Source organism: Sorex fumeus, unplaced genomic scaffold, assembly GCF_029834395.1.
Source record: "Sorex fumeus unplaced genomic scaffold, SorFum_2.1 ptg000086l, whole genome shotgun sequence".
In the NCBI taxonomy this organism is placed as follows: Eukaryota; Metazoa; Chordata; class Mammalia; order Eulipotyphla; family Soricidae; genus Sorex; species Sorex fumeus.
Window position 1 is genome coordinate 20,031,659 of NW_026606143.1, and position 144,179 is coordinate 20,175,837.

The 144,179-nt window shown below is 41.0% G+C and overlaps 1 protein-coding gene and 1 non-coding gene across 6 annotated transcripts; both read left to right on the forward strand.

The window, feature by feature from the left end:
* Nucleotides 1–13,519: 13,519 nt before the first annotated feature.
* Nucleotides 13,520–77,237, forward strand: TAB3 (TGF-beta activated kinase 1 (MAP3K7) binding protein 3). Of its 5 annotated transcripts, XM_056131152.1 has the most exons (12): nt 13,520–13,648; nt 30,115–30,212; nt 37,196–37,282; nt 37,795–37,917; nt 43,926–44,117; nt 48,819–50,274; nt 52,032–52,192; nt 57,650–57,743; nt 59,218–59,253; nt 60,933–61,016; nt 70,041–70,142; nt 73,241–77,237. In XM_056131152.1, the coding sequence occupies exons 5-12, from the start codon at nt 44,016–44,018 to the stop codon at nt 73,381–73,383; spliced, it is 2,178 nt and encodes a 725-aa protein (XP_055987127.1). In that variant the 5' UTR covers nt 13,520–13,648; nt 30,115–30,212; nt 37,196–37,282; nt 37,795–37,917; nt 43,926–44,015; the 3' UTR covers nt 73,384–77,237. The 5 variants fall into 5 exon arrangements, with proteins under 5 accessions (XP_055987127.1, XP_055987130.1, XP_055987128.1 ...); XM_056131155.1 differs by lacking the exon at nt 70,041–70,142; XM_056131154.1 differs by lacking the exon at nt 59,218–59,253 and having other exon boundaries at nt 13,523–13,648.
* LOC130039504 (U6 spliceosomal RNA) lies at nt 67,141–67,247 on the forward strand. The gene has a single exon (XR_008794920.1). It is a non-coding gene; the product is annotated as a U6 spliceosomal RNA (small nuclear RNA).
* Nucleotides 77,238–144,179: the final 66,942 nt, after the last annotated feature.

Here is a 144,179-nt window from a genome sequence, read left to right on the forward strand (position 1 = left end):
TTTGTGGGTGGGAGTGTTGAGCCATACCCAGCAGTGTCCAGGGCTTACTCCTGGCTCTGAGATTAGGAATCCCTCCTGGCAGAGGTCAGGGGACCATATGGACTAGTGGGAATCAAACTGTAGACTCCTGTACATTACATCAAAATAATTCTATTAGCTACTATGTATTGAGAACCTAGTTCATGCTAGGAACTATGCTAAGTCTTTTATTCATTTCACCTTCATTTTATAGATGAGAAACTGAAACTTGAAGAGGTTAAGCAACTTAACCAAGGAAAGTGCTTAGAGCAGGATTGCCAACCCAGTGATATCCATCTTCAGTGTCAGTATTCTCTCTTCTGGGTTTTGTTTGTTTGTTTTGTTTTGTTTTGTTTCGTTTTGTTTTATTTTGTGCGTGGTGGGGGGGGGGTTCACATCCAGCTTTGTTGGGAGTAGGGCAGAGCCACAGCGTGAACTGCTGGGAGACAGGGTATGCTCTGCTGGGAATCTAACTTGGCTTCTCATATGCTATGCCCTATCCTTGGCCGAGAGTTAGTATTCTCAACAACTAAATCATATCGCCTCCATGCTCAAAGAACAATTATGAGAGTAGCAACATTAGAATGTCTGGCAGTGATTTAATCACTCAGTACTGTCTATAAGAGATACTTATTGCCTTTTTTTCTCTCTTGTTCTGCTCAATAGCATGGGAAAAGAATTTTCCAGTATCCTTTGTTCTTTGGTTTCTGGTAGGTTTAGCCACTCAATGGCGAGTACTTGCAGCAGTTCTTTCTGTCATTCCCTTTCCTGCATCTTAAAGTATATCTTCTATGGATTCAGCTTTTGCCAAGCTAAATCTCCTTTGATGGTTCTAGCCACTACTAGACTGCTCTCATCAGACAAGATCACTATAGCTCTGGTTCATTTTAGGTGGCTCTTGTTTCTTTCTGAACTCTCAAATACTTTCTCACCCATGTGTTCTAGTCCGGGAGGCTGGCAGCAGCATTTATCAGCTATCTGTCAATCTTTGTTTTTTTTTTTCTCACTATGGACTTCTCAGGTTCTCTAATACTTCTAAAGTCAATTTCCTGTTTTCTTTTCCCTCTTTTAAAAATACAAGTGTGGTTTCTGTGGTTCTGTTGGAATTTGACTTCATACACATACAACACACCACTATTGAGAATAAGAACAGTAACAATGACCATAATTATCATGCTGACCCATTTTTTTACCCTGAATAATGTCACCTAAGGAATGTTTTAATAGAAATAACAGCAAAATTTGCATATGGATATCTCTTTCGGCAATATTTATAGTAGCAGAAAAGTTGAGACCACCTAAATATCCAATATTAGAAAAATTAACTAAAAAATCAGGGTACATAGCACAAAGAAATAATCTTCAGACATTATAATTATCAGATTTTGCTAGATTATTTTCAGGAATAGATTATTCTCAACTCTCAGTGATCCATCACAGGTTAATTTTTTATTGTCACTCAAATCATATTTGTCTCATGGAGGTGGGAAAACTGTGAGGACATAATAATATTAGTTCTTAATCTTTATATCCACCACTGTAGCAATGTCCTCCCATTGTTCATCGATTTGCTCACACGGGCCCAGTAACGTCTCCATTGTGAGACTTGTTGTTACTGTGTTTGGCATATCGAATACATCACAGGTGGCTTGCCAGGCTTTGCTGTACGTGCAAGATACTCTCGGAAGCTTGCCGGCCTCTCTGAGAAGGGCGGAGGAATCGAACTCTGGTCAGCCAGATCAGCAGCATGCAAGGCAAACGCCCTACCCGCTGTGCTACTGCTTTATATCCAGATGTAGAATAAATCATTTCTACTCAAATTCCACTGGTCATAGTTCCTTCTTTCTCTATGTCTCTGTTTCCCTCAGTGTTTTTTTTTTCTGACTCTCTCTCTCTCTCTCTCTCTCTCTCTCTTGCTCTCTCTCTTTCCACTTCCCTTCCACTGGGTGAGTCCCATTATTTAGTCTGCAGTCATAGCATTACTTAGCAACTCCCTGTCTTTCATTCTCTAAAGGAAGTAAGTGTGTCTTCCCTGGATAGCCGAGCAACAATACCATTGCATTTGGTTGGTTCTTCAAAATATGTGTGCCCACCCTTGAACCAATTACTGTGGTTAAAACAATTAAAACTGATTGGTCATAGCAATGTCACCACCATGGAGGCAACTTCACTAGAGGCACACTTCAAGCAATGTAGTTCCCTCCATCTCTCACCAAGGGAAATCTGAGAAAGTTACTAGAAAGGTTCATAAATGCTAGGTAATATAACTCAGTTCTTTATACATAGTTTTACTATACAGAGGTCTTAGTTAAGATTCTCTGGAAATAAATTTTGAGATGAAGGACTGAGTGAAAATCCAGAAATGCTCTTAGAATGAAAACAGACACCTGTGGGGTAGTAAAGGACAAGAAGACTGGAAAAAGGCCAGAGTGATAGTACAGTGGGGAGGGCATTTGCTTTGCATGAAGCCAACCCAGGTTCAATCCCCAGCATCCCACCTGGTTACTTAAGCACCTGAGTGCAGAGCCCGAAGTAACCCCTAAGCATTGCTGGTGTGGCCAAAAAAACAAGCACACAAAAGAAGTCTGAACTCAGAGAGACACTGATCTGTGAGGAGGTTGCAATGAGGGCATCAGCCTCTCTCTGGGGGAGCTCTGAAATTGGAACGGTTCATTGGTATTATGCCAAATTATGCAGAAATGTCAACCTTCATACATTTGACAGTCCTTGGCAGTGGACACAGAGAGGGCAGAGCCTTTGTGAGGCAGATCTCTGAATGAAAGGCAATTACCGGTGAAGGACAAAGATGTGGGCTGTCTGAAACCCTTAGCCCCAACAAACTGGGGACTAGTACACTAGCCTGGGGATGATGCCCCACATTTTTCTTTGAAGCATCACAGTATCCACTTCAAATACTACACATAAGGTTGCTATCATCTTAGTAAATTTACTCCAAATAAATTTATAGATCCTTTCTAATTTACCCACCCACTCATTCTCTTCTATCTGCCTTCACCAAAATGATGCTTTCCTTTTCTGTCATTATCTACCTACTGAATCAGTGGACAATTCACCTTGTTGGGTGATTAGAGAACTTTTTTTCCCCAAAAAGAAATCTGAATGTAACTTTTTCTATTAGAGAGTTGAGAAAGTAGGCAACTATCAGCCAGTATGTGAATTCTCAAAGAATTGTTAAGCTTATCTACCATTACGAAAAGATAAATTGGACCAGAGAGATAATAAAAGCTAAGACCTTACATGCAGCTGATCCTTTTTCAGTTCCCATCACTGCATGTGGTCCCCTGAATGAACACTAAAATGAGTGATCCCTGAGTAAGCCCTGAGCATAGCCAGGTGTGCCCCCACCGCTGAAAAAAGAAAAGTTGCCAGTTACAATTTATTGTCTAAGTATCTGTCAATTTACAAAGTATGCATAGTATAAACTGAGTGTGTTTTCTCTTTGAAAATGTACTTTTTCACAAAATAGGGCCTTCCCCAGCACTACTGCTCCCTGTAATACTCTGTGCAGGCCCAATGAATTGGGTGTCTAAGCAGATGATGGATGCTGAGGCTGCCGGACCAGGGCTGTCCTGGTCAAACTCAGGCCTTTGCACATGCTAAGTATGTTCCAACTCATGAATTATCTCTCTGGACTTTTGAAAAGCACTCTTTGAAAAAGTAGAGATTCCTTGGTGAGTACTGTTCTCTAAGATATCCCTTTTTGCAGAGGGGGTTGGGTCACACCCATGTCCTCAAAGATTATTCTTGGTTCTGTGCTCTGGGGTCACTCCTATCAATGCTTAGGGGACTATATGTGATGCTAGGGATTGAATCAGGTCCAGCAATATAAAAAAGGCAAGCACCAACCCCCTGTACTAGCTCTATGGCCCCTTATATATTTTTATTCCTAATATTAATAAAACTTTGACTCCAAACAAGAAAAATGTATTGAATTAATTTTAACTTATCTCACTTAAAAGATAAGTCTACTATGAGGCCAGAAAAACAGTACAGGAGGCAGGATGCTTGCTTGCCTTACATGCAGCTGACCTGGGTTTGATCCCCATATGGGGTTGTGAGTCTGCTGGGAGTACAGTCCTGAGCACAGCCTGGTGTGGCCAAAATTACCTCCACCCCAAAGTCTATTACTTTCATTCTCTTCCCTACATTCATGTTGATGTTGCTGCAATAACTAAACAGTAGCATGTGCCTGGTTGTGGTGATTGCACACCTGGTTGTGGTGCCTGGAATCCCAAACAGAAGAGCTGCTAGGACCTCACTTAGGCATCAGGAGCAGTCTCAGGGACATGGATTCACTGGCCTCTGGCTTGCGAGGCAGGCACTGTTGCCAGATCCATTAAGTTCTTGTTTCTGAGAGATATGTTATCACTTCTGAGATGACAGCCTTGGTATAATCAAGCAAGAGGTGATGTAAGCACTGAGCAAGGTCATAGGGGTAAGAACTAAGACTAGCAGGGTAAAAGGATGTGAAAGGGCTGATTTTGGTCACAACTGGTATACTTTTTCCAACTACTTCACGTGATGAGACAAGATATTGTTCTGGTGGTCTGAAAAGAGTCCTGGTGCATATAGGTGAGTCATATTCCAGAAGAGTTAACCCATTACCAATTGCTAAATATACAACTCTCAAGTCAAAGAATGCTGGGATATGGGACACTAAGCATGTCCTGAGCTGGGATCAGTATTGAAGGTGATAAGTCACTAGTGTATTTACCTACTTTGCATTCACTTAATCTTATTTTCTCTCTTTTATTCTCTTAATATGGGGATTTGATTCAATTGCTTGTTGTGGTTACAGTAGGGAAGACTAGGATAGGCAGCTTTTGAGTCTTTCAGCAAGTTCAGAAGGCATTCTGATGCACTAATAAGTTAAGTTACTGATCAAAACAAGGACAAGTGCTAAATGAAATCTGGGTGAGAAGCAAATTTAGATAAAGTGTCGGGAAAATGCATGGTAGAGCCTGTCAAGCTATCCATGGCGTATTTGATATGACAAAAACAGTAATAACAATGGGTCTCATTCCCCTGACCCTGAAAGAGCCTCCAGTACAGCAGCATTGGGAAATAGAAGTGGGGAGAGGCTGCTAAAATCTCATGGCTGGGACGAGTGGAGACATTATTGGTGCCCACTCAAGTAAATTGATGAATGGGATGACAGTGATACAGTGATACACTGATAGGGAAAATAGATTTTTTGAGAACTTCTTTCTTTGAGAGTCATCAAATCAAATGGAAAAATCAATTCAGAGATCTACAGAGGAGGAAAAATTAATGTGATTTAAGTAAGATATTTAGTGCAGAGAGCACATGTGTCTGAAAGTGATCCTGAGAACTCATGTGGACTTGCAGGTGAAAAACTGGAACCAAGGACCACCCTTTCCCCAGAGGAAAGGGCTGCACCCAGCTTCAGCTTCACATGCTAATATCCCAACACCCTTGATCCTAGACAGTCCCTATGAAAAATATTGGCATGCCAAACCCAGATTCTCTATCATTGAGTAACAGACAAGTTTTCTTATAACTTGTAGAGCAATAGGGAGAACAAAGGATTCTGTCAATGGGACATAGGTTTGCCATTTAGACCCAATAAGGGTTCCCTCTTACCAAAGCTTAATGAGATACTGCTAGACAGCACATTGCCTGCACAAACCAACACTGGGCCATGGTCTGACATCATGTTTCAAGGAGATCAAGCAGCCACTCGGGCAAATTGACTACTTTGGCGCTCTTCTTCATAGGATGTATATACTTGGCAGCAATTCATTCTTTTCAGAACTGATTCATAATTTTTATTTTATGAGTTTGCCTTTCCTATCCACAGTCTCACCCATCAGCACCATCATTCAAGAATTTACAAAAGCTCATCTATTGGTATGGTATCCCTGCAGCAGTGTCTAAAACCAGTGGACCCATGTTATTGCATGTGACCATGAGAACTACTGGTCTCCTAACACAAAACAAGATGATTTAATGAAATGGCTCATTAAAGGTTCAGCTTATGGTTTATATTTTAGACAATATCCTGTAGATTTGGGGTGACTTGGTGTGAGGAAGTCCCAGCTGGACTCGCAAACAGCCTCTATTCAGGTTGCTACGAATAACCTCGGTGAGATCAGAAGAAGAGCAGTCCAGATCAGCCCAACTCAGATTTACAGCAGAGTGAGCAAGTAAAGTGGCTTATTATTTTAAACTATTGTATTTTGGAGTGGTTTGTTACATGGCAATAGACTACTATTACAAGAGTGACACAGAGATCTTGAATGGTACATAAACTGTGTCTGACACTACTGAAGAAAATGCAGGTTAAATTCTATCAGATTCTAAAGGGAACTTATTCTAGGCCCATCCCTAAAGGCTTACCAAGAGGTGGCAAAACCGGTTCCATGACTATCAAACACTTCCTCCAGTCTAAGAGAAGACTAGTAAGGAGATTCGTATTAGATAACATCTTTCAGGCAGTGTCACAAATTTTCTTCTTCATTGGGAGAAAGTCAAGTGAGACCACCTCAAATCTGAGTGAGAATCTTCAAGATGTATCACCCTCCAGTTACTTGGTTACTGTACTTTATTATCGAATGATCTGATTTAGAAAACAAATTTTGAAGAGGGCTGGCTTGGCTGGCTTTGGGGTTTGAAGACTGGAGTCTGCATAGATGCTGTTGCCTGCCTCTTGCCTGGAATGGCAAAGCAGGATAACTTGTCTATTGTCTGAAACATGACAAGTATATGTGACTTCCCTATGGATTTAGTGACAGTGACTAAAGGAAAAACAATTTGAGTCTCGTGTATGTGCTCTGCCAATGGATGAAGAAATCCTGACAATAATGATTTGTGCATTCTGTAAGAGATAGAGACCAAGAAGACTTTATTTTCAGGGGAACACCTGCTGGTGATGCTCAGAGGTTATTCCTGGCTCTGTGCTCATAAGTGTCAGTGCTCAAGTGACCATATGTGGTGTCAGGTATTTGAACCAGGCTGCTTCCACTGCATACAAGGATTACTTCCTGTATTATCTTCCCAGTTCCTAAAAATGACATTTTTAAAAAACTGAGTTGGACCAGGAATGTGGCTCAGTGGTACAGCATATGTATTGCATGTATGAGACCCTGGTATTGATCATCTGTATTTCCCTCCTCAAATGTTGAGTCCACATTGAAAATCTGTGAAGTGAAACAATACCTCAGATAAAAGGATTAATATCCAAGATCTAAAAAGCACTCACAAAACTCAACCACCAAAATCCAACAACTTCATCTAGAGTCACTTCCCCAAAGAAGACATTGGGATGACCAATGGACATAAGAAAAAGTACTCACATTCAAATGTCTGGAAATATCCAGTGTTGGTGGGGTTGTAGTGATAAAGGAAACTTCATTCATTGTTGGTGCAAATGCTGTCTGGTTCAGCCCTTATTGAAAGCAACATGAAGATCAATCAAAAATAGGAATAGGACCACCATACAATGCAGCAAAACTGCTTTTTGACCTCTATCCCCAAAACACAGACAAAGAAATCAAGAGGATATATATACGTCTATCTTCATCACTGCATTTAATACAATAGCCAAGATATGGAAACAGTCCAAACACCCAGCTTCAGAGAAATGGATCAAGAAGTTGTGGTTTATGTATATAATGAAATATTATACAACTCTAAGAAAGAACAAAATAATGCGATTTTCAGTAACTTGCATAGAACTAGAGGATGTCATGTTTGGTGAAGTCAGTCAGAAAGAAAGGTATAGATACAGAGTGAGCTCTATCATATGTGGAAGTTAAAGATACACAGAAGGCAGCAACAAAGGTCAAAAAAGTATAATGGGAGAACTAAACCAGACAGTGAATTGGGGGTGGGGGCTTGGGAGGGAGAGTTCTTGGGGTCCTTGGAAAAGGAAAGAGGTACTCTGGTGATGGCTGTGGGGCTGGAATTATATGCATGAGAAACAACTATCAAGAGCGCTATAAACCATATAATCTCAAAATATTAAATATGATAAAAAACAAAAATAAATAATTATATAAAGCTTCCACTGATATTTTTTAAAAGATCTGTACAGTGAGCAAGATGTTAAATAATCATACTGTTCCCAAGAGCAACAAAGGTTTTTAGTAACATTAAAATGTACAAGAAATCAGGGGCTTAAGAAAGAAATGCCAGATAGAGAAATGAGAATCATTTGTGCCCTTGATGATTGTGTCCTATCCTCAAATTTTTCCAGAGGGAGCCTAAGAAGAATCTACAAAACAAAAAGCCAAAATAAAATAAAATAAAAACTAAACAAAAACCATAAATCAGCTAACATTTAAAACAACAACAATAACCAAAAAAAGAGATAAAACAGTTGAGATTTTTGGCAGATGTCATGTCCAGAGAGGATGTGATTATTTAATGAGGGTACCTTTGAAGCAAATAACTTACCCATCTCCATTTCCACCCTCTTTATCCCTAAAGAAGAAACTATGGTGAACAAAAACAGAAGAAAAGTAAAGACTGTGGCAAGAAGAAAGGACTATATGCTTTTTCTTTTGTAGTTCAAGCTCTTCTCTGGGGGCAGATCCTAAATGTGAGAGAGGAAAAGAGATCTCTTAACATCAAGTTCTGGGTTTTGACTGTTTTATGGGGCTGCTGAATTCTTCCCAACAGCCTCCTTTTCTACAATCATCAAAATTTCAACATAGAAAAATATGTTTCCCAGTCTCCCTTGCAATGTGACTAAATTCTGGCCAATGGATTATGAGCATGAAAGATGGTACCAACTAATAGGCCATGTCCTTAAAGGAAATCATGATGGAACATGATGTGGTGCAGAGCCACTCTAGACCGGGAACTATCCTCACAGCACTCTAGGACTGCTGGAACAAGAAGCAGCTCTCTATGGGACAGAGCTGGCTGAATTCCCTCTGCAGTGTTCACTGGTTTTCCAAAGTGTATTTTTTATCATGCTCACCTCACAAGCTCACCTGGTAAGAGACAAAATCTCAGTGCCATACCCTTAAGCCCCATCACCATCTCACTTGTGGGTTTGATTTTTCTGGGAGCATCTCTGTTTGGTATGAAATCCTAAAACTAAAGTGGGTTTCTTGGGAATGTTTAAATACAATGCTTCCCTCCTCTGTGGAGTGTGTGACAGGAGTTTGTGGCCTACTTTCTGATAAGTTCCAGCTTCAAGTCAGTAATTCTTTACCCAGCACAACTCTGCTTGAGGACACAGGTCAAGGTCATCTCTCTTCTTTGTGTCTTATCGTCATTCCTGGGTTGGAAGGACACAGAAAATTCTCAGGCTGTTCTTTTTTTTTTTTTTTTGCTTCCCTGACGATGCACAGGGTTACTTCTGGTTCATGCACTCAGCTATGATTCCTGGCGGAGCTCAGGGGACCATATGGAATGCTGGGAATCAAACTCGGGTTGACTGTGTGCAAAGCAAACGCCCTACCCTCTGTGCTATCACTCTAGCCCTCCGGCTGTTCTTTACCAGTCACAATTGGCTCCAATTTGCAATCTTCCCCATGCTTGCAGACATGACATCTTGGGCACTGTTGGAAACACCTGCATCAGAAGATGCTGCTCCCGCCACAGAAATTTCAGTTTCAGCTCTACAAAATTCTTCCTCTAAATGCCTGGATTGTAATAATCCTGCCTAGCTCCTCCTGGCTCTTGCAGAGCTTCTGTGGTTGCTACCTCAGCTATCCACTATCCATTGAATTCTTGCCTTGCTTTTCAGTGTTCTGTCTATTCTTTCTATGAAATGCTGTTTAAATAGTCAACATGATTTGTTCTCAGACATCATCCTGACTGACCCATGGGACTAAATCCTATACCTATGAAACTCCCCTCTGGAATTTTTCTCTGAATTTGCTGTTATGGCAGATAGAGCTGGAGAGTATCATGAGGAGTAAAAGTCAGTCAGAAGGGGTAAGGGGCAGATACAGAATGATCTCTCTCATTTGGGTGAGTGGATATGAAGAAATAGACTAGGGGAATAACAAATTTCCAAAGGCAACAGAAACTGAGAACACACCCTCAGTGGGAAACTGACCACTGTGGTGGAGAGGATAGGTAAGAGACCCTGGGACAAGGGCAGAGGGAAGTGATCACCTGGGTAGAAGATTCATGTATAAGCTCCTACTAATGACAATTTGTAAACCACAGTGCCCAACATTTAAAAAAAAAAAAAGAAATTTCTCTACTATCTTCCAAGACCCCACCCCTAAATCTGTCATTTCTCACTGCTTTCATTTCTATTGTAGAATTGGTTGTGATGAGCTGCCATCACTGATCCCCCACCAACCTCCCATTTATATCCATTCTGAGTGAGGTCAGAGGGTTCCTCACTGTCTTCCCACTCCTTGGCACGAAGGCAACTCTGAACACACGTTTAAACATTATAAAAATGGCAATACTGCCCAAAGTATTGTATAGATTTAAAGCGGTCCTAATCAGGATATCCATGACATTTTTCAAAGAAATAGACAAAACACTCCTGAAATTCATACAGAACAATAAACCCCCACGAATAGCTAAAGCAATCCTTGGGAAAAAGAAGATGGGTGGCATCACCTTCCCCAACTTAAAAATCTACTACAAAGCAGTAGTAATTGAAACAGCGTGGTATTGGGCTAGAAAAAGACCTGCAGACAAATGGAACAGAGTTGGATATTCTGTCACAGACTCCCAAGTATATGGCCACTTAATTTTTGATTAAGGAGCAAGAAACGTGAAGTGAAACAAAGAAAGCCTCTTCAACAAGTGGTCCTGGGAAAACTGGATAACTACCTGCAAAAAATGAATTCTGACCTCTAATGCCAGGCACAAAAGTCAGATCAAAGTGGATTAAAGACCTCAATATCAGACATGAATCCATAAGGTACATAGAGGAAAATGTAGGCAGAACCCTCCATGACATTGAAGCTAAATGCATCTTTAAGGATGAAACTGTCTCGTTTGCCAAGGCATTGAAAATCAGATGGGCTGGACACGTAATGAGATATAGAGATGACTGCTGGGCTAGAGCCATTACTGACTGGATTCCACGGGACGTCAAAAGATGGTGTGGCCGCCCACCTATGAGATGGTCAGACTTCTTCGTCAAGACCCTGAACAATTGGTTTGAGGGTCTTCGTGTTCCTAGAACGAGCAGATGCCATTGGGCTACGCTAGCATGCAACAGGGATTAATGGAGACGTTACTGGCGCCCGCTTGAGCAAATCGATGAGTAACGGGATATCAAGTGATCAAGGATGAAACAGCACTGACCATGCAAGTGGAGGCAAACATAAACAAATGGGACTACATCAAACTAAGAAGCTTCTGCACTTCAAAAGAAACAGTGACCAAAATACAGAAAGAGCCCACAGAAGGGGAAAGAATATTTACCCTATACCCATCTGATAAGAATATCCAGGATATACAAGACACAGTAGAATTGTATGAGGAAAAAAACTCCAACCCCATCGAAAAATGAGGAGAAGAAATGAACAGAAGTTTCCTCAAAAAAAAAAATACGAATGGCCAAAAAAACATATGAAAATATGCTCCACATCGCTAGCCATCAGGGAGATGCAAATCAAAACAACAATGAGATATCATGTCACACCACAGAGACTGGCACACATTCAAAAGAACAAAAGCAACCATCGCCAGTGTGGATGTGGGGAAAAAGGGACACTCTTTCACTGTTGGTGGGAATGCCCACTAGTTCAGCCTTTTGGGAAAACAACATGGACAGTCCTTCAAAAACTAGAAATTCAGCTTCCATATGACCCCACAATACCACTTCTGGAAATATATCCTGAGGATGCAAAAAAGCAGAGTAGAAATGACATCTATACCGATATGTTCATTGCAGCACTCTTCACAATAGCCAAAATCTGGAAACAACCCAAGCGCCCTAGAACAGATGATTGATTAAAGAAACTTTGGTACATCTACACAATGGAATACTATGCAGCTATCAGGAGAGATAAAGTCATGAACTTTCCTTATAAATGGACAGACACCGAGAGTATCATACTAAGTGAAATGAGTCAGAAAGAGAGGGACATACATAGAAGGACTGCACTCATTTGTGGATTATAAAACAACATAACATGAGGCTGACACCTAAGGATAGTAGATACAAGGGCCAGGAGGGTTGCCCCATAGCTAAAAACCTGCCTCATGAGTGGAGGGGAGAAGGCAGGTGGAATAGAGAAGGGATCACTAAGAAAATGATGGCTAGAGGGATCAGTCAGTATGGGAGATGTGTGCTGAAAGTAGATAATGGATCAAACATGATGACCTCTCAGTCTGTATTACAAACCATAATTGCCAAAAGTAGAGAGTATGGGGAATATTGTCTGCCATGGAGGCAGGGGAAGGGTGGGGAAGGGGGTGGTATACTGGGGAGATTGGTGGTGGGGAATGTGAACTGGTGGAGGGATGGATGTTTGATCATTATGTGATTATAACCCAAACATGAAAACTTTCTCACGGTGATTCAATAAAATTAAAAAAAATACCCTTTTGTTCTCTGTCTCCTTTTGGGTGTTGTGGTTTGCAAAAGAGGCAATGAGTGGCAATCATATTATTAAAAAAAAAGAAAAAATCAATAAAAATTTTAAAAATACAATATATCAAATTGCTGAGAAAATGTGCGAGCAAGGGAAAAAGAAACAGAAAGAAAAGTAGTCAGTAGGAGGCTTAGAAGACTTGGGTAGTGCCCCGATGAAAGAAAAGATGCTGCCGCTGTGTGAAAACAGGGGACCCGGGGCTGACAGCTGTGACTTCGACTCCGCACAGGCACATAAAGATGCTCTCTAGATAATTCAAGCGAATCAACTAGAGGATGGGCTGAGACTTCGCCCAGAATAATCGGAGATACGCTGGGCAGGAAAAAGGGAGGGTTGGAGAATTCCCTGGATCGCTCAAAGTGTGTTGACCATTCGGGGGCTCTGGAACGACCCAGCCTTAAGCGTCGCCTCTCACTCGGCCGCCCAGTCCCGCCTAACCCTTTCCCGGGTTTCTGTCCCATTCCACCACCTCCTCTTTCTCCGCCCCGCGCCTTAAGAGGAAACAAGTAAAACACGGAGCGCCGGAGCCGCTTTCCGGGGCTGCTCTGGGCATGCGTGGTCGCCCCGCCCGCACGCAGGTGCAGTAGCGGCCTGTGTAACCGGCACTGCCCATTTCCGGTATGGGGGCGCGTGTGCCCGTAAGCCAGCTCAGGCCACCCTCGTTGACCACTTTTCCCGCGGGCCCCCGCCCTCCGTTTAGCGTGGAAGAAGCCTCGCGAGATCGCGTTGGCCGGGTCCCAACGGCGCCATCTTTGTGCCTGGCGTGTGACGGCGCCTGCCGAGAACCTGGAAGTCGGCTTTTCGCGTGCCAAGTTCTCGCTGCGACCGGATCCAGGAAATATAAGGCGGGCCTCAGTGGGAGGGACGCACGGAGGGAGGAGGGAGGAAAGGGGGCGGCGGCGGCGGTGGCGGCGGCGGCGCTCACCGGATCCGGGCTCCGCGCGGCGCGCACCCGAGGGGGGGGTCGGGCGGGGAAGTGGCGCCGGCCCGGACCCCCCGCGGGAGCCGGCGGCAGACGTGAGGGCGAGGCGGCGGCCGCGGCCCCAGAGCTGCAGCGTCGGGTGAGTGTCTTGGGGAGGAGGCCCGGCACCTGCCCGGCTCGGGGTGGCAGGGGTGGGTCTGAGGGTCGTGCCGGTCACCCCAAGCCGCGGGAGCCCGTGGGCGTGTGCGCGACCCGCTGCGGGTGATCGGGGGCGGCGGGGGGGGGGGGGGCGCGGCTCGGCCCGGGGCTGCGGCGGCGGAGCCCGGGAACTGCGGGACCGACTGAGGTATGCGCCGGGCCTGGTGCCTTCGCGCCTGCCCCGGACGCCCCGGGAGGCCGACGAGAGAGGGAGTGGCCGGGGGCCCAGCTGGGGCTTCGCCCCCCCACCCCCCCACCCCAGAGCGGAGAGGATGCCGTCCTGCCTCCGCGGGTCCCGGGACCTTGCGGGAGAGCGAGCAGCTGCGGACGGCCTCGAACCTGGGCGCGGCGGCGTTCGGGCTGGAGGACGAGCGAAGCAGCCCCCCACGGTGGGGGCCGTTTAGGGGGCTGGAGCCGCTCGGGCAAGGTTCGTTTAGGAATTGCACTCGGCGCGGCAGGGGAGGGTGGCCGCTGACCGCCTGCAGGTTGCGGGGCACCGAGCAAACATTGTCGACGACGGACGAGGACGCTCGTTTAAAGATCACAAGCTCAGTCCTCTGAGGTCCAACAACAGATGAGAGTTATTCCCAGTTGGAGTTCGGGGAGTTGCGTGTCCTGTGCCAGCTCATTAAAGCGCATGAAAGCGGAGTTTTGTGAGGTGTGTGTGTGTGTATGGTGGGGGGACAAGGTGGCGTGTCAAGTCAGCTGCCTAGCAAATCAGAAGTTCATGCTGTCGATGTGTTAAAAATATAAAAGCAGGTCTGTTCTGACTCTTGGAGACGTGCTTTCTGTTGAAATTTTCTTCGGAAGATTGTCACCTTTGGTCCAGACAGGGTTTGTCAAATCCATCTGTTCTGGGGTTTGTCGGGCAGACAGTTTTTCTGGCACGGGGCACAGTTCCTTCTGGGATGTGAGTGAGAAAGAACGACTGGGAAAGACCAATTGAACAGAGTGCATCTCCTTGGCATGCTCTTTCGTTTGGGAGGGTTCAGGGGTTTTACTTTTTTTTTTCTTCCCCTTGCGTTGCAAATGTTTTGTCATACTATGGCAGAGCATGCATATGAAAGCAGCATTTGGATCAAGAAATGGAGTTTGAAGTGAGTTTAATTTACCACTGCGTTAAGTTGTAGGGGGCATCATCGTTTATAAAAAGTTTTCTCGTGGTATCTTTTGGGGAATGTTGGAAGAATACAAACATAGTCACGTACATCATTTAAAATCTGTGTGTGGTCTGAAGTTTTCGGTCTTGAGCACTCCTCCAGCTAGCTTGTAACTTCTCCCTCTCTCCACATCAGGGTAATAAAAGCAAAAGTTAGCCCTAAGTGAAGGTAAATATTAAAATATGCAGGTTTCATCTTTACCTAGAAACCACGGTGTCGTGTGCCCCTGAATTTATTCCCCATGTGTTTGACAAATCTTCTCAGCTACAGATTCGAGGTTTGGAATGGTTCGTGGTTGTGTGTTGGAGTGAAGGAGTAAAATACTCAATACTTTTAGGAACTAGGCTTGGTGGATTGCGTGTTTGTATTTAATCCTGGTAGCTACCTCCTGCTGAAGAGAATGTCAACCCTGTTGGACAGATAATGACACTAACCTCCATTCTCCTGCAGCACTTTACTGAGGAGGTTACAAAGCTGGTAAATTGCAGAGCTAGCTCTGAAAATCATGTGTCTTGTTCTAGAATATGCACTTTCTACTGTACTCTGCACAAATTTATGTGCTGACTGAGACAAATTTTATGATCATGAACATTTAGTTAACAAAAAAACCCTTTTAAGTCTCTTGATAATCTTGAAAGCATTTTAGTGGCCTAGCTTGAAGCTAGAGTTGTTTTTTACTTTTCTGATAATGTTAAAGTTCTAACCAGAGGTAACATACTACTTCCAGTATCTTGATTTATAAGGCTTTTGAGTAGCCAGTTACCTATCTGAATTTCAGCTGTTTTCAGTAATTTTGCCTCTAGATTCAGCATGTTCAAAGTACTTGAATGATCAAAAGTATTTTGTTTACTCTGGTTGGTCCTGCGTAGTTTTCCAGGTTACACTGCTAAATGAAATACTGATTATAGAGATTTGAATTTGCCTTTTCATAGCTTGGAGGTATACACATATTCATCCATCTACCTAACCAACTGCACCCAGAGCACTTGACGACTGACACCACTTTCTTCTCTTTAGTACAAAAATTTCAGACCCACTTCATTGTTTTCAGGAAAGGTGGCAGCTTTTACAGGATAGCCAGCATAAACTCACATGGGGCTGGGAACTGAAAGACTTTATGTGTTCCCAAACAGCAACTGAGATGTCAGTGAAACAGCAGGCACATCTTGCCAGTGCTTGGCCATTGGTCACTTTTGTTCTCTAGTCCCTGCTCTTGCATCTTTGATGTGCTGCTGGGCTTGCCATCTGGGCCATTATCTCTGCTTAAGGAAGTTCAACTGGTAGAGTAGCTGCTGAAATTTAAAAAGGGGGGAAAGGATGCCAAACTGGCACTCATTCTCTAGCAGGCCATTTGGTTTGGCTTACCTGTTGAATTAATTATCCCTGGCAGGAGGTTCGAGAAAAGTTATGGAATTTGGAATTTGCTCTTCCATCTTTTAAGAAATAAATGGGTTGGGAGGCCTTCGGGTAAGTAGCATTGTCTTATGAAAACATGGTCATTAGAGGCATAAAATAAAGAAGTTCCTGAGTTTCTCAGGACAATCTGTGTATGCACTGTATGCACATGTTATATGGAGAGTTTTTTTTTTTTTTTGGTCAGGGCACACTTGGCTGTGTTCAGGGCTTACTCCTGGCTCTGCACTTGAGGATTACTCCTGGTGGTGCTTGGGGGAACTATATGGAGTGCCAGTGACCGAAGCTGGGTTGGCCAAATGCAAGGCAGTGGCCATGCCTGCTGTACTGTCTTTCTGACTCCAGGAAGTTTGAGCTTTGCTTTAATTCTTTGGAGACTTGATGGACCATCTTTGGTTGAATGAGCAAGGTTTTTATTATAGTTAAACTTTCAAGAAAGAGTTAAATATACTTATTTAGGAAAGATATGGTATTTGGACTGTTGGGTTAGAAAAACATAACCTGTTGTAGCTGGAGGAGCATTATAGAGGTTAAGGCATTTACCTAGCAAGTGGCTGACCCCAGTTTGATACCTCCACTCATCCCCAAGTACAACGGGGTGTGGTCTCAAACCCCCATCCCAAAATGAAACAAATGAAAATGTAACTGAGTGTGTATCCAGAAAAAAATTTTCACTGAAATGATTATGTTGTCACCGTAGAAGAAGAGATACAGGATAATTGTCTCTTTCATTTGGAGGCTTATTTTTATATCTTCTGTATAATAAACCCCAATTTATTACCATGACGATAAATGCAGATTTGTCTACAAGTGAAATGGAGGTGATAAAATATTTGGAACTGTCAAACTGAATCCTAAATACTTAAGTGATTTCATTATAGTTAAATTTATTGGCACCCCAATTAATTTGTCCAACACCCTAGCTTGTCACTTCCCTTCAGCTTCCAAGTGCTCTCCTTCCATCCTTTCTGACACTGTCCTTGACATTGTCTGGAACCTTCCCTTAGTTCTGATCTGGCACTATAGTGTGAGGTCAGTGACATTCCTTAAGTCATCTCCCATTCTCTGAGTTGTGCCCCGGGAACTCAAGAGGGATCCAGATAAGACCCCTTTACTCATCTGTTCTTCCATGGAAAGGAGAATGAGAGTAGCCAGAGCAAGTGAGAAAGTGTCAGAACCTTTCCAGGATTTCTCTTTCTTTTCTTTCTTTCTCCTAATTGTTAAGGTGGGCTTTAAGACCCACCAACTACAGGGACAGAACCACAGACAGGGTCCCTTGGACCTCTTCAGCCACCCCCACCCCCTGGCCTGCACACTTTTCTTTCCTTTTAGCCACCACCTCACCCCAAGCATTGCCTTCTTGAAGCTTCTCCCACCTCCGCTGTATCTTTTTTCCCTCCAAACCTAGAAGCCTAAGGTACTACTGCCACCAGCCCCCTCCATCCCATTGTGCTTCCTGCTTTCTGCTTGCCTAGGAAGCTTGGTCTTCTTATTCTGGGGAAGCCCAGACACCCAGATTGGGGGTGGTTAGCTTTTACCCTAACTTGAATGCTAAGTAGGTTTTTCCATCGAAGCATTATCTGTGTACGTTTATTATATTCTACATGATGGCTATTTGTGCTTTTCTAGCCTTGGTTTGAAAATCTGGTACACAGATCTTTGTTTTCTAGAAAGGCAAGTTCTGAGGTTCAAGCAGACAATGAAAATCAGCTTGAGCTGCAGATGTTGTTGGGGGTTGTGTGCTTTTTGATACTCAGTGAGATGATAGGGAGGACTCCTTTTGCTGTCTAAAATTAAGTAGTTTGTGTGGGTCAGATGACTTTGGGGAAGATAAACCTTTTTTAGATTGTTAGAGATGAATTTGTGAATTTGGGAAGTTTTGAAATGCAATTGAAGTACATCCCACCCCAGGTTAATGTTCATAGTTAAAGCAGATATTACAGTGTTGTGGAAAGAACTAAGTTATGGTTTGCCATTCGATGAATATCACCATTAATTGTTGCTGTTTGGAACTTTTCAAGGGTGTTAGAATTCCTGCCGTTAATTTACCCTAGTTTACTTATCAGTAAACACAGACAGTATGTTTATTTTACCTGAAGATTTTAATATAGTTTTATTAGTCTGTTGTGGAAATAGTATGCTGCCACCACTGTTAGTAGTGTTCAAACAAATGAGGGATTTCAAATGATGAAGGTAAAGCAAAATGCATTTAAAATTTGTCCTCCATAAATGTATTTTATCTTAGTTTGGTTGGGGTCTTTAAAAATGTTAAAACCACTCTTTTTTTAAAAAATGAATTTGAGTACATATTCTGTGTTCATTTTGAGAGTTTATCATGTTATTACAGTCAAGAATGCAGCGGCTAAAACATGATCTCTAGGGTAAAATGCTGAAATGTTAAGTCTTAACTTTTGACACTAACTCTGATCTTAGACTGGTTGCTTAATCTGTGACCTGTTTCCTGGTTTTTGAAAGTAGGGCCAGTGTAATATGTACCTCACAGGATTTTTGTGAGGATTAAGTGAACCGAGAATGTATAGTATTTAGAGTATGCTTGGCAGTGGCATATGCTCAAAAGGATTTTTCATTATTATTGTCGTTATTACTGTTGTTAATGCTTTGGCAAGTTTCTGAGGCAATACCAACTTTGGACCATGTGTGTAAGAAAATCAGACACTTTTACTGGGTACTGGGGAGAAAGATATATTAAATTTTAAATACAATCCAAAATTGACCATTTGCAGGAAATTCATAAAATCCTAAGCTTATTTTTTTTCAGTGACACCATTCCTTTTAAGAAACCATGTCACTTTGTTATATGCACAAAACTGGCTTGTTTGAGTAGCCACAATGTCTTCCTAAACTTTATTTTGTTGCTTTGATAAAGTTAGAGTCCGTGTAGAGTCGTTTGTAGGACTTTTTTCTTTTTAGAAATCACCATTTTCCCACAGAACAAATGCCTTCAGATTCCCAGCCCAACATATCTGAATTTGAAGACTGATAATACTGTAAAAACTTCACTTTATTGTGAAAGCTAGCACAGTGTCTCACAGAGAACGGGCTCCCAGTGTACTGGATACTGAAAGATTATGAACTGTGAAGATGGGGTGGCGGGGTCACATTTTTTCATGATCTGGCAAGGACTTCCGAACCTTGGTCAGGTATCTTCTCTGGTGGAGACTGAGTGCAGTGTAGTGGGACCTGAATGTAAGAAGGTAGGAGCTTTTACTAACTTGGGCTTCTCAAAGGCTGCATACTAAGAGGTTGTCTTTAAATCACTGTTTCATCCCTTACAAAGTAGTTCTGTAAAGTGTAGTCATAAACACTGCCTGGCCCTACATGTGTTTGTGAGCACCTGGCCCATAGACTAGGGCATTTGAAATGTTATGTTATTGAGCTCTGTTGCTTTAGGATCTCTGGAATACCTGTTTGGCTGTTTAGTACCCATATCTATTATACTCATATAGGATTGTTTTCCCTGTCCACTGAGGAATGGTTTTATAACTTTTATTTTCATCCCCGTCTAAATTAAGCATCTTCTTTGGTAGAATGGTGAGATGGAGGGGCTGAGAGATTGGGCAACTTTTCTGGAGTTTATTTAGTCGACCTTGTACAGATTACACATTACTTAAAGATACTGACTATGGACATTTGATTGGGTCAGAGTTGGCATACAAACTTCTCTACTCTTGGTGATTCTTGCTAAGTCAAGCTTTTTATTTCGGAGTAATTTTAGATTTTTAGAAAAGTTGCAAAGATAGTGCAGGGTTCCTGTATACTCTTTACTTGAGTATATAATACCACAATACATTTGTCAAAAGTACTTTGATTTCATTCTTTTTTAGTAATGTTCCATTTCTGTTCAGGAATCCAGTCCAGGATATGGTGTTACATTTAGTTCTTAAGTCATTTTAACCATATTTATATTTATTGAAGACCTTCAGTTTTATAGTGACAAGATTTTTGTGGCTATAAACTGATTGATTCAAGTTTTCTACAGGTTCTCAAGAAGCCAGCTGTTTCTCCTTGAGGACAGTAAGTCCAAGACATCATCTTGGCACTGAATTTAATAGTTTAAATCAAAGGAGAGGCATGTAGTACTAGAAGGAACACAGTGGGGCTGACATGAAGGCTAAGGCTTTTTAAAACTAGTTTAGAATTGTCTTCAAGAGGACTAAAAGGGGGTTCTGAGTTATAATGGGCTAAGTGCACGCTTTGTGTGCAGGAGGTGCAAGTTTGACCTGACCCCAAGCACTGCTTGTTGTGGGTCAACCCCCTAACCCCCTCGGACTCAGTGGGTTATTTTATGTATTTGCTTTTGATAAATTTAATTTCAAAATAGCAAATAATTCTTCCTTTCAGTAATACTAAGGTTTTACAGGTATTACTGAAAGGCAAAGCCTGGCAAGCTACCCGTGACGTATTCAGTATGCCCAAAACAGTAACAACGAGTCTCACAATTTGTTGTGAGACGTTACTGGAACCCGCTCGAGCAAATCGGTGAACAACAGGAGGACAGTGCTACAGCGCTACTTATAACAATAATAGATTTAATAAAATGAAATATTTAGTACTATGATTTATTCTCAGTAATTTAGAAAGATTGTTTATATGTAATTTTCATTTGGAGGGTCTCAATTTTTAAAGTTTTTTTTTTAGGGACAACAAGTGTTATAGATGCCCTCGTCACTGTAAGCTATCACATTCATCTGAAATTGGATGTCTGTTGAAGTCATCCTGTAACGTAAACAGAAAGTTATCTGTTAGGTTGCACATATGAACTTTACTCTTAGAAAGCCTTATCTTTTCTGCCCCAGAAATAGTTTTTGGCTATTAGTCATGGTGGGCAAAAAATTTAATTTTGAGCTGATGTCACTTGTATGAAAATATTTCAGTTGGGCATAGCATGTATTGAGAGATATAGCCAGTAAACTCACTCTTCGTGGAAATTCTGTAAAATTTACAACAAATTGGGAGAGGAGTGTGAGAGAGAATAAGTTAAATAGCTTCTGATTGTTTTTACTTACTGAGAACTTCTTATGTTTGTATAAATAAACCTCAAAGGACCTTGGTTTCCTCATTTGGAATATTAGGAAATTTGACTAGATATGTGAATTTATTAGTCCTTTTTAGTCTACTTTTGAGATTTAAAAGGTCCTCTAAGATCAAGTTATCTTAGAAATAGTTTTTGGTTATTTAACTAATAAACACTAGTCACTAAGTCTAGATATATGTATCTTTTGGAGTTCAAATAGTTTCAGACCAATTTTATTGTACGTTTGAGAGTTTCTAGTTGACATCTCTGTGAATATGTTTGGTAGTTAGCAGGTTGTCTTAAAATACCTGCTTTCCTAGTATTTGTTAGCTACTTGGTTTGTGTGCTTTAGCCTGAAATAATAGACTTCAAGATTTTGCTCTCCTATTCCCTAATGACTACTGGAAAGTTGCTATTCCTTCACAGGTTAGAAATTTGTTGAAGTTACATATATATGTAGACAATATGTATTAATCGTGAACAGCTCTAAATTTTTCACTGAGCACATTTCAGTACATGCACTCACATAGGAAAGTGAATACCATTTCCCTAACTTTTTGTTGGTGTGGGGGCTATATCTGGCAGTGCTCCCAGCTAGGTTTTGAGGGTTATTCCTAGAGATGCTCTGGGGACCAGTGTAGTGCCAGGGATTGAACCAGGGACCCTTAACAGGGCAAAACATGCAGTCCAGCCCTTTCAGCCATCTCTGCTGTCTCTAAGGATTTTCTTAGTCACAAAGTGTTTCTTTTTCTTTTTTTAAAGATGAAATTGACATATAACATAGTTTTAGGGATATAAGAACTAATTTTACATTTATAGTTATTATTAAATGATTACAATAAGTACAGTCAGCACCCTATACCAACCATACAGTAAAGTTTTTTTTCCTTATGATGAAAATTTTAAGATTTATTCTTAGTAACTTTCAGGTACACAACACAGTATTTTCAACTCTAGTCCCCCATACATTACATTCCCAGTGACTTATTTATTTTCTAGTTGGAATTTTCTACTTCTAAATCCCTTTCACTCACTCCCTCCACTCTTCCAGTAACCACCAGTTTTTTTTCATTATCATGAGCTCATTTTCACTTTTCAGATTCCACATATAAGTGAAACCACAGAGTATTTATCTTTTACTGATTTATTTTACTTAGCATAATGCCCTCAAGGCCCATCCATGTTTTTTGCAAAGAGCAAGATTTTATTCTCTCTCTTTTCTAAATGGATAATATTTATACACAAAGGCCATGTTTTCTGTATTAATTCATTCATGGGATGTTGTCATTCTTGTTTTTCGTGAATAATGTTGTAGTGGACATGGGAATGAATATATTTCTTAAGACTCTGATCTCATTTCTTTGGCTAGCTACTCAGAAGTGGAATTGCTGGATCACATGGTAATTCTACTATAAAGATTTTTTTTTTTTGCTTTTTGGGTCACACCCAGCAATGCACAGGGGTTACTCCTGGCTTTCCACTCAGGAATTACTCCTGGTGATGCTCAGGGGACCACATGGGATGCTGGGAATCCAATCCCAGTCCGCCGCATGCAAGGCAAAGCCCTACCCACTGTACTATCACTCCAGCTTCTACTTTAAAGATTTTTGAGAAGCCTCCATACTCTCTTCCATAGTAGCCATACCAATTCATGTGTCAACCGGCACTCTATAAGGAGTCCCTTTTCTTTTTGTCATCACTAGTGTTTGTTATTCCTTTTTGATATAGAACAGTCTTTTTGATATCAGACATGTTAGCAGGTAATAAAAACCCCTCATTATAGTTTTGATGAATTCCTTTTCATATACCTGTTGGTCATGTTTTCTTTGAGAGTAGTACAGTTCAGAGTGTCTGCTCATTTTTAAATCATACTGTAAATTTGTTTGCTATTATGTTTTATATTTTGAATATTAATCCCTTATCAGTTACATGAATTATAGATATTTTCACTACTATAGGTAGCTTTTTCATTTTGTTAAAGCCACACTATTATCTTTATGGGCTGGAGCGATAGCACAGCGGGTAGGGCGTTTGCCTTGCACGCAGCCAACATGGCCGACTCGAGTTCGATTCCTCCGCCCCTCTCAGAGAGCCCGGCAAGCTACCGAGAGTATCTCGCCCACACAGCAGAGCCTAGCAAGCTACCCGTGACGTATTCGATATACCAAATACAGTAACAAGTGTCACAATGGAGACGTTTCTGGGCCTGCTTGAGCAAATCGATGAACAACGGGAGGACAGTGGACAGTGATATTATCTTTATGGTCATATAAATATTGTGATGCTTAAGAATGGAGCAAATTCTTCTACCTTGTCCTTTGAGGACGTCCTGACCATTCATTGCCCTTTACATTTTTGTATGAGTTTTAGTGTCTCTTAATATGTTCCACATTGTCTTGCCTCAACCCCCAGTCCATTGGGATTTTGAGTGATTTTGCATGAAATATGTAGAGCGGTTTGGGGAGAAATTTATCTTTATTATACTTTCTTTAAAAAAAAACTTGTTTGCTTTTTGGGCCATACCCAACAATGCTTAGCTACTTCTAGCTCTTTGAGCAAGAATTCCTCTTTGGGTTGCCCATGCAGTGCCAGGGATCAAACCCATGTTGAGATAGACTACATGCAAGGCAAGCTTCTTAACCGCACTTGCTACTTACTTCCTTACCCTCATCTTACTTTTTAATGCTGAATCAAACTTTGCATTCCGTGAACAAACCCAATTTTGTTATTTTTAACTGTGGTACTTTTACTCTCCTTTTTATTTTACTTAGGAACTTTTGAACTTTATTCTTTTGAATGAGAATGGCCTCTAATTTTTTTTCTTCTACAGCTCTTGTCAGGTTTCGGTGGCCTTGAAAATTGAGTTCTGGAATACACCTACTCTTTGTACTCTGGGCTTTCGCACTAAAGTTTATTTCTTATTTACATGTATGAATTCAGCAGGGAAGACATTTAGAGTTAGAATTCCCTTGTGATAAAGCTTTCAAATAAAATAGTATATACTTCAGTTTTATTTTGTCTCACAAGCATTTGATAAATTTCATGTTTATTAAAAATGTCCATCTGGGAGTGGTGCATAAAAATGCTATCATTAACAGTATTGTAAAGCATGGTGCCTAAAATAAAAATAAAGTCCATCTGGGGCAGGAAAGATAGAAAACCATATGGGAAGCCCAGGTTCTGTCCCTGACTTGACACTTCATCATCCCCTCTGTACAGCCAGAAGCAACCCCTGAGCACTGAGCCAGGAGTATCCCCAGAGTATGTCCAGCTGTGTCCCCTAAAATAAAACAAAAATATTCATCTGAATTTTCAGATGTGTTTGCATTATAGTTTTCCTCCTCATTTATTGTCCACAGAGTCTTTGTGATGGTCCCATTTATTTTTTGTTTTGTTTGGGAGCCATACCTGGTGGTGCTTAGGGCTTACTCCTGGTTTTGAATTCAGGGATCACTCCTGATGGGTTGTGGAGATCTTATGGGGTGCTGGGGATCAAACTCAAGTTGGCCTCAAGCAAGGCAAGTGTCCTATCCACTGTATTATCGCTCAGCCCCTATTCATTTTTAAATCGCTTTGAGGTGTTAACTATACGTCACCCATTTAAAGTGTACAATTCATTGTTTTTTTTTTAGTATATTCAGGGTTGTGCAAGCATTTTTACAGTTAATTTTAGAAAATTTTCCTTACTCCCCAAAATGCAATACCCATTAGCAATAACTCCTCATTTTTCTCCAGCCCCTCCCCCAACCATCGACCCTGACCAATCACCAGTCTTTCTGTCTCTTCACATTTACCTATTATAAAATGTTCATATAAATTGAATTGTGCAATATGATTTTGTAGCCTGGTGTCTTAGCATGATGTGTCCGAGGTTCACCTCTATGATAACATGTTTAGGTGCCTCATTTCTCATTCTATTGTGTAGATATACCACATTTTATTTCCTTATTCATTAATTGTTGAACATTGGTTCCGTTTTCACTTCTTGGTAATTTTAATACTGCTGGCAGTGCTCATGGGACCATGCAGTGTAAGGGACCAAATTGTGCTTGGCTGCATGTAGGACAAACACCCTAATCTATGTACTGTCTCTCAGTTTGTTGTTTGTCTCCCAAGCAATGCTTGGGGGCCCCAGGCCTCTCCTGGCAGCATGGGTACTCAGCCAACCAGACTGGATAATTCACAACCAGACTGGATTATTCACTGGAAAATTCACTGTGGTGCTGGGGACCACCAGCATGGGGAGCTTTGTGCACCAGGGTTCAAGCTCAGGTCCCTCCATATGTGTGACCCTGATTGTTAAGCTATCTACCCAGCCCCCAGTATCACATTTTTGTTCCACCAAATCGGTATTTTTCTTTCTTTTGTTTGATTTTATATCAGTTTTTCTGTTCTAGTTCAGCTATCAAAATTCATTTTAATTCATCTTATAGTTATCTCTTCAATATGTATATAGTACTTACCACAGTGTAGTATAGATTGATACAGTTTTTTGGCTTTTGGGGTCACACCCAGCAATACTCAGGGGTTACTTCTGGCTCTGCACTCAGGAAGTACTCCTGGCGGTGCTCGGGGACCATAAGGGATGCTGGGTATCGAACACAGGTCAGCCATGTGCAAGGCAAAGGCCCTACCTCCTGCTGCAGTATCGCTCCAGCCCCTGGATTAATACTTTTAGAATCCTTTTGATTAAGCAAAGTCATTAAAAATCTCATTTAATTGATACTGAAATTGGGATGCCTAATATCAACTAAATTTTTCTCCCCTCATAAAATTATGCTTTCCTAGTTATAACATTCACATTTTCTGTTTTGGCTTATCAGTTTGTAGAAATGTGTCTTTATGAAATAGGAAAAATGCTATTTTTCTATTTTTGCTGTTATCCAGGAGCTGTCAGACAACCTCACTGACTTTCATGTGTTTGTTTTTGGTTTGGGAGCCACACCCAGCTGTGCTCAGAGATCACTCCTGGCTGTACCATATGGGATGCTGGGGATCAAAGCAGGGTTTGCCATGTGCAAGACAAGTGCCCCACTTGCTATACTCTCTCACAATACCTTGATTGTGGTATTTCCCTAATTACAATCCTTCTCATTCTCTGTGAATTCCCGTAACTGCATTGTGATTTGTGATAGGTGTGTGATTAGCAAAGGATTTGGAAACAGGGCCCTAAAGAGGTTAAGTAGTTTTTCTCTGGTCCCACACCTGAAGAATGACATGCTTATCTGTGCCTATCACATTACTTTACTTGTGGTATTGTGGCCTGTTACTGCTTGCCTATACATGGCCACTGGCTTCTCAGTTTTGTCATATATTACGTTTTCTTCTTTCTAGAAACCATATATGATAACCTCATGACTCATGTCCTGAAGGTTGAGACAATTGGGGAATTATTCCTGGATAACCTATCTTCACTGCACCACTCCTCCTATATCTAGAACATGGTCCCATTGGCTCTGGAATTTACCAACTCTTCTGCCCTATTGAAAATGTTCTTTTGAAAAAAAGTGTCACTAGTTCTTACTTATCCTTACATGGATTGTACTTCAGCATCCCCTTTCCATGTCTCATTTTTTTTTAAAAATTTTTTTAATTTATTTTTTACTAGTGAAACACCATGAGGTACAGTTACAGACTTACATATTTTTGTGCTTGGGTTTCAGTTACACAATGATCAAGTACAAATCCCTCCACCAGCGCCCATTCTCCACCACCACGGGTCCCAGTATCCCTCCCACCCCCCATTCCCCCCCATCCTACCCTGCCTCTGTGGTAGGGCATTCCCTTTTGTTCTCTCTCTCTCTCTCCTTTTGAGTCCCGTGGTTTGCAAGAGAAGCATTGAGTGGCAATCATGTTTGGTCTATAGTCTACTTTCAGCATGCTTCTCCCATCCTGGGAGGATCCTCCCAACACCCTTTATTTGGTGCTCTCTTCTTTATCTGAGCTTCCTTTTCCCCTAGCACGTGTGGCTGGCCTCCAAGTCATGGAGCAAAATTCCTGGTACTAATCTCGGCCACTCCTGGGTGTTAGTCTCCCATTTTGTTGCTTTATGTTCCCCAGATGAATGCAATCTTTCTGTGTCTATCCCGCTCTTTCTGACTCATTTCGCTTAACATGATACTTTCCATGTAGTACCACTTGTATGTGAATTTTCTTGACTCCATCTTTCCTAACAGCTACATAATACTCCATTGTGTAAATGTACCAAAGAACAAAAGCAACCGATGCTGGCACGGATGTGGCGAGAAAGGGACCCTCCGTCACTGCTGGTGGGAATGTCGACTGGTCCAACCCTTTTGGAAAACAGTATGGACGATTCTCAAAAAATTAGAATTTGATCTCCCATTTGACCCAGCAATACCACTCCTAGGAATATATCCCAGAGAGGCAAAAAAGTATAGTCGAAGTGACATCTGCACTTGTTTGTTCATTGCAGCACTCTTTACAATAGTCAGAATCTGGAAAAAACCTGAGTGCTCGAGAACAGATGACCACGTCTCATTTTTTAGAATTCTTTCAGTTCTAATTTTCTTTCTGTGTTTACCTTCTGTCTTGTCACTCTTTGAGTTAAATTTCATAATTGGCTGTTTTATGTAATGCTTTATTCTGCTAATCACTGCTAATAAGTTTCTAGCCCAGAGGTTCCCAAACTTGGCTTGCCCTACTACCCTCTTTTCAGAAATACAAAAGTAACTTAGCACCACTCAGGAAATCCACTTTGTTTTAAAGCTTTCTAGTGCTCTCCCCCAGCCCCAATTGTACCACCCTCATAATTCCAGCACACTCCTGGAGAAGTAATAGTTACCCACATTGGGATGGACTGTGCAATCCAAGTCTTCTTTACAATGATCCCCTGAAACTTAAAGAGATGCATCATACTTGTGGCATCAGCGATCATAACAGCAACCCTGGGGATTATACTCAGTATATGGGCCGGTGCTAGACTCCAACTCATGACCTCCTGGCTGGGCACGAATTCATACCACTGAGCCACATCTCTGGACCCTAAACAGTTCTTTTATATTAATTTGTTTAATTCTTTAGAGGGTACAAATCTGAAGCCTTCCTTTTTTATTTTTTACTTATTTTTTATGTAGGAGTACTGCTATTTATTCAGCCACTGATTAGCTGATTGATTTGGATATGAACTCCACCTTACTTTTTTTCAATTTTATTTATTTATTTATTTTTCTTTTTATGTTTATTTATTGAATCACTGTGGGAAAATTTACTAAGCTTTCAGGTTTAAGTCTTGGTCATACAGTGATCAAACACCTCTCCCTTCACCAGTACTCATTTTTCATCACCAAGAACCCCAATATACCCCTCCTACCCCTCCCAATGCCTGTGAGGCAGATGATTTCCACTTAACTCTTCTCTACATTGATTACATTCATTATTTCGACAAAAGATGCACCATTATTGTTTAGAATTCACCCCCCCAACAATCAGAATCGCTGAAAAGGTATTGTGAAATACTTTGTTTTCTATAGCTGGTTATGAGAAGCATATAATGATTTTGGATTTCTGCAAAGAGCCAGATAATTACGAGATTGGTTTCTGTACGTCTGGGGCAACTCGTGAAGTCTCCCTTTTAACCTAATGCTTTTCCCATCTGTTGGTAGTATTGGATGGATTAGTTTTGGTAGAATTCTAATATTTTTGTCACTTCTATTATTATTAGGTAAAATATTTCTATGGGAGAAACTTTTTCTCATTTCACTTGCACTAACCTTATTTAGCTACCCAGTTCTGAAAACTCTACTTTTCTTTTGTGCTAATGAGACTATTATTTCCCTAAGACTTTTGATAAGGTACTTTCCTTCCTTCTTGAAGAAGTTACTGATTTTCCCAGTTTCATTGATAAATAATAGCACCATGTAAATTTAAGGATCACAGCACAATGGTTTATGAAATGATAGGTTTGAACCACAATAGGTTCAAGTAAAATCCATTTTCTCGTATAGCTTCTCATATAAAAGGAAAAGAAAAAAAGGAAAAAATGTTCTTGAGACAAGAATTCTTGAATTTATCAACTTTTCTGTGCATCTTATAATAGTATTATAGTTATTGTGTTGTATGTTATTTCCCTATTATAAACTTAATTATAAAGAATTACTCTAAAATGGTGGGTTAGTGATTTGTAGGGGGGTATAGGTGAGAGTTTCCAAGTCTCTCAGATTTAGGGAAGCCCTGATTTTACTAAGGTTGAGGGGTGGCATGTGAGTAGGAAGAAAGAAATAACTATATACCTTTTCTACTGTTGAACTTTGCTGTAAGGGTTCAGTGCTCAAGTGTAAGGCATAAAAATTTTCTTCACCAGAGTGTAAGTCAAACTCAGTAGGAAGTCATTTAAATATAATGACCTATGGCCCTTAAAAGTGCCTCTACACAGTTTTGTAATGAAGCTTATTAAAATGTAATGACTAGTGTATCAAGGGGGAGCTACAATGGGGTGGAGACTTGCAACTAAAATTCCTTTTGCTAGCTTTTTCTAAAAGCAAAAACTCAGAAAAGCTTTGGCATCTCCTCTGCTCTTGCCAGCTCTACCTTATGCACAAATGGTGAAATCAAGACAGCCTGGGACAGGGCAGCTGGGGAACTCAGACCATTTCCTCTTAGTATGTGGGTATGGATCAAATGGACACTTTTGTCACTGAAATTGCAGGCAGTAAAAGTATACAAATGGCGACTTCTTTTTCATGACCATTTTTCAGTACAATTTACAGATCAGCTGTTAGTGCTATCACTTTTAAACCTTTTAATAGCTCGCATATTATCTCTTTTTGTTCTTTACAGGGCAGTGCCTTTTAGCCTTTCCAAGATTTTCACCCTGATTTGTGTGTCAGACTGGAGAAGGAATTTTAGTTGAAGTTTCACCAATTGAAAAATTGGAGGTAAGTGTCTGTATATTCCTGTAGTTACATCAGAACAAAAAAATCATTAATATTAATCTAGATTGTTAACTTGTTTATGTATTCTATTCCCTTGTCCCCTATTCCTTTTGTTTAAGATCAAGGATGAAAAAAATCAATATGTTCTAAAAATATGTTTTAGAACCTAAGCAAATTCCATAAACAGTTAATTTACGATTAGAAACTTCAGCAGGAAATGGAAGGAGAAATTAGCAGTGGATTTAGGATAAAAGGGACCAGCCAATTCTTCACAGAGATCCCAGACGCCCAGAGGTTGATCTGGTAGAACATGAAAGACCTTCCCCAAGGATCACAGAGAAAGAGCTTAATGGGCTGAGCACATGCTTTGCATGCTAAACGCCCAGATTTGCTTACTTGCACCAAATGGTTCGTGGAGTACTATCATGAGTGACCCCCAAGCACATAGCCAGAGTAGCTCCTAAATACTACCAATGTAGCCGCCCAAAAAAATCAAAGAGGAAGAGAAATACCTGCCCCAAGGAGTAATTGGGACTGTTGTATATGTTCATTTTCCAACTTCCTAGTTTTTATTGTAATTTTTTATAAGTTCAAATTCTTGTTCAATAAAACTTAGTTGTATATATGATAAATCTAATATGAGCAAAGAAGAGTATGCATTTTTAAATCATATTGCTTTGGTAGATTTCAGAAAAGACTATATAAACATGCCATCTTTGATTCAATAGTTTCTTCATGCTATAGAAATGTTCCCACTCAGGGACGGAGCCATTATACAGCAGGTAAGGTACTTGCCTTGCACACGGCCAACCCAGTTTTGATCCCAGCATTCCATGTGGTTCCCTGAGCACTGCCAGAAGTGATTCCTGAGCACAGAGATAGGAGTAGTCCCTGGGCATCACTGGGTATGGCCATAAAACAAACCCAAAAACTTTTAAAATAATATCCCCACTCTTTTAACATATTTACTATTAGAACAACATGTGTGTGTGTGTGTGTGTCATGAATGAAACACTGGCCAGGATGATGTTTTGAGATCTTTTTAAGAAGTATTGGGGTTTTTTGGGTTTTTTCTTAGGAAGATAACATTGAGCATTTGGTACTGAACATTTTGCTAAATGTTTTACATGCTTTTCTCATTTGATATTTTCTCCAAATGTTGCCATTTGTTTATTTTTAATTGAATCACAGTGATATACACATTTACAAAGTTGTTCATGAATGGATTTCAGTGATATAATGTTCCAACACCCCTCCCTTCTCCACTGTACTTTTCCCACTACCAATGCTTCTAGTTTCCCTCTCATCCTCCCACCACCTGTCACTATAGCAGGCATTTCTCTCTCGCTTTTCTTTTTCTCTCTTTCTCTCCTTTTAGACATTATGATTTGCAATACAAATGCTGAATGTTATATATATACATATATGTATATATGTATACATATATATTATATACGTGTATATGTATATAATATATGCATACGTGTGTGTGTGTGTGTGTGTGTGTGTATCCTGTTACCTACTTGGCAATAGGTTTGAAAGCATTCACTAGTGAATCCATCTGGGCCTGAGCTTTTGATTTTGGAAAGACTTTTGATTACCATTTCAGTTTCATTGATAGTGATAGGTCTGTTCAAATATTCTTTAATTTTCTCTCTAACCCACTGGTTGTTCAGTAGTGAGCTTTTTAATTTCCAGCTGTTTGATTTGGTTCTCTGCTTCTGTATGTGATTAACTTCTATTTAAGTGCATTATGGTCTGAAAATATAGTTGATACCATTGAAATAAAATCTTCTTAATTTTATAGAGGTACGTTTTGTGGCCTAGCATGTGGTCTGTCTTGGAGAATGTCCCATGTGCACTGCAGAAAAATGTGTATTTGGCTTGATGAAAAGTCCTTTAGACATCTACTAGCCCTCTCTCTTCCATTTCTTCCTTCAACGCCAGTATTTCCTTGCTGAGTTTTAGTCTCATTGATCTATCAAAAGGTAAGAAGGCAGTGTTGAAGTCTCCTACAACTGTTGTGTTGCTGCTAATGTCCTCCTTACAGTCTATTAGCAGTTATTCTAAGTATTTTGCTGGCCCCTCATCGGGTGCATATATGCTTAGAAATGTAATTTCTTCCTGTTGTATATATCCCTTGATTATTAGGAAATTACCTTCACTGTCCCTTCTAACCCTTTTCAGTCGAAATATATGTCATCAGATACTAGTATGGCCACCCCTGCCTTTTTGCAAGAGTTGTTTGCTTGAAAAATTGTTTTCCAGCCTTTGACTTTGAGTCTGTGTTTGCTCTGACTATTCAAATGTGTTTCTTGTAGGCAACAGAATGTTGGATTCAGTTTTTTTTTTAGATTTTTATTAGTGAAACACCATGAGGAACAGTTGTAGATTAACAAATTTTTATGCTTGGGTTTCAGTTATACGATGATTGAATACCCATCCCTTTTGCCACTTTGTTTATCTTAATTGGTGACTTTGAGAGAGATTATTGCCATGAGGTTTTGTGCCATCTTTCTGTAGAAATTTGTTGTGTTTGTAGGGTTTGTCTTGCCTTAGATCAGCCCCTTCAGTCCTTTTAAGGTTTATTTTGATTCTGTGATGTTCCTAAGCTGTTGTTTATCCATGAAGTTGTATATGATTCCTTCAAATCTGAATGAGAGTCTAGCAAGGTAGTAAAGTATTCTTGGTGAGGCATTCATTTCAGTACAGTTTTTAACTATATCCTACCATTGACCTTGGGCCTGGAGAGTTTCATATTATACATCTGCAATAAATCTAAGGGATGATCCTTTGTAATGTCCTTTTTTGATCTTGCCGTTTTCAGTATTGTATCTCTATCTGGATATTTGATGTTCTGATTAGGATATGTCTTGGAGTCTTTTTATTGGGATCTCTTTTAGCTGGTACCCTTCGGGGTTCTTGGATCTGGATGCATTTTCCAGCTCTGGGCACTTTTTTTTTTTACTTTTATTAGTGAAACACCATGAGGTACAGTTGTAGACTTTTTTGTGCTTGGGTTTCAGTTATACAATGATTGAGTTTTCTTTAACTGTTACTACCTCAGTGGGGTTGCCTCCTTGTCCCTCTGTGACTCCAATGGTACTTATGTTGTTCCTCTTGAATTCATCCCATATGTCTTTTACCTAACCTTGAGCTATTTTGAGGTCCTTTTCCATCTTCTGTCGTTGCCTTTGTGCTTTCTAGAGCGCATCTTCAAACTCACTGATTCTGTCTTTGGCTGTTGTCATTCAATGATTGAGGGTACCCATTGAGTTTTTCATTTCATCTACTGAATTTATAATGACATTTGTTTTTAGTTTTCTTATTTCTGCTCTCATTTCCTCCTATATTTTATTGGATGTCTGTTCTACAGTATTTGAGCTTGTTGAACATCCTCACCATTTCGTCTCTGAATTCTTTATCAAAGAGATTTTGTATGTTAGTATTCCGTATAGGGCTTCAGGGCTCCTGTCTTCCTCCCCCATTCATGGTGGGGTTTTGCGTGGTCTTTTCATAGTGCCTGTGGCAATCTGGGGTTGGTGATCTGCTCATTTCCCTTCTAGGATAATCCCTTCCGTTTTGGTGTTCCTTTGTAACCTTGTGGAGCTACTTTGGAGGTGGATCTTATGAGTTATAGTGGGGGAGTATAACTGGCAGCTGCTGGAAAAGCCACACCCTTTGCCTTTCTATCCTGTGGGTGGGGTTTAGCAAAGATCAATGGGTTTGAACTGTTGTCTCCTAGAAATTTGCCCCTGGGCTACTCTGCTGCTTCTGTCCTACAGTGGCTCCCAGGCAGGAAGTATGGGTTTTGTTTGTTTGGGGCCTCAAACAATGTTATTTATGGGCTACTCTCAGTTTAACTCCCAGTTCAATGCTTAGGGTAGTGCATGGGGAACCATGGGGCCTGAGGGATGAGTAGGGTATCCTGTATGCACATTAACCCTTTGAACTTATTCTTATTTGGAGGGATGTTTTTCTTGGGGCAGTTTTCAAGGCTTACTCCTGACTTTACCAGGGTTCAAATCCAGGTGAGCTGTGTGCAGATATCCTACCCTTTGTACTATCTCTCTGACTCCTTTTTAATTTGGCAGAAATTTTAATGCCTCTTGCCTTTAATATAGGCAGGCATCCTGGGTTCAGGGTTCCGGATTGGGATTACTGAACCTCAGCACTGTCAGTGCTTTGGGCTGAATAATTCTTTGCTGACAGAATGCACTTATACTGTGTACAAGTACTGTGTCCTGTGTACTGCAGGATGGTAGCATCGTGGGCCTCTGTTCATCAAATGCCAATAGCACCCTGCTCTCTACAACAACAAAAAATTGCCTCCAGACATTGCCAAATACACCTCTGGGGCATGCAATTTATCAGGTTGATTATATAGATTTGATTTCAGCATCATAATTTTATTGCTTTCATAAAAATAAAAACAAACCATTTTTTATATTCTAGCTTAAATGTTATCTTGTCCATGAAACTTTCTTCAGTGCTCCTTTTTCTTGTCCTACATTAATTGTTTTTCTAACAAATTCTTATTATAGGATTCTGCCCTACTCTACTGATCTGTGCCTCACTCAAACTCAGTTTTGTTAACTTTTAGGGGGCAGGAGTTTCCAGTAAGATATGAGAGAGCTCATAAAAGACATGAAGTTTGCCTTTGAAAACCATAAAGTCACAAATATTTATAAGTATCTCAGCTTTCATGTCAGAAGGTTTCTCAAATATCAGGTAATTTGAAAGCTGCCATTGATTCAATCAAAAGTAAACAGGAAAGGTAGCAAATATTTTTCACATAATCTCCGCTACCTTGCCAGATTCTGAGACAGCAGCTTATACTACATGTTTTTTTTAGGAAATACATTTTAATAATGGTTTAGTACAGAGATACACCTCAGACATGTTTTTTAAATCAATACTTGCCTTTACTGTGTGTGTAATACCTTATATTTTCTATCATTCCTTTTTTCCATTAAATACTTGTTATCACCCAGTAAATTCATAGCATAGATCGCAGCTCACCATTTGAAAGCCATTGTTCTAAGGAGTATCTTTGAGTAATGTACAGGTAATCTACTTCTGATATGTATCACCGTTGGGTTTTCCCATTTTTCTTCAAAAAATGGGTTGTCCCATTTTTCTTTTAAAAAATAATGTCATTTTTAATGTGTGCCAGTCTCTGGTATAAGATAATATCTCATAGTTGTTTTCATTTGCACTTCCCTGATGATTAGTTATTGTGAACTACAGTGCCTAAAAGGATAAACTTTGAGGGATGAGAGAAGAAAAATGTCTTGGGGTGGGTGTAAGGGGCTGGGGAAATTAGTGACTGGAATTGTACACTGGTGAAGGCCATGGGGGTTGGGATATTGTGTGATTGAAATTCAATCATGAACAACTTTGTAACTGTACACACTGTGTTTCAATAAAATAAATAATGCCATGTAAGAATTGGCACAGCTTTGGCTAGAAAAGTACTAGAGTGGCTAGGGCACTTGCCTTGCATGTGGTTGACCAGGTTTGATTCCTGGCATCCCATACAGTGCCTGAGCCCTGCCAGGAGTGATCCCTGAGTACAAATCCAGGAGTAAGCCCTGAACACAGCATATGGTCCAAAAACAACAAAAAATTTTTGACACAATAAAGACCTTGGAACACATCAACCACAGCCATTTAGATTTCCAATTTCTTTGAATACTTTATCAGTTGCTCTAAATATTTAGTGTATATAGGCATTGTGGCTCCAAGAGCCTATTTGGTTTTCATGCCCAAAAGTTATAGTGAAAAATCCTAGAGGAGTGCTTGTCTAGCATGCAGCAGCTGCTGTGAGCCTGATTCAATTACCAGTTTTGAGTATGGTACCCCGTTCACAGAGCCAGGTGTGGCCCCTGAGAGCCAATTGCTATGTCCCTCTCCACCCCGTAAAAGAAAATTATACTCATTGAGGTATACAGGACTTGTTCTTATTTGAAATGAGGTTAAAATAACTGAAAAATGGAAAGTATGATAAAGTGCTAAAAATGGAATAAACTTATTTTAGCTTTATTGTAGTTATAAAATGAAGTTGAATTCAAGAGAGTAATTAGAAATTCGAATTCACAATGGCTTTGATATGTCAATCTTTGCCCTACAATGAAGTTAACATCGAATTACTAGGCTTACCTGGAATAAAGATGACTTTATAAAGGACAGTGGAAATGAATGCTACTTTGAGCCTTGGAGAGAGAGTACAGTGGGTAGGGTGCTTGCCTTGTAAGTAGCTGACCTAAGTTTGATCCCTGGTACCCCAAATGGTCTGATACACACTGTCAGAAGTGATCCCTTAGCACAGATCAGGGAATAAGCCTGAACACTGCTAGGTGTGGCCCCAAAACAAAGAGAATGCTCATCTGTCAAACCTATAAGGTTACTATCCTATGTATCAATTGCTCTGAGTTGAGTAGAAATGGGTTTTTAAAAAGTTATACTATTTTGACCATATATATTGGCTTGGTAGGCCTGGACTTCTTCCTTCTCTAAAGAGAATTTGGTGACCCCAGAATGTTAAGTCACCACGAGGTGAGGTTGAGAAACCTTGAGAAACCAAGCAGTGAACTGTTCTGGACTATCATATTTTTTCCTTGGAAACCTTTGAAGTGGTACTGCCCCCCACCCCCAGCCTGTACCTGGTCATGCTCAAGAAACAATGCAGTGCCAGGGACCCCATGCTTGCCTGGTATGCATCCCAGCCCTTTGAGCTATCTCCCAGTCTCTTTGTGTCTTTTTGAACTGTTTCTCTCTCCGTGGTATAACTTAGATTTGAGTTACTATAGACATTAATTTGACCTAAAAGAAAAGAAGATTCACCTTGGTGGGGAAGAAAACCACCTGCATATAGCATGCTGTCTACTAGTACTTAAAAGACACTAAAACTCTTGAGTTTTTTTTTAAATTTTCTATTTTGATGGGGAAGTTGTCAAAGAGTAACTATGTACTCATTTTCTCAGATTTCCAGGCTACTGAAAAGAAGGTGCTTTCAGAGATGGAGATGTGAATAAAATTCATGTGCCAGGGTTCATAAAACATCTTCTAAGGTATTTAAAAAAGAACAAGACTTTTTTTGGGTTTGCTTTGATTTTGGTGTTTGAGCCCCCATTTGGCATTGCTCAGGGCTTATTTCTGTCTCTTGGATCATTCCTGGAAGTGCTCAGAAGACCATATGCAAGTGCCTTATCTGCTGTAAGATCTCTCAGACCCTAGACTTTAAAAGAGTAGCTTTTAATGTACATAAAATGTGGGAAGTTAGTACTGAGTTCCCATATACCCCACACCCAGTTTCATGTATCACTCACAGCCTATATTAGCGTGGTACATTTTTTGTTGTTTGGAGGCCACACCTGGCTTTATGCTTGGTTTTCACTGCTTGACAGTGCCTGGCACTCCACGTGGTGCTGGGGATCAAACTTGGGCTCGCACATGTTTGGCTCTGTGCCCCCGCATGGTACGTTTCTTAAAATTGACCAGTATTAAAATACTGTTATTGACTAAAGTCCCTATCTAATTAATACTGTATCAGTTTTTACCTACTGTGCTTTTTCTGTTTCAGAGTATTGCCAGGATACTGGATTGCGTTTACTCATCATGTTTCCTTAGGCTCTTCTTGACTGGGATAGTGTCTCAGATTTGCGTTGTTTTGATGACCTTGTCAAATTTGAGGAAAACTTATCAGGTATTTTGTAGAGTGCTTCTTAATTGGAATTTTCTGATTTTTTTAATGGGCAAACTGGGACTATGGGTGTTTAGAAGGAAGAACACAGGTGAAGTGCCATTCTCACATTCTTACCATATTAAGACGATCGACCAGCATTTCCCAAAGAGGGCAGTACTCCCCCAGTGATACTGGAATAAACCTGGGGGATGGGCAACTGGCAGGGGAAGAGAGTGCTGTTTGTTACCTTAAAGAAGGTCAATTTCCAGGGAGGGATGTTGAATTATTTTTCTTTTTCTGAAAAGGAGGTGATCAGCCAAGTAAGCTTGGGAGCCTCTGATGGAATCTATCAATGAGTTCTCAGTTAACATTGATTTTGGTTGTGTGGCTAACACAGTTTGTTACCTTTCTCCTCTATGGGGTCACTCTTTATTACTATTTTTAAACCCACTTCTGTACTGTACTGCATAGAGAGAAATAATTATTTGTAATCCACATTCAGATATTAGGGAGTTATGGTCCATTTTCTGAGGGTGAGTTGCCTACATAAATTATTGGGGATTCTTCTGCATGGAAGATTTGTGTTTCTTCCCCCATTTATTTATTTTTATTATCTTTGTATTGGTTTGACATCTTGGATGTTTATTTATACTTCTGTCCATAATCTGAGTCATACTGCTACTTAATTTTGTTGCCATATTTTATCAGCTTTGTCCACTGGGGGCTCTTCTGGCTGGCTCCTGTGACTGCTTTGACATGCCCCCAGCATCATGGTTGAAACATATTTTGAGTGCCTCCTTAGTTTCCAGTACCTCCAAGTATAATCCAGGCTCATTTTTTATATCCCCTGCTCTGGTCAGAGGATAAATCCCCCCGTTCCTTTATATCCCTGACTCCCTTCATCGAAGAATGTTATTGGAAATCAAGATCCAGTTGCTAGGTGTATGTGCTGGTTGCTCCTGAGACAGACCTGCATGATGAAGTTTTGCATTCAGAATTAGTATGTCAGTAGCCATGCTACTAGTGCTATATTATCCTTAATCCTCTCTATTAAACACATTTCAGGTGCACAGTCCTAGAAAATGTCAGTGAGTAAAGCAAGGCTATACCTCAGTGCCTGGGACACTTAAGTGTGGGGAACTAGGCCAGCTCTTCGCAGAGACAGTTGAAGCCTCAGCATTAGCAGTTGTTTCCTACTGTTGGTAATCTTCTGATTTTTCATAGGAAAGCTAACTAGCCAAACTTTTATGCAAAATTTTCAAGTTTTAATGTGTGGTTCACCTATTCCCCTCCTTACCACCACCCCCAAACATTGCTAGGTCCAAACCATCAGTTTGATGGGCTGAATCTGCCCACAGATTATTGGCTTATAACCTCTGATATAATTATTTCAGGAAGTGAGCTAAGATTCTGGCAAAAAATAAAGCACCCAGGGCCATAACACCCTGCTTCCATATTTGTTGAACTCTGAAAAGGCTATAGAAATGGAGTGCTTGGTGTTGAGATAGTTATTCCTAGATTGTGGAGAATTGCCAAATTAGGCAGCAAAAGAATCTCTGAGGTAGTTTCTTCTCTGACTGTAAAGAGGACTGCTGTTGAGAGAAATCCCAAGAATTGCTTTTTGACACATATAGTATACTGCGACTTGTGATACCAGCACACCTGAATTAAGGGGGTAGCTGTACCATCAGAGAAAGCCTGAGTGGGCAGCTATCACTCATTGCTGAGCATCCTGTCTTGGCCCCTTAGTCTCCAGTCTGCCTTCAGGAATTAGCATTGCCCCACAGAGCTAACAGGCAATAAGAGCTCCACCATGCAAAATCTCTTGGCTTACATGACTTCATTGAGAATTATAGGATTTCCACCTCAATGTTTCTTTCTTGGTCCAGGGTTACTGCCTACATCGCTCCACATTACACAGTTGTGGCCATATGTGCTTGAGTGGGGTTATTTCTTCCGTATTCTTGGAGTTTGGTTGCAGCGTAGCTGTTCCAGTTCACATGTTGATCAAGCCCCGTACCTGGCATTAAGTTAACGGACCAGCACTCATCCCTCCCAAGTTGTATGAAAAGTAGAGGCCTGTTATAATGGTGTTAGGAAAAATAGTCCATATGTATGGTATGTAGTTTGTTGCACACATTGAAATATGTAGACAGGAATTGATGGTACGGGGCTGGAGCGATAGCACAGCAGATAGGGCTTTGCATGCAGCTGACCCGGGTTCGATTCCCAGCATCCGCTATGGTCCCCCAAGCACCACTAGGAGTAATTCCTGAGTGCAGAGCCAGGAGTAACTCCTCTGCATTGCCGGGTTTGACCCAGAAAGCTAAAAAAAAAAAAAAATTGATGGTATGTTTTGATCTGCATCATATTCCAAATCTTTAAAATACTGTAGCAATGTAGCACTGTCTTCCCATTGTTCATCGATTTTCTCAAGCGGGCGCCAGTAATGTCTCCATTATGAGACTTGTTACTGTTTTTGACATATCGAATACGTCACAGGGAGCTTGCCATGCTTTGCCATGCGGGCAGAATACTCTCCGTAGCTTGTTGGGCTCTCTGAGAGGGGCGGAGGAATCGAACCCAGGTTGGCCGCATGCAAGGAAAATGCCCTACCCACTATGCTATTACTCTGGCCCCTTTAAAATACTATAATATAATAATAATGTTTTAGTTTAGTTATATTTTAGGGATTAAATACAAAAGTAAAGGTGGTGTTTTTAGGGAAATGGGCTGATCTTTTTGGCTTGAATATTTTCTATTTTGTTGGCTTACCCTTCCAGTGAGCAGAAAGGAAATTGCTTCCCCTTCCTTCTGTATTATCTCCCTTCCCTTACCCCTTCTGAGGTAATCTTAGTTCTATATAAGTATCTACTGGAATGTCTTTTAAAACATTTTATCATTTTTTATTGTATCAGTGACTTTAATTTTTGATTTTATTAAAGCACTGTGACTTCCAAAGTTACTCATAATTGAATTTTAGCCATACAGTATTGCAGCACTGATCCCATTAACACTGTCAGCTTTCCTTCACCAGTATTCCCAGGTTTCTTCTTATATCCCTCCCGGCTCCAGCCTGCCCTCTTGTAAGGCACCTTTCTATGTTCAGTTGTTAAAATTTGGGCCTCTTGATTTCACTGTTGACTCTGTGTTTTGGTTATTTGGCTCTTTCATTCCTTAACACCACCTTTGTGCCTTAATCCCCTAACCTGGCCCCCATTGCTTCTCATCTGTCTCTTCTCTCCCACCCCTCTACTCTTTCCTTCCTTCTCCTTCATATACTCTAGGGCCGATGTTTATCTTGGGATCCTCCATAAAAAGATTGCATTCCCTCATCCTGTTATTCTAAACACATATAAGTGGTATCATCCTATGTGTATATTCTTCCTTCTGGTTTATTTCACTTAACATGTCTTCCAGTTCCATCCATGTTGCTGTGAATTGCATGATTTCATCATTCCTTTTAGGTGTATAGTATTCGATTGTGTTTGTATACCACATCTTTATGATCCTCTTGGCTGTCATTGGACTTTTCGATTGATTCCAAATCTTAGTTACTATACTGAGGGTTGCTATGAATAATGTGCACATACATTCTTTTGAATGAATGTCTTTCTGTCCTGGGGATAGATACCCAAAAGTGAAATTCTGGGTCATATAGGAGCTCAATTCTGAGTATCCTTCATACTGTTTTCCACAGGGCTTGGTCCAAACAGTATTCCCAGCAGCGTGGGTGAGGGTCACTTTTTCACCACATCCCCCCTGGCACTTTATCACTGTCATCCCATTGTTTGTCGAATTACTTGAACGGGCGCCAGTAATGTCTATGTGTCCCAGCCCTGAGTTTTTTTTTGTTTTTGTTTTTGTTTTTTGCTTTTTGGGTCACACCCGGCGATGCACAGGGTTTACTCCTGGCTCTGCACTCAGAAATCACTCCTGGCAGTGCTCAGGGGACCATATGAGATGCTGGGAATCGAACCTGGGTCGGCTGTGTGCAAGGCAAACACCCTACCCGCTGTGCTGTCTCTCCAGCCCCTGCCCTGAGATTTTTAGCAGCTTCTCCTTACTTGTCTTTCCCAGCGATTGGAGGCTCTTTCAGGGTCGGGGGAATGAGACCTGTTATAGTTACTGTTTTTGGCATATCGAATACGCCACGGGGAGCTTGCCAGGCTCTGCCTGTGCTGGCAGGATATTCTCGGTAGCTTGCCGGGCTCTCCAAGGTGTGTGTGTGTGTGTGTGTGTGTGTGTGTGTGTGTATTTCTCTGTATGATTTGTTGCCTACTGTGTGAACTCCATCAAACACGGTGTGGTAATTATGGAAAATGGTTAGGAAGTGTATTATGATGTGTCATAAAACATCCACCCCCCCGAGATTAATCCAGTATTTCTGATATGTGCCATTCTCACAGGTGTGAGATGATATTGTCATCTTTTTATTACTTTTAATTTTCCATCAATTTTATATACTTATATTCCATATATGTGTAAAATCGAGTATTTTTTTCTTTTGACTTGTCTTCAAAAAAATTTCTTTGAGCTTCTTCCATTTTGTTGTTTGAGAAGGGCCATTTGGAGGTAGGATCAGGAGCTCTTGGCAGTGCTCAAGGAACTATGCAGCAATTTGAACCCAAGACTCCTACAAGCAGAGTATGTGCTTCAGCACTTGGAGCAATCTCCCCAGCCCTCATCTTTCTTATAGCTAAGTAGTATTCCAGTGTACAATATGCTATATCTCTGTGCACTCATCTATTAATGAGCACTTCAGTTGACTGCTCTAAATAGCATGGCAGTAAGCATACTGATCAGACCCAGGTACCGGGGGGCAAACGAGCCATATCTGTGGTGCTCGTAATGAGGATATGTAGTGGGAGATGGAATCTGGAGCATTGCAGATGCAAAACATGTGCTCCATCCAATTGAGCAATCTCCAGGCTCTACCTTTTATTTTTTTTTTTGTTCGTTGACACATTCAGTATTGCTGGGGGCTACTTCTAGTGCCCCAGGGGCTCCTGGGGATCATGCAGTGTCAGGGGTTGAACCCTCACCTGTAGCTTGCACATACTCTAGTCTTTAAGCAATTAATACTTATCAATCTTAAAAAGACTTGACCATCAAAATCTAGTGAGTGAACTCATTAGTAATTGGAGATTGTAAGTATATATTTCACCTTTTACGAAAGAAAAATTTGGGACCAAAGAGATAACTCAAAGGCAATGCTGGAAGGACTGATTTTCCTGGAAGCTCCTGACCTTGGAGCTGAAAGTAGCCCCTCAGCACTCAGCCCCTCCCTCCTCTCCCCCCAAAATTTAAAAGTGAAATATGGATTAAAAGATTAAGGAGTGGGGCTGAAGAGATCGTACAGCGGGTAGGGCGTTTGCCTTGCATGTGGCTGACCCGGGTTTGATTCCCAGCATCCCATGTGGTCCCCTGAGCAGCGCCAGGAGTAACTCCTGAGTGCAGAGCCAGGAGTAACCCCTGTGCATTGCCAGGTGTGACCCAACAAGCACCATCTCTCTGGCCCCATTTACTGCTACTTTTTTAAAAGCACTAAAATGGAGCTGAAGCATTGAGATTTGAGGTGGTGGTTATTTTTTGACAGGCGTGGGAGTGGAGAGTTGTGTTGTTTTGCCGTGGAGATCATGTCCAGTGGTGCTGGGAGTTGGGGGCCAAATCCTGAGATCAGCCATCAGGTCCACATGTAGCAGTGCTTGGGGTGGGGGGTGACAAAATTAAGGTTTATACATACTCAGCTATTTAAGTCACCTCCCTGGATTGGGAGTGTTTTTAAACCAGTTGTGGGCTGTATTAGAAGTCACCTTTTTTGTTTTGGGACCACACTATGGCAGGGCTTGAGGGACTGTATGGTTCCTTTCCTGGCACCCAGGTCTTTGACGCTATTGAACTTGTTAATTTTTCAACTTTGGAATTAGGTACAACTTAGTGTAGTTCTGTCCATTTTACTAAGTTGTTGTTTTCCATTTGAATAAAGTAAAAGATGTCATTAAATCTAACTCTTTTTCTTTTACTAGAAAATGACTGCAGTATTGGAAGATCACTACTATTGGAAGGCTGGTTAGCGTTCATTTCCTCAGAGAAACTTGACCACCATTTGTTCTGGCATGGCGCAGAGCGGTCCACAGCTTGATATTCAGGTTCTCCATGACCTCCGACAACGTTTCCCTGAGATTCCAGAGGGTGTGGTGTCTCAGTGCATGTTACAGGTAGATTATCTACTAATGACAGTGTACTAAATTAGAGCTTCCCTTATTAAAGCTGGATTTGTGTTGTGACTATAACTCAGTTAAGTTTGCTTATGGATGGTGGTAGTCGGGGGAATCTTTAGAGCAAGAATTTTCAACCTTGGTGCTGTTGATATTGTGGACTGGAAATCTCTATTGTTAGGGGGCATCCGACTTGTGCATTGGAGGATTAGTATCATGTTTGGCCCCCACTCACTGGGTCCCAGTAATTTTCCCTCTGAGTGACTACTGAAAATATCTCCAAACATTGCCAGATATTTCCAGGGAAGCAAAATCTCCCCCCCCCCCCATTGAAAATTGTTGATTTGAGAAAAGTAAAGGCCTGATTTAACAAAAAAAGTTTCTTCATACTTCACTTCCTACTTGGGGGCGTGTTATCAGTCCTCAGATTGTTGAGAATAGGATTTTGAATCTCAAATTCATCATTTAGATGTTTTTCAGCTATATACTTTGAGCCTGTTTTTAAGAAGTCTGTAGTGAGTCACTCCCTTTCTTGCTAGTTAGTAAATGCTTACATATTAAGATCCAATTTGTCCTATAAGACCAATTTAGTTTAATCACTTTTTATGTAATTTTCTATCGAAGGCGTTCAATTATGAGATACAAATGTCTTCCCATTCAAGAGGCCACAGAGAAACAGACCCTGTTGAGTTTTGTATCATCCTTCAGGATCCCTAGAATCTCAGTATTTGGGGTTAAGACATTTTCTTACCTAGTTGGCTTGCGAAGAGTACTTTTTCATTTTCATTTATTTTTGTTTTTAAATTTTACTTGAGGCATCATGATTTACAATAATGTTGATAGGGTTTTATGCAATGAACATTCTAACTCCACACCCTCCACTGCAGTGTCTGCTTCTCTCTACCATTGTCTCAGGCCCTCCAACCCCATGGCTATGTTCAGTTCTGTAGACCAGTTCTTAGACTTCGTTGCCTTTAGTTTGCTTTTGTTTTTGGCCTCTCCTGGTGATGCTCAAGTGTTACTTGTGGCTCTGCACTCAGGAATTACTCCTGGAAGTGCTCAGGGGACCACATGAAATGCTAGGGTTTGAACCCAGGTCAGCCACATGTTCTGGCCTAGACTTTGTTACCATCAGGCATTTATTATTCGCTTACTATGTTTCTTTATAGCCCATGTATGAGAGATATCATTTCATATCAGGGAACAGTACTTTCTCTTGCTCACTGGACCTCCTCATCTACAGCCAGTTCACTTTCTACCTTACTGTGGAATATGCAAACTCTAGCCTAATGTAGTCTGCACACTTTATCACCTAAACCTATACAAAGCTGAGAATGATTACAAATAGACTCATAGAACATGGCGGTAACAGGTATTTCCTTTACTTGCAAAACCCTCTAGCTGCTGCAAACTTGCCTATTCTTTTCGTCTATTTCTAATCTGAATTAAGCACTTCAGCTTGATTTTTGTCTCTGGTAGAGCAAAGGTATTTCTAAGTGAGGCTTCTAGTTTAAACAGTTTCTTCAGAGTTTTTACCTAGCTTGACCCTTTTTAAAAATTTTAACGTCATTTTATCTTTTTATTGCCAGTATTTTTGTTTTACGACTGAAGTGCCTTCATCTTGCTTAACTAAAGTAACTTTAAATTCAACTCAGTGAGGGGCCAAAGAGATAGTGCAGTGGGTAAAGAGTTGCCTTGCACAAAGATGACCGTGTTTGATCCCTGGCACCCATGCTGCCAGGACTGATCTCTGAGCATAAAGTCATGAGTAAGCCCTGAGCACCACTGGATGTAGCTCAAAAAAAGAAATTAATTCAGTGATGTTGATAACTTTCGCTATCCTAATCTTAGTTTCTTTAGGATTAGTAGAGTGTCTGGCAAGCTACCTGTGACGTATTCAGTATGCCAAACACAGTAACAAGTGTCACAATGGAGATGTTACTGGGCCCGCTCAAGCAAAATTGATGAACAAAGGGAGGACAGTGACAGTTGTTCTGGAATTGCGTGGAATTGGATTAGTAGAGTGTAGTTGTTCTCTATTTGCATGTAAAAGAGACCTTACAGTTTCTTTCTGGACGTCATCTTTTAATTTAGGATGGCTTTTTTTTAGGAATATGATCCCCCTTTTCATACTTCAGTTGAGGATCACTTATTTTTTTTAGGAGTATAGTATCTCTTGCCCCATTTCTTTCAAAAGTGTTCATATGATTTCTTATATGTTCTGACTTATCCAGTTAAATTATTTTGATTTAACTGCTATTATATGTTTGATATTTTTTTTCTGCTTTATCTTTGGAGTGGGAGGACCCACACTTACTGGAGTTCAGGACTCTCAGGAGAGCGATTGTTATTAACCAGACTGCCTGATTCCACATAGCAAAAAAAATTAGAATTATTAGTAAATAGCCAGCTGGAGCAATAGCACAGCAGGTAGAGCGTTTGCCTTGCATGTGGTTGACCCAGGTTCTATTCCTCCATCCCTCTTGGAGAGCCCGGCAAACTACAGAGAGTATCCCGCCCGCACAGCAGAGCCTGGCCAGCTCCCTGTGACATATTCGATATGCCAAAAACAGTAACAACAAATCTCACAATGGAGATGTTACTGGTGCCCGCTTGAGCAAATCAATGAACAACGAGAGGACAGTGCTTAGTAAAATGCCAAATAATAAAGTCCATAATGACTGCTGTAGATTTCAAATAAAATTCAGTTTTCCTCTCTATCCAAGGTTTCTAATAAACTGTGAAGGGAGTGCTTTATTTCTGTATACGTTTCTGTTCATCACTGCCAGTGATGTTTTCCAGTTGACAATCAGTTTGAACCCTCTAAATTTGCTTATTTAGCCTCTTTCCATTGATCAGTATGATTTTCATGCAATAAAAAAGTCAAAACACCGAGTTCTAATTATTTTTTCCTTAATCTTCAGTAAACATTTTCCTGTGGCTCCAAGTGTTTTATTTTTAAAGTATTTGAATATTAGTATTATAAAAGGAACAGGATGAAAGTTAGCTATGGAGTTTTGATAAAAGCAACTTTTTAAATTTTTGAAAATTCATTTTGCAAAAGCTGCTGTATTGAATCTTATATTAGAATGCGCTTTGGCCTAACATCCTCTTCCTTGAAATTACTGTGTTACTGTGGAAAGAGAACTGGGAGTCAGGAGACCAGGAATCTAAAACTGGCTCTCCAGTTAGCTAGACAAGTTCCGGTTGTCAAACCATATAATTTGCCAGGTGTCTTTTTCCTCATTTCTGAGAGTTGAATATGAGTATAAAAGCCATAAGAGTTCCTCCACCTCTAAAGTTGTCCTTATTTTAGGTTTAACTATACTTATTTCTCAACAAAAGTAAAATTTCCCCCATTTTTATATAGAATCTATTATATAGAATCTACATAGAATCATTTTATATAGAATCTATTCTGTATTTATACAATAAAATTCTATATAAGTTCATTTATTTTATATAGATTTATAAAATAAACATAGTTGTATGTACATATGTGCCTGTCTGAATTTTCGTTTAGGAACTACAGACGATGTCACAATAATTGATAAGCTTTTATACACAATTTCAAAGGCAATGAATGATACTCTTCTAAGCTAATACAGTTATTTCTAATTCTGTATGTTAATGGAAAATTACCTTATATAATAAAATCTAAAATGCCAAACTTTTTTTTAGTTTGATTATTGTTAGAAACTCAGAAATATCAGCTTATTGCTACCTTGTTATTATCATCTTTGTTTCTGTGTGTATGGCTCAAGAACATTTCAAATTCTTAAATGATTTTGGAAATATACCAAAAGGTTTCTCAGCAGGTAAGACTTATGTGATTGGGAGTATGAATGGTTTTCATTAAGACCAGAGACCTAGGTTTTGTTAAACTACCATAACTTCGACAAAGTCATGGAACTTTACTCATAGTTCAAATATGGATTTCGTTTTTGGTTTATTTTGAGTGGCATCTTTGTAGCATTTAAACCTTTGATAATGATAGGAGAGTCCGGCAAGCTACTGAGGGTATCTCATCCGCATGGCAAAGCCTGGCAAGCTACCCATGACGTATTTGATATGCCAAACACAGTAACAAGTCTCACAATGTTACTGGGCCCACTTGAGCAAATCGATAAACAATGGGAGGACAGTGACAGTGACAGTTGAAGTTATATATGGATAAAATTTGGTTTAAAGTCTGCTTTAGAATTTATATTGTTTGACTGTAGAAATTTTATGATAATTTCCCCCACCACTGTTGTGGTTTCAGTACCTTCTGAAAACTAACGCATGGTTATTTTGATGTTTATCACTTTAAATATTCATGATGGATATTACCTATAATTGTTTATTTCAGCAATTGTGATGAATCCATGATTAGCCCAGCATTTAAATTTGTTGAGATGAAGCAAGTATCCTGGATTCGAAGTCAGAAAACTTGGGGTTCAATCACAGTGTTCATTACTAGGTGCTTTATATTTCTGTGGCAGTAGCTGTAGTGGTCATACTAGTCATATGAGCTAATTGTAAAATAATAGGAATTATTTGATACTTGCTTTTCAGGATTGGTGACCATGAAGCTTTTGTATGTAAAATACCCTAGCCTACTTGTTCTCTGGAAATTTTATATTTGCATAAAACTTGAGTTTGACTTCACTGTGGACAATTTGTTAATTTTTTTCTTGTGTTTATTATTTGTTTCACTAGAATAACAACAATCTTGAAGCCTGTTGCCGAGCCCTTTCCCAGGAAAGCAGTAAATATTTATATATGGAATACCATAGTCCGGATGACAACAGGATGAATAGAAATCGCCTTTTGCATATTAACCTGGGTATCCATTCCCCTGGGAGCTACCATCCAGGAGATGGAGCACAGCTTAATGGTGGCCGAACACTGGTACATAGCTCAAGTGATGGACATATTGATCCACAGCATGCAGCAGGTAAACAGCTGATATGTTTAGTTCAGGAACCACATTCAGCACCAGCTGTGGTGGCTGCTACTCCCAATTACAATCCATTTTTTATGAATGAACAGAACAGAAGTGCAGCTACTCCTCCTTCACAGCCACCTCAACAGCCATCTTCCATGCAAACAGGAATGAATCCATCTGCTATGCAAGGGCCTTCACCGCCGCCGCCTCCTTCATACATGCACATACCTCGGTATAGTACAAATCCAATTACTGTTACAGTATCCCAAAACCTCCCTTCTGGACACACTGTACCAAGAGCTTTACAAATTCTTCCACAAATTCCAAGCAATCTCTATGGGTCTCCTGGTTCTATTTATATTAGACAGACATCTCAGAGCTCATCAGGAAGACAAACGCCTCAAAGTATGCCATGGCAGTCCTCACCACAGGGCCCAGTGCCTCATTATAACCAACGTCCTTTACCTGTTTATTCACATCAACCGAACTATCAGCCTTCTCAGTATTCTCCCAAACAGCAACAGATCCCTCAACCCACCTACCATTCACCACCTCCTTCTCAGTGTCCTTCGCCCTTCAGCTCTCCACAACATCAGGTGCAACCTTCCCCATTGGGCCACCCAACTTCCCACATCTTTATGCCACCAAGTCCTTCAACTACCCCACCCCACCTATATCAACAAGGACCTCCTAGCTATCAGAAACAGGGAAGTCATTCAGTAGCCTATCTTCCATATGCAACCCCTGGCTTATCCAAAGGATCCATGAAGAAGATAGAAATTACAGTTGAGCCCTCTCAAAGACCTGGGACAGCAATTAATAGGAGTCCTTCACCTATCAGTAATCAGCCGTCTCCTCGGAATCAACACTCAATGTACACAGCTACCACACCACCTTCAAGTTCTCCTTCACGAGGAATATCAGGTCAACCCAAACCTCCATTTAGTGTTAATCCTGTGTATATTACATATACACAACCAACTGGACCTTCATGTGCTCCATCACCATCTCCACGGGTGATACCAAACCCAACTACAGTTTTTAAAATTACTGTCGGCCGAGCAGTGACTGAAAATCTTTTAAATTTAGTGGACCAAGAAGATCAGTCTGCAGCCCCAGAACCTATTCAACCCATTTCAGTAGTACCAGGCTCTGGGGGTGAAAAGGGGAGCCATAAATATCAAAGGAGTTCTAGTTCTGGATCCGATGACTATGCCTATACCCAAGGTAAGTCTTGCCCTTTAATAAAATTTAATCTTCATGGTGAGTCAGCAATCTTGAATTCAAAGTAAAGTAGCTTATATTAACCATTTAATTTACTGTAGCACTGTCCTCCCATTGTTCATCAATTTGCTGGAGTGGGCCCAGTAACATCTCCATTGTGAGACTTGTTGTTACTGTGTTTGGCTTATTGAATATGCCACGGGTAGCTTGCCAGGCTTTGCCGTGTAGGCAAAATACTCTTGGTAGCTTGATGGGCTCTCCGAGAGGGGCGGAGAAATCGAACCTGGGTTGGCCGGGCCAGTCTCGCAACAAGGAAAATGCCTTACCGCTGTGCTATGTATTTACTAAATATTGGGAATAGCATGGTTATGAAGAATAAGTTTTTTAAAAATATGGTTACTGCTTCAGAGATGTATACAGACTTCATTTTAAAATATGAAGATGTAAGCTTGGCAACTGCAACCTAATAAGATTTGGGAGGAAGAATATCAGCAGAATAGAAGTGAAATCAGTATTGTCAAAATTATAAAGTAGGGTGGGCATTTCATCAGGGTGAAAGAATTTGCTTTTGGTGCAAGGGCCACAACTCTTAGTTTATTAAGGGGCCACAACTCCCAGTACTTAGGGTACCACAGGCAGTGCCAGAGATGGAACCTGGGTTGGCCATATGCAGAGCAAGCACCTTAAGTCCGTATTGTCTCTCTGGTCCCAGAATTTGAATCTTGGTCCATGGAGATAGCTAAAAGGACTGGAGCACATGCAGAAGCCTCGGGTTTGATTCCCAAGCAGTGCGTGGTCCCCAGAGAACCACTGGATGTGATGTAAAAATAGGTAAATTAAAAAAAAAATTTAAAGAGATTGGGCTAAAGGGCATAATGATATTAAACAAGTAATAATGTATTTGTAAAAAGTAGGACTGGAAGCACCAAACAGAGTACAGCAGCGTGCCTTGCAGATGGCACACCTGGGTTCAATAACTGGCACCTTATATAGTTCCCTGAACCCAGCTGGGTATGGCCCCAAAACAAATAAAATAGTGGGACTGAAAAGAAAGAACATTGTTGGATTAGTTAATGGTAGATGTAACTAATAAGGTAAAGGTAAAGGCCCTCCCGTTGATCGTCGATTTGCTCGAGCGGGCCCAGTAACGTCTCCATTGGAGACTTTGTTGTTACTGTGTCTGGCATATTGAATACTCTCGGTAGCTTGCCGGGCTCTCATATAAAAAAGAATTTTTCCAGATAGCTTCTAGTTTCAAGAAACGAGATTTTAGTATTCTTTTTGTATAGAATTGATAGTAATTCAATATACCAAGTATTGAGCCTGTTTAAAGCACACAAAGTTGTAGTAAAAAAGAATCTCAGGAGGGGGCTGGAGCAATAGTACAGCAGGTAGGGCGTTTGCCTTGCACGCGGCCAACCCGGGTTTGATTCCCAGCATCCCATATGGTCCCCCAGCACTGCCAGGAGTAATTCCTGAGTGCAGAGCTAGGAGTAACTCCTGTGCATTGCAAAAAAGAATCTCAGGAAAACTAAGAACATTAGAATAAGAGCAACATATAGGTTATGTCATTTTAGTGGTTGTTGCAAGTGCTGAAGCATTTATGGAAGGAGAATAGTGTTGGAAAGACAAGAGTAAAGGCCAGTTCAAGTCGGATGGCTGGGGTCTTTATATGCTACTTAGTAGTCATGCATATAGAAAAATTTCCCATCCCTTGTTCAATGCTATTCTCTGCAATGACTTTGTCTGTAATGCTGTAGCCTTGCTGTTACATCAACGAGCAAGGATGGAGAGGTTAGCAAAGCAGTTGAAACTTGAGAAAGAGGAGCTAGACCGATTGAAGGCTGAAGTTAATGGTATGGAGCATGACCTGATGCAGAGACGGCTCAGGAGGGTCAGCTGCACCACTGCAATTCCAACGGTAAGTCATCTCTTGGACTGTGTGGATATGAAGGCTGTCCCCGCCATTTTATCCCTTTAGGTTCTGTTCCTGGCTGGTTTTCAATTTTGGTTTTTGAAAATGAACGTATTTCCTTCTGCCTTCAGCAGTTCTTGTCATACTGATGAGAGGCTTTCCTATTTTCACACGTAGGAATTCCATAGCCTCATCAGTATTCCCAAATACTGACAATTATAATCAAGGTATAGTGTCTAACTACAATTGACTTTCTGTCAAAATAAAAATGAAAAGTGCACCCTTAGTTATCTCTTTAAGATAGATGTATTTTTCAAACATTGTAAAATTAGTTTTCTCACATTTTGGGAAAGTGTTGAATATAAACATTCTTGAAATTTTTGAAAGATGTCTCCTAAAATCTTGTGACATTCCGCTATCCAACTTATCATTCCACCTTTCAATGTTCATTCAACAAGCATTGCAATCTGAGTGTGGTGTTTTTAGTGTGTACCTACTAGTAGAAGTAGATCCCATCAACAGATAACCATAATGCAGCATGGTAAGTGCTGTATGGTCAAAGGTAATGAGAGAATTCCCGCATCAAGTAGTTTCTGTAGATACTCAATTCATTTCTCTTCTTCCTCAACATTATCCTTCTGCTGGAATGTCATTCTGAAGCTCTGCATGTACAAATCCTGTCTGTTCTTCAAGGTTTACCTTAACCTCTTTTTTGACAGCGTTTCCTCATTTTTCTACCCTCCCTGAGGGCAATCTCTTTACGTTTAGAGAAGAGAGAAGGTCCATGACTTCCAAGGATGTCTCTGAATCCCTAATAACAGAGTTTCCAATTGGAAGTGGAGTCATAGTTTTCATCCAATTCTCATCAGGTTAATAAAGAGTGGAAGAGAAAAGAGAGAAAGAGAGAAGGGAGAAACATTTTAGAAGGGAAGAGAACATGAGATTAATCAATACAGATTGACTATTAAGAGGTAATGCTTAGAGTTCCCCCCTGTAAACTTAGATACCTGTTGTCTTAAAAGAGGATAATATGAATGGGGAGAGTTGGAATGTAGCTTTGAATGCTATTTTGAAGTGTTTTAAATTTTTGTCTGCTGGTAACAAGTAGTGGAAATTTTTAAAAGACTATTGAAAGTAAGCATATTTAATAACTTCAAAATGTTCTCTAATGTTGACTGAATTCCTAAGTGTATTCAATATTAGAAGTGAGAAGGGAAGATTTTAATTAAACTACTTGGTGTCTTGAAGTTGTATAAAAGAGCATTTGCCTCACATGTTTGATCCCTGCACTGCAAAAATTAACACTTGGAAAATAGCAAAGTTATCAACTGAAAGAAGACATTCATGTAAATCTAATTCCTGTTTCATATTTTTATTCACTTGGAAGTCATGTCTTAATTGAATCATCTAGTTGGAAAAATATTGAAGAAAGTTACCTATAAGGAATGCACCCATCCTGCTTCAGTACTTAGTAGTCCTTTAGGTATTTCTAGAGCATAAACAGTTTTTTTAATGTAAATTTCATTTTTTTCCTAACATAACTATGTACACTGTTTAGCTACATCTTGCTGTGTGGTAGTCTTTGCTAAATAAAACCCTATTGATTTGTTGTTGGAGAGCTATCCAGTGTAGTATAGGTTTGTGCTTTTAAAACAAAATTATGTGAGAGCTTTTGTTGATAAGACTAATTTAGAAAAAGGAGGACGTTGGTGAAACTGCTGCCTTGAGCTATGATTTTTAACTCTATTATAGAAAAATTTTAGATGCATATGATAGATTTATATATAGAACCCCCATGTAGACACTACCCAGTTTCAGAAATCTTTAGCCCCTGTAGGTAATAGTACCGCAGAGATAAGAAATTCAAGTGTGATTCCCTTCACTTAGAGTAAAATGGAGGGTAATATGGAGGACTTTTAAGTTAGGTATGAATTTGATTCCTATGTCTATTTATATATACTCATGTCCTATGATAAGAAATCAAGCACAGAGAGAGTTACTTATCCACAGTACGCATGAGTACCTATCTTATGGGATTTTTGTTTGAATTAAATAAAATAAGCAGATTATACAATGCCTACCCAAAATAGTGTACCCAAAATATTTTAAAATATTTGTTGCAGAAAATGGGAAAGTATGATTGAGATATATACACATAAACAAATCTGTAACCTCTTTTAAACCTTTTATCTATTTGGGGGGATGGGGACCGTTTTCATAATCAAATCTAGTTCATATGTATGCAGTGTGTGCTTTATCACATCCCAGACTTTGATTTACTTATAACTTAAGGAACACGAATAATTAAACAATAATATATGGTTAACTAATTAAGAAATATTTAGTCAGTGTTCCTTTTTTTTGTTCATTTGGGCACCATGACACAGTGGAAAGCGAGTTCAGATAGGGTACGGAACTATGTGACTTCCTCTAACTTCCGTGCTTTGATTTTTCCCATTTATGAATGGAAATTTTATAACAAATACACCGTAATTTTGTAATCAGTATAAGACTAAAGTGTATAGAGGATTATGCATTGGGGCTCTTTTGCTTTTTTGCTCTTAAGCATATAATTTTATCTTCAAGTTTATATCAGTGTCTCAAAATACATATGCTTAATAGAACTGGAATGAATATTTGCGACCAGCCATATTGTAAGTTGCAAAAGCTTAGGGAAAAGCGCAAGATGTGTGACCACAATCATTTCTCTAAATCTGCTACTTGTAAAAAATGCACTGTATTAAATGTGGAAGATATCATCTAACACAGATATGTATATGAAAGAGTAAATATGTTGATCTATAAACCTGTATAAGTTTATATTGATATAGAAAAGATAAGACAGTAAATCAGAAGTGCTGGCCAACTAAATGGTAATACTATCAATTAAGTACCTTTAGTGTTCTGAGGTAGATAATAGCTTTTTATTATTAGGGTTCAAAGATGTGACAGTTTCATGGAAGAGAGGGAATTTAAATTATATATTGCGGATTAATAGTTCAAGATGCAGAGAGCTGCCAATTACCCTTCTAAGGTATCCTCCCTTGTTCTGACAAGTTTGTCTTTTTTGACAAACCCACAGTTTTGAGTACCAAATGCATTAATTGGGGCCAGGCCACCAGAGTATCAGAGGTCTTCAAAGTCAGTTAGTCACTGTAAAACAGTAACTTAAAGTGCTGAGACAGTTGACTAAGACATTTCTGCCATCGTTTAAAAATGTTTAGAATTTTTCACATTGAAATGTCAGAGATTCTAGTATTTTACAAACAACTGCTACACACAGCGATCTTGAAACCCCTCCACCATGAAAGTACAGTGTGCTTTTTGACAAATGATGGTAACTTTCCAGAAACAGCTAAAAATACTATGGAAAAAGGACATAGGAATCTTACAGATAAACAGTTCAGTAAGTTTCAGTAGTTGTACTGTCTTTGGGAAGGAGCCATTTGAGAAGTTTGTTATAAGAAAATCTGTAGTAGTCTCTTCTTGACTATAATGTAATATGTATTATATTTCCATACTTTGTGACAGAGCGTTTATGAATATCTTGGCAGAAATATTCATCCTTCCTCAATAAATATAGGCTCCTTCAGATACTTGACTTTTCCAGATAAAGGGATAGTTCTTTCACATATCCTTCGGAAGATAGCGTCATATTTTGAAAACTTAAACAAGCATTTGCTCAGATATATTTTAAACTCTTAATACTGCCAAAGGGTAAGCAGTTGATGCAGTATCATCACATGTTTGCCCATAAGAATCTGGAAAGAAAAGCAATCCTTAATATTTCTAAATGACCTTAGTCTTCCTCTAGTATTCAAAGGAAGATGTTTCTTGATCTTTTTTATGGGGTCCCGTTTAGAAATACTATTCTAAGGGATTGTAGCTCACAATATATTCTGTTAGAGCATTTATCTTAAACTTAGACTAATTGAATGGACATTCCCAGTAATTCTGATAATGCCTCACAGCTGCATAAGATCTTGCATTATGGTGTACCAAAATAACTTTTTGCTCATTTTGACTCATTAACATACTTAGTAAAATACATGTTTTTAATAGGATTTTATTCTATCTCATTTTTTGAAATCACCATAGTAACATGTTCATACTTCAGCTATGCTGAAAGTTTTAGTAGTCAGGTCTCTGGAGTCTAAATCCTGATGTGTGTGTGTATACATACATATTAGAGAAATTCAGAATGGCATGTGGAGGCTTTCAAAAAGCTTTTAATAATTGAAGAGTAAGGCTCTCTTCGCATGTTATATACCTCTTAAAGACCTAATGAGTAGTCTAGGCTGGAAAGTTTGAGGGCAGAAGAAAGAAAAACTCTGAAAAGAATCTATTCCATTTGTTCTTGAAATTGTCTTTTATTATTTTGGTTTTTGAGCCAAACCCAGTGATTGTTAGGGGGAAATATGGGGTGCCAGGGATTGGACCTGATTGGCCATGTGCAAGGCAGGCACCTTACCCACTGTATTATCTCTCCAGCCCCTGCTCCTCTAATTTTCATGTACTCAACTGCATTATTCAGTCTAGGAAAAAAGATCTCTATATAATCCTATATTATAGAAGACATCTATTTAAATCTTTCTTCCATCAAGTTGTAGTTTTTAACAGAAAATTGGTAAAAAGGTAAAGGCCCTCCCGTTGATCATCGATTTGCTCGAGCGGGCCCAGTAACGTCTCCATTGGAGACTTTGTTGTTACTGTGTCTGGCATATCGAATACTCTCGGTAGCTTGACGGGCTCTCCGAGAGGGGCGGAGGAATCGAACTCGGGTCGGCCATGTTGGCCGCTTGTAAGGCAAACGCCCTACCGCTGTGCTATCGCTCCAGCCCTAACAGAAAATTATGAAACCTAAATCTACGCCTCAAATTGAAGATTGTATTAGTACTTAATTTGAAAGATACTGCAGGAAATAAAGAATTCTGGGGAAAATAGTGACTAACAACTTAGCAAGCACTAATTAAAATTAGTGATAATAGATTCTTTACCAGCCTGGATAAAACACAAAAATCATGTATGTTGCTTTTTCAGAAATTAGATATATGGTTTTCCTTATGAAAGCAAAATATCAGTGCTTTGTAATAGGGTAGCATATTTATTGTATTATAGAATGTAGTATAGTATTATAGCTCACCGCATTATAAGCGGATTTTTTTATATGTGGGCTTCTTGATGTCCACATTTTACTTATTCCTTTAATACCATACTTAGAAATGTAGGTCAAGGGGCTAGGCACATGCAGACCTGGTTTTGAGCCCCCATTCACCACCAGATTTCAGTGATCCCCCCCCAATATATGTATACATATATGACTTCTTAAATATGCCCTCTTAGGGTTAAGGCCATATATTTTGGTAATGACCAATCAGAATAGTTAACGTAAAATGAAGTTCTTAAATGTTGGGCTTGATAATGACTTTCCCACAATTGCTATTTTGGGTCCTTTCTTACTAGCCTGAGGAAATGACAAGATTGAGAAGCATGAACAGACAACTCCAGATAAATGTTGACTGTACACTGAAAGAAGTTGACCTCCTTCAATCTAGAGGTATAGACTTGATTATTTGTAAACCATAAATAATAGTGTGGTGTTTTTTAAAAATGCTTAAACAGCAATCACTTTGGTTTTAAAGATCTGAGAGTCCCCCATGCCATGATCAGAGATCAAATTTGGGGGTATCAAAACTTTTTCCTTAGCAATTTTATTATTAAGTTCCTATGTCGTTACTTTGCATTTATCCTTTTTGAATTTTATAAATTAATGGTTTTTCATTCTAAAAGTTAGTGTATTTCTATGTGATAGTCATTTGGAATGTCTGTAAATATAACAATCTCATGTTTGAATATGAGATTTCTTAGTTTTAAAAAATAAACTCCTATGCTAATTTTTGTTGTTTTAAGAAATAGTATTTTAGAATTTTCATCTTTTGGAAAAAAATTCTTATAGTAGTGTATTACAGTAGAAGCTCTCTTAACTGAGTTCATTTATCCAGCTCACCAGGTTAAAGGTGTTCTTCATTTGTAAACTGACTTATATGCACAGTCACTGCATACTCCTGAGAGACTTGCATTCTAGCATGGCTATGAACTATAGCTTCCATTAGTTTGCTTATCAAGAGTCAGTTGTGCCTTTTTTCCAAAACCCCTTGATGGCAGTTACTATCCTTCTGTAATTAAATGTTTCTTAAGCTGACATATGTGAAAATGAAGCTTCTCTTTCTATGAAAATGAAAAGCAAGGATGGAAAGAGGGCACAGGAGTTAAGGCGTTTGCTTTTGCTTTGCACTCAGCTGACCTTGTAAGGGCGTACAGTTCTCTGAGCATTGCAGGGAATGGCTACCTCTCCCAAAAAGACTTAAAAGTGACTGCTAAAGATTCAAAGGCAGATCACTGAAAAAAATGGAACTGCAAATTAAATATAGATAAAAAAAACAACTGCAAAGGTTTAAAAGGGGAAGATCAGAAAAATCTAAGCAGATTCTGTCCTCATTGTTTTACAAGTTTCTATTTTGATTACTATAGAATGAACCCCAAAGAGACAATTATGGGTCAAGTTTCATTAAACTGGCTTGCTACCTATTTTTTGTAAATAAAGTCTTAGTGGAACGTAGCCGTGTACATTTGTTTATATACTGTCTAGAACTGCTTGTGTGCTTCAGGGTTGTTGAGGTTTGCAATAGTTTTACATAGCCTGAAATGTTTATTACTTGGATGTTAAGGGAAAAGTTTACATGGCTATAGTTTATATAGGAAAGATTATACAGAACATTGATCAACAGCCATTTTAAGATCTTGGTCCAACATTAAGATATCACGACGTTTGTCTTGTTACGTTGAAGTTGACTTGTCATTTTTCTCAACAGTTCTGTGTTTTGGGGGCTGAGCACATACTTCGCATACAAGTGGCCCAGGTTTGATCCCTGGCACATAAGGTCTCCTGAGCACTGCTGTGTGTGGCCCAAAATAACAAAACATTTCTGTGTTTAATCAGTCTCTTTACCCTCCACCTTTTTTTTTGTCAGTGCCAAGGATTGAACCCAGGACTTCACACATTCAAGGCAAGCACTTTACCACATTCCCAGCCCCCTTACCTGTTCTTAGTTATGGTAGCTAAGAGAGCTTCTACCGTATTTTAAGAGTATATAATAAGTATCCCATTACCATTTTTAGCAGCTAGATATTAGCAACAGGGGATCTGAAAGATAAGTATGTGAACAATAGAAGCAAATTTAATATGAAAGTTGAGCATTCTAGTCAGGTACCCTTAAAGTTATTTTCAGAAACCTAAATCACTCTACAACCTACTAGCTTTACACAGTGAAATACTGTGCATAATGTGGAGGGTTATATAAACTATTGGTACTATATTATAAGATTATAGCAATTTTTTTGCTTGTTTGTTCTGTAAAGCAAAACATTCACTCAAACATTTGGCTAGGATATTTATACTAAGCTGTATGGGATCTAGAAATTAGAACATCAGTTGTTAACTTTAGTAACTGAAGAAGTATATATACAGCATCTTAAAGCATAAAAAGATCCAATTAATTTCTCAAATAGCATTGTGGCATTAATGTGCCATCATATGACTTATTTTTAGAAGCTTATCTTAAAAATAGCAAATTCGAATAGAAAAAATCAATTGGAATAGGACCTGCAAGGCAAATCATTAGTAAGGTTTTTATAAGCAATGTACTGTGGTTTGGTCTCAGACCCTTGGGCCAATGAACATTTTGGATACTTAGCATTTCTAAATCTTTCAAAGGAATTCATATATGTACATTTTATAGTAACTTCTATTTTTCCATACTATGGAAAAATATTTATAGGGAGTTTTCAGTCTGTGTATTTTGGGGGACAGTCTATGCAAACTAATGCATATTTTGTTGAGGATAGCTTTTATTTAGAAAACAATTCAGTTGGAAATCAAGGTACTCAATATATTTGAACTGTCGGTACTGTATAATATCGGGAGCTTTAAGGCTTTTAATTGGAATTTTGCAGGAAGGACAAGCAACTTGCAGTGATGAGCTCAGTTTAAAAAGTGAAAGTTGAACACAAAATTGATCATGGAGGAGCTTGGGCTAAAATACAGACAGTAGCTCAGAAAGAGAACACTTGTGGCAGGATAAAAGTTCTTTGTGATTGTTCTATTCTGAAATTGGCACCACAGCTTTTTCTCATTGATAAATCTGTAGGCAACATTTAAGATTCTTCTTGTTTTGAAAACAGCAATCCATGAGCTACTGATGCTATTTCACATATTTCCAGGATTCTTAGCTATGTCAAAATATAATGAATTAGTCTTTGTAAACTATTTTCATAGCTGAATTTGTAATGAATAAATTTTAAGGAGTATTGAGAGATGTGAGAGCTTTTACTATTTATCTTCTGTCTCATGGTTTGTTCATTAAAATCAAAACAAACAACTCAGCCATCCTTTCATTTCTCTTCATTTACCTCCGTGAAAATACCACATGCTTAATCCTGCTAAGGAGACAAGCTTTACAGTAAGGAAAATATTCTTTTGGATGATAAGATTGTAGACACATTCTTGGGGGGTAGTTTAGTAGGTCTTTTCTCACATTGATAAAATTTCCTTGGGGGAAGGGTAAGATAATAAGTTTTGTGACCCTGAAAAAGTTTCCCTTCTTACATCTTACACTATATTTTCCTCTTAAAAATCATGTAGCAGGAGGAAGAGCTTAAATGTCTATTGATTGTATTTTCTTTATAGGAAACTTTGACCCAAAAGCCATGAATAATTTTTATGACAACATAGAACCTGGCCCAGTTGTGCCACCCAAGCCATCTAAAAAAGGTAAGAAAATGTCGTAAACATAAAAACATCAGCATTCTTTGAGAGTTTACATACATGGTTGAAGAAATTTTTATTCATTTAATATAAAACTACCTTGTTAATGGTGATAATGAAATGTTCCCAGACTAATATTGTGGGGCCATACTTGTCAGTGTTCAGTGGATAATGTTGTGCCAAGGATTGAACCCAGACCTCCAGCATGTGCTCAGCCCATTGAACTAGCCCTCCAAACTTTAATTTTCAAAGAGCACTGAAATATGAGTTTCTCCTGAAATTGTCAGGGGTAATTAGATGAAAATACTCTTGAAGTAATATTGCATTATAACATGTTTTAGGAGTGCATTGCATTATAACATGTTTTAGGTATGCATTACTATAAGTCACATATGTATACTATGTTTTTACTCTTAAGTTCATTTTTTCATATAACTCACACCTTTAAACTACCTCCTGTATATACTCTGAGTAAAATCTCGTTTTTCTTTATCTGAATTGTTTCACACAGCATAATACCCTTTAGGTCCATCCATCTTTAAATAGCTTGAGTTTATATTCCCCAGATGAATGCAGTTTTTCTGTCTGGCCCTCTCTTTCTGACTCTTTTCACTTAGCATGATACTTTCCATGTAGTACCATTTGTATGTAAATTTCATGACAATAGGAGACTAACATCCTAGAATAGTCAGATAAGTTACAGGAGGTTTACTCCATGGCTTGGAGGCCAGCCGCACATGTTAGTGGAAAGGGCAGCTCAGACTGAGAAGGGAACACCAAGTAAAGGGTGTTGGGAGGATTCTCCCAGGATGGGAGATGCATGCTGAAAATAGACTATAGACCGAACATGTTTGCCACTCAATGCCTCTTTTGCATACCTCAGCAAACAAAAGGAGAGATAGAACAAAAGGGAATGCCCTGCCACAGATGCGGGATGGGATGGGAAGTTTACTGGGATCATTGGTGGTGGAGAATGGGCACTGGTGGAGGGATGGGTACTCAATCATTTTATAACTGAAACCCAAATACAAAACCTTGTAAGGTCAACAACTGTACCTCATGGTGTTTCACTAATAAAAAATAAATAAATAAAAACAAAAAATATAGTTTGAGTTGTATTACATTATGTGTATCACATCTTTATGCAATCACTGGGTACTCCAGTTGTTTGCAGCTATTGCAAGTGAAACTGCAATAAATGTGGGAGTATATCTTCAAATAAATGTTTTCACGTTTCTTTCTCAGGCAGATAGCCAAAAGTGGGATAACTGAATTGTGTGGAATTTTAAACTTTTTAGGAATCTTCATATTACTTTCCATAATGACGGCAGTATATTTCCATTAGCATTTATATAAGAAAGTATAAGCTTCTCTCCCAACACCTTTTTCCTTTCGCTAATGGCCAGTCTCACAGGAGTAAAGTTCTACCTTGATGTTCTGATATACTTTTTCCTGATACTGAGGCATCAAACTTCTTTGTTTAGGGCTACACCTGGTGGTGGTGGGGATTGAACCAGAGTCTGCAGTATGCAAGGCAAGTGCCTTGACCTCTGTACTAATTCTTTTTTTTTCTTTTTGGGTCACACCCGGTGATGCACAGTGGTTACTCCTGGCTCATGCACTCAGGAATTACTCCTGGTGGTGCTCAGGGGACCATATGGGATGCTGGGAATTGAACCCGGGTCAGCCCAAATGCCCTACCCGCTGTGCTATCGCTCCAGGCCCATCTGTACTAATTCTTAAATAAACTCTGAATATATTTTCATCTGTTGGTCATCAGTCTTTGGAAAAGAGACTATTCAAATTCCCTGCCCATTTAAAATTTTTTGTTGAGCTTTTTGACTTATTTATTTATATTAATTTTATTTTCTTTTTGGGTCACACCTGGCAATGCACAGGGGTTACTCCTGGCTCTGCACTCAGGAATTACTCCTGGCGGTGCTCAGGGGACCATATGGGATGCTGGGAATCGAACCCAGGTCGGCCGCTTGCAAGGCAAACACCCTACCCGCTATGCTATAGCTCCTGTCCCCTATATTATTATTTTTATGACGTGTAAATATATTCTCCTACTTAGGAGGATATATTTTTATTTTGAAACAGGTTTCTTTAGCTGTGCAGAAGCTTGTGATTTATTACTTTTTATCCGTGTTTTGTTTGGAGTTGAGTCCACAAACATGTCTAAGATTGATATTAAGAATATTGCCTATGTTTTCTTAGTATTTTGCAGTTTCAGATGTTGCATTCAAGTTCATAATTTGTTTTGCGTAAGAAAGTATTTTAGTTTGAATCTTTGGTGTTGAAGAAACATTTCTGGGCTCTCTCTTCTGTTCCATTGACTTCTATTTCTGTTTTTATTCCTATACCATGTAGTTTTAGTATACGTTGTATTACAGTTTTAAGTCAAAGAAATATGATGTCTTTACTTTCCCCCACATGGGGTTGCTTTTCCTATTTATACTTTAGTTTCAAATAAATTTCATGATTTTTTGCTCTATTTATGTGAAGAATGATATTGATAGGGGTCGTAGTGACTCTTCATGTTGCTTGATTTACATATACTATTTACCAGTATATAACATTATTAAAATGGTAATTGTTCCATTTCTTTCAACAGTGTCTTACAGTTTCCTACATACATGTCTTTGACTTGATTATTCCAAGGTATTTGTTTCAGCTAGTTCACAATTTATGAATAGAAAGTTATATATATATATACACATAAATGCTTATATATATAAATATTGTAGCCTACCGCCATAATATATTTGAAATTTAAAGACCAGAAAAATCTGTGTATATTTTATTTTCAAATAGTGGAGATTTTTCATATTTTAAATTCAGATGCCTTTTCCTTTTCTACAACTTCTAAAACTATATTGAACAGTGGTGGTAAGAGTGGATATGTTTGTTCTGATGGTAGAGGGAAATTCAAAAACCCTTTCAACAAATGGAGATAGGAAATGAATGGACTCCTCGCAGAGGAAGTCAGGCAGATGGGCAGTAGGCACATGAAAAAATGCTCACTTATCATCATAGAAATCTAATTCAAGACAACAACGAGATACTGTCTCACATGACTGAGAATGGCACATATCAAAAATAGTAAGGAACAATCTATTGGAAGGGATGTGGTGAAAAGGAACTCTCATCCACTGCTGGTGGGAATGTTGTTGGGTACACCCTGTGGATAACAGTATAGGGAGATCTCAGTAAACTTAGAGTTGAACTGCCACGTGACCCAGCAATTCCACTTTGGGGCATTTATCCCCAGGACATAAAAACATTCTCTCAAAAGGACATGTGCACACCATTATTCAGTGCTGTACTCAGTAAAGTAGCTCAGAGATAGAATCAACCTGGGTGTCCAATGACAGATATAATAGATTATGAAGACGTGGTATATATTTATGTGTGTATATATATGTATATATATATACATATATATACACACAGTGAAATACTATACAGCTGCAAGGAATGCTGAAATTATGCAATTTGCTGCAAGATGGTTGGAACTGGAAGATATTATGTTGATTGAAGAAAACCAGAAGGATGATCTCACTTATCTGTGGAATATATAATACTGGATGAGGAAATGTATTGCATTAAAAGGAGGATTCTTAGATCATCCTTGACTCCTGTGTTTAGAGAGGAGATAAAGAAGGAAATAAAGGGGAGAAGAGAAAGAGAAGTAATGGGTAAACAAGCATCAGGGTTTCAATAATACCAGTGATAAGCGTGAGGGGTATAGCCATATATCCAAAACACAGATTCAAGAGAACTGAAAACATGAGAGCTAAACTACAACCACTGAAGCTTTGTAATGTGCCTGTCAAGTTGTTGTGTGGGGGTGGATTGGGGGTTGGGATGGGGAGAGACCTGGAAGAGGGATTGGTGTTGAATTATTTTATGCCTAAAATGCAACTATCATCAACTTTGTAAATCATGGTTCTTTAATAAAAGTTTTTTAAAGATAAGGTCTTCCCTTGAGAATGTTCCATAAACACTTAAAAAAACATTTGTACATACATACACACAAAACACAATTATATATATAATATCCATGTTTATTATCATTTTTTACTATAGGTCTTAAAATAAGTATGGCAGTTCCTACCCTTTAAATTTTTTCATTCATTTTGTAGTACCATTTTCCATCCCTTCTCATGCAGCCTCACCACCTTTTTGGGAACTAAACTGACATCATAATTTTACTCAACTCTGTAAAGACTGTAATACTAAAAGATAAAGTCTTAAATTATTTTGAATTTGTATGAATTATGCTAGAATTGAAACTTTGATATGCAGTGGGACACATTTTTTATAAGCAACAGAAGAATCTTTGTATGTGTGACAGGTATTTTTCATCAAGAGGACAAAAAATCGATCTTATATAATCATGATAGGATGAATCATTTTGGATAATTACATTGAATAATTTTAAACATTGAGTCACTGTATTTAGATTAACTTTATTCTCTGTTCTTACTAATGGCTTATGTTTTATAATTCAAGAACTGAGCTAAGGTATGTATTTTATATTTTTGCTTTAAACAGCTCAAATTATGAATATGGGGTAAGGGATTCTCCATTACTCTAAGCGTGATATTTAAGAGTTTTGTCAGGGAGAGGGCTCGAGTGGATGAGCATTTCCAACTGTGGACCCTCTATTAAAAATATAAATTATTTCTAAATTACGAGTACCAGACAAATTACATGAAAGCTGTTGAAATAAAATTCAATCTCCATACTGAGTGTTTTAAGTATTTCATTTATAGGTTGTAACACATTATCTGTTCTTTTTATTGTTTAACACTACCACACATGGTCTGATCTTATTTTAAATAGCCTACTGGTTTCTAAAAATGGTACAAGGAAGAATTTTTGTAGATGACTGCTAAATACCAGATTTGACACAGTGGCAATTTTAAGCTGAAACTGTTGGGATTCATATCACTTTAACCATTTGTATTTAATCATTGTCTTGAGTTTCTGTTAAGGAAATAGCTACTAACTGACTTAAGAAGGATGCATTGAAAAATGTTACCTTGAAGTAGATAATGAAGTTGATAAGAAATGGTGATTATATATATATGTGTGTGTATAATATAAATATTCTTTGGGCAAAGATGGATATTTTATTACTCAGTAATTAAAGCAGTACTTAGAATTAAGACTTTAATGCTCATATAATATAGGTTTCAAATTCTACCTTAAACTAGAAAAAAACAAGTAGGGAGTAGGTGATGGAGAGATAATACATTGGGTGGGGCACTTGCTGTGCACACAGCAGACCCTGGTTTGATGGCCTTGTGTGGTCCCTTGACCATAGGCGGGGTAAACAAAAAACAAAAATTAAAGTCAAAGAAAAGACATACACAATACCAATAAACACACTTGGGATGCCAGGGTCAGTATTCAAAACATTGACTCAAGAAAATTAAGTTATGAAATTTACATACAAGTGGTACTACATGGAAAGTATCATGTTAAGCGAAATGAGTCAGAAAGAGCGGGATAGACACAGAAAGATTGCATTCATCTGGGGAACATAAAGCAACAAAAAGGGAGACTAACACCCAGGAATGGCTGAGATTAGTACCAGGAATTTTGCTCCATGACTGGAAGGCCAGCCACACGTGCTAGGTGAAAAGGAAGCTCAGATAGAGAAGAGAGCACCAAATAAAGGGTGTTGTGAGGACCCTCCCAGGGTGGGAGAAGCATGCTAAAAGTAGTCTATAGACCAAACATGATTGCCACTCAATGCCTCTCCTGCAAAACACAGTACCCAAAAGAAGAGAGAACAAGGGGTAATACCCTGCCACAGAGGCAGGATGGGACGGGGGGGATGGGGGTGAGGGGGATGCTGGGACCCGTGGTGATGGATGACGGGCACTGGTGGAGGGATGGGCACTTGATCATGGTATAACTGAAACCCAAGCACAAAATTTGTAAGTCTATAACTGTACCTCATGGTGTTTCACTAATAAAAAAAGGGAAAAAAAAAGAAATTAACGAACACCTGAATAGTTATATACCAAATACAAGGTTCACAACTAAACCAGTATTGGTAAAGATATGAGTAAGAACTGTATTAGTCTTTTCTTTGGTAGAAATGCAGATGATTGTGCTCGCTTCAGCAGCACATATACTAAAATTGGATCTGTACAGAGAAGATTAACATGCCCCGTGCACTAGGAGGACACACAAATTCAAGAAGAGAAAGAAAAGAAAAGAAAAAGAAATGCAGCTGATTTAGACTGTCCCAAACTGGAATCTAACACTGAATTCAGGACTTAGTTCAGGACCTGAGGCACAGAGCTGACTCCAATCCCAGCACCACCACTGTAGCCAAATTGACACCCCCGCCCCAGCTTCATATAAGAATAGATCTTTGCAAGAGGGTACACACACAGACACACAGAGAGCCAACTGATCTTTCACAAAAACACCAATGTAGCCAGTGTGGGAGGAAAGTCTTCAGCCACCAGTGCTGGAACCATTCATATGGGGAAAAATAAATTATTTAGTATGTACTAAGGATATTTTTTTGGTCAGGTCATGTACCAGTGTGTTTCTTTTATCTTGGCAGTTTTATAATAGTATAGCTCTGTCTTTGTAACTTAGGTATAAAGGGTTTTAAACAAGACACAAGAAATCAATGAAAAGAAAAATGGTAGGTTACCCTACATTAAAATGCAACACTTGTGATCATCAAGAGATATTGAGAAGAAAATACATGCATAGCTCGTGCATAACTAGTATCTAAATAATACAAAAACATCACAGGAAAGAAAACATTTGGGCACACACTTAACACACTCACATATGACCAGGAAGCATGTGCTTACTAATGGTATGTTACTAATGGTATAAATTTACAAATAGTATAAATTTCTAGGATGTAGAAGAATCAGAATTCTTTTTTGAGGGGAAGGGCATGTGTAGGAGATGCAACCAGAGTCAGCCATATGCAAGACAAGTGCTTTACCCCCTCACTATCGCTCCAACCCAATCAGGAGTCTTTTTTTTCCCCCAAAACAGCATTTACCCACTGAAATCCAAAACATTTAATTTAGAAATCTGGCATTTCATAATCACCCATCTTGATTGACATGGGCTGACGCACATGGCCTGGTCAGGATACACAAGGACAATAGCTGAGGAGTTACCAAAAAAAAATCCATGATTCTTAAACAATTGCAACCAAAACAAAGGTTATAAGTATCAAGACTTTAGATGCATTGCATTGAAAAGAACACTTGTGCACTCGATACTTTAAATAGGCAAAACAAGGTGCAAATGAAACCTCACATTAGTTAAACAGTTTATTATAAAGCTGATGAAAAGGAGCAAGGTCGAGAGAGTCTTTTTTAAAAATTTTTTAATTATTGGATTTATTGAATCGCCGTTGGTCATACAGTGATCAAACACCCATCCCTTCACCAGTACATATTTTCTACCACCAAGGACCCCAGTATATCCCCTCTCCCACCCCTCCCCGTGCCTGTGTGGCAGATTTCCACTTTAATCTCTCTCTACGTTGATCACATTCAGTATTATGACAGAGTGTTAAGCTATAGCTTTTCTACCTTGTAACACCTGGGGTTGTTGGCATGTGCTCCTGCCCCTTGAAATACTTTTTTTTAAAACATCACAAACCCCTTCTAGGATCACTACCCACAGTCTTAAGTTAGGATCTAAAGCATACCTGCATAATAACCAGAAACTGGAAATAGCTCAAGCATTCATTAACAGGTAAATGGTTAAACTCTGATATATTAATGCCATGTAATACAAAGCAGTATGACTGATTTATGAAACAACGAATTAATAGTTTACAAAAGCAGAATAGTAATTGTCTGGGAGGCAAGGGTTGAGATTGGAGAGTAAATTGGAAAGCATATGGAAGGATTTTTCTGGTAAGTCTGATCAGACTTAGGTAGCCAGGTGTATATGCATTTGTCAAACTTAATCTTAAGCATGCCATTTGATATGCCTTTGTATAAATCTTACCATGATCACTCAAAGGAAATTTCTTGGGGTGATGTCCATAGACCTGGATACTCACTTTCGTATGGCAGTGGTGATGTCATTGTTGTAGACAATATCATTCTGCCTTTGGTCTCTGGCACCACAAAAATAAAACCAACCTTTACCTAATATGGTTCATTCTAACAAAATTTGTTAAAACTATACTGGAAGACCCCTTAGAATTCATTGTAGTGTACTTCAGTTTGCTAATATGTAATTAGATCCTTGATGCTACCAAGGTGAGGATTTCTACATCAGGCAGTTCGTTCTCTCTCTCCCCCTATCCCTCCTCCTCTGACTCTCCTCCCCTTCCCCCTCCCTCTTTCTCTTTTCTCTCTCCCCCCCTCACATAATTTTTAAAAAGTGGACTAGAAAGGTGTCGAAAATACTATAATTTTTAATTTAGAAACTTAGATTTTTATGTACTAGTTGCTAAGAATTTTAGGCCTTTTTTCTCTTTTATTCATAAAAAAGTCCATTCCAAACATGGGCTATCTTAGGGGATGAATAAGGCACAAAGAACTAGTTAGGAAAATGAAATAATGTGTATGAAGTCTGCCCTTCTCTGTTGTTACTTACTATAATGGACTAGTTACTAATAAAAAATTAATAAACTATTTTACCAGGAAAATTATTAGAAACTATACTAGCAAGAAGCCAGGGTGTCTGCTGGGCTTTTGCACATAGGAAGTTATGAAGTGATTGGGGAATGGGTGTTATTGTTGTTATATTTTGCGTTGGCTTGGATTTTTCAAAGTACTCCTTGCTCTTTATATCAGCATCTGTTTTAGCTTTATTCTAGTTAGTTCTTAGGTTAGCCTTGTGTGGGTAGTACATAAACTCAGTTTTACTTTCAGATAAACAGTTATTATTACTGAGTTTGCAGCTCTAATTCACAGGGAAATGGGAAACGCTGTGCCCTGTGCTTACAGTGAAATCCTATGAGCCCATCCACTCTTGCTAATGAATGGTTGATGGCTTCTTCCCATGCAGACTCGTCAGACCCCTGCACAGTTGAGAGGAAAGCCCGAAGAATTAGTGTGACCTCCAAAGTACAGGCAGATGTCCATGACACCCAGGCAACTGCTGCAGATGGTTTGTACAATGTCCAAAGACAAGTGTTATCCTCATGTAGAGTTGCCAGACTTTTTCCTTGAAACAAATTTCTTTCTCTACTGAGTTTTTAAAGCTGCACTGTCCAATGCAATGCAAGTTACTACATAATTATAATTTTTCTTGTGGCCACATAAAAAGTATTACCATTTCAGTCTGAAGCCAGTATAATTATATTTCAGTTCAAAGCAGCCACCATATTGGATAGATCAGCTCTACTAGTATCTTAGGGGGGAAAGCCAAATAACCTCTAAATGATTTGCAAACTGGATTGTTTATTTTATATTTCATAATGCCACTTGAACTTTGGGGTTTGGGTTTGAGTTTTCTACAAGTATTCCATAGATGTTTCCTAAAGTCCACTTAATGAACAAATTTAGCATGACACATTTTACTTCATGTGGTCAAACAAGGCCTGTCTTAACATAATAGCTAATAACTGCTTTTCTATTAATTTTAGGGTTTGGGGAACTGTAGAAATTTTAGTAATATCCTTGAGCAATTTGTTATCTGTATTCTAGTAAATAGAATAATACAAAGAATAATGTTGACTTGAGATATTTATGAAGATGTTCAATTTTATAGAAAAGTCGTCTATTAAAATATTCCATCAAAAAACAAAAGACTTGTTGGGGATGTGGCTCTGGGTTTAATCCCTGGCACCAAAAAAACTTAATATACCTGTAAATAAAATTTGTACAGGCATCTAAAATGTCTTTGATTTTTCAGTGCCTTTATTTAAATAGTACTTGCTCTGTGATTAAATAAACAGTAAATATATTGTTTAATAATGTACTTCAGGGTGATTTATTATTCCAAATTAAATTGTTATGGTACTAAATGGTAGCAGAACATTGCCACTCCAAAAATGCCTCTTTGGCACGAGGATTATTTTCAGCTGATTTTGTAACACTGCAGACTGGTGAAACTCCAGAAAGTGACTCAAAGTTACCCCACATGTACAGGTAATCACAGAAAATTCTTGTTAGTGGAAATGGCTCTAACTTGAATTTGCATGCTACTTGGCTTTTGTTCAATGTGCTTTTCTTGTATCCTCCCAGCAACTTTCCTTTCTCTGTAGCTGTAATTAAGGTGGAGACTTGGGCCATTTTAGGAAGTTTTATTTATTTTTCCTGGGTGTTCATTCTCCCATGTGTACAAAAAGTAGAAACTTGATAAATTGTCTTTTATTACTGGGAGTTGGGGTCTCAACCAAGAACTCAATTCTGAGTATAGATGGAAAGTGAAGAGACTGAGTTTAGGAGTTAGAAAAAAGTTTCATCGAACTTGTGTACTGCCACAATCTAAGACTTCCTTTGAAATTAGCATAGAAAGACAGGCTGTAACAACCTCAGGTCTAACATTTTCAGTTTTCTCTCTGAAAGATATGAAATGGGGGTAAGTAGCTTGCCCTGCCTTAGCACTCTGGGTGTGACCCAAAATCTAATAGATACAACACACACAATAAAATAATTACCAGAAACGTAGCGAAATTTTTTGTTTGATTTGGGGACCACAGCTGGCAGTATGGGCTAAGTCCTGGCAATCAAATGTGGTTGGCCGACTGCAAGACAAATGCCCTACCTGCTTTATTATCTCTCTAGCCCAAAATGTACTGCGTTTTTAAGAGCCTGTTCCTGCTTTTGTTGGCTGTTTTGGGGGGCCACACACTCCAGGCACCAAGGAATACAGGGACCATTTTCCTGGTCCAAGACCCTATTCCTTAAAAACTCAGCAGTACAATTTTAAGTGCTCTGTATTCAGATCTTTTTATTCTTTTAAAAGGTAAAGATTACTATTACACATATCTGTGCTTTTCTGGTAATGGCCTACTTAATGTTTCTCCACTAACCAAGACTTTAACCACATTGTGCTGCTTACTCGTCTATATAAGACCAAAAAAACCACCTCTGCCAGATCTACATGTTTTGGAGTCTGGTGTCAAAAGAGACAATGGAGGCCAGAGGAAAAAATAAGCCCACCTCCTTTCCATAGTCTTAGGAATAGATGAAGAATCTAGCAGTTTTCTGTGTGGTTGTAAAGCTGAGATCATCTTCCTGATTAAACCTGAGCTAGTCACCTGATTGGTACCTGCTGAAGTTAGTGTCTAAATCTTAACTCTCTGCCTCTTGAGGAATGTTCACACAAGCCAGCTCATTCATTCCAGTAGAAGATGTACTTGGCCCCAAATGCTAACTGATTTCAAGTGTTCTCAGTTCTCAGTTTCTTGTGTTACCTGCTCACCTTAGATTGTAATCTTCATTTTCAGTTCACAATCATGATTAACAGGGAGATTTCCCAGCCTCTGACATTGCTTCAGAGGCCAGGGGGATTACACCTGATATCATTTGTGCATCACCTTAAATCCTAAAAGGCAGGGCTTTACAACTAGAGAAGCAAAGAATCCTTGTGAGCACAAGATCAGAGAGAATGAGGGCCTACGTTTTTTCAGAATAAAACTCCCAGAACCAGCATAAGGTTCCCAGCCTTTTATAAACACTTGAGAAAAAAGCTGTGGATATAGCTCTGCATAAAACATTTGCCTTGCATATGTAAAGCTCTGGGTTTGATCCCTTGACTGCAAAAATACAAATAGGAGTCTTTTTTATTGAACCAATTGCATTCAATGTATGGAAAACCTTTAGAGTATTCCTCTTTTTAACCACTTCAAAAGGACGTTGCTATAAAGTGTCACTGCCATTTATGAGCCATTATTATTAAATATACACATATTGTTGAACTAAAGGTCTCCAGGAAGTCAGTGGACTGGGCGCATAATTTAACAAGCTATATATAGAACATAATTGCCTGTTCTTTGAGGATAATGAACTAGGAAGGTAACATGTTGAACTTCTGCCTACCCTCACAAAAAAGTCAATTTTTAAAATGAAGTGATCTAGCAAACTTCCTTGTCAGTAATGCATTTCTAGGAGTTGTTTAATATTGACTTTCACATTAGGTAAGGTAGAAAATTACCTCCCTTGATTTTTTTTATTGGAAAGAGCAGTCTTTAATTTCAATGTGAATCATACTAAGAGGGAACACTCAGCCTTTTCTCTTTCTATCCTAACTTCCCTCAGAGCAGCTAGCCACACTGAGTCTTCGGACACAGCCTCGAGATGAAGACTACGAAGGTGCTCCATGGAACTGTGATAGCTGCACCTTTCTGAACCATCCAGCACTCAATCGCTGTGAGCAGTGCGAGATGCCCCGCTACACTTGAACTCCAAAGAGCCCCTACCAGTTGGAGACTGAAACTTTTGAACACACTAGAAGAAAAGGAAACCTCGGGAATTGCTTCGTCTGGTTTGTCTGCACAGCCTTTTCATTTCAGACTATGGGGTAGGGAGGGGGGGGGAGAAATGACACTGTAGCGCTTGTGCTCACTCAAGGGAAAACAGGAGTGTTTTTCCCTTAACTCATTGCAGAGAGAGAAAGAGAAAGGGATACTTGAAACGATTCACTCCTGAAAGAATGTACATGGTGAAGTGAAAAGCTCTTCTCTGGAATCCCAGTTGTTAAATTTACTGCTGAGTGGCCCTTAGTTTTTAAACTAGAACTTTGATTCATGGTGTAAAATGTTACAGTTTATGCAGGCAAACTGTGAATTTCCAGAGCTGACTTACTTGGTCACAAATCTCTGGGAAACCAAGGCTCCCCAGGCTTATTCCATTTGCTTCCTCCTGAAGAGAAAGACAGGAAAAAGCTCCAGGAATGATTTTCTTTGGGTAGAGTAAGGGTATTTGTAATCGCTGCTTATTTCAGGGGTAATTTCAAACACACAAGCAAGATGTTTTAAAATGTGATTTTTAGGAGTCAGGAATAGGGAAGATTTGCCCTTTGTTTGAAATACAATCAGGTGATTAATCACTGGTAACTAAGACCCAATGATGCCACTGAATATTTATATTTAAGTTGCTGCATGCCCTCATCAGGCTATTGAATTTGGAAGATAAGTTCTTGCAAAGTATGATTTTTATAAATAATACTCTTGTTTGAAAAAAAAATCTGCTTTGCCAATAGCAGCATAGTGAATGAATGCCAAAAGTAAATTCATTCCAAAATCCGTGTGGAAATACTGAGTTCTGCTGTGGTTCTATAAGAAATGTTTGTAGTCCCTGGGACCTTTTCTTTTTTCTTCTAATTTCATGATGAATCGATGATGTTTACAGCACAGATAATACTTGTGCCATATCCTAGCTAAAAATTTTTAACTGTTCAGTGATGATTTATTTGCACATTTGTTAATAAACCAGTGTGAGGGAAATTACAGTTGGCCAATATCATAACGTTGCACACTGCATTCATTTGGGAGGCAGAGGAGGCTAGCCAAGAACTATTAGGAGAGATGAATACAAGGGACTTTGAAACTATGAACTTTTTTAAGTTAACATCCTGTGTTCAGAGATAATATTGAGTTAGTTCAGATAGCTGGGGTGATATTAAAGCACTCCTTATTTATAACAGAAATTCAGGGTGTGGGTAACTGAAGACAGAAAATTCTGTGACTCGCTAGGGTGCACCACTGGAAAATTTTAATAGCACATTTAATTAAGGCTTCTACCATGATGGAATGTCCTTTATAACTCATAATTGGTCTGGGAATCTTTTCTTTTAGGTGACTATAAACAGCAATAAACTCAATAGGTTCTCCAGTCCTAAAGGATTTTACCTGAGGTTATAACCTTAGGAACATACACTCTCCCATACCAGGTATGCCCTCCACCCATACCTTCAAGCTGACATTGTGTTCTAATTCAGCAGTAATTATTGGCAAACCTGGAAAAACAAGCTGCACTTAACATCATAATGAAACCAAAGGCATAACAACTCATCATCGTTTTCCATCAAAATCATAATTTCACCCTCGTTACATACAACTATTTCACCCTTGTTACATAAAACTTTGAAAACATTTTTCCATCATGTGGAAAATTCCCTAAGATAAATCCACTTGTCTCAGAGTAAGTGTGACTGTGCAATAATTATACTGATAAAACATCTCTCATACAACAACTCTGGTAAAACTGAAAATGGTGAGAAAGGATGATAAGATTAAAAGCATTGGCATGAGGACAGTGTTCTTCAAAGGCATTGTAAAACTGGTGTCTCAATCTCTTACAACAATCTGTTGGTCCTGCTGTTCTGTAATATGCCAATGCCTTTGTATGGTTTCATATCTTTAGTGATGGACAACCCCACTGGGTATTAAGTAACAATTTAAGGGAGAACTTATATACTGTTTGGTGTTCTAGCTAAAGGTTTACCAGTATTTTAATGGTATGCTGAGGTGGCAGCAATTAACTTGGCAGTTGTCAGGTTAAGACTGAAAGTAGCATGTATGAAAACAGTTTGAAGTTTATTAAAACCATGTAGATGACTTAAACTATTGCATGAACATACCTCCAGGTAACTAAGCTGTAATACAGTAGATGCATGGTTCCAGTCCTTTGGGGATATATCTAGTAAAACATTGTTTTCACCTGCCAGGAAAAAATGAGAAACCAGTCTACTTGACTGATGGGTGTAGAGGGTGGGGTATGAGACATCAGAGATTGATTTTAAGGACGTTTAGTGTGTGTTCATTTTTGGTCGTGCACAAGATTCATAAGCCCGTATAGGCTGTACTAGTTCTGAAATTTTATTGTGCCCATGTGTAGACTACTTGTAATTGATCAGTTTGAACATGAATGCAGTCAACATTCAAGGTGCCTTTCCAAAAGGATCTCCTAGGCGGATTGATATGCACAGACAATTGACATCAGTGGTAGAATATAAAGGAGATGTTACCTACCTGTTGAGGTCCCTATGCTCTTTGGATTAGTTGGTGCACTTATTGTTTCTAGTAAAACATTTCTTATAGACCTGACTGTGTATTTTACATTATTTCACTGTTTTGTAAACTGGGTTTTTTGAAAGCACATTTGCCATTTTGTTAAAATGCAATACCCCTTAATTTTGGGAGTTGGTCTTAATAGTTTAAAGTGGTTATAAAGGAGCCAGAAACTTTTTAAGTATTGTAAAATGTTTTGAATTGCTAATGACCTTGTTTGGTAGAACTTAGAGACAGTGGTTTGAAAGAAAAGCATTGTAAAAAAGTTGTTTTAGAGCAGATCAATGATGGGTGGAGAAAGTGCTGTTTAATTTGTTTTTTTTCCCTGGAAGAAATGGGAAGAGTGGTGAGTGATAAGCAGTTTAATAATTTTTAAGGAGCTGGTCTCAGTTTAAGTACTTTTTAATTATGAAAAGAAATCAATGTTTCCTTAAATTTTGTCATTGCTTTGTCACAGGGTTATCTAGGGTTCCTATCCAACTTTTGTGGCAACTCAATTTTATATAGTATTTTAAAAGGTAATTGTAATGTCTTGACAGTATAAACAAAAAGAACCTAAGGCATAGAAAATTGTCCTTTAAAAATACCAATGATGTATCCTGGAATGTGAAAACGTCCCTTTGTAGTTAAAATTGATTTATTTTTAATATTGTAATCCTTGTTCAGACTGAATGAGTTCATGTTATAGTATGTCTGTATATCTGTAAAGAAACAGCAGTTGAAATGTTACTTTATAAAATCAGAATAACTCAGGCACTGTGTGTTGCACCACTACTGTATCTTTTCAAAAGAATTAACAGTATTTTATTATAAAAGTTAATTCTGATGATGTTTTCACGTTCACCAGACATGCATTGTTTTCTGTATTATTTGCATCCCCCAAATATTTAATACAAGTAGATTTTGCATGGCTTGGGCACTCAGAGATTAATAGAATGACGACTCAATTTTAATGTCTAAAGCCATGAAAAGTTGCTTTGAGACTGAACAATTCTGAACTCTTATTTATGACACCCAATATTCATGTTTCCCTACTGTAAAAGAATTGATCAGTTTCTTCATTAAAACAGCAAAAACTTATTAAATCTTGTAAATACCATGTCTCTTAGATTTCTGTGTATGCTGTGAATCAAATTATTTGAGATGAAATTGTACAAAGGCATATAGAAGGCTGTGCATGCATCGTACCTCCAAACAGTACATATTCGGAAATTCAAAGATTTCTGCAAAATAAATAAACTAAAAGCAAACACTACATTCTGCATGTCTTCTGTATAGTTAGAAATGATTTACAGAATCAAAGTAGTTCTAGTTACAACAGTCACATATTATTTGACTGAAATACACTCTCAGCAATTAATCTTTCATTACTTTTGTGGGGTTGGGAGAGATTTGGGACTATACCTGGCTATACTGGAAGCTACTCCCAGCCACATTCAGGGCATCATGCAGCCATGGGAATCAAACCCAGGGCCTCACACATGCAAGGCAAATTCTCTTCCACTGAGCCACATCCCTGCCTTACAGTTTGTTCTTGTAATAGAAAATGAGGTATTTATTGTGCCTTATAAAAATAGGGTTAATATATATATAAGCAAATCTATATGAAAGGCAGATGTTTAGAACTTGTGTTTTCACTCGATTTCAGTTTATTACTTACAAATGAATATTTTTTGAATGAGCTTTTTTTTACTTTTGTCATTTATAGCTTGTATTTTAAAGGCAGAGGGCCTGTAGACAGTTTTCCCAACTTTTACACAGAACTGCCATATAGATGAGTTTTTAGATGTAGCCTTTTGAGGAATTGAGCACGTTTATAGTCAAAATCATTTCCAACACATACCAAAAAAAATCGCAAACATTCACAATTACTGAAGCCCATTCCTTACCTATCCACATATAAAGAACACATTTTTATTATGTACATGCCCATCTGTCCCACCCCCAACTCATCATTTTGAAACAGCTCCTAGATATCAACAATTATTCTGTAAGGAAATTTTTTAATTGATGTGAGGACCATTCAGTACCATGGATCAAGCCCAGGCTTCCCATATGCAGTTTGAACCATTCCCCAAACTTCTGTTAACAAACATCTAACTTAAGTAATCTATCCTCCTCATACCTTACAAAACATTTTTTACATTTTGAATAGCCAGTGTTAAATTTGAAAGACTACTTGAAAAAATCATAAACCAGGTTAATATAATTAGAATACTTGGAATTAAGCCTTAACTTTTTAATTTCCCTATATTATTTCCTTATTTGTAACATACTTCTAAATCATCTGTTTAGTTACCTTTCATCATCTTACCTTGTGATAAGGCATAGTGAGACACCAAAGATAGCAAAATATTATGTGAAGACTTTTCATTTTACCTACCTCACTTCTCAATTTCCCACATCCTGGATTGTCTCTTTAAAACAAGAGACTTGGGACCAGATAGGACTGTGGGTTTGTGTGTAGCCGAACCAGTTTTGATCCCTGGCGCCCCATATGGTCACCCAAACCCCACCAGGAGTGATCCTTAGAACAAAGGAGTAAGGCCTGAGCAACACCGGGTATGGCCAAAACACCAAAAAGTGATATATTTTGAAACCAAAGTTCAAATCTAGTTTACCACAAGAGGTGTTCATTGTGCTACCGATTTTGACAGAGTAATGTGTGAAAACCAACAATCTTTATTCCACTGTCCACAAGCGTCTTGGGGAATCGACTCACTGTTTCCCATATGGAAAGGGGGAGGGGCAACGAATTCTTCATGCTTGCCTCCCACCTGCATTCCTTCAGATACTTCCTGACTTAATTTTGGCCGGGTTTGACCTTTTTGAAGGTATTAATGGGGTATTGTCAAGGGGGTCGATTTTGTTTCACCAGTTCACAGGGTGGCCCAACCATCTCAATGTCCTGCCTCTTCAACAACGTTGGATGTGAGTTACAACAGTCTTTCATATCTATACAGTGTGTAGTCGAGTGATAGCAGCCTATCTTCCTAGAGTTTTGCACTGTGCTTTTTTTACTTTATTTGCACATTTACTTTATTAGGAACCTAGAAGTTTTTCAGGTAGTTCTTTTATTTGGTTCAAGTACTGTGAACATTTTGAGTTATTTCTAAATCCCATCCCCCAAGTCTGCTGAGGATTCCAGGGAGCAATTTTCAACCCCACAGTAAATACTTAAAACACCCACTGGCGTTAGTTTATTGAGTGGCTAAAAACAAATGCTTAGCAAAGCACTGAACTTCCCAGTCCTTACAAAACAAAGCAAAAACAACCCTGCTTCTTAGTTCAGTATTAAGAGAGTTGAGCAGTGTAAGACTTGATCTTTTAAAAAATTCCTTAAAACTTAGTGAATAAATGGAAGGACAGCCTTCTGAGAGAGGCTTTTACTTTACATAATCCACACAAGAAAAATCTAGAAGCGAATTTTAATATCAAAACGAATTTATAGCAGTGTTGCATCTCTCAAAAAACAGAATCAGCAGGAATAGTTGTTTTCAAGTGAAAAAAAAAATGTTCATGAAATTCCAAGCTACAGATAAGGTAGTAAAACTTGAGAAAACTTAGCAGAAAAAAAAACCTTTTCCTCCTAATTCTAGAATGAAGAGCATATGAATTGTGAATTTTAGATTCACAAGATGAGGTAAGGCCTTTGGGAAGGAAAAACATAGCAGGTAAGGAAGAAGGAGCAAATAAACAAGTATCACAGGAGGATCGGGGAGATCACTCAGAGGGCTGATGCATAGGCTTTGGATGCTGGAGTTCTGGTTTCACTCCCCAGCACCACACTGTTATCATCCCCTGCCCAAGTATCACAGGAAATACCCCTGAGCATCACCCGGTGTGGCCCAAGACACATAAGTACAGAGGGGAGTGAGAGAATCTGAAAATCATTACAAAGGTAATGAAGGTGACAGAAGTTCCCTGATTCCTTTTGTAAAACTTGAACAATTCTAATTCAGAAGGAGAGGGACAGGGACAGAATGATCTCTCTAATGTGTGGGATAGAAAGAAACCTAGTAAGGAAATAACAATGACCAAAGACAACAGAACCTGAGAACTCATCTAAATAGAACTGAATTTACCACGGCAGGGAGAGTTAGGGGACTGGGACGTGACACATTCTGGTGGAAGGTGTATTCTGGAACATTGCATTCATGATAGCCTGCTGTTAACAGTATTGTAAATTATGGTGACTATAATTAAACAAAAAAACTTGGACAATTCACATATAATCAAACGGAGAATATATTCAGCTAGCTTAGATGTCCATATGTTAAAGTTTTTTCATCTCACATGAACTAAATTCCTTCAGATGTCTACCAAACATTTGTCAAAGAGAAAACTTCAAATTCTCAAACAATTATACAGTCTCCTGACAAGAGGAACATAAATCTAGACGTAAGTAAAACAAGCTATCTGAAATTTTAATTCTTCGACACAACTCTTGTTTTTAAAGTGGAACCCGGCCTAGGGAGATGGCGTGAAGGGTTGGAACACACCTATTTTTTATCGAGAGCTCTGGATTTGATCCCTGGCACCAAACCCACCAGCAGGAGCGACAGCCTGGCTCTGAGCTTTGAATAGTCACACTGCTAGGTGTGGCCTAAGAGCCAAAACAATTTTTTTTAATAAATGAAAAAGCTGGGGATCTATCTCAGTGGTAGAGCACATGCTTTGCCTGATCCAATCCCTGGCATCACAGACAGACATAAAGAAGGAAATGAAAAGAAGCTAAGTCAGATTTTAGTTGGGACAAATCTTCAACAAGGAGCTTTAACAAAGATGTCATCTCAAACTAGAAAGTCAACTTCCAGAGAGAAAAAAAGGGAATGGCCTGCCACAGAGGCAGGGTGGGACAGAGGGGATGGGGGGGTGGGAGGGATACTGGGATCCGTGGTGGTGGAAAATGGGCACTGGTAGAGGGATGGGTACTTGATCATTGTATAATTGAAACCCAAGTACAAAAATGTGTAAGTCTACAACTGTACCTCATGGTGTTTTACTAATACAATTTTTTAAAAAGTCAACTTCCAGAAAACAAGGTCATTTGGAATCCAAGAATGCAGAAAAATCTCTGAGATTTTAGAAAATGTCGTGTGGATTATTTGAAAATGCCCGCTCCTATAGTAGGACAAGTTGCACAAAGAAATAATTTCGGGCCAGAGACAGAGAGTACAGTGGGGTAGAGTGAACATAGACCTAAACCAGGTTTAGTTCCCAGGAACCCTGAAGGCCCCTGGACACAGCCCGAGCCACACCACATCTACATTGAACCAGGTTCATTGACACCCCTTGGCTCCTGATCAACACCCAGAAGCCCCACACCCCACAAAGTGGTAATTCACGGCTTGAGTTGGGGCTCTACATTTCTATCATAAAATGTGTGGAAAATCGCAGCTGAACTAGACTCTGAGAAAATGCCACATCTAATTTGACCAGCATTGAGAATTCTACAGAATTCTAGCCAAGAGCTAACTCTGGGGGATACCAAGGCCAAGCCGTTGTATGGAAAAGAGCATTTAGAAGGGACCGGACATGATTTGAAGGCATCAAGAAATCAAATTCGACATTTCCCACATGGTATGGAAAGATACTTCGAGACAAAAGCTCATGTAAGAACTTGTACAGACGGGCAACAATGCAAAAAAAGGCTTTGTTCCCCCAAAGCCAGCCTGTCCTCCGTAGGTGCCTGCATTATGCTCAGATTCTAGAAGCATGATTAACAAGTACAAATTCTAGCACTTTCAAGTCTCATGCAAGGACATACAATAGAGGCCCTGGGTCTGTAATCGGTGTGAACAAGGATTTGCTCAGGCCTGTCACATTTGTAGGCACATTAGAAGAAAGCATGCCATACCATGAGAAGGAATTTCTGCTTCTAGTTTCATTATGTGTGTGTGTGTGTGTGTGTGTGTGTGCGTGTGTAGTAATAATAGTCACAGAGACTTACCTGGGGGAAAACTTTAGCTCAAAAAAATTTGATCTTAGGGCAAAAAAAATAGTATATTTGAGGGGGACTGGAACGATAGCACAGCGGGTAGGGCATTTGCCTTGCACACGGCCAACCTGGGTTCGATTCCCAACATCCTATATGGTCCCCCAAGCACCGCCAGGAGTAATTCCTGAGTGCATGATCCAGGAGTAACCCCTGTGCATCGCCAGGTGTGCCCCAAAAAGCAAAAAAAAATGAATTTTAAAAAATAGTATAGTTGACAGGGCACTTGCCTTGCACATGGCCCAACCCTGGTTTAATCCCCAGTACCAGTTAGAGTCTCTAGCACCACCAGGAGTGATCCCTGGCACTGCCAGTTGTGGCCCCCAAACTGAAAAAAAAAGCATAAAATAGTAGGGCTGGAGAATGGAAGAAATAAGGTGTTTGCCCTGTATGGCACTGAACTCCAGTTCAATCGCTAGCAATGCATCTGGTTCCCTGAGCACCACCAGGAATGAGCTCCCTGAGTACCACTAAGAATGAGCCCCTGAGGAATATAAAGTAACAAAATAGGAGACTAACACCCAAGAATAGCTGAGGTAAGTACCAGGACGTTCACTCCATGGCTTGGAGGCCAGCCGCACATGCTAGGGGAATAGGCAGTTCAGATAGAGATGGGAGCACCAAATAAAGGGTGTTGGGAGGATCCTCCCAGGATAAGGGATGCATGCTGAAAGTAGACTATAGACAGAACATGATTGCCACTGAATGTCTCTTTTTCAAACCACAGCACCCAAAAGGAGAGAAAGAACAAAAGGGAATGCCCTGCCACAGGGGTGGGGAGGGGGGCTGGGAGGGATACTGTGAGCACTGGAGGTGGAGAATGGGCACTGGTGGAGAGATGGGTACTCAATCATTGTATAACTGAAACCCAAGCACAAAAAAAGGTAAGTCTACAACTGTACCACATGGTGTTTCACTAATAAAAATAATAATGATAAAAGAATGAGCCCCTGAGTACAGCAAAATGTGGCCCAAAACCAAAGATTTTAACACAGAGAAAAATAAAGTGAACATTCAGAAAAGGTTAAGTTTATGCTGAAATTGACAAAGATCTAGATTTGTGTGTCTTAAATAAATGAGATTCTTTCTACCTGGAAATGCCCTGTATCAGAAACTCTGTATTTGAAGCTTTCTGGAATGACTTTGCCATGAACTAGTTCTCTCACGCAAGACTGAAGACTTGTTACTGATCATCATGCTTCTATATCAGTTACTTTTTGGTGGTCAGCTATGATGTGGACGGGTTTTGTCAGGGCCAGTAGTTATACTGAGTTTGTGAGGAACACACCATTACTCAAACGTCCAAGGAAACAACTCTCCTAACACTTGTAGTCACTGGGTCGGAGCAATAGTAGACTGGGTAGGGCACTTGCCTTGCATATAACTGACCCGAGTTCAGTCCCCAGCACCATATATGGTCCCCCCAAACAAATGAACCCCAAATCTAAAGTCATTGAAATAAAACCATTGGATTCTGCTACTGGTGGAGTTCCCCCATCCCCATTACCTGCAATATTCGAGAGCTATTCAGCTCAGTGCTGAGAGTACGATGTGGTGCTGAAGATGGAACCAGGTCTCTCACATGCAAAGCATGTGCTTAGGCCCATTCAGCTAGCTCTCTGGTCTGGACTTTTGACTTTTAAGCGTAGATTAAACCAACAGCTGCTTTTTGTTTTATAGAGGCCAAACATGGGAGTGCTTAGGGCACCACCAGGACCACATTGAGGGGTGCTCGGGAAGACAGTACTTTGTTAGAGCTGGGAATTGAACCCAGGGACCTCACACAGGCAAGGCAAGGCAAGTACTCTACCAATGAGCAATATCTTTGAACAGAACACATGGCTTTGTAAAGGAATATATTCCTACTGGAATACTTTTAAATAGAGTACATTTTAACTTTCTCTTAATGTTCAAACTGGCCTAATTTCATTTTTTTAGTGTTTTAGAATTGTTTTTTCATTTGAGAAGAACTGGTTATACTGTATTCAATGGTTAAACTCAATCCATTTTTGACCCATAAGGGTTCTGTTTTGTTCTCTCCTCAAAATTTAAGCAAAATCCCATTGCAGCACTGTTTACAATAGCCAGAATCTGGAATAAACCTGAGTGCCCGAGAACAGATGACTGGTTAAAGAAACTTTGGTACATCTACACAATGGAGTGCTATGTAGCTGTTAGAAAAGAGGAAGTCATGAAATTTACATACAAGTGGTACTACATGGAAAGTATCATGCTAAGCAAAATGAGTCAGAAAGAGAGGGACAGACATAGATTGCATTCATCTGGGGAACATAAAGTAACAAAATAGGAGACTAACACCCAAGAATAGCCGAGATAAGTACAGGAGATTCACTCCATGGCTTGGAGGCCAGCCGCACAATCTGGGAAAAGGGCAGCTCAGATAGAGAAGGGAGCACCAAATAAAGGGTGTTGGGAGGATCCTCCCAGGATGGGAGATGCATGCTGAAAGTAGACTATAGACAGGACATGATTTCCACTCCATGCCTCTTTTGCAAACCACATCACCCAAAAGGAGAGAGAAAACAAAAGGGAATGCCCTGCCACAGAGGCAGGGTGGGATGAGGGGGGAAGGGGGTGGGAGGGATACTGGGATCAGTGGTGGTAGAAAATGGGCACTGGTGGAGGGATGGGTACTCAAACATTGTATACATTGTATAATTGAAACCCAAGCACAAAAATGTGTAAGTCTACAACTGTACCTGATGGTGTTTCACTAATAAATTTTTTTTTAAAAATGTAAAAAAAAAATTAAGCAAAATTCCCAATAGTTACCAGTTAATAAAAAGCATTGCTACACAGAGTCTCCTGCCCCTGCACCTGACTGTCCTCGCCGGGGCCCCTTGGAGGGGGGCGGGTTTCCTCCCCACCCCGAGCAGAGCTCTGGCAGCCGAAGACCTCCAGAACCAGCCACAACCATGCTGAGACCACTCTCCACACGCATGAAGGTACCAGCAGACGAACAAAGGCATGCAGGTCCCGGGGCTGAGATCTCCAAGCCTGCTCGGATCGGGGCTGAGCATCCTCCACCCAGATACTCCATCTTCCAGTAGGCAGGGGTCACACCCACCAACTGGCCCCCTGGCGCCGTGTAATTCCATCAATGGCCAAAACCCAGAGACTATAAAATCCAGCTCCCGGAAGCGCGCAGCCGCATTTGCGGCTGGGCAACATCTTATTATCTCATTCTTACTTTGGACAAACTGGCAGGCTACCATATGTAACCTGCCCACACGGCAGAGTCTGGCAAACTCCCCATGGTGTACCCAATATGCCAAATACCACTAACAATGATGGGTCTCATTCTCCTAACCCTGAAGGAGCCTTGAATATGGCACTTTTTAAAATCTCAGGGCTAGGACGAAGGAGACGTTACTGGGGCCTGCTGGAGGCAATCGACAAACAATAGGACGATAGTGATCGTGATCATGATCGCTACACAGCCAAAAATAAAAATGAAGGAAAATGAAGTCATGAAAGTCATGAATAAATGGATGGACAAGGAGAGTATCGTGCCGAGTTGAAATGAGTCAGAGGGAGAGGGCCAAAAGTAGAATGATTGCACTCATTTGTAGTATATAAAAAATACTATGAGACTAATACCAAAGTACCCAAAGACAGTAGAAATAAGGGCCAGGAAGAATGTCCCATGGTTTGAAGCTTGTCACAAGTGGTAGTGGGGAAAGTGCAGCTAGGATAGAGAAGGGACCACTATGACCATGGTAGTTAGAAATGATCACTCTGAGCAAGAACTGAGTGCTTAAACTAGGTCTAGAGACAAACATGGTAACTTTTCAGCACCTGTGTTATGAACCATAATGCCCCAAGAGACAACAAGACAGAGAAGAAACGTACCTTCCAGTGCTGGAGTGATAGCACAGCAGGTAGGGCGTTTGCCTTGCATGTGGCCAACCGGGTTCGATTCTCAGCATCCCATATGGTCCCCTGAGCACCGCTGGGATAATTCCTGAGTGCAGAGCAAGGAGTAACCCCCGTGCATTGCCGGGTGTGACCCCCAAAAAAGTACCTTCCATAGAGGTAGTTTGGGGGGGGAAAGAAGCGGAGGGAAACTGGGGACACTGATGATGGGAAATGTGCACTGGTAAAGGCATGGGTCTTGGAGCATTGTGTGACTGAAACCTAATCGTGAACAACTTTGTAACTGTATCTGAAGGTGACTCAATGAAAATTAATTCATTAATTAAATGTACGCATGTTAAAAAATCAACCCTTCTTGTACCAAAATTTAAAAGTTACCAGTTTCTTTTTTAGAGGGTTGCTGTTTATAAGTACCACTGACCAATAAACTGTGGTGGGGGCAGAAGATAGGAATTCCACATGTTTGACCCAAGATATGTGTGCAATTTTTCTCCGAACACAAGCAATTGGAGGTCACTTTTCTAAGAAAAGATAAAAGAAGTTTTTCATACACATTAGAGAACTCTTAAGGACAGGCCTCCCCCTGGGGTGGTCAGATGTGCTTTCCCAAGACCTGTCACTTTGGCATGCGGATTATTTCAGGCGGGGGTCGGTAGAGACCCTTCACAACCCAGAAGCATGAAAAAAATAAATGTTTTACCCAGAATTAGGCTTTTTTTCATTAGAACTAACCTATCCATAGGAGAAACCTAGCTATATGGTAGGACAAACATCTAATTATAGAACATCTGGTCCTCATCATGTGAGTTCCCATTCTTGAAATTCCAGACCCCCATCAAATGTCTTTTAGCCCAGGATATATACATCCCATTTTACACCACTGGCTCTAAAATACACAATTATGTCTTCTTTCCACACATGTCATTAATTCAGGTTCTCAGGGCTTCCTTCTGGCAATGGTCAGGACCAGATGCAGTGCCAAAGATTGAACTGCGGTCAGCCATGTGCAAAGCAAGTGTCTTAATCCCTGTACTAGGTCTGTGGCCTCAGTGGTGTTAATGTTTTAGCTGAAATATCCAATTGATGGTCTTATATTTCCTCTATCCCTTATTTGAATTTTCAGATTATTATGATTATTTATAATAGTCAAATAACAGCTTGAAATCACAATTACCAGATCAGAGAGAGAGTTCAACAAACTCCATGTCAGAGGACTGGGTTTAATCCCAAGCACCACACAGTTCCCTGATCTCTATCAGGGATGACCTCCAAAGCACAGAGACAGGATCAGCCCCCAAACCCTTCCAGGTTTGTCCCAAAACCAATAGGATAAAACCAAGAATCAAAAAGTCAAATAATGAGGTCTGAAAGCTAGTAAAGGGGTTAGGTGCTTGCCTTATACAGGGCCAACCTAGGTTCAATCCCCAGTATTGCATATGGCCCTCAGAACATTAGGAGAGATATCTGAGGGCAGAGCTGGACTAAGTCTTGGGCACTGCTGGGAGGGGCTAAAACCTCTCCCCACCCACCAAAATCATATCATGAAAAGATGATGTCACCATCACTGTCCTCCCGTTGCTCATTGATTTGCTCGAGCGGGCCCAATAACGTCTCCATTGGAGACTTTGTTGTTACTGTGTTTGGCATATCGAATACCTCACGGGGAGCTTGCCAGGCTTTGCCGTGTGGGCGAGATACTCTCGGTAGCTTGCCAGGCTCACCGAGAGGGGCGGAGGAATCGAACTCCGGTTGACCATGTTGGCTGCGTGCAAGGCAAATGCCTTACTGCTGTGCTATCACTCCATCCCAAAGATGATGTACAGGAACATATTAAAATCCAAGAATCATAGGATCTACACAAAGAATAAAACTGATTCCCGACTTCATTATTGTTGTCAGTTTATTTGAAGTTTTGTCAATTTATTCAAAGTTCTGTATAACCATTAAAATTTGTAAACAGGAGGGGCTGGAGCAATAGCACATAGAGTAGAGCATTTGCCTTGCACGCGGCTGACCCGGGTTCGATTCCCAGCATCCCATATGGTCCTCTGATCACCGCCAGGACTAATTCCTTAGTGCAGATCCAGGAATAACCTCTTTGCATTGCCGGGTGTGACCGAAAAAGCAAAAAAAAAAAAATTGGAAACAGGAGGGGCTGGAGTTACCGTACAGTAGGTAGGACACTTGCCTTGCATGCTGCCAACCTGGTTTTGATCCTGGGATGGCGTATGGTTTTCTGAGCCCACTAGGAGTGATCCCTGAGTACAGAGCCAGGAGGAACCCTTGAGTACCACTGGATGTGGCCCCCCAAAAAACAAAAATCAAAAAGAAATTGTAAGCAGGAATTGGGAAGGAAAGATACAAAGTTGTAATCACTGCTGTTGTAATAAAATATTAATAAACAAGAACTAAATGGAATAAGCACATAGTCTGCATGCAGGAAGCTCAGGTTCAATCCCTGGCAATCCCCATGGCACTGCATGATACCCAAAGTACTGGCAGTTGCAACCCCTAAACACAGAGCCAGGAGTATACCCCTGGCAAAATTTTTTTAATTAACAAATGAAATGTGTCTTTCTGTCCTGTAAGTATGCAAGATTTTAATAGTAAATGTGAATTACTCTCAGGAAAAATGTTTAGACACCACAAACAAACTTTTACATCTCCAGTTCTGAATTCAATCCCCAGCACTACGGAGTCCTGAGCACTGCTAGGGTGGCCTGGATAATCCCTAGCCTGCAAGGCCTGAGAAGCAGCCCAGTTCTCAGACCTCAGCATTAAACTGAGAGTCCAGTGACTTAAGAATTGCTGGGATCTGGAGCCGGAAAGATAGTACAGTGGGTAGGGCTCACTGTTCTTTCAGCATGCAGTTCTTAACCAGAGTGATCATTTCCAACTATCATTGCCATGGTGGTCCCTTCTCTATCCTAACTACCCTCCACTACCACCACCTCTTGAGGCAAGTTTTCAACCATGGACTAGTCCTCCTGACACTTGTTTCTACTGTCCTTGAGTGTTAGTTTTATACTCTATTTTTATATCTCACAAATGAGTGAAATCATTCTGTGCCTGTCTCGTTCTGTGTCCTTCCTTCGACCTCTTCACCCAGCATGATACTCTCCATGTCCATTTATAAGGGAATTTCATGACTTCATTTTTCCTGGTGGCTGCATAGTATTCCATTGTGTATATGCACCATGGGCTGGAGCGATAGCACAGTGGGTAGGAAATTTGCCTTGCACATGGCCAACCCGGGTTCAGTTCCTCCATCCCTCTCGGAGAGCCCGGCAAGCTACCGAGAGCATCCCACCCTCACGGCAGAGCCTGGCAAGCTCCCAGTGATGTAATGGATATGCGAAAAACAGTAACAACAAGTCTCACAATGGAGATATTACTGGTGTCCACTTGAGCATATATATGAGCAACTGTACAGTGCTACAGTGCTACAGGTAGTTTCTTTATTCAGTCATCTGATCACAAACACTTGGGTTGTTTCCAGATTCTGGCTATTGTGAATAGTGCTGCAATGGTTTTTCTGTAGTAGACATACATTTTTACAGCGACAAAAATTCTCATGATAGTTTTTGGATTTGGATCTTGGGAATACCTGAACTATTAGTGGTTACAGAAGCCAGGTTTGATGGTGAACTGCCTGTCCTACCTATGACATATCTATCCCATTTCCAAACAGATGCTTTGTTTTTCGCAGTCACCAAATATATGAAATATGGACAATACTAGCACTCTCACTGAGGAGTTGAGAAGATCAAGTGAATTATATTTGTAGCACATAGAATAGAGCCTAGTACATTCTATATGCTCAAAAGCTGTCAGCAATATGCTTACCATTTATAAACTATCATTATTTGGTTTGGGGCGGCATCGTGCAACGATGTTCAGGGATCACTCCTGGCGGGGCTCAAAGGGCCCTATGTGATGCTTGGAATCAAATCCAGGTCAGCAGCATGCAAGGTAAGTGCCTTACCCACTGTATGATCTCTCCAGCCTTTGTAAACTATCGTTAATATTACAAAATATCTGAAGCGAACAATTGAAGGGAGTAGTTTGGAGACAGGAGAATGTGTATTTCACATGCAGTTCACAAGTGACCTAGATGGGAAAGGAATCAGAAAACCTGGCCTGGCATGTGAAAAATTGTTCCTTTGTGGGGATACTACAAAACTCAGCTACTATATCCTGCTATTCCCCTAAGCAAACATCTACAGGCTTATACAAGGGTCAGTAACTATTGCACCATATTCTTTTAATAGGCCATCATCAATCACCTCCCCTTTCCATCTTTGAGCAGTTCCCATCACATCAGGTTTCTTTCACAAGGACACAAAGCCCAGAACTATAGTATGGGAATGTCATCAAGGTTAACGAGTTACAGATGCTGGTCACCCAAAGGGAAAAATAACAAGTCCTCAGACCTCTTAGGATGAGATGAAAGTTCTAAATGAATACTAGATAACACTAAGCTCATTGCACACTCATTCAAATGCACTTACATTACTTAAAAACTCACAACAACTCCACCCATGACAGTTTATAATTGCCATGGCAACTGCCAGTACTAACCAAATATGGATAGCATCTAGAAGGTACTTTGTTTTTGGTCACATCCGGCAGTGCTCAGGACTTACCCCTGGAAGGGGTTGAGGGACCATAAGAGGTGCCAGGGATTAAACTCAGGTTAAGCACATGCAAGGCATGTGCCCTTCACCACTGTGCTAAGTCTCTGGTCCTTAGGTGATGCTTTGACTATTGAAAGTGAGCACCTCACTTCTCTCCCCTCTACTCAGACATCCCCTGCATACCATCTTTTCTATACCCAAATAACCTAGAAACACATGAAAAATATACGACTTCAGAGTCTGCCTGCCTGGCTGTAGATTACATACCTTCACTTGAATAAAGAGTCTATCTTTAAAACAATGCTACTCTGCGCATGACCATACTGACCATGGACTATACCCTTGTTTCATCTCCCCAATGGTACTGAATCCATACCTTTACCTAGTGGTGCTAGGGAAGCCCCAAAGCACTGAATTTTTTTCTGCACCTGCTGAACAATGCAGTCGTTCCAACATTAACGATTTAGCTGCAGGATCTCTGGTCATTGAGCATGTCCAGGTGAACAAAGTCCCAAGACGCAACCCAGATTTGAGTAAGCTCACAGCCAGATGAAACCCTATGTGAGCTTTCCTTGCCGCATTGAGATGACCATCACTGAAAAAGATCAGGTTGTCACTCCTGGGAATATATCCCAGAGAGGAAAAAAAGTATAGTCGAAGTGACATCTGCAATTGTCTGTTTATTGCAGCACTCTTTACAATAGCCAGAATCTGGAAAAAACCTGAATGACCGAGAGCAGATGACTGGTTAAAGAAACTTTAGTACATTTACACAATGGAGTACTATGTAGCTGTTAGAATAGACGAAGTCACGAAATTTACATACAAGTGGTACTACATGGAAAGTATTATGTTAAGCGAAATGACTCAGAAAGAAAGGGATAGACATAGAAAGATTGCATTCATCTGGGGAACATAAAGTAACAAAATAGGAAACTAACACCCAAGAATGGCTGAGATTAGTACCAGGAATTTTACTCCATGACTTGGAGACCAACCACACATACTAGGGGAAAAGGGAGCTCAGATAAAGAGGGGAACACCAAATAAATGTGTTGGGAGGATCCTCCCAGGATGGGAGAAACATGCTGAAAGTAGACTATAGACCAAACATGATTGCCACTCAATGTTTCTTTTGCAAACCACAACACCCAAAAGGATAGAGAGAACAGAGGGGAATGCCCTGCCACAGAGACAGGGGGGGATGGGGGGGATGGGGGGTGGGAGGGATACTGGGATCCGTGGTGGTGGGAAATGGGCACTGGTGGAGGGATGGGTGTTTGATCATTGTATAATTGAAACCAAAGCACAAAAATGTGTAAGTCTGCAACTGTACCTCATGATGTCTCACTATTAAAAAATTAAAAAAAAAAAAGATCAGGTTGTTCCTGAACCAAAAGAGGAAGTTGCAGTGAAGATACAGCCAAGAAAAAAACTGAACAAGACCTTACAGCATACCAATATGTGCAGCATAAATAAATGCAAATAAAATATGGGGAGCTGTAGTGATAATACAGCAGGCAGGGCACTTGCCTTGCACGCAGCTCACTGGGTTTGATCCCCAGCATCCCATATGGTCCCAAGTACTGCCAGGAGTAATGCCTGAGTGCAGAGCCAGGAGCAAGCCCTGATCATCTTTGGGTGTGACCCAAAAAGCAGAAAAAGGAGGGGGGGACAAGGAATTTGGATATTTTCAAAAGGAAATATAAATTGGCCCATAGATACAGGAAAAGAGATTCTGGTTATTTGGAAATACCAACTTGTAGGCTTCCACTCCAAACTTGTTAGGATGGATACTTTTGGGTTGTTTTGTTGTTTTACTTTTTTTTCTATGGAGTTTGGTTTTTGGGCCACTCCAGGCTGTGCATTTCTGGGTGCTGGGAAGCCATATGGAGATTGAACCCAGGGATCGATTCTGGATCAGTGAAGTACAAGGTCTCTGAACCTTGCAGCTGCATTTGCGGCCACGCGACATTTTATTATGACATCTTATTATCTCATTCCTACTTTGGACAAACTGGCAGGCTACCAAATGTAGCCTGCCCACACGGCAGAGTCTGGCAAACTCCCTGTGGCGTACCCAATATGCCAAATACCAGTAACAATGATGGGTCTCATTCTCCTAAAGAGCCTTGAATATATTCTCAGGGCTAGGATGAAGGAGACGTTACTGGGGTCTGCTCGAGGCAATCGACGACTAACAGGATGATTTGTGATTTGTGATTTGTGAAGTACAAGGCAGATGCCTTACCCACTGTACTACCTTTCCAACCACAGATGGCTATGTTGGCCATGTAAGGAAAAAAGTGTCTCTGAAGAGTTGGAGAAATCAGACCATGTGTACTTGCTGGTAAGAATGTCAAATGATGCAGCTGCTGAAATAGTTCCCTAGTGCATCGGGAGCTAGAACATTTTGCTCCTGGGTACATAGCCAAAGGATCTGAAATGGACTCATATTATCAGTGGGCTGGAGCGATTGCACAGGGGGTAGGGCGTTTGCCTTGCACACAGCCAACATGGCCGATCCGAGTTCGATTCCTCTGCCCCTCACAGAGAGCCTGGCAAGCTACTAAGAGTATCTTGCCTGCCCAGCAAAGCCTGGCAAGCTACCTGTGACATATTCTATATGCCAAACATAGTAACAAGTCTCACAATGTTACTGGGTCCACTTGAGCAAATCGATGAACAATGGGAGGACAGTGACAGTGATTATCAGTGTCAAAGGCACATCAGCAGAAGATCTGGTAACTAAAATGCGATACTATGCCAATACATGGGTAACCTTGAAAACAGCACGCTAAGAGAAATAAGCCAAACACAATAGTATACTAATCACTTGATCACTTGACATCCCGTTACTTATCAATTTGCTCAAACGAGTGCCAGTAACGTTTCCATTCATCCCTGTCATGTGCTAGTGTAGCCCAATGGCGTCTGCTCATTCTGGGAACATGAACAGCCTCAAAACCATCGTTCAGGGTCTTGACGAAGAAGTCTGACCATCTCATAGGTGGGCGGCCACGTGATCTTATGACATCCCATGAAATCCAGTCGGTAATGGCTCTAGTCCAGTGGTCATCTCCAAAAGTCATTACTTGTCCAGCCCATCTGATTTTCGATGCCTTGGCATATGAGACAGCATCCCTGATTCTTGACCATTGACAGAGGTCTGAACTCCGGGTTATTTCTCTCATTTGAGTTAAGCGTGATGCTCCAAGCACAGCTCCTTCCATTCCTCTTTGGGAGACCCGAAGAGCGTTCTCAACCTGTTTTCGTAGGGCCCAGGTCTCTGAGGTGTATGTTAATGCAGCAAGAACAGTGGAATCAAAGACATGTGCCCAGAGCTGGAGGTTTTCGGCCTCTTAGCTATTTCTTCAATGCACTTGAAGGCATTCAAAGCCGCTCTCTTCCTCCTGCACAACTCAGGTGCAAGGTCTTTCGTCACATTGACTTCTCGACCTAGGTACACATTACTGTTGCATTCAGAGATGTTTGTCCCATTGAGAGCGAATTGAACATCAAGTAAAGTAAAAGTAAAGTAAAGGCCCTCCCGTTGATCATCGATTTGCTCGAGCGGGCCCAGTAACGTCTCCATTGGAGACTTTGTTGTTACTGTGTCTGGCATATCCAATACTGTTTTTGTGAGATTCAGCTATAGTCTAACTGTTCCACACTCACGGTCGAAGTCGGCCAGCATTTGTGCTGCTTGGTTGATGTTTGGTGTTATTAGAACGATGTCATCAGCTAAACGGAGGTGATGTAGTTGCCAATCGTCTATCTTCACTCCCATTCCTTCCCATTCCAGTCGTTCACATGACATTCTCGAGGGTGGCACTGAAGAGTTTTGGTGAAATGGTATCACCCTGTCAAACCCCTCTCTTGACGTCAATGATCACCTCCCTGTAGAATGGTGAGATCCTGGTAGTGAATCCACAATACAGCTCGCGGAGGATCCTGATGTATTGAGTTTGAATGCCCTATTTGGCTAGAGCCTCAATGACCGCTTCAGTCTCAACAGAATCAAAGGCCTTCTTCAAATCAATGAACGTCAGACAGAGTGACATCTTGAACTCCTGAGAAACCTCAATGAGCTTGGTTATCGTGTGGATATGGTCGATTGTGCTGAATCCTTTTCAGAACCCAGCGTGCTCGCATGGTTGTCCTTCATCTAGCGTTCTGCCAATCCTATTCAGGATGGTTCGAGTGAACAGCTTGTAGACAACAGACAACAGGCAGATCGGGTGATAGTTTCCAATGTCATGGATGTCTCCCTTCTTGTACAGTAGTACAGTCCTGCTGGTTTTCCATTGGGACGGAACCTTACATTCAGACAGGTAGCGTGTGAAGAGCTGAGCCAGTGTATTGATGAGTGCTGATGGCAGGTTCTTCAGGTGTTCATGTCTGACCTTGTCTGGGCCGGGTGCTGTTTGCTTCTTTACCGATGAAGTGGTGTGTCAGATTTCGGAAGGAAGAACGCTGGGAACGACATATCCATTCTGCGGAATTTGGTATGTGGACAGGTGGACATGGCTATTGAAGAGATCCGAGTAGAAGTCATGGATAATCTTCTCCATTGCCCTTCTGGAAGATGTGATAGATCCATCAGGACATTGGAGGGCAGTCATGTTGGTCTTGTAGTTGGCGAAGGACAGTCGAGCATTGCAAATGCTTTTCCCAGCTTATGCCGCATCTGCCAGCACTGCTGCTCTTCTCTCTTTGAGGCTTCCTTTATCACTTCTCTGCACTACTTTGTGAGCTCAGACGTTCGCTTGCGGTTGCCTGAGGCCTGCGCCAAGCCACGTTGGTGAATGAGTTCGAGAGTTTTTGAAGACAGATGTCTTTTTTTTAATTTATTAGTGAAACACCATGAGGTACAGTTATAAACTTATAAATTTTTGTGCTTGGGTTTCAGTTATACAATGATCAAGTACCATCCCTCCACCAGCGCCCATCCTCCACCACCAAGGGTCCCAGCATCCCTCCCACTCCCCATCCCCCCCATCCCACCCTGCCTCTGCGGCAGGGCATTCCCCCTTGTTCTCTCTCTCTTCTTTTGGGTCCTGTGTTTTGCAAGAGAGGCATTGAGTGTCTTTTTATGGCTATCTCTCTCTCGGCGTTCTTCGCACAATCATGGAGGTGCTGAACCAGTCGATCGTATTCCTCATCAATGTTGTCAATGATGGCATCTTCCCATGTTGCCGCAATAGTCCCAAAGAGCTCCCATTTGGAATTATAAATAATTCCATTTATATGAAATATCAAACATGGGCAAATTCCTGGAGCCAGAAAATATATTAGAGGTTACCAGGGACTGGGGGACATATGAAACCAGAGAATGAGTGATTCAGGATTACAGAATTTCCATTTTAATAGATGAAAATTTATAAACATAGATAGTGAAGGTTGCACAACAGTATTATTAAAATTAATGCCACTGAATTTTACTTTTAAACCTGGCTAACTGGGCAAAATTTTATAGCATCTATTTTTAACACAACAAAAAAATGAAAGCAGTTAAAAATTATTAGATCTCTGTTTTAACAATGCATATGATAGGGTTCCAGCCTTAGGAAATCAAGTTCAGAAACTCCCAGGAGGGGCCTGGAATCTCTATTCAAATAAATCCTTTTGCCCCTCCAACTGACACAGGGTTCTCACTTTGCCAACTATGGGCAGTATTTGTTCCTGTCAAATGCTACAGGAGTCTGGGAGTAGGGACCTTCCCCATAGAGATCGCAACTTCACCACATATTCCTGAAATTCTGCTTTCAACTTTCAGTAGAAGGAACTTCTAAAGGATGATCATTTTTCACCTTGTATAAAATTGTAAAATTTTTTTAAAGTTGTAAGTGTACAGTACAGTAGCTAAGATTTGTAATCAACCTAGATGTCCAATGACAGATAAGTGGATCACGAATCATAAATCATAAAAATGTGGTATACAGACACAGTGGAATACTACACAGCTGTAAGGAGTGATGAAATTCGCAGCAAAATGAATGGAACTGGAAGATGTTAATTGAAGTCAGAAGATAAAACACAGGATATCACTTATATGTGGTATTTAGAATGAGTGAATATGTGGATGAGGGAATGCAATGTTTTAAAGTGGGGAATTCCCAGATCAACCTTGGCCCCAGAGTATATGGAGAAGGAAAGAGTGAAGGAGAGGGAGGGAAAAGACAGATGAGAAACAACGGGAGGCAGGTCAGGGTACAAAGGTACAAAAGCGGTGTTAAGGAATGATAGAGCCAAATATCCAAACCACAGAGTCACCACACTGAAATCCATAGTCCCAAACTTTAACAAGCAAACTTATAAAGCTGCCTGTCAAGAGCGCAGGCTGGAGGTGGGAGGCTATATGGGATGGAAGCTGGGAACATTGGTGGAGGGAAGGTGAAACTAGTTGTGAGATTGGTGCTGTAATATTGTATGCCTACAACTCAATTATGAATAACTTTGTAAATCATGGTGCTTTAATTTTTTACAAATTTTTTTAAATATACAAAGGGGCAAGAGTTGGTATTCTAAAGCCCTGCTTCCAGCTTCCCAAAGAGCACCTATCTCTGAGACAGAATCAGAAGTGCACCTGGGTCTTCTCCCGAGCAAGGAGCCCACCTATAAACTTTGTAGAGAATTTGCCTCAAAGGCCAATGGCCACTCAGTCTACAGACTTCCCCTAGGCAAGTTAATTTGACTTTTAGATCACAAACTTTGTCTTCAGCAAGACCCAGGAGAATTCCTAGTCTTTGCGCTTGCATAACATTAAGCAATTTCTCCATCCTCCTTCCTGATTTGGAAATAACGAGCAACTCACCATCATTTTATTATTATTTTATTGTAGTTTATGAGTAGCATGGATACAATAGTGCTGACACTTTATAGTCCTGATGTATAAAATTAGTGCACTCCATCACCCTGAAAGTGCCCATGACCCTTCCCCTTCATCCCTATGTCACTTCTAGTCATACTACCCACCTGGTTGTTAATATCAGTTTTGTAATCCAAGGTCAAGGGTTTATCCCCATTAAACATTCTCTATTCCCTTTTGTTTCTCTCCATACCACAGATGCCGTGAGACCATTCAGTATTTGTCCTACCCCTGATTTATTTCACTTAAATAAATTACCTGATGCCCTCCAGTTCCATGCTACAGCAACATTTCCAAGATTTCATCATTTCTCGGAGCTTCATAGTATTCTGTTGTGTACATTTAACATGACTTCTTGGTCGCTGGACATTATAGATATTTCCATATCATGGTTACTATATTCAGCACAGTAGTGAATGCAGGTTCGCCTATATCCTTTTGAAATAATGTTGCGTGTTCTGAGAGTAGACTCAAGCAAGTGGAATTTCTGGGCCACATGCAAGCTAAATTCTTATTCTGTTGCAAAATCTCTGTGTTGCTTTCCATAAAGGCTGAACTAGACAACATTCTCACCAACAGTGAATAACAGCTCCTTTTCCATCACACTGCCACCAGTGCTGCCTCTTTCCAGTCTTTCTGATGCATGCCATTCACCCTGGCATGAAATGACATCTTTATCGTTCTGATTGGCATTTCTCTGTTAACAAGTGAAGGACACTTTATATATGCCGACTGTTCGACCATATGTCTTCTTCATAAAAATGACTTCATCTCTCTCCAATTTTTTGGTGGTGTGGGTTTGTTAGTGTAAAGCTTTGTGGAAAGTCCACTGCATTAAGCCATGGGCTGATTTTTGCTAGCCACGTGCCCCCTGCAGTACCGTTCACCACAGCAGGCCCTAGGTTGGCTTGCACAGCATCTCCTGGCAACAGACAAGGCATTGCTGCTTTTCAATCTGACTGGGTGCATTGAAAACCCATGAGTGTGCTTCCTGCTTTCTGCAAAGGCACCCTTTTGTTTTTATTTTTATTGTATTTTATTTTGTTGGGCTGGAGCAATAGTACAGTGGGTAGGGTGTTTGCATTTGCCTTGCATGCGACTGTCCTGGCCGACCTGGGTTCAATTCCTCCGCCCCTCTCAGAGAGCCCGGCAATCTACTGAGAGTATCCTGCCCACACGGCAGAGCCTGGCAAGCTCCCCGTGACGTATTTGATATGCCAAACACAGTAACAAGTCTCACAATGGAGACATTACTGGGCCTGCTCAAGCAAATCGATGAACAATGGGAGGACAGTCACAGTGACTTTATTTTGTTATTGAATCACTGTGAGCAACAGTTACAAAGCATTTATGTTTGAGTTTCAGTCATGCAATGATCAAATACCCATCCTTCCACCAGTGCACATTTTCCACCACCAATGCCCCCAGTATCCCTCCCGCCAACCCCATCCCATCCCATCCCACCCCCTGCCTCTGTGGCAGGCAATTTCCCTCTTTCTCTCAACTTATGGGCATTCTGGTTTGCCAGGCACCCTTTTGTGCTGTCTTACTCATGCTCAGACACAAGTTTCCTCCCTGACCCTCTCGCAAGCCCCTTCTCTCAACAAGCTTGGTCTCCAAAAGAGTTCTGGCCTCCCAAAAGTTTGTTCTGAAGCTTCAAAGAGTCTGAGTGTCTGCAGCAGCACTGCTAGAGAATTGCACACATTCTAGAAAGGAAAAGGCTTCTGCGTAGTGGCCTTTTCAGTGTTGTCTTATTTTTGTAGTGCCAGAGATCAAACCTGAGGCCTCACACAAGCAAGGCCAATGCTCTACCGCTGAACGGCTTCCTTGCCTCTTCTCTGAATCTTCTATTAATTACTGTTCACCAGGAGTCTCCAAGAGGTGGAGATGCAAGGATCTCTACAAGCTGAACATGCTGACTCCTGTGTTTTCCTCATTAATAAGTGCAAATGAATGTTACAGGAACTGCTATGGTGGGCATATTGAACCGAGTAAGATTCACATATGGAATTTCTAAATGCAAATATAACACTTCTGTCGCAGATTGCTAATTAACACTTGGCATCTATTCCATCCATGCATTATTCCTTCTTGTAGTACAAACAGTTTTTTTAGAGGACTGAAAATTTTACTTCCCACTTAGCCTTCCATTGGGGCAGTCATAATTTAGGTGGTCATTTCCTGTGAGATTTAAATGTCTGATAAAACAAATAATTTCATGACATAGGGTGCTGACTGTTTCTAACAGATGTGGAAACTTCCCCAAAGGAATTCAGAGCAGCACTCAAAAGTCAAATCAACAAATTCCTTTGGGTTTGAGCTGTTGAGAATGGAAAGGAAATCTCCCTGCTTTCGTCTTTCCCCAAAAGCCTATACAAAGAAGATTTGGTGGTGGAAAGGTGTAATGGTGACGGAATTGGTGTTTGAATATTAAATGTAATCAAATATTGTGAACTACTTTAGAAAATTTAAAAATTAAAAAAAGATAAAAAATGTTGACTGATTCTCAAGTCGGAAATGTTAAATTTGACCATTGTATGACTGAAAATCATGAAAGCTTTGTAACTGTATCTCATGGTGATTTAATAAAAAACAAAAAAAGCTATCCAAAAATAAAAAAAGAAATGTTAAATTTGCAAAAGACCAGCTCACAAGGGACTTCGTTTATCACCTGGATAGCAACCAGTCTGCAACCTGCTTTTTCTAGAAATTTACTTCCTAGTTAGTGGTCTATATAAACGTTTTTGTTTTGGGAGTTATACCTAGTGGTATTCAGGGTCTATTCTTGGCTCAGGGCCCAGGACACCCCCCACCCTGGCAGTGTAGGGACTTGAACCTGGGCCAGCCACACAAGGCCTTACCACTTGTACTCTCTCTCTGGCCCCCAAAAAACTGATTTTTGAGGGGATTGGAGAGATAGAACCGATGATATCCTTGCTTTGCATACCATCAAACCCAGTTCAAATTCCCAGTACCACAGATGGTCTCGCAAGCTCTGCTCGTAGTGACCTTGAAGCACAGAGTCATTAGTAAGACCTGGGCACCGCTAGGTGTGGCCCAAAGACACAACTTATTATTTGTGTGCATGCAGATAACATGGTTTCCTAGCATGTGAGAATGTTTTTCAATTGATTGGCCCTCTGGAACTGCATTGGAATCAGTTGCTTTAATTTGAGTCTCCTGAACTTTCCTCACTTCAGTTCCCATTTTCATCAGTCTAATCTGAAAGACCATGGCAGAGTCCTCTCCCAATCCTGCCAATGGTCGGACACGGGTGTAATTCCTAATATTAAATAATTTTCTGCTTGGCTTAACCAGCATAGTTTTCATTTCCAACAGCACTGGTACAATCTCAGAAATTTCTGGACTTGACTTGGATCATCTGGCCCCTTTTTCCCTCTCCCTGATAATCCCGAGTCTAGCAATAAATATTTCAGTTGGTGCTTTTCAAAAAGCAAAGCAAAAATATCTAACAGCAAACTCTGATCATCCAAAATAATCTCTATGATTTCTGTGCAACACAAAGAGTTTCCCCATACTTTAGTAGATATATTTCTTCATCCAGATTACATCTCAAGTCTGGGCAAGATGTGTTGGCACACTGTTGTATACAACATGCCAAGATCAACTAAGGACAAATTCCCCATGTAAAGAATACTTCTTGAAAATATGGTTGGAGAACTAGAAAGATAGTCTGGCGGTTAAACTCTATACTCTCTGGCTCTATTATTTTTTAATCTTTTAAATTATTTTTTTTTGCTTTTTGGGTCACACCCAGCAATGCTCTGTGGTTACTCCTGGTTCTGCCCTCAGGAATCACTCCTGTCGGTGCTTGGGGGACCATATCCTGGGGATTGAACTCAGGTCGGCTGCATGCAAGGCAAAAGCCCTACCCACTGTACTATCACTCCGGCCCCTATTTTTTATTTTTTAATGATTGGGTTTCAGTCACATAATGTTCCCACATCTGTCCCTTCACCAGTGTACACTTTCCACTACCAATATCCTATTATCTTTTTCATCGATGTGAGTGATAGATATTTATTCCCCAACCTTCTAAGGCACAGCACACTCATATCACCAGCTCTTGCTCAGATCTCATTCTCAACCACTTAAATCAGAAGTGATGAAGAGGAGGGGAGGAAGCACAGGAATCAGCACTTGGGGTGGGGGGGTTGGGGAATCACACCCAGTGGTGTTCAGGGTTTTGTGCTCAGAAGTCAATCCTGCTGGTGCTCAGGGATCAAACCAGGGTTGACTGCTCACAAGACTAGCATCTTAACCCCTGTTCTCGCTCTCTAGCCCAGAATGAATCTATTGAACATCTTTCCTGGGATCAATCTAATCTCCAGTCAGGGATTAGCTCCGCTGAACAAGACCAGCCTGTTTACTTATGTGAGGCTGGTCTCCCCCCAAAGGTCAAATGAGCTTTTCTGATCTGGCCGGTATAGACTCGACTGAGAACCAGCTTCGGACTCAGAGTGGAGGACGAGTAGGTTCCCTTGTGAGAAACTGTTACCATGAATTAGAATTATAGGGAATTTCAAATGAGGAGCAATGAAGGTTATAGAGATGAAGAAGATGCTTACTGTCTCAGTCATTTGTCCCTTTCCCAATTGAAGAACTACATTCCCTACTTCCCTCCCACCCATGCAGTTTTACAACCTAGAAGAATGCGGCTTGGGAGATACCATCCCAATGTTAAGTCGATAAGCAAACATGCCCTCCGAGAAACTTATCTTTTTGCACTTCTCAGAATAAACATGAAACAAATCCCATCCTTGTTATGTGAAATCTTCCCCCACGAATTGAGACTTCAAGTACTCAAACCCAAGCTCAGTATCCCAGGTCTTCCCTGTCTTCCTTTAGAATCTAGAATCTAGAATCTATTGTGTCAATACTCTGTCAGTATGATACCCAGTTAAGGGTTTTTTTCTTTTTATTTTTTTTTTAAATTTGTATTGTGAATCACTGGTGAGATAAAAGCGACAAAGTTATTCATGATTGAGTTTCACTCATACAATGCTCCAACACTCATCCCTTCAACAGGGTACACTTTCCACACCAATGCCCCCAATTTCCCTTCCAGCCCCTGATTACCTGTCCCTGCAGTGTGTCTCTGTAACTGTCTTTCTCTGTCCTCTCTTTGTCTGTCTTTCTGTCTCTTTCTGTCTCCCTCTGTCTCTGTGTCTCTGTCACTGTCTCAGTCTCTCAATTGCTCTATATTTCTCTGTGTCTCTCCATCATTCTCCCCATCTCTGTCTCTCTCTCCATCTCCCATTGTTTTTCCCACTCTGTCTCTGTCTGTTGTTCTCTATGTCTCTCTCTGTCTCTGTCTTTCTCTTTATATCTCTCTACTCACTTTCTGTCTGTCTCTCTGTCACTGTCTCTGTGTCCCTCTCATCTCTCTGTCTCTCAGTCTCTGTCTTTCTCTCTATGCCTCTGCCTGTATCTTTCAGTCTGTCTCTTTCAATCTGTCTCTCTGTGTCTCTCTGTCTCTCTCTGTCACTCTGCCTGACACTTGGTCCTCTGTCTCTCTGTCTCAGACCATCTATGTCTCGGACTGTCTTGGACTGTATCTGTATCTCTGAATCTCTCTGTATCTCTGCATCTCTGTCTTTCTCTGTGTGTCTCTGTGTGTGTCTCTCTGTCACTGTCACTTTTTCTGAAACTTTTTCTCTCTGTATCTATCTCTGTCTCTGTTTCTGTCTCTATCACTATTTCTTTCTCTCTCTGCCTTACTCTGTATCTCTGTGTCTCTTTCTCTCTGCCTAGATCTGGCTGTCTGGCTGTTTTGTCTGCCTTTCTGTCTCACTGACAGTCTCTTTCTGTCTCTGTCACTCTGTTTGACACTTTATCTCTGTCTCTCTCTGTCTATCTCTCTGACTCTCTCTGCCTCCCTCCCTCTGTATCTCTCTACATCTCTGTGTCTGTCTCTCTCCATGTCTCTGTATCTGTCTCTGTCTCTGCCTCTCTCTCTGTGACTCTAATTGTCTCACACTTTGACTCTGATATCACTGTCTGTCTCTGTCTCTGTGCTCCTCTCTGAGCCGCTATCCATGTATGACTCTGTCTCTGTCTCTCTCTGCCTGTCTCCCTCTCTGTCTGTGTCTGTCTCTGTCTGTCTCTCTGACACTTTGTCAGTCTGACACTCTGTGTGTGTCTCTGTCTGTCTCTTTCAGTATCTGTCTGTGCCTCTTTCTGGCTGGCTCTGACTCGAACTGCTCTGTCTTTCTCTCTGTCTCTGTTATTGTCTCTGCCTTTTTCAGTATCTATGTAGCTATCTCTGTCAGTCTCTCTGTCTCTCTCTGCATCTCTGTGTCTTTCTCTCTGTGTATCTGTCTCTGTCTGTCTGACTATATCTCTCTGTCTCTGTTACTTTTTCTGTTTGACACTATATCTCTGTCTGATTGTCTGTCTTTCTCGGTCTCTGTCTCTATGTTTATCTCTCTTTGTCTGTCCCTGACCCTGTGTGTCTCTCTGCATCTCTGCGGTCTTTCTTTTTCTGCCCCTCCCTCTCTCTGCCTGCCTCTCTCTCTGCCTGCCTCTCTCTATCTCTGTCTAGCTGTGTGTCTCTGTCTTTCTGTCACTCTTTCTGACACTTTGTCCTCTGTATCTGTCTGTTTCTCTCTCTATTGTCTGTCTCTCTTTGTCTCTGTGTCTCTGAGTCTCCATCTATCTGCTTGTTGCTCTTTGTGCATCTCTGCGTTTCATTGTCTCTATCTCTGTCACTCATTTTGTCTGACATTTTGTCTCTGTCTGTTGCTGTCTGTCTCTGTCTCTCTCTATGCCCTTCTGTGCCCCTCTCTCTGCATCTCAGTCTCTCTCTGCTTCTCCTCTGTCTCTGTCTTTGTCTTGAACTATGTCACTGCCAGTCTGCCTGTCTAAGTTTCTCACAGTCTGTGTCTCTCTGTCTCTATCTCTGACTCTGACAGTTTGTCACACTGACACTTTGTCAATCTGACAAATTCTCTGAATTTGTCTGTTTGCCTGTTTTTCTCTGTTTTAGTCTTTCGGTCCATCAGACTGTCTTTCTGTCCATCTGCCCATCTGTTTCTTTGCATGTCTGTATATCTGTCTCTCCACCCAGCCACCATGTTATTTGTCTGACTCTGCGTCTCTGCATCTCTCTGGCTCTGTCGCTGGCTTTCTCGCTGACTCTTTCACTCTCTGTCTTTCTTTATACTTGCTGTTTGTCTGTCTTTCTCTGCCTGTCTCAGTCTGCGAGTCCATCTCTCTTCCTATGTTCTCTGTGTCCATCTGTTCATGTGTCTTTCTGTCCATCCATCTTCCTGTCCATCAGTTTGTTGTCCATCTCCGTGTCTTTCTGTCTCTCACTCTGTCTCTGTGTCTGTTTGTATATCTGTCTGACTGTTTGTCTCTGTCTGTCTCTGGCTTTCTCTGGCTCTATCAGTCTCTCTCAGTTTCTGTTTGTCCTTTATCTGTCTGTCTGTCTAATTTTCTCTTCTGTCTGTCTAGTCTGTGTGTCTGGCTGGCTGGCTCTCTGTCTCTCTCCACCTCTCTTTGTCTCTGTATCTCTTTCTTTCTCTCTTCTATCTCAGTGTGCATCTGTCCATGTCTTATCCGTCCCTTCTTCTGTCCGTCGGACCATCTCTTATCCATCTCTCTCATCTCCTGTCTCCCTCTCTCCTGTTCCTCTGTTTGTCTCTGCTGTCTCTCTTATTATCTGCAGTCTCTCTCTCTTTCTCTCACTCTGTCTCACTCTGTCTCTCTTACTGTCTCTTTCTCTGTCTCACTCTTTCTGTCTTCTTTGTCCCTCTCTGCCTCCCACTCTCTGTCTTGTTTTTTTCTTTTCTGTTTCTCTGTCAATTTTTCTGTCTTAGTCCATCCGTCTCTCTGTCTGCCTGTCTGCCTTTCTGTCAGTCTGTCATCCGTCTATCCCTTTGTCTTTTCCTCTGTCTCTTTGTCTCTTTCTCTCCATCTGTCTCTGTTTCTGTTTGTTTTTCTGTCAATTTTTCTCTATCTCAGTCTGTCAGTCTAGCTGTCTGTTCATCTGTTTCCCCTCTGATCATCTGTCCATTTGTTGTCTGTTTCTTTTTGACACTCTCTGTCTCTCTCTGTCTCTGTCTCTGACTGTCTCTGTCTCTCTGGCTGTCTCTATATATAACTATGTCGGCCACTGTCTGTCCCTCATGCTGTCTCACACTCTGTCTCTGTCTCTATATGTCTATTTTCCTTTGTCCATTTCTGTCTGTCCTTCAGTTGGCTGAATATTCATTTGTCTCTTTCTTTATGCCATCCATCTGTCTGTCCATCCATTTGTAGTCCTTTGGTCTGTCTCTTTCTGTCTCTCACTCAGTCTCTATCTCTGTGTCTGTTTGTGTGTCTCTCTCCTATCTCTCCTTTCTGTTTCTGTGTCTTCTCTGTCTCTCTCTGTCTGTTTGTCCCATACTCTGTCCCTCTCTGTCTTACTCTGTCTCATTCTCTGGCTCTCTCTGGCTGTCTTTTCCTGTCTCTCTTTCTTCTGTCTCTGGCTTTCTCTGGCTCTCTCTATTGCTCTGTCTATGTCTCTCACTCTGTATCTGACTCTGTTTCTCTTTGATGTTTGTCTATTTTTTTCTGCCTCAGTTTGTCTGACTTATCTCTACATCTGTGTTTGTCATCTGTCTCTCTGTCTCTGATTCTATCTCTTTGTCTCTATGGCTGTCACTATGTCTTCCTCTGTCTGTCTCTCACTCTGTCTCTGTCTCAGTTGTCTTTGTTTCTGTTTGTCTGTGTCTACTTCTCTCTGCCAGTATCAGTCTGTCTCTCTGCCTGTAGTCTATCAGTCCGTCTTTCTGTCCATCAATAGTCTGCCCGTCCATTTGTCATTCATCTCTCTCTTACGCCGTCTTTCACTCTGCCTCTTCTCTGTTGTATCTCACTGTCTCTGTGTCTGTTTGTCTATTTGTCTCTGTCTGTCTCTGGCTATCTCTAGCTGTCTCTGTGTCTGATTGTATTTGTGTCTGTTTGTCTATTTTTCTTTGTGTGTCAGCCAGTTGGACTCTGTCTACAGTCTGTCTCTGTCTCTCTGTCTGTGTCTATGTCCGTCTGCTTTCTACCAGTCTCTCCTGTCTCTCTCTCCAGTCTGTCTGTCTATCTTCTCTCTCTCCTGTATATCTCTCCAGTCTATCCTGTCTGTCTCTCTGTCCTGTATGTCTCTCTCTCATCTCTCTCTCTCTGGTCTGAGTCTGTCTGTCTTTCTGTCTCTGTCTCACTCTCTCTGTCTCTCTGACTCTATGTCTATCTTTCTATCTCTTTCTCTGTCTCCCACTCTGTCTCTCTCTGTGTATGTTTGTCTTTTGGCTCCTGCCTCTCTTTTTTCTCTCTCCTCTCTCTCCTCTCTGTCTCTCTCTGTGTCTGTTTGTCCCTCTCTCTGACTGCCCCTCTCTGTGTCTCTCAGTCTGTATGTCTCTCTCTGTCTCACTCTGTCTCCTGTCTCTCTCTGTCCCTCTGTCTTTCTCACACTGTCTCTGACTGTTTCTCTTTGTCTATTTTTCTCTGGCTCAGTCTGTCTGACAGTTCGTCTGTCTGTCCATCTGTCCATCTGCCTTTCTCTGCATTTGTCTCTATCCATGCTTATGTCATTCATCTGTTGCTCTGTCTTTCTTTGTCTCTTTGGCTTCCTCTACATCTGTCTGTCTCTATCTGTCTTTGTCTCTCTTTCTCTCTGTTTGTCTGTTTTTCTCTTTCAGTGTGTTAGTCCTCTCTTTCTCTCTGTTTCAGTGTGTTAGTCCAGCTCTCTGACTGTTGTCTGTCTGTTTGTTTGTTCATCTTTATCTCCATTCATTGGTTCATCTTCCATTTGTCATTCAACTTTATCTCTGCCCCTTTCTTTCACTCTGCCTTTGTTTCTGCCTCTGTCTCTGTGTCTGTTTGTCTCTGTGTCTGTCTATTGATTTATTTCTGTCTCCTGTCTCTCTCTCTGCCTTTGTCTCTGTCTCCAGCTCTCTCTGTCTCTGTCTCTGTCTCTGTGTCTGTTTGTTCTTGTGTCTATTTTTTTTCTTTCTAGTTCATCTGTGTGTCCCGCTGGCTGGATCTCTGTCTCTTTCAGACCGTCAGTCTCTCTCTGTCTTTGTCTCTCTTTATCTTGTGTCTCAGTGTGCGTCTTTCTGTATGTCATCTGTCTGTCCATCTGTACATATCTTTTCCACTCTCCATTGGTCGATGTCTCTGTCCATCCATCTCTATCTGCCTATCTCCTGTCTCTCTTCTCTGTAGCCTGTCTCTCTTTATCTCCTGTCTCTCTGTCTCCTCTCTCTCTGTGTGTCTCCTGTGTCTCCTGTTTCCTGTCTCTCCTGTCTATCTCCCATCTTTCCTGTCTCTGTCTCCTGTCTCCTGTCTCTGTCTCCTGTCTCTCTGTCACCTGTCTCTCTATCACTTGTCTCTCTGTCACTTGTCTCTGTCAACTGTTTCCTGCCTGTTTTTCTCTTTCCTGTCTCTCTCCGGTTTGTCTCTGTCTCTTTCTCTCTCTGTCTCTCTCCTGGCTCTCTTTCCTGTCTGTCTCTTTCCTCTCTCTCTCTCCTGTCTCTGTGTTCATCAGTTTGTCTGCCATTCTGTCCATCCATCTATCTGTCCATCCTTTTGTCATCCATCTGTCTCGGTCTCTCTGTGTTTCTTTGTTTCTGTTTTTTCTGTCTGCCAATTTTTCTCTGTCTGAGTCCGTCAATCCACCTCTCTCTCCATCTGTCTGCCTTTCTGTCCATCTGTCTGTTTGTCCATTTGACATCTGTCTGTCTCTGTGTCTTTGCCTCTGACTCCCTCTCTGCTTTTCTGTCTCTCTCTGCTTGTTTCTATGTCCATCTCTCTGTCTCTATTTTTCTTTGTCTCAGTCTGTCTGTCCTTCTGTTATACATGTGTTCATCTGTGTGTCTGTCTTTCTGTTCATCCATCTGTTCATCTATTCATTTCTCATCTCTTGGTCTGTCTCTTTCTGTCTCTCACTCTGTGTATCTGTTTGGTATCTGTCTGTCTCTGTCTCCTGCCTGTCTCTCCTATCTCTCTCCTGTCTCTCTTCTGTCTGTTTTTCACTGTCTGACTATCCCTCTTTCTGTCTGACCCTTTTTCTCTCTCTCTCTGTCACTCTCTCTTTCCTCCCCCCATCTCTCAATATGTATCTCACTTTATCTCTCAGTCTTTTTTCCCTCTTTGTCTGCTTTTTTTCTCTATTTTTCTCTGTCTCAGTCTTTCTGAATGGCTGAATGTCTGTCTTTCTGTCCATCTGTCCATATGCCTTTCTGTGCATTTGTCTCTCCATCTATCCATGTGTCGTCTGTCTCATTCACTGTCTTATTCACTCTGACCCTATGTCTGACTCTGACTCTGTCTCTCACTCTTTGTTTCTGTTTGTCTGTTTGCTTTTCTATATTTCTCTGCCTGTCAGTCTCAGTCTGTCAGTCTGTCTCTGCCTGTCATCTGACTGTCTGTATATCTGTCTTTCTGTCTATCCAGCTATACCTCCATTCATTTGTCACCCATCTGTTTCTCTGTCTCTCCCACTGTGTCTGTCTGTGTGTGTCTGTCTATTTGTCTCTGTCTCCTGACTCTGTCTCTCTGGCTGTTTTCTAGCTGTCTGTGTGTCTGCTTGTCCTTGTGTCTATTTTTCTCTGTCTGTCCAGTCTGTCTGTGTGTCTGACTGGCTGGTTCTTTGTCTCTGTCAGACTGTTAGTCTGTCTCTCTCTTTATCTTTCTCTCTTTTGTCTCAGTTTGTATATGTCATATACATCCATCTGTCCATCTGTATGTATTTGTTCTTCTGTCCATCAGTCCATCTCTCTGTCCATCCATCCCTCTCTGTTTCCTGTCTCTCTTCTTTCCCTCTTTGTCTCTCTGCTTGTCTCTCTGTCTCTACCTGTTTGTCTTTGTGTCTAATTTTTCTGTCTGTCTCAGTGTGTCTGTTTGTCCGTTTGGCTGGCTGGTTGTCAGTTTCTCTGTCAGTCTTGCTTTGTCTCTATTTGTCTGCCTGTCTCTTTAACTGTCTATTTCTATCTATCCCTCTCAGGTTGTCTCTGTCTGTATGTCTTGGTCTGTCTCTTTCTCTCTGTCTCTCTGTCTCACTTTGTCTATCACTCTCATTCTGTCTCTGTCTTTTTGGTCTGCTTGTCAATTTTTCTATCACAGTCTGTCCATCCATCCTTCTATGCATCTGTCTGTGCATCTGTCTATCCATCAATCTGTGCGTCCATCTGTCTGTCCATCCATCTGTCCATCCATTATCCGTGTGTCTGTTTGTCCATTTGTCTGACCATCAATCCGTGCGTCCATCTGTCTGCCCATCCACCCATGCATCCATTTGTCTGTCCATCTGTCTGTCCATCCATCTGTCCATCAATCTGTGTATCATCTGTCTGTCTGTCCATCCATCCATGTGTCCATCTGTCTGTCCATCCATCTGTCCATCCATGTGTCTGTCTGTCCATCTGTCTATCTGTCTGTCCATCTGCCTGTCCATCCATCCATGCATTCATTTGTCCATCTGTCCATCTGTCCGTCCATCCATCTATCAATTTGTGCATCCATCTGTCTGTCCGTCTGTCTTTCCATCCATGTGTACATCTGTCTCTCCATCCATCCATGTGTCCATCTGTCTGTCCATTTGTCTGTCTATTTGTCTGTCCACCCATCCATGCATCCGTCTGTCCATTCATCTGTCTTTCCATCCACCTGTCTGTCTATCCATCTGTCTTTCCATCCATGTGTCCATCTGTCTGTCTATTCGTCTATTTGTCTGTCCATCCATCCATGCATCCATCTGTCTGTCCATCCATCTGTCTGTCCATCCATCCATGCATCCATCTGTCTGTCCATCCATCTGTCTGTCCATCCATCTGTCTGTCTGTCTGTCCATCCATCTGTCTGTCTGTCTGTCCATCCATCTGTCCGTCCATCCATGCATCTCTGTACCTGTTTGTCTTGTGCCTATCTCAGCCTATGTATCTGTCTATCTCTGTCTTACTCACTGTCTCTGTCAGATCTTCTCTGCCAATCTCTCTTTGTCTCTGTCTCTCATTCACTATCTTTATCACTTTTGTCTCAGTGTCTGCCTTTCTGCCTGTTTGTCCATCTGTTGTCAGTCTTCCATCCATCCATTCTTCACTTTGTCTCTGTCTCTGTCTCTCACTTTGTCTTATTCTGTGTCTGTGTGTCTTTCAGTTTTTCTATTTAACTCTTCCGTCTTTGTGTCTGTCTGTCTGAATCTTCTGTCCTTGTCTCTGTTTCTATCTTTGTCTCTTATCTCACTGTCTGTCTGTCCTTCTGTCCTTCAGTCTGTCCATCTGTCCATCTACATATCGATCTGTCTCTTTGCCTATCCATCTCTGTCAGTCCGTCTCTCTGTGTCCTGTATGCCACTCTGTCCTTGTCTGTTTCTCTATTTGTTGATCTGTCTATCTTTGTCTTTCTATGTCTCTTTCTCTGTCTCTCTCCCTGCCTCTCTGTGTTTGTCTTTTTTTCTCTTTCACTAAGTCTCTCAATCTGTCTGCCTCTGTTTCTTTTTCTCTCTTTGTCTGTCCTTCTATTTTTATCTGTCTCAGTCTGTCAGTGTGTCTGGCTGGCTGGCCAGCTCTGTCTTTGTCAATTTTTGTCAGAATTTCTTTGTTTCTCTTTATATTTACCTCCTTTGTCTCGGTGTCTGTCTCTTCATCCATCTGTCTGCCTGTCTCTGTCACTCTGTCTGACTCTGTCAGTCTCTATTTGTCTCTATCATTTTTCTTTACTGTCTCACTTTTGTCTCTCTGTCTCTTTCTCTTGTCTCTGTAGCTTTTTCTTTATCTCTTGTCTTTATAGCTCTGTCTCTTTCTCTCTTGTCTTCGTCTCTTTTTTGCTTGTCTCTGTCTCTCTTGTCTCTGTTACTTGTCTATCTCTGTTGCTTGTCTCTGTCTCTGTTGCTTGTCTCTGTCTCTGTTGCTCATCTCTGTCGCTCGTCTCTGTCGCTCTTGTCTCTGTCTCTGTCGCACTTGTCTGTCTCTGTCAAACTTGTCTGTCTCTATCACACTTGTCTGTTTCTGTCGCACTTGTATGTCTCTGTCTCTCTTGTCTGTCTCTGTCTCTTTTGTCTCTGTCTCTCTCTCTCCATGTCTATCTCTCTGTCTGTCTCCAACTCCTGCTCATCCGTCTTTTTGCTGTCTGTGGGTATCTTTCTCCTTTATCTTATTATGTATGTCCTTTTCTGTCTTTGTTTCTCTCAGTCTCTGTCTCTCACTATGTCTGTCTCTTACTTTGTCTTTCTCTGTCCCTGTCTATTCCTCAGTCCCTCCCTCTATCTCAGTCCCTCTCTATCTGTATCTTGCACTCTCACTGTCTGTCTCTCTGTTGTCTCTCTCTTGTTTCACTCTCTGCCTCCCACTATTTTCTGTCTGTGTCTACTTTTTTCAGTCTATCTCAATCTGTCCGCCTGTCCATCCATCATTGTATTCATCAGTCTCTCTGTATGACATTCTATCAGTGTCTGTGTTTTTCTCTCTAACTTTCACTCTTTTGTCTATCTCTCTCCACTGTCTGGATCTCTGACTCTGTCATTTTCTCTTTGTCATTGTCTCTCTACCTCTCTACTGACTCTCATTTTCTCTTTGTCACTGTCTATTTACCTTTTTTGTCTGGGTCTCTGGCTGTCTGTCGGTTTCTCTGTGTGTGTCTCTCCCTGTGCCTCTGCCTCTCCCTCCCTCTCCTTCCCTCTCCCTCCCTGTCCCTCCCTCTCTGTCCATCTCTCAGTCCCTCTCTCCATCCCTCCCTCTCTCAGTCACTCTCTGCGTCCCTCTCTCCATCTCTCTCTCCGTCCCTCTCCCTTTCCCTCTCTACGTCTCTGTGTGTTACTCTCTGTGTGTGTCTCTCTCTGTGTCTCTCTCTGTGTCTCTCTGTGTCTCTCTGTGTGTGTCTCAGTGTGTGTCTCTGTGTGTCTCTTTGTGTTTCTGTGTGTGTCTCAGTGTGTATGTCTCTCTCTGTGTCTCTCTTTGTGTCTTTCTGTGTGTCTCTGTGTGTGTCTCTGTCTCTCTCTGTGTCTCTATCTCTGTGTGTCGCTCTCTCTGTGTCTCTGTGTGTCTCTCTCTGTCTCTGTCTGTGTCTCTCTTTGTGTCTCTGTGTGTGTGTCTCTCTGTGTCACTCTCTCTTTGTGTCTCTGTCTCTCTGTCTCTCTCCCTGTGTGTCTCTCTCTTGTGTCTCTCCCTGTGCGTGTCTCTCTTTCTCTGTGTGTATCTCTCCCTCTCCCTCTGCCTCTCCCTCTCCCTCTCTCTCCCTCCATCCCTCTCTCCATCCCTCTTTCTATCCCTCTCTCTGTCCCTCTGTGTGTGTCTCTCTGACTCTCTCTCTGTGTCTCTCCGTGTCTAACTCTGTGTGTCTCTCTCTGTGTCTGTGTGTCTCTGTGTGTGTCTCTGTATGTCTCTCTCTCTGTGTCTCTGTGTATGTCTCTGTGTGTGTGTCTCTCTGTGTCTCTCTCTGTCTCTCTCCCTGTGCGTTTCTTTCTCCATGTCTCTCCCTGTGCCTCTCCATCTCCCTCTCTCTGTGTCTCCCTCTGTTTCTCCCTTTGCCTCTACCTCACCCTCTGCATCTTCCTCTTTCTCTGCCTCTCCCTCTCCCTCTCCTCTCCCTCCCCATTCCCTTCCCCACTGCCTCTCCTCTCCCTCTTCCTCACTCTCCCTCCCTTTCCCTCTCCCTCCCTCTCCATCCCTCTCTCCGTTTCTGTGTGTCTCTCTCTGTGTCTCTCTCTGTGTGCCTCTGTGTGCCTCTCTCTGTCTCTGTCTCTCTCTGTGTCTCTCTCTCTTTGTCTCTGTGTGTCTCTCTCTGTGTCTCTGTGTGTCTCTCTCTGTATGTCTCTGTGTCTCTCTGTGTGTGTCTCTGCGTGTGTCTCTCTCTGTCTCTGTGTGTCTCTCTGTGTCTCTCTGTGTCTCTCTATCTGTGTCTCTCTCTGTGTCTTTCTGTGTGTCTCTGTGTTTCTGTCTGTCTCTCTGTCTGTGTCTATCTGTGTCTCTCTCTGTGTCTCTGTATGTCTCTGTGTGTGTCTCTCTCTGTGTCTGACTCTCTCTCTGTCTCTCTTTCTGAGTCTCTCTCTGTGTCTCTCTGTGTGTGTCTGTGTGTGTCTCTCTCTGTCTCTGTGTGTGTCTTTCTCTGTGTGAGTCTCTCTCTGTCTCTCTCTGTATCTCTGTGTCTCTCTATCTCTGTCTCTCTCTGTGTCTCTTGTGTCTGTCTCTCTTTCTGAGTCTCTCTCTGTGTCTATCTGTGTCTCTCTCTGTGTCTCTCTCTCTGTCTCTCTGTCTCTGTGTGTGTCTCTCTTCTCTGTGTCACTCTCTCTCTGTCCCTCTCTCTGTGTCTCTCTGTGTCTCTTTCTCTGCGTCTCTTTCTCCCTATGTCTCTCTGTGTGTGTCTCTCTCTGTCTCTCTATGTATGTTTCCCTGTGTGTCTCTGTATGTGTGTCTCTCTGTGTGCATCTGTGTGTTTCTCTCTGTCTCTGTGTGTCTCTCTCTTTCTGTGTGTGTCTCTCTGTGTGTGTGTCTCTCTCGGTGTCTCTGTCTCTCTCTGTGTTGCTCTGTGTGTCTATCTCTGTGTGTCTCTCTCTGTGTGTCTCTCTGTGTCTCTCTGTCTCTCTCTGTGTCTCTGTCTCTGTCTCTCTGTCTTTCTGTGTGTGTCTCTGTGTGTGTCTGTGTGTCTCTGTCTCTCTGTGTGACTCTCTGTCTCTATCTCTCTGTCTTTGTCTCTCTCTCTTTCTGTCTCTATCTCTTTCTTTGTCTCTCTCTCTTTGTGTGTCTCTCTGTGTGTCTGTGTCTCTCCCTGTGTATCTGTGCATGTCTCTATGTCTCTCTCTCTGTCTCTCTGTGTCTCTCCCTGTTCGTCTTTCCCTGTGCCTCTATCTCTGTGTCTCTCTCTCCCTCTGCTTCTCCCTCCCCTCTCCCTCTGCTTCTCTCTCTCCCTCTGTCTCTCCCTCTGCCTCTCCCCCCTCTCTCTCTCCCTCCCTGTTCCTCTGTCCATCTCTGTGTATCTCTCTCTGTGTGTCTCTCTCTCTGTGTCTCTCTGTGTGTCTCTCTCTGTGTCTCTCTCTGTGTATCTCTCTGTGTGTATCTCTCTGTGTCTCTGTGTCTCTCTGTCTCTGTCTCTCTCTGTCTCTGTCTCTGTCTCTCTGTCTCTCTCTGTCTCTCTCTACATCTCTCTGCATCTCTCTCTGTCTCTCTCTGTCTCTCTCTGCCTCTGTGTCTCTTTCTCTGTCTCTCTCTCTGTGTCTCTCTCTACATCTCTCTATGCATCTCTCTCTGTGTCTCTTTGTGTCTCTATGTCTCTTTGTCTCTGTCTCTCTGTGTCTTTCTGTGTCTCTCTGTCTCTCTGTCTCTGTCTCTCTGTGTCTCTCTGTATCTCTGTCTCTGTCTCTCTGTGTCTCTCTGTATCTCTGTCTCTGTCTCTCTCTGTCTCTCTGTATCTCTCTGTGTGTCTCTCTCTGTGTCTGTGTGTGTCTCTCTCTCTGTGTCTCTCTGTGTCTGTCTCTCTCTGTGTCTCTGTCTCTGTGTGTGTCTTTCTCTATGCGTGTGTCTCTCTCTGTGTGACTCTGTGTGTAACTCTCTGTGTCTCTGTCTCTGTCACTCTGTATCTGTCTCTGTCTCTCTCTGTCTCTGTGTCTGTCTCTCTGTGTTTCTCTGTGTCTCTCTGTGTGTCTCTGTGTGTGTCTCTGTATGTCTCTTTCTGTGTCTCTCTGTCTCTCTGTCTCTGAGTGTATGTGTCTCTATGTGTGCCTGTGTGTGTCTCTCTGTGTCTCTTGGTGTATCTCTCCCAATCTCTCTCAGTCATTCTCTGTCTCTCATTCTCAGTTTCTCATTGTCTGTCTGTCTCTGTCTCTCTCTGTATGTCTCTGTGTGTCTCTCAGTATGTCACTGTCTGCCGGTATGTCTCTCATCTATCTGTATATCTCTCATCTGTATGTCTATGTCTCTCTTTTGTCTGTCTCTCATGCCTCTGTAACTCCCCTGATGGTCTCTCTGCTGCCTGTTGGTCTCTCCTCTGTCTGTCGTCCTCTCCTCTGCATCTCTCAGTCTCTTTCTCTGTGTCTGTCTCTCACTCTGTGTCTGTCTGTCAGTTTATCTCTGTCTGGTTTTCTGTGTGTCTATTTTTCCTGTATCTGTCTCTATCGCTGTCAAACTCTGTTGGTGTCTCATCTCTCTAGGTATCTTTCTCTCTTTCGTCTCAGTGTCAGTGTGTTTTTCTGTATGTTCAGCTGTCTAACCATCCATCTGACTGTCAGTCCATCTGTCTATCCATCCATCTGTACGGCTCATCTCTGTTCGTCCATACATCTGTTCATCTCTCTGTCTCTCACTCTATCTCTATGTCTCTGTGTGTCAGTCTATTTGTTTCTGTTTGTCTCTGTGTCTGTCTGTCCCTTTTGTCTGACTCTGTCAGTCTTTTTCTCTATTCTGTTTTTTTCTCAGTGTCTTTCTGTCCTTCTGTCCATCTATCTGTCCATTTGTCCATCCATCAGTCCATCTCTCTTGTCTGTCTCTGTCCCTCCCTCAATGTCTGTGTTTTTATCTATAAATCTGTCTGTCTCTGTCCCTGTCTCCTCACTTCTCCCTGTCAATCTCTTTGTCGACTTCGTTTCTATGTCTTTTCTCCTGTGTCTATTCTTCTCAGTCGGTGTCTCTTAATCTTTATGTTGTCTCAGTTACTGCTTATGTGTCTGTATGTCTGTCTATATGTCCGTTTGTCTGTCCATCCATCTCTCCATCTGTCTCTCTCTGTCAGCCTCTCTCAGTTCCTCTTTGTTTCTCTTTCTCAATCTCTACTGTCTCATATCCCTCTGTCCATCTGTTAGTCCATCCGTCTGTCTGTCCATCTCACCATTTCTGTCCATCCACCTCTGTCCATTTTTTTGTTCATCTGTCTATCTCTGTTTTTCTGTCTCTCACTTTACTCGTCTATCTCTGTTTTTATGTGTGTCCATCAGTCTGTCCATTTTTCTCTGGCTGTCTAAATCTATGTCTGTCTGGCTCACTCTGATTCTCTGTCAGACTCTATCTCTCAGTCTCTTTGACTCTGCCTCTCATTCTCTATGTTTCTCAATTTTGTCTCGGTGTCTGTCTGTCTGCCTGTTACTGTCTTCGTCCATCCTTCCATCCATCCGGCTATCCATCCTTCTGTCTGTCCGTCCATCAGTCCATCTGTCTGTGTGTCTCTCTATGTCTCTTACTCTCTCTCTCATTCTGTGTGTGACTCTGTCTTTGTGTCTGTCTTGCTGTTTTTTTCTGTCTCAACTGTGTCTGTCTCTGTCTCTCTCTCTCTATTGCTGTGTCTTTTTCTTTATCCTATTTTGTCTCATTTGTCACTCTCTGTCCACCCGTCAGTCCTTATGTCTGTCCATCTGTCTGGCCATCTATCTGTCCATCCATCTCTCTGTTTCTTTCTCTGCCTCCCAATGTCTGTTTCTCTCTCCTCTGTAAGCCTGCCTGTCTGTCTGTCTGTCTGTCTCTGTCTCTGTCTCTCCCTCTCATGTCTGTTTCCCTGTGATGCCTGTGTCTCTGTATGTCTGTCTGTATCTCTGTCTTTTATTCTCGTATCTATTTTTCTCAAACTGTCTGTTTGGCTCTCTTTCTGTCTCTTGTCTAAGTGTCTGTTTGTCCGTCCATCCGTTCATCTGTCCATCCATCTTTCTGTAAGTTCTTCTGTTCGCCCATCCATGTGTCCATTCAACCATCTTACATGTCTGTCTGTACATCTCTCTGTTCATCTGTCAGTCTGTCTCTGTCTCTGTCTCTCACTCTATCACCCTCTGTGTGTCTGTGTGTCTGTCTCATTCTGTCTGTCTCTATCTCTCTGACAATTGGTCAGTCTCTCTTTTTCTCATCTTAATCCAGCCTTCTGCTTTTGTCTGTGTGTCTGTCCATCTGTCATTCTGTTTATCTATCTCTCTATTCATCTCTTTCTCTGTCTCTGTTTATCTCTGCCTCTGTTTCTCTCTGCCTCTCCTCCCTCTCACATTTCTTTCTCTCACTCTCTCCCTCACTTACTGTCTCTCACTCTGTCTCTGTCGCACTTGTCTCTCACTATAATGCATTCTGACACTCTGTCTCTGTCTCTAAATTTTTCTGACTCAGTCAGTATCTGTCTGAATGGCTGTCTCTCAGACTATCTCTGTCAGTCTCTTTGTCTCTGTCTCTCTTGATCTTTCTTTCTCTTTTCATCTAAGTGTCTGTGTGTCTGTTCCTCTGTCCATTCATCTGACATCAATCTGTTTGTCCCGGTAACTGTCTCTCACTCCCTCCCTCCACCTCACTTCTTCCTTTCTCTCCCTTTCCCTCCTATTTTCCCCCTCCCTTCCCTTCTCTCTCCCCCTCTATCTCACTCTCCCTGTCCCTCTGTCCCCCCCATCCTCCCTGCCTCACTCTGCCTCTCTGTGTCTCTCTATTTTTCTCTGTCTAAATCTGTGTGTCTGGCTGACAGTCTCTCTCAGATTATCTCTGTCAGTCTTTGTCTCTGTCTCTTTATCTTTCTCTTTCTCAGTGTCGGTTTGTCCATCTGTCCATCTCTTTGTCCATATGTATCTTTCTTTCTCCTGTCTGTCTCTTGCTCTCACTGTCTCTGGCTTTCACTCTGTCAGTGTCTGTCTCTGATACTATACCTGTCTCTGTCACTCTCACTGTCTCTAGCGCTCTATCTCTGGCTTTCACTTTCTCTGGCTCTGTCTCTCACACTGTCTCCCACTGTCTATCTCTGTCAATTGCTGTCACTGTCTCTGTCTCTTGCTCTCCCTGTCACTGTCACTCTCACTGTCTCTGGCTCTCACTGTCTCTAGCTGGCTCATGCTCTTGCTTGCTCTGTCTCTCACTATCTCTGTCTCACTGTCTCTATTTTTTGTCTGTCTCAGTCTGGCAGTGTCTCTCTCTGTCTCTTTGTCAGTCTCTTTCTCTTTTGTGTTTGTCTCTCTCCTGTCTGTATGTCTTTGTCACTCTGTCTCTGTATGTCAGTCTCTGTGGGTTTTTATGGTTCTAATTTTCACCATCTACCTCAGTCTATGTGTCTGTGTCTGTATCTCTGATCGCTGTCTCTCTTTATATTCTTTTTTTGTTTCAGGATCTGGCAGTCTGTCTCTGTCTCTTACTCTGTCACTCCTGTCTCTGTCTGTTAATTTCTTTTTCTCTGCCTCTGTATTTTTGTCTCTTTTGTCAGTGTCCTTCCATCGTCTGTCTTCATCTCTATCTCTGAGAGACAGTCTCTCCTATCCCTTCTCTCCCCCCTTCTTCCTCTCCCCCCTTGTTTCTGTTTCCTCTCTTTTCTGTCTCTGTCATTTCATTTTCTAGATGATATGCTACAGGAGAATAACAGCATAAGAGCCAGAAAGCAGAGATAATCGGGCAAGGTATGTGGATTGGGGTGGAGAACCCTTCCCCTCCTTCAGGGTACACTTCTCCCCAATATCCATGTGTTCATTTACTAGAAAGGCCTCTGAACCACATCCCCTGATTTTAATTTTTTTGTGGGCACTTCATTACATGGGTATGTATCTATAACCACTGGCCTTTGGTGAGTAAGCTCCATCTCCACTCCTTTCACTTCCTGAGAGGTTGAGGAGTAGGACTGAGAACATCAACCCTATGGTTGGTTCTTCTGGCTACCAGCCCTCATGTTAAGGAGACCGTTAGATGGTCTCATAGTCAAAACCATTCGATGGCTTTCCAGAAGTAACCTGATTAACAAAGTCACTCTGATGACTTAGGGAATTTTACACAGGCCACACCCAGCAATGCTCAATGGACCACAAGAAGCCTAGCTGGAGATACTGGGGAGAAGAGGGCATGAGGAGCCAGGGATCAAATCTAGGTTCTCCCATATGCCAAGCATGTGGCTCTGTCACTTGTGTCACATCCCCAGTCCTCAATAATTGTTGCTTTATGCCAGGAAGGGATAAAGACCAAATATGGCCAAAAGGCACATGAAAAAATGCTCAACATCGCTAGCCATCAGGGGGATGCAAATCAAAACAATGAGATATCATCTCACACCACAGAGACTGACACACATTCAAAAGAACAAAAGCAACCAGTGCTGGAGTGGATGTGGGGGAAAAGAGACACTCTTTCTCTTTGGTGGGAATGCCCACTAGTCCAGCCTTTCTGGAGAATGATATGGACAGTCCTTCAAAAACTAGAAATTGAGCTTCCATATGACCCCATAATACCACCTCTGGGAATATATCCTGAGGATGCAAAAAAAGCACAGTAGAAATGACATCTGTACCTATATGTTCATTGCAGCACTCTTCACAATAGCCAAAATCTGGAAACAACCCAAGTGTCCTAGAACAGATGACTGGTTAAAGAAACTTTGGTACATCTAAACAATGGAATACTATGCAGCTTTCAGGAGAGATGAAGTCATAACCTTGCTTATAAATGGATAGACATGGAGAGTAGCATGCTAAGTGAAATGATTCAGAAAGAGAGGGACAGACATAGAAGGACTGCTCTCATTTGTGGAGTATAAAACATAACATGAGGCTGACACCTAAGGATAGTAGATACATGGGACAGGTAGATTGCTCCATAGCTGGAAGCTTGCCTCATGAGCAAAGGGGAGAAGGCAGCTGGAATAGAGAAGGAATCGCTAAGAAAAAGATGGCTGGAGGAATCGGTCAGGATGGGAGATGTGTGCAGAAAGTAAATAAAGGACCAAATATGATAACCTCTCAGTGCCTGTATTGCAAACCATAATGCCCAAAAGTAGAGAGAGAGAGTATGGGGAATACTGTCTGCCATGGAGGCAGGGGGAGGGTGGGAAAGGGGGGGTATACCAGGGATATTGGTGGTGGGGAATGTGCACTGGTGGAACGAGGGATGTGTGATCATTGTGTGATTATAACCCAAACATGAAATCTTGTAACTATCTCATGGTAACTCAATAAAATTAAAAAGACCAAATGTGTATTTCCAATTACAAATCACAGTATCACAAAGACTCAAGAAAATTATTTTATTAAAATTTTTTATTCAAAGAACTATTAAGTTTTTGATAGCTGATTTACAAATTTATTGATAGGTATATAACATTTAAACACCAATCCCACCTTGAATGTCAACTTTCCTCCACCATTGTTCTCATGCTCCATCCCTCTACCCCTCCTCCACTTCCCCACCTTGACAGGCATATTACAGTTTTTGGTGGTTGCCGCTTAGATCTCATACTAATTATGAAATCTGATCATTGGATACCATAAATATATTTGGGGGGATGCCACAGCTGGTGATGCTCACGGTTTACTACTAGCTGTACTAAGAGATCACTCCTGGCATTGCTCAGGACCATATATGGTGCCAGGGATTGAACTCCAGTCAACCTCATGCAAGGCTAATGCCCTACCTGCTGTCCTATAGCTCTTGTCTCTCAAGAGAAATATTTCTATGTGTAGGGATTAACTGGGCTCAGTGTCTTATTAATCACATATATGTGATTAAGAATGCAAATCTTAATCCTACAGCCTGAAAAACGCTGCATATGTAGATGCTGAAATAAGCTTTAACTGCCTCACAGGCTGGACTATTTCCAGTGCCTATAAGTTTCTTTCGTGGCCCCACTCAATTAGCTCTCCCTAAATGAGAAGCATTGATTTCTCATCAGAGATCAGTTTTGCCTATCGTAGACTTTCTATAGAGAAATTATAGTTTGTGGACTTGTGTGCTTCTGTGTATGAACACGTGTAGAGATGCATTTTTTTAAAAAGTCTACTAGAGTACAAATGAAGTTTCATGTTGATTTCAAGACCAAACAAATAAGAGAATGTATCTATTTCCAAGTCATGTTCCTACTGGAACAGTTCTACTAAAATAGGCAGGGTCGGCTCTAAAACCCTTCACACAAAGGAGACTAGCTTGTGTTTGGGGAGGGACCTAGTGATGCATCCATTCTCACTGGAGAGGATAGAATGTTTAATATTTCAGTGTGAAATGGATCTGCAGAGGCAAATGGGGTCAAAAAAGGTAGAGTCATGAAGACAGCTGTGATTCCTGAGGAGGGACTAAGAACCCTTTATAACCTGGATAGCCACTGGGCACCCATGAGTTCTAAAGCTTGCAAACGGCGCTTAGGATATTGTTGGCATTCAATAAATATCTGTCAAAGGTATGCTGAATTTCCAAATGCTAAGTTTGAAGGAAGATTTCTAAGAGACTCCTATTTTATTTCCCTCAAGCAAAAAATGGGAATGAGCCAAAGGACAATGACACTTGTTTTTGTGAACCTTCAACTTTTATTTTTAGAATTAGCCTACTTCCAGTTCTCTCTCAAGCAACTAACCACAAAACAATATAAACAATTCCCTAGACAGTTTTGAAATAGAAATACATAATAACCCATCCGCTTATTGGTTCAACTTTTTCTTCTGGGTAAGAGGAACAAATTTTCCTGAAAAAAATATTAACCCATTATTAATAAAAGGCTCGATCTGGAGATCATTTGAACAAGAAAATATTTTAGGCTCAGAAATTGGATGGTACTACAAACTTTTTGTTCTCTAACATGCACTGGATGAATCCTTATAATGAAAATGAGGTCATAACTAAATACTCTGTGATATCCCAGATTGGATTCTGCAGATTGAATTATGGAACCAAAAAGGCCATTGTTTGGGGGTGAGGTGATAATGCAGTGGGTAAGACATTTGCCTTGCACAAGGACTACCCATGTTCAATCCTTGGCATCCCATATGGTCCCCAGAGCACCGCCAGAAGTAATTTCTGAGTGCAGAGCCAGGAGTAACCCCTATGCATCGCTAGGTGTGATCCAAAAAGCAAAAATTGGGGCTGGAGCATTAGCACAGCGGGTAGGGCATTTGCCTTGTACTTGGCCGACCCAAGTTCAATTCCCAGCATCCCATATGGCTCCCCAAACACCGCCAGGAGTGATTCCTGAATGCAGAGCCAGGACTAACCCCTGAACATCGCTGGGTGTGACCCAAAAAACAAATAAAAAAAGCAAAAATTTTTAAATGGGGCATTAGTTTAAAAAACCTTGTGAAATACAAATAAAAGTCTGGAATTTAGTAAATAGCGATGTGCCAATTACTCATTTTTCAGTTTTGACAAATGTATCGTGATTATGTAAGATATTAATATTAGCCAAAAGTAGGCGAAGGGTACACATAAACTCAGTATGCTCTCACAAATTTTCTGTAGCATAAAATCATCCCCAAACTGAAAGCTTATTGAAAAAATAAAGCAGGGAGGCTCACTTTGACTTATATTCACCATTTACGGGACCTTATTAGGCAGAATTAGGCTAATTAGCAATAAAGGACAGTGAAAGTAAAGAATCCCCTTGGATACCCTATGCTTCTTTCAGTTACCAATATAGGAGCACACACAAAAAATATTCTTGTTTTATTAATTACACATTTTGGAGAGGGCCCTCTAAAATAGTGTTCAGGGGGCGTGGGGCCACTCCTGGTGATACTCAGCCAACCTCACTTCCACTCACCACAATACATACATACCCCGAGAGTGAGAAACTCAAACTATTCAATTGGGAATTAAGTCATTATTGACATAGAAATAAAAATAGTTATAAGAGAGTATCATGAACTCTATGCTAACAAATTAGATTACATAGATGAAATAGAAATTCTTGCAGTAACAAACTATAGAAACGAAATATAAAAAGTTAATAGAATTAACAATTAGTAGACAAATTCACAATTAGTAATTGGAACCTTCCTACAAAACTCAAAGACCAAGGTAATGTTACTGAAGAACTATGCCAAGTGTTTAAATTATCAACCATCCTTAACTTTCAACTCATTTTATGATGCCAGTATTATCCAAATATCAAAACTAGAAAACATTACAAGAACTATTGCAAACCAATATTCCTTATAAATATGATACATAAAATTTCAACAAAATCCTAGAAAATTGAACCAACAATACATAAAATGATTACATACTTTGACCAAGAAGGATTTATTGTAAGATTACAAGACAATTTAATATATTTAAAATTCAATGTAATACACACACACAAACACACACTATGATAGCTAGCAGTGCTCAGGGGCTCTGTGCCCAAGAGTCAAGTTCTCTCCTGATGTACTTAAGGGACCACATATGGTTATGGATGTTGAAATAGGGCTAGTCACTTGCTTAATCCTTGTAATATCTGATTCTGAAAAATAAAAAGCAATTTGGGGACCAGAAGGATAGTACAGCGTGGTGAGTACTTGCCTTACATGTGGCCATCCAGGTTTTATACTCGGCACCCCACATGGTCCCCTGAGCCTGTCAGGAGTGATTTGAGTGCAGAGAACTAAGTACTTCCCTGAGCACTTTCCAGTGTGACCCGAAAAAAATCACTATGATACATATTAATAGAAAAAAGGACATACTGAATAATAATTTCAATTTTTTTAAAGCTTTAACAAAAATCCAATACTTCTGTATTAAAAACACATCAGAATAGGTATATAAGGGAACTTTCTCATATGATAAAAGGCATTAATGAAAATTGCACAAGTAACATTATACTTAATGGTAAAGATGTTTCACCACTATGTTCAGGCAAAATAATATAACCCTCTTGACACTTCTATTTAACATTGTACTAGATCTTGTACTAAAACTTGAAGCAGCCCACACTAAAGACTTAGTAGGAGTTCAGCAAGGTCATAAGATAGAATATAAAAATACAAAATCAGTTGCATTGCTGTGCAGAAAGGGACATAGTTCAGTGGTAGTGTGTTTGCTTCACATGGATCAGGGCCTGAGTTTCATCCCCAGAAGCCTCACCAAAATTATGTTTATAAAAGCACCAAAGAGTAAAATATTTGGGGATAAGTTTAACCATGTTGTAAAATATCTTTAGAATAAAAACTTTAATGAAAAATAGGTGAGAGATTTTGTGATTGTTTGCTGTAAGAATTATTAATATTAAAAATTTCCATACTATTCAAAGTAGTCTATAGAGTAATGCAATTCCTATCAAAGTTGCAATGACATTTTCCACAGAATCAGAACAAAGTAACCCTTAAATTCATATGGAACCACAAAAGAGATCCAGTATAGCCAAAACAACTTTAAAAACAAAGCTGGAGGCGCAGAGATATAGTACAGGAGTTAAGGCACTTACCTTATCAGTGGCCGATTCCAGTTGGACCCCTGCACTGCATAGGTTCCCCAGAGCCCTGCCAGGGGTGATCCCTGAGCACAGATCTATGAGTCAAAAAAACACGTAGCAACTGATGCATTATAAAATTAAGCATTATTGAAAAGACTTGCCTGCATAATTTCTTAACCAGAAAACTTTCCTACATTTTTGTCTAAAAGGTAAAAGGTAAAGGCCCTCCCATTGATCGTCGATTTGCTCGAGCGGGCCCAGTAACGTCTCCATTGGAGACTTTGTTGTTACTGTGTCTGGCATATCGAATACTCTCGGTAGCTTGCCGGGCTCTCCGAGAGGGACGGAGGAATCGAACTCGGGTCGGCCATGTTGGCCGCTTGTAAGGCGAACGCCCTACCCGCTGTGCTATCGCTCCAGCTTTTGTCTAAATCAATTATTCTCTAGAAGGACCCATATAGTTTTTCACTTCTCACATCATGAATGGATACCAAATTTTATAACTGAAGAAATATGTTATCGATTTTGTAAATGTCTTATAATTAAATATCACAAAGTAAAGGACCGGATACATCGTATCACTTTGCATTTTTCCAACCCTTGTTCAATAACTGGGACTGCAGATGGTCCCCCAAGCACTGAGCCAGGGATGATCCCAGAGCACAGAGCCAGGAGTATTTTCCAAGCACTGCTGGATGTGGTTCAAAACCAACCCCTCCCGCAAAGTTGGAGCACTATTACAAGATGCCACGTTGTTAATAGTAAACAACAGTTCAATTATTTATTTTTTTTTGTTTTGGGACCACACCTGACTATGCTCAGGACACTATATGAGGTGCTCAGGATCAAACCTGGCTCGGCTATGTGCAAGGCAAGCACTCAACCCAACAGTTCAACGCTACTATTTTGGGACTACATCTGGCTATGCTCAGGACTTACTCTGCTCTCAGGGATCACTCTTGACAGTCTTGGGGGACCATATGGGGTGTCAGGGATCCAACCTGAGTCAGCCGTGTGCAAGACAGGTTCAGTACCTTCTATACTATTGCTCTGGCCCAATTCTTAATACCTTTATATTCTTATTTTTCCATTTGTCATATTAATGACCCAAATTATCAAATTTTGATTAAGTTTACCTCCATCTCTAAAATTTATTTAAAGCTTTCTGAAGTCATCGTTGGTCCATTAGCAGTATTAAATGTATATTACCTAAATACTTGGTTTGAGTATTTCACTTTTACATTAGGCATTTTTGACTTTAAAATGAAAAGAAAAAGAAGTAAAACATGTAATGAGGACCAGAGAAATAGTGAAGGAGTAATGCAACCTGTTTCAAACCTCAGCACTGCATATGGTCCCCAGCAGTGCCAGGAGTGATCCTTGAGCACAAACCAGGAGTAGCCCATAGGCACCACCAGGTGGAACCTAAACCCAACATCACCCCTCCTCAATAAATGTCATGAGTTATTCAGAAATGAGGGCACTTTCATTGGTTTTGATCAACCTATATGCTTTAACATTCTAGATGTTTCTGGTGCGATTTCTGGTGTGATCTCAAACTATTTGTTTTCGAGGTTGTCACAGCAACTTCCTTTTCCCCAGCCAAACTAGACGTGTTCTGTTTAGCCTAATTAAAATAGAACCATTTGGTTATCATTAAATATCAAATGACAGTAACTCACTGTTTTCCAACCTTAAGTTTAAAAAAAACTAATTATGATTTTGAACTGGCTCATATGTAGAAAACAAGCAACAGAAAGTCTCAGCCTTAATTGAGTGCATGTCCTTTTTGAGATCATTCATTCAAAACACCAACTAAGCTACCTAGAGTATCTCGCCTATACGGCAAAGCCTGGCAAGCTACCCGTGACATATTCGATATGCCAAACACAGTAACAAGTCTCAAAATGGAGATGTTGCTGGGCCCGCTCAAGCAAATCGATGAACAACAGGAGGACAGTGACAGTGACAACTAAGTACTGTGGGTTAAAGAAATGTCTGCCAGGGACCAGAGCAGTAGTAGAGCAGATAGGGTACCCCTATACAAAGCCAGGACTAAGCCTTGAGCACCACAGAGTATAGCCCCCAAACAAACAAGTCTGGATAGAATTGCTCCAAGTAGGAGAATATTCTCCCTGAGTTAGATCCCCAGCACTACGTGTCCCCCTGAGCACTGCCAGAGTAAATTCCACTACAGCAACAACACCAAAGAGCAAGTAGACAGTGGAGTAAGTCCCAGTTGATTTAGTTCAATTAAGAAGTGGATGGGCAATGTATGAAGCAGAATGTCAAAGAAATTCTTGGGGCCAGAAAGATAGTAGAGTGAGTACTGTACTATACTGTCCTCCCATTGTTCATCAATTTGCTCGTGTGGGCCCAGTAACGTCTCCATTGTGAGACTTGCTGTTACTGTGTTTAGCATATCGAATATGTCACGGGTAGCTTGCCAGGCTTTGCCGTGTGGGCAAGATTACTCTAGGTAGCTTGCTAGACTCTCCGAGAGGGGCGGAGGAGTCAAACCCGGGTCAGCCGGGTTGGTCACATGCAAGACAAACGCCGAACCTGCTGGGCTATTGCTCCAGCTCGCTATACCAATAAAAGTGTATGAATTAAGGTCACCAATTTAGTGATTGTTTTTTTATTTTCATTTCAATTGGTTTCCAGGACACACCCAGCAGTGCTCAGGGCTTATTCCTGGCTCTGTGCTCATGGATCACTCCTGGGAAGTGATTGGGAGATTATATACTCTACCTGGGATCAAACCTGGTAAGCTGTGGGCAAGGTATGTGCCTTTCCCACTGGACTCTCTGGTCCTGAGCTCAGGTGGTGAAACTGCAGATTGATTCTAGTTATAGATCTCTCAAAGGTACCCCAAAGTGTATCATACTGTGGTAAATGAATTTGACTGTAATATATCTGCACCAGGGGCTGGAGCGATAGCACTGTGGGTAGGGTGTTTGCCTTGCACTCAACCGACCTGGGTTCAATTCCCAGCATCCCATGTGGTCCCCCAAGCACCTCCTGGAGTAATTCCTGAGTGCATGAGCCAGGACTAAACCCTGTGCATTGCCGGGTGTGACCCAAAAAGCAAAAATAAAGTACTTAATTAAATACAAATTCACACTGTCACACTGTCCTCCTATTGTTCATCGATTTGCTCGAACGGGCCCAGTAATGTCTCCATTTTGAGACTTGTTACAGTGTTTGACATATTGAATACGTCACGGGTAGCTTGCCAGGCTTTGCCGTGCAGGCGAAATACTCTCGGTAGCTTGCTGGGCTCTTCGAGAGGGGTGGAGGAATCGAACCGGCTCAGCCGGGTTGGCTGTGCGCAAGGCAAATGCCCTACCACTGTGCTATCGCTTAAAAAAAATAACTGCACCAAACTAGAAAAGTCTTTGTCACTGGGGAGTTTTATTATGTCCCTGTGTGACGTGGCGTCCAAAGTGGGATAAGTTAGTCTCCTTATGCGCCCTGATCTTTCAACACTGGGGTTGAGGGTGGCGCGCAATGTATTTCAGAGTCTTCCTACAATTCTTTTTCCTAATAGACACATGCTGGGTTGTGAGGTAAACTTTGACTGCAAAGGAGTTGGGTGTGTGAAATTTGGCCTTTTCAGTCTTATAGGGTGTTAGGCAGGAAGAAGGCTGCATGACATGCCATCCTCAGAAACGGCCATAATCCAACTTTCTGGCCATTTTAAAACATTTTACTGTGAGTCCCTACCCCAGGGGGTCACTCCCAGATCTGTACTTGAGGGAGGATTGAGGTGGCATGAATCAAACCCAGGCCTTCTATATGCAAATCATATGCTCCATCCTACTGAGCTATCTCTCGACCCCCTTTGCCCCCAGGATAAGCTACAAGATGGATGGATCCCAGGCAGTTGAATTTTGTGGCAATTCAGTACTAAGACCAGAATGAGAACTAGAAAGGAACCCTCTCAATATGCAGTTCTTAGCATCCCTATGGGCCACAACACAGTACTTTGCAAAAGCCACCACAGAGCCTCACTGCTGTGATAATGGGGATGACTAGGGACAATTGATGCAGCAGTTTATTAACAAACATTAGCTGAGCACATATTTTCCATGCACCAAGTGAGATGCAGAGGACACAAAGATAAATTGTTTCCAGAACAGAGAAATAGTACAGTGGGTAAGGCACTTGCCAAGCTGGGTTCTATCCTTGACATTTCATAAGGTCCCCTGAGTACAAGAGCCAAGTGATCCCTGAGCCCAGAATCAGGACTAAGTCTAAAAGCCAGCAAGTTGTAGATGACCCCCCCCAATAAAATAAGCAGTTTTCTCTTTCAAAATATGAATAGTATGTAATATTCTCAATCACAGATCATTGTAAAATATTTTAATTAAATGAATAAGATCCCTATTCCAAGGTTTAGAATGTATATGTAAACTAGAAAATAACAGTTCTGCATCCACAGTTATTTAAGGCAAAGCTTATCAAGTTGGACCTGCTGGTCAAATCCAGCCCACTATCTGTACATGATGATTTTCTAAAACATGGCAACACAGTCACGGCCATTTTTATAGTCTGATGCTTTAGTTTATTTTGCTCTTTTTCTTTCTCTATTTACTGCATGAGTGAAATCATATGGTGTTTACCTTTCTCCTTTTTATTTATTTCCCTAAAGATAAAATCCTCTAAGTCCGTCCATGTTTCTGAAATGGCAGTTTTTTTGACAGCTGAGTAGTATTCCATTGTATATTCAAACAACATTGCCCACAAACATATCCCCTCCAATCCTGTGGAGAGGCACTTTGGTTGTTTCCAAATAATGCTGCAGTAATAACGCTGCATACGCTCCCCCATGTTTATTGAAGCATTATTTGGAAATATATATAAAATATATATAAAGATATATATAGCCATTTGTTTACATGCTTCTATGAGTGTGTTCATGCTTCAATAGCCGAGTTAAGAATTCAATAGTTGTGACTGAAATTGTGTAGTCTGCAAAGTCTAATATTTACTATATGACCCTTTACAGAGAAAGTTTGCAGGCCCCTTACTTAGTGTTTATATGAAATACAGATGACTATGTCATGTCCTCCAACTGTTTTACTTGCATTAGAATCTTTTTTGCTTCATGCAAATTCAACAGACAGTGAATTAATGTCAGTAATAGAAGACGTTGGTTGCTTGTGCCACTCTTGCCTTGAAAACAATGAAAGTTTTCCCTAACAAATGGGTCGTTTTAGGTTGGGGAGAATTAACTCATGCTGTTAAGGGCATAAATATTTGAACCAGCTGAGGTAAGAATGATATGTTTGGATAACTTTCCTAGGACCCAAATCCCTGTGTGTGGTTTTATGTAGAATTCAGTTGCAATTCCTTTGAAAAGTGTATCAGTATATGCATGAGTGTCCTGTAGGAAGCAGAAACCCTTGCAGTTCACTGCAGCTCCGAGTCTCTGCTTCTTCCTAGAGCTTTGGTGGTCCCTGCTCCCCCAGGGGCTGCTAATTCCTACTTGAATGCCTGCCTCGGCTCCAGACATGGGGGTCAAGGTCAAAAATCAACTCTGTTGTTACACAGGCTTAGGTTTAAATTCGGACTTCACCCACCCCCAAAATTGGGCACATTTTTTGGGGTGGGAGCTTTTGGCCTTACATGGCCAGTTGCTCAGGAGTTACTCTCAGCTTGTGTTTGAGGGGTGGGGAGTGTCGGGGGGCAGGGCTGTTCCCAGGGTGATCAGGAGACACTGCAGTGCTGTGGAGGATAGCCAGGCACTCATCCTGTGGGGCTCCAGACCAGGTTCAATTTTCAAATGGTCTCAAGCGTCTGTTTTTTCCCCAATATGGGCAAGAAATGTAGTCTCCTCATTTTATGATGTGAAAATTATGACAACGAGCGTGGTAGCTATCCAAAAGGACTTCCGGGGTCATAGAAATAGTACAGCGGGAAGGGTACTTGCCTTGCACGCGGCCAACCCGGATTCAATCCTTGGCATCTCATATGTTCCCCCAAGCACCACCAGGAGTAATTCCTGATGTCAGGGCCAGGAGTAACCCCTGAGCATTGCTGGGTGTCCCCAAAAGAAAAATGACTTTCACTTCTATGTAATTTTTGGGGGGAATGGAGGGGGTTGTGGCCAGGGGTCACACCTAGGGCCTCACCAATGCAAGGCCAGTGTTCTACTGCTAAACCACTTCCCTGGCCCCAGCCATGGGCTTTTCCATATGATAGCCACAGATGTGTCTTCCCTGAATCTCACCTGGAACATCCACTTAGTCACTAGGTGCTGACAACTCAGCTTTACCAGCAGACTCTGCTTCTGCAACCTTGTTCCCATCCTCCCTGCTGCTTAAACGGCCAGAACCACCCCCACCTCTTTTTCTGGTACTGACTTGCTTTATGGGGCCATCTTACTATTTCAGGGGGAGGCACATCCTGCAGTTCTGGGAGCCATGTGGAGCCAGAGCTCCACACAGTCAAGGCATGTGCTCTCCCACTTACTCCACATGCCTGGTCATCTTCCTACTTTTGCCTCGAAATAGACATCTATTAAATGAAATCCCATCCTTTATTTGTGTGATTTGTTGATCAAGGCTATGTCATCATGATAGGCAAGGCCCTGCTTTCTTCTCCAAATGCACCTTCTACCTCCCCATAAGGCTTTTTGTTTGTTTGTTTGGGGGCCACACCCAGCAGTGCTCAGTGATCACTCCTAGCTCTGTGCTTGGGGGACCGTATATGAAGCCAGGATCAAATCTCAGCCAGCCACGTACAAGGCAAGTGCCCTACCCACTTTATTATCTTTCTGCCATCCTTCCCCCACACCCCCATAAGGACTTTGAGCTTGCTGTATATTCTGCCAAACCTAAGGTATTTTCGAAGGCAACTTTGATTCTACTTCATTTTGCCTCATGGAACTTTAAAATCCACCCACTGTGTCAGTCGACTGTGCTAGGTACGCATTACTCTGTCTCTTCATTTCCTGTGCCAAAATTCTATTCACACTTAATGTCCAACTCTAAATCTACCTCCTCACTAAGTCTTCGGAGCCCTGACTAGCAATTAATTTTCTTCTCATGAACCCTGACCAGAAAGCATTCTTTCCTTTCCAAGAGACCACTCTGATCTGAATGTAGCAGAGAGAACGCCACGCTAGTTATTTTCTTCTTGCCAAACAAATTTTGTTGACTATAGTGAAGGGAGATAAAGAACAAAGAACATCAGTTCATCTGCTCTTTATAGAAATAATTTCTCCAAGCAAGACGCTAGTTATGGCCTAGGTCATCCATGTTTTCCATGTTATTTATTTTGGGGATTCCTGCCATTTGTAGGGGGGGGTAGGGCTCAGGATTGGCTCTGTGCATAAGGGTTATATTTTTTTGTTTGGGGTTCACATCCAGTGGTACTCAGGACATACTCCGGTTCTGTACTGAGGATCACTCCTGAAAGATTCAGGGAACCATATAGAATGCTATGCAAGAAACCAGGGTCAGCCACATGCAAAGCAAGCACTGTGCTATTAACTCTGGACCCTTAGGGCTCATGCTTGTTGGTGTTTGGGTTCTGTATGCAGTGCTGGGGATTTAGCCCAGATTGGTCATATGCAAAGCAAGCACCCTACCTCCTGAAATTTCCAACATAGCTGTTTTCCATTTATGACATATCTCCATGGTAGACACATATAGGAAAGTTAAAAGAGGAAAAATAAAACTAAATTTACTCTATAACATCAGATGTCTTTTTGGTTTGGGGCCATACCCAGCAATGCTCAGGGGTTACTCCAGGATCTGCACCCAGGAAGTACTCCTCGTGGGTTTGAAGGACCAAATGGGATGCCAGGAATAGAACCTGGGCCAGCTGCCTGCAAGGCAAGCGCCTTACACCCTGTACCATCTCTCTGGTCCCTCAGATGTTCTTTTATCCCTATGGACTTGTTAGTAATCTGCATGCCAACTCAAACCATCATCTGGATAGAGCAAATGGGTCCCTACTTGGAAAACTTATTAAAAACATTTGTGTGTTGAAATAAAACCAGCTCACTGGCAACCCATTTAACTTTTGCTAATAGGGAACCAGAAATGGTGACTGTGACATTGCCGGGAGACACAAAAACACTCACTTGCTGGTTTGGCAGCAAATAAGAAGTTACAGTCATAAAATTCACAATTCCTGACAAGTTATAAATAAAAAGGCTCTATTCTTTCTTTTTTAAAAATCACTTGATCAAAAACATTTCCTTTACTTGACTCATTACAAGGGCCTTTTGCCAGCAGTACCTCCTCCGTGCAAGAGTGAAAAAATATGGGAGTTCTATTCTTATTTTTGGATAGGACTCCATATTGCTTCCCATAAAGGCTGAACCAGACAACATTCCCACCAACAGTGGATGATGAGATTGCTCAAAAAAAAAAAAATAGGACTGAAACTCCCAGATGACCCAACGATACCACTTCTTGGTATCTATCTCACTTACAGTCATCACTGCAATTCGCACAAAAGCCAAGTTGTTGGAAAAAACCAAAAACTTAATTACATATGGTTTGATCAGTAAGTTGTGGCATATATATACATATATATATACATATATATATATACACACACACAATGGAATGCTATGTAGCTCTAAGAACAAATTCATGCCATTTACAGCAATATGGATGAAACTAAAGGATATCACACTGAGTGAAGTCAGTCACAAAGAAAGGAAGAGATTGATCTCTGTCATATGTGGAACTTAAATCCCCATATAGCAACAAAGGGCCAAAGGAAACAAAATGGGTGAACTGAGCATACAATGGAGTCTAGGGATGGGAGGGTTGAGAGGGAGAGGTGTCAGGGTCCTTGAGAGAGAGAGGGAGTACACTGGTGATGGATGTAGTTGTGAAAATATGTGCATGAGAAAACCATTATTAATAGCACTGAAAATCACAGAATCTCTATTTTAAAAATGGAAATCTCAAAAAAGAGAGGGAAATGTCGCTCTGACTTTTTTTATTTTTCAAGGATTTTATTCATACAAATTTTATCTCCAACAATAATAAAGTTTTATATACCAATGACAGAAAAATGCCATAAAATTTCCCGACTACTTAGAAATTAAACAATACACATTTGCTCTGCCTTTTAAAAGAGGATTTGCTAGGCTGAAGAAAGCTCAGCGGATTCAGGGTACACCTCGTCTACAGGAGGCCTCGGTTCCTGGTCCTCCGGCACCATTAGAGCAACGCTCAAGCAGTCCCTGACCACAATGTATATATAAATATAGGTCTATGTATCCATGTATATGAAAGAGAGAATTTGGTGTTTCTGAGGATTCTTCCAGCAGTTTCTCCTTTTCCACTGCTCCTCATACAACTCTTAGCCTCGGAGATCAATTTCCAACTGACTTTCTGGTGGAATTTCTTACAAACATATTAGTGTTTTCCCGAGGGAGTGCGGCTTGTTTGCTTTTGTGGGCAAACAAACACTAAGCCAGGCCTGGTGCTCAGGGGACCATATGTGGTGTTGGGGACTGAACCAAGGCCGGTCACATGCATGGCCCCTGTCCTTTCTCTTCTGCCTGGGGGTCTTTCGTAGAATTATTACAAATCTGAATAAGCCTCATGAAAGTTTCTATGGTTCTGTAGCAGATGCCTACTTCACTGAGACTTTAAACATGGTTCAACAGGGCTGGAGTGATAGTACCACGAATAGCGTGTTTGCCTTGTATGCAGCTGACCCGGGTTTAATTCCCAGCATCCCATATGGTCCCCTGAGCACCTACAGGAGTAATTCCTGAGTGCAGAGCCAGGAGTAACCCCTGAGCATCGCCAGGTGTGACCCAAAAAGCCAAAAAATAAAAATAAACATGGTTAAACAATATAGGCTTATAGAAAGAACTTTACCCGTATCCCAATCCCATCAGACACTTACGTGACCTGCCAGTAATTTAACAAGATGGTTTCAGAGGCATCAACTTCCTTGTTAACTTATTAGAAGGAAAGAAGGGAGGGGAGGAGAACTGAAGAACTAAGCCAGTCTAACCACCCTATGGTGAAGGTTTCATGATTTCATAAAGTCTATGTTACTATCTTTGGAGAATGAAGTTTTGAAAGAAATCCAAGGAGAGGGCTAGAACAATAGCACAGTGGGTAGGGCATTTGCCTTGCATGCGGCCAACCCAGGTTCAATTCCCAGCATCCAATATAGTCCCCCAAGCACTGCCAGGAGTAATTCCTGAGTGCACAGGCCAGGAGTAACCCCTGTGCATTGCTGGGTGTGACCAAAAAAGAAAAAAGAGAAAGAAAGAAAGAAAGAAAGAAAGAAAGAAAGAAAGAAAGAAAGAAAGAAATCCAAGGAGCAAGCGGAGGTTTTCAAACTTATTTGACCTATTGCCTCCTTTACAGAAAAAGAAAATCAGTCAGCACTTTCTTGAAAAACATCTACCTTCCAACTACCCCTGAATCGAACAGCCCCATCATTTCAAAACACAAACGCCTGGGCCGTAGACTGCTGTAGGAGACACGGCAACAGTTTCAGTATCAGGGTCATGGGGGACTCTAGGGTCCAGAGTCCAGCCAGGCTGGATCCCAGACCACACAGGATATGAAGGATTGGTAAACACTTTTTTTCTAACCAACCATACAAAACTGTCAACTAGGGTGAGGGTAAGCATCTAGTTTCATAAAAAGACATCTGTAAGGGCTGAAGCAATAGTACTTACGGGTAGGGCACTTGCCTTGCATGTGGCAGACCTGGGTTTGATCCCCAGCATGCTAATGGATCCTCTGAGCCTTGACAGGAGTCTGGAGTCAGCCTTGAGCACAGCAGACACAGCAAAAATAAATAAAATAAATCAATAATTCTACAGAGCCATGGCCAAAATACTACTTTATGTTAATCAATTTCCCCTGTGGGGCAACCTGTGCATAAGTTTAAAAAGTTACTTAATCTAAAAAAATGTTTAAAGCAAACCCCCATAGAAATGGTTGAATGTCACCTGGGTTATTCCTTCAAGTTTTATTCTATCCAAAATATTCCTGCTCTGGGGCCAGAGCAATAATGCAATGGTTAGGGCACTTGCCTTGCACACAGAGGACCTGGAGTTGATTCCCGGCATGCCATAAGGTTCCCTGAGCATTTCCGAGAATTCTTGAATTCAGAGCTAAAAGAGAACTCCTGAGCACTGCCAGGTGTGGCTGCCAAATAAAAAAAAAACAAATGAAAATCCCAAAACCTTACTTTATGTAAAATATGCCTGCTTTGATTCACTCTTAAGCATTTAAAGCGTAGTTAGGGTTTTGCTTTTTTTAAATAGATAAATATCTTTTCCTGGTATTCGTTTTTGTATTTTCCTCTGTCTACTGTGTAGTCACTTTAACAGAAGCCTATTGTGACACCTCAAAAGTTGCATTTATGCAGACTATGTATGCTCAGAGAGCATGACCTATGTGACACTCTTCAGAATGTGCTGCAGTTTTGTTATATGAACCAATTTTTAGAAAATTTGAATTTAACCATCTATTTCTTCTTTAGGGCACAGTATTAGGGTACTGTATTTATTTCTATCAAATGTGATTATTTTGTTCAAACTGTATTGTCAATTATACTTTTATATTGTTTTCTTTGCTTGGGGCCACATGCAGCAATGCTCAGGGCTTTGCAATCAGGGATCACTCCTAGTAGGATAAGGGGACCATATGAGGTGCCGAAGATCAAACCTTGGATGTCCACATGCTGGCAGGCAAGTGCCCAACCAGCTGTACTATTGTGTACAGCCCTCGTTCTCCATCTTCTCCAATGTTAACCTAAGAGTATGCTAAAACATCCTGTAATAATTTCAGATTTGTCTACTTATCCTTGCATGTGTCATTTTCCACCCTTTGTATCTTTGAAGTCTGTATTCCTGTATACTGTAATTATTATTTCTTGGCAAATTCAAATTCTATAATGGAAGGATAATTATTTTAAAATCTTTGGTTTTGAAGGTATTCCCTTGTAGAGCTCTTGGCTCACAAGGGGATCACAGACTTGGAGAACATTATCTAGCTCCTCAGAATGATTTTTTTCTTTGCTTTTTGGGTCATACCCGGCAATGCACAGGGGTTACTCCTGGCTCATACACTCAGGAATTACCCTGGCAGTGCTCAGGGGATCATATGGGATGCTGGGAATTGAACCCGGGTCGGCTGCATGCAAGGCAAACGCCCAACCTCTGTGTTATCGCTCCAGCCCCTAATGATCCTCGTTAAGGAGCTGGTCTGCTACTTTGTCCAGGTGTTTCTGGAAAAACCAATTAGAGTCTGTCTGCCCTTCCTGCTCTGCAGTAAGTAGTCTGAAGTGTGAACGAATGACCCAGTGGAACCAAGCACTCCTCTGGTCTTTTCTAGAATGTATTTGGAGAGTTTGCCTTTGCTGTTGCTAGACTACTGGGAAAATGGGCATCTGAGGTTTGCGGGCCAAGCACTCCACATAGTGGATTCTCTGACCAAGTTAGCAGAAGCAGAAAGAAGCAGGGATAATAAAGGGAGCATTGGGAGGGGCAGTCATCACCAACACTTTTGCCACTGCTGGTTGGTTGTGAGAGACAATACACTTCGGCTCCACCCTTTCCCCTCAAGGACTCTGATCTGTCTGTTGCAAAGGATAACCCCCCCCCCAAACAACACATGTCAAGAAGTGCTTTCAACAGTGCTCTGGAATTCTGGCCACAGGACCTAGGGAAATTAGCAAATGCTCTCACTGTGATATGATTTTTCTAAAATGATATTTGGAATAACAACAAGTCTCACAATGGAGACATTACTGGTGCCTGCTCGAGCAAATTGATGAATGGGAGGACAGTGCAGTGCTACAGTGCAGATATTCGGAAACAAATGTTTAAGTTTTCCTTTTCCCCCTTTTAGTCTGGAGCGATAGCACAGCGGGTAGGGCGTTCGCCTTACAAGCGGCCAACATGGCCGACCCGAGTTCGATTCCTCCGCCCCTCTCGGAGAGCCCGGCAAGCTACCGAGAGTATTCGATATGCCAGACACAGTAACAACAAAGTCTCCAATGGAGACGTTACTGGGCCCGCTCGAGCAAATCGACGATCAACGGGAGGGCCTTTACCTTTTTACCTATTTCAATATTAGTGCTGCCCTGAGCAGGCATTGCAGCCTTGAGTTGTGGTTCTTGGGGCCCAAACAATAGTGTCACTGGGATGATGCTAGGTACATGGGGTGGTGCTTGCAATTGAATTCATGGCTTCATGTCTGCAAGGCTGTAGCTCTACATGAGCTCTTCTGGACTCACCCGTTTTTTTTTAATTTAATAATGAAACTACCCATACTTACAAGAATTCAGTGATAAATATTTAATATACATAAGTTGTACTTTGATATGTTGGACAATGACTTCAAGTATATTTATTAACAAGTTATGATTTTCAAAATATTTTATGACTAAGGAGTAGGGAGGTAGTAAGGGGAAATGTCTAATTTATGAACACACAAAAAGGCAATACAAAAGTAGAAAATTCACAGCCTGGAAGCAATAAAGTCTAGATGATATGAAGCAAGTTTCGCCTAAGTAAACTCTAATTTTCACATCAACAAAGAATCCAAAAGTTTGACTTATTGGTAGGATAATATATATGAAAGTGATCATGAATGATGACTTGAGGAACTGATTGGGATGTGAGATGTGTGCTGAAAGATAAAAGACCAAACATGATTAACTTCTCAGTGTCTGTATTGCAAACCATAATGCGCCAAAGTAGAGAGAATATGGGGAATATTGTCTGCCATGGAGGCAGGGGGAGGTTGGTTAAAAGGGGGGGTATACCGGGGATATTGGTGGTGGGGAATGTGCACTGGTGGAGGGATGGGTGTTTGATCATTGTGTGATTGTAACCCAAACATGAAAGCTTGTAACTATCTCATGGTGATTCAATAAATTTTTTTAAGATGCCCTTTGAAGTCAAATAGCCTATTTTTTAAATGGACGAAATCTATTGAGTGAAATCAAAACCACTAATCTTAAACTGTACTCAAAAGCAGCAATACAAATTGATATTTTCCCTGCACCACATTGATATTGAGAGTAATAATGTAATATTGAATATAATCAAATGTTGCTTAATGCAAAACACCTATTCAGCACACTATTAAATTTGGTAGCGTGACACGCTTTTAACAAACATTTATCTCTAGCACATGATAATTCAATGGAAGCACTTTGAAAAAGTTATTTAAAAAGACATTTTATGTTTTTCTTGTCTACAGTCAATGCTCAGCTCATGATGCATGAACAAATATTTATAAGCCCTGATTTGATATACCAGTGATTCATGCTTATAATTACATTACTCCTGACTTTTATTTTGGCCCTCTTTCTATCTCAAAAAGAGAAATGAAATAAAGAGAAGCAAGTTAATAGATTAGAGCCATACTGAAATATTGCTCTGAACTTACCAATCAAAAGCATGACCTGAAAGTACTTCTGAAAATCTAATCACTCTCATCCATTTTGTTTTTGTGACAGGAGTTATTTTAGGTAAACTGAAACCGCTGATATATGTATCTATAATTTGCTATTTACAGTATATTTCAGGGAACACCTGCAATAATTCAAACCTTGACTGAGGTGAAGCAAAGTGACTCTTTTTGGCACACAACTTTAAAATACTGTGCTTTGTATTTATATGCAAGAATATACCCTATTAGACACGATGAATGAAAAAGGATCAGAGAGTGTACCAGGTTAAGGCACTTGCCTTGTGTATGGCTGACGCTGGTTCCATTCCCGGAACCACATTCAATCCCTGAGTACCATCTGGAATGACCCCTAAGCACCACCAGGTGTGGCCCAAGCCCCTGCCCCCCATAAAGAATTGAAAGGGAAATTAAGACAAACAATCCCATTTGCCACTTGGAACAAAAAGAAAATATTCACCCGAGGAGGTGAAACGATCCTTGTACTGAAAACTATAGCAAAGAAAACGGATAGATCCTGTGTTCATGAGTTGGGAGAATAAACATAAAAAAATAATAAGAGGGATGGGTACTCGATCATTGTATAACTGAAACCCAAACACAAAAATTTGTAAGTCTACAACTGTACCTCATGGTGTTTCACTAATAAAAATAAAAATTAAAAAAAATAATAAAAGGCCATGACAGGGCGTGGTTCCTGGTGGCTTCCAGACACAGTGCCACACTCGGGATTCCTGACACCATCAGTACCCTGCCTGAAGGCTGAATTCCACTTCTTCCCCTAGTGCTGAAGCTCTTTGTGTGTTTCTGAGTAGCAGGGGAGAGGCAGTTCCTGGAGAAGAAAACAGGTCAGGGTCTGTGGGCAAACGGAACCCACAATGTTGGATTCATGGCTCCACCTTGTGGTCATACAAGGTATTGCAGTGTCCAGCCTCATGAATCAGTGTCACAAGGGGGAGCCAGAAAAGGAGTGGAGCGGGTGTCCCCATACAAAGTAGTGACAGCAGGTAAGGCTACTAAGAGAAAACCGTAGACAAATATCCCAGGTTAATAAAGCTTGCAAAATGTCTCAAACAATTTAGCAACACATTTAAAGGTTTCTGCATATGGTGAGGAGATCGCTCTGGGGTATATGCCTCACACAAGGACCCATGCACGTCAGAGACCTCGCACTGACCCATCCTGCCTAGATGGCAGAAGACGCTGGGGGCCGGTACCCTGGATTACTGAGTACTACTTGAGAGACCCACCTAGCCAAAAACAGGTGGATATAGTATGATCAAGTGGGATTTCTTCCTGGAATGCAAGGATTGATCAACATATATTAATCAATTATGTTGAGTACCACTACCATCTCAACAAAAACAGAGAAGGAATTTAACAAAATACAACAGCCTTTTATAATAATTCTCCAGCATATTATGTCCAAAAGGCAACACACCTCAACATAAAAGCCATGTATGATAACCCCACAACTGAATATATCCAATGCTGAAAAATTGAAAGATTTTCCTCTAATATCAGGAATAATATAAGTTTAGCCATACTCACCATTCTTCATTAATGGGGAACTGGAAGTCCTACCTATAGCCAATTAGGCAAGAAGTAAAAGTCACTTGCAATTGGAAGAAAAGTGGCCACTACTAGTTAAGATGGTCTTAAATACAGAAACCCTAGAGACTAATCAAAAGACCCTAGGAACTAATTAAATGATTGGGCAAGGTGCAAAATATTTAAAAAATAAGTATGCAGGAATTACGTGTGTTCTTAAACACAAACAGTGAAGCACTTGAGAGAAAATCCTATTCAAAATATCATAAAAGATGAAATTCTCAGGAATAAGTTTCATCAAGAAAATTACCTGATGTATATAACAGAAATTATAAAAGAATACAGAAACTATAAAGCAATAATGAAGGAAATCATATAAAACAAATCTTGTGTTTATGTTTCAGAAGAATATTGTTGAAATGTCCACATTATTCCAAACAATATATAGATTCAACACAATATCTACTAAAATTCCAATGGCACAATATTATAGCACAGTAATAGAACACTTGTCTCGATACCCAGCACCACACACAAAATTCCAAAGGCATATTTCCAGAAATACAATTTTATAATCTGTATGGAATGACAAAAAACCCTGAAGAGCCAATGAAAATGTCTAATTTCAACTACTAATACTAATCAAAATAGCATAGCAATGAGAAAAATACATCAATAGAACAAAATAGAGAGTCCAAAATGAAACCTTAGCAAATATACAGAGAACACTTTATGAAAAACAGTCTTTTGACGTTTACCTTAACTGGTTGTTTTACTTCAATAAGAAAATGACAATGTCTGACATAAGAGGGGGATTAGCTAACACAATTCTGCTAATCATATTGCAAATGATAAATGTATGAAATCAATACATTGAATGTTTCATAGACAGTGTCAATAAAATATTGATTAAAAATTAAAATATTTAGAAAACTAAGTCTACACCCTGAAAATTTCACAGACTCTGCATTACTAACATAATGTTTTTGTATCCTAAGACAATCCTTATAGGCAGACTATATATGAAACTTCTATGTGCCCTGTGCAGTGGCCTGAGCATAATGGAAAAGGTTCAAAGTCCGAAGGCCCATGAGTTTCTGCAGCTAATATGCATTTGCCTTGAAAGGCAGACCAATACAGAGTGAATGCCCCGATGCAGGCTGGAATTGCTGGCTTGATATTCAAAAGCACTTCCTCCGTTAGTGAAGATAGGCAGGAAAAACCGGAAAGACCCATCACCGACTATCTTTCCTCTTGCTGTGGTCATGCAGGGAATTTTTGATTTGTTTGTGAGGCCATGCCTGACTGTACTCTCAGGCCTTCCTGGCTCTGGGCTCAGGATTACAGAATGACTGAAGTTCTGAAGCAGTTGGCAAGTCCAGCCTAAGAGATTCCACAAACCTTCATAGCTGCAAGGCAGTGTCTTTGCTCAAAACACTGACATCAGCTAGATCAGTGGTTTCTAATCCTTGTTTGCTGACTGGAGCCAGTTTTCAGGTATAAAGAGGTTGAGACACTGAACTAGATCAGCATATCTTGACCGAAGCCCATATGGCCACTGATGGGTTCTTAGGATATGCTGCAGGGGCCGCCACCCCAAGACTAGGGGTCAAATGCAAGGAGAGGGGTGGGGGCACAGGGAGAGAACAAGACTGAAAGGGATCTACCAAGGAAAAGGTTGAGAAACCCAGGCCTTAACCTGAATTCATTCCTGCATGCACGCATGCGCAAACACGCGAACACACACATACTCACCCCCACTTATGTGGGAAAGCTACAGGAGCCAGAGGTCCTTAAGCTTGTCCCACTCATGACCCCCACTAGTCAGAAATTTTGATATCACCTCTGCTATAGGGGTATATGAGTCTCCAAATCAGAGTTCCTGAAAAATCCAAGAAAATTTGAAAGACAGATGCCACTCTGCAAAGGGAGGAAATGAATTTGGGCCCTGTAGCCATGCAGACCAATGGGGGCTTCTCCGGTTCCAGTGGGACAGCCTGTCACTGGGGAGCATTTGCTAATCAAACCCATTCATTTTCCACCAAGTGCTCGTGGGGAATAATGCTTTAACAATTGGTGTTCACTTGCGCCCTATCAGCCAGGCAATCAGGCAAACTTGACAGATGCTATTTGAAGTTCATAAACCAACATAGCATTCAGAGCAGTCCCTGGCATTTGAAAGAGGGTAATTCCATTTAAGGACTTTGGATGAGGGAATCTCCTAATTGCACAGACACATGGACGCGGTATCATTTTCCTCTGTCCTTAACACATTGATGCTGGTGCTGCAAATTGCATCGATAAAGGCGCAGTCAAATGTGAGGTACCAGTGGTGCGTGCCAGGGTAAACTACTTCCTTAGTCAATAACATCCCCAAGTGCTTTTCTGCCAGCGAGCCAAGAGGGACAGCCGTACGCATTGCACGGGGAAAATGACAGAAATCGCTCATTCATCCTGATGCAACAAAAAGCAGTTTGATTACTTTGTCACACTTGGTGCGAGTGCCAGGAAAGAACCCAAAGTGCCAGAGGCTTCGACATAAAACCCCTCCCAAAGTGGGAGAACATATTATTTAAGCCTCAATAAAACATTCTTTTTCCCTCCAGCATTGACGAGGCCATCTGGAGGCCAGAATGACCAGACAAATGGGCAACGCTGGTTACTGGTGATTCTCCTCAAGGAACATTAGCTAAAATGGCCTTTTAAAGCAAAGCATCTGGACCTATTTATCATTGTTTAACAATAGGAAGAGAATAGCACAGGAAGATGCTGACTAGGCATTGGAAAGAAAGTCAACAAGGAGAGAAATGGCTGCCAAGATTTCTCCTTCCCTCAGCCTTAGTCACTATCATGTGAGGTAAGCAGTCCCTGTCCCTGCTTCCAATTTCAAAGAGATTTTTTTAGAATTTTTAACACAAGGTAAGAAGGGGTCAGAGTGCTAGGACAGCAGGAAGGGCACTTGCCTTGCATGCACCTGACCTGGGTATGATCCCTGAGACTTTTTTTAATGAATCACCATGAGATACAGTTACAGACTTGCAAACTTTCGTGATTACATTTCAGTCATACAATGATCGAGTACCCATCCCCCTACCAGTGCCCATTCTTCACCACCAATGTTCCCAGTAGCCCTCCCTCTACCCCCACCCCATCACCCCCCGACCTCTGTGGCAGACACATTCCCTTTTACTCTCTCCCCTTTTGGAGGTTCTGGTTTGCAATACAGGTAGTGACTAAACGTGATGTTCTGAGTCCTGCCAGAGATTTGCTCTGAGCATAAGCCAGGAAGAGCCCATAGCCCCTACTGGCTGTACTAGGAAGAAGAGCACTTCTAACTGTGACCCCACAATTCCCACTATAAGAAGTTGCCCCTGAGGCTGGAGTGATAGCCCAGCGGGTAGGGTGTTTGCCTTGCGCTTGACCCAGGTTCGATTCCCAGCATCCCATATGGTCCTCCAAGCACGGCCAGGAGTGATTCCTGAGTGCATGATCCAGGAGTAAACCCTGTGCAACGTCGGGTGTGACCCCCCCCCACAAAAAAAGAAGTTGCCTCTACATTCAAAGCTGCAACAATACGCTGTTTCATGACTGCTGGGCCTCAGAGACCACAATCACACATCTCACCCAGTCCGGAGAGACTCCAGTCACCTCTCATAAGAGAGCTCTTCATCCAGCTCCCCTGCCCCACCCCAAGCCTTCAGGGTCCCAGTTACCCCTCAGGATCACGAATGAGGCCC

Coding starts and splice junctions, on each gene's coding strand:
- TAB3 (XM_056131152.1), top strand. CDS start 44,016: ATGGCGCAGAGCGGTCCACAGCTTGATATTCAGGTTCTCCATGACCTC. Junction 50,275..52,031: donor TGACTATGCCTATACCCAAG/GTAAGTCTTGCC, acceptor GTAATGCTGTAG/CCTTGCTGTTACATCAACGA. Junction 61,017..70,040: donor ACCCAAGCCATCTAAAAAAG/GTAAGAAAATGT, acceptor CTTCCCATGCAG/ACTCGTCAGACCCCTGCACA.